Here is a 144,179-nt window from a genome sequence, read left to right as displayed (position 1 = left end):
ACCTGAATGTATTTTATACACTCAGCACTGATCTCCTGGTCCTCCATATCCTTTTTCTTGGTAAATACTGGAACAAATTACTCATGAAGTACCTCACTCACATTCTCTGCATCCAAGCAAATGTTCCTCCCTTTATTGTTGAGTGGTCCCACCCTCTCCCTAGTTATCCTCTTGCTCTTGATGTTTGTATAGAATGCCTTGGGATTCACTTTAACCCTACTTGCCAAGGACTTGTCATGGTCCCTCCTGGCTTTCCTAATTCCCTTCTTTAGGTCTTTTCTGGCTTCTTTATCTCCACCTGATGCTTTGATTGATCCTAACTTGCAAAGCTTTACATACCTTTCCTTTTCCTTCTTGACTAAATTCATCACCTCTCTGGGCATCCAGGATACTCTTCTCATATTTGTCCCTGCTTCTACCAGAAGCAGGCCTTTCCTGTACTCTGTGTTAGTGATCTTTAAACACCCTGCACATGTCTGATGTAGACTTGCCAGTAGGACATGTTGTGCAGACAAAAATAAATGGACTGCATAGAGAAAGGAAAAAGATAAAAGGTCAAATTGTAGTTTCAGAAAGAGCACTAATTTGCATGCTGTTGATGAAAAATTTGATAATGATGAGAGTGTTCACTGGCAAGAGAAAATCTGCAGATGCTGGAAATCCAAGCAACACACACAAAATGCTGGAGGAACTCAGCAGGTCAGGCAGCATCTACTGCATGGAAAAGAGTAAACAGTTAACATTTCAGGCCGAGACCCTTCATCAGGACTGGAAAAAACCATGAGAAGTTAGAGCAAGAAGTTTGGTGAATAGTGGTTGATTTATATTGAGAAATTAAAGACTAAGTGTGTCACGGAGAAAGCCTCTGTATATTTGTAAATTTTTGTACATACATGTTTTTTTTCATTTGTCCACTTGTAAATATTTTTCTTCACAATTTTCAGGCAGCCCTTTCATTTTTTTTCACATGGCACCAAATAAAACCCCTTGTACTAAAATGCTGTTGCGGCTTACCATCTGTTTTTCTTCAACTGGTGACCCTGGTCAGGCATGCTTACCCACACCCGATAGCGAGGTGTGAATGATAGTTCTTGCTTCAGCCTCTCATCGTTTTCCCATCGATGCTGAGTTCCTCCAGCATTTTGTGTGGGTTGCAGAGTACTCACGGGACTGGGTAAACTTGAGGTTTACTATGTGGAAATTAACATGAGACAAACAACATTGCTTACACCAGAAGTGAATGACAAATTATTTAAAAATGAAATTGGACACTGGCTCAGCTGTTTCAGTCATTTCACAAAATGAGCTTGAATGGAATTTCAAAGATACTGAACTGAAGCCTGATACCCAATTAAGAACTATCCTGGAGAAAAGTTAAGTCCTGTGGGAGTGACATTAACGGTGAGATATAACAACCAAGAAGCCACATTGAGCATGTACGTGGTTAAAAACAGGAGGGCCAGCGTTGTAGGGTGGTGATTGGCTGAGACAACTACAACTTGATTGGAGATCCATCCACCATTTGCATGCCACATGCCCTGTAATAGATTCAACTGGAAGTGAATTAAGAAAGGTACTGGATGATGCCACTGCAGAGTTCTAGGAAGGTACTGGAAAACTCAAACATAGCAAGGGTAAAATAGTGTTAAATGAAAATGCCACACTGAAGTTTTGTAAAGCCTGTCCAGTTCCTTTTGCCATTTGTTATAATGTAGTCAGTGAGCTAGATCACATGGAGGCTGACGGAATTCCTTCCCAGCTCAAATGGAGTTCATCAGCAATGCCAGTGGTCCCAGTGGCCAAGGAGAATGGGTCTGTCAGGGTCTGTGGTGATTTTAAAGTCACCATCAACCCAGTACTGAGAGTAGATCAATCCCTCTGCCCAGGATAGAGGATATCTTTGCAAACCTTTCTGGAGGGAAATACTTCAGCAAAGTGGACTTAGCTGAGGGCTGTCTACAGACAGAGGTGGAAGGAGAGTCCAAAGTGTTTCTCACCATAATCACTCACAAAGGGCTTTATTGCTACAATAGACTTATGTTTAAAATAGCATTCACATTTTCACTCTGTCAGAAAGCAACGGACCAGGTGGTGCAAGGCTGTCCAGGCACTCAGTGTTACCTGGACAACATCATTTTTACCGGTATGGATGACAAAGAACATCTCCAAAACCTCAAGGCGGTGTTAAAAAGATTAGAAGATCATGGGCTCAGAGCATGACACAAGTGTGAATTCTTCAAAGCAAACATCACTTACTGCGGTCACACGAGTGATGCATAAGGATTACACAAGTGTGCTGAGAAAATTCAAGCAGTGGTGGATGCCCCAAGGCCAAAGGATGTGTCACGGTTGTGGTACAGTACTTGTTAAGATTGGTCAGTGACTATAACCGGTTCCTGCCAAACCTGGCTACTGTGCCCCACCCCTTGAACTCACTACCACAGAGCGGGAAGAAATGGTAATGGGTGAAGCAGTGTGAGGTTGCTTTCCAAGAAACAAAGGAAGTAGTGACGTCAGACACTGTACTCACACACAGTATGAACCACATGGTCTAGTGAAGCTTGCCTATGACACCATGCCTTATGGTATAGGGGTAGTCATGTCACATGTTATGGGAGAAAATGCCAGCATCCTTTGCATCACGTTCTCTTATCGCTGCAGAGAAAAATTACACACAGATCGACAGAGAGGCCTTATGTCTGGTTTAAGGTGTAAGATGTTTCAACCAGTAGTTTTATGTGAGAGAGTTTACCCTCATTACTAACCATCAACCTAGTGGTGTCCATTTTCAATCCACAGAAGGGGGTTCCACTAACAGCAGCAGCCCGAATGCAGAGACCGGCTCTGTTTATCGGAGGACACAATTACAGGGTCGAATTCAAGAGGACAACTAATCATGGAAATGCCGATGGATTGTTCCTTTTACCCTTGGGAAAGGAAATAATTGAACCAATTACAAAATGGACACTCCTCTCACGTATTCTCCCTAATGAACTTGTAAGTCTCCTTATTGTGGCAGAGCTGATTGAAAAGGAAACTAGAAAAGACCCCTCACTGTCTCAGGTCTACATGGCACCCACAATGATTGGAATGTGCAGCAGGAACTCCAGTTCTCCATTTTACAGCGCTGGGATGAACTACGCCCTTGACAGAGTTTGCCTTGTGGAGATTGAGAGTTTCTCTACCATCCAAGCTGATAGCTGAAGTTTGGGAGGAGCTGCATGCCAGTCGTCTAGGCAGGGATAAAGTGAAAGTGTTGGCTCGAAGCTTTGTCTGGTGGCCAGGGATAGATCAGCAGACTGAGCAGCTTGCCGTGCACTGTTTGCAGAGGTCAACACGTCCAGGAGATGCCAGAAGCATCTTGGAGAAGAAAGGTGTCCAGAGCTGTCAGAAACACTTCCTGCAGTCCCAGAGTCAACTCTTGCAAACTCCACGGAGGAGGCCCCAGAAACTGAGATTGTTTCACAGCCACAAGTCTCACCTGCCGAGCAGAGTGACCGCCCTTGTCAGGAAAAACATTATCCCACAAAAGTAAGAAATCCTCCACAGCGATTACACTTTTAGGCTTGAATGGGACAATTTAATACTTACTACGGTGTGGATGTATATATAGTAGTTGCATTACTGTGTATTATACATACACAGTAAGTTGATTGGCATTCAATATTGAGTTGGAGTTTACAGCTAAGCAGGGAGGAATGCTGTGTATTTAATATTTCAGTAATATTGTAAATATATTGTTTGATTAAGCATTCTTTGTTGTTTACGTAATGAATTATGGATTTTATGTAAAAGTATGTGAATGGCATATGTCATTATGCCTCCATGTCATATTAGTGTGCCTCGCTAAAGTACAAACTAAATGTACATGAGTTATCCCTGATCGGTGTTTTTCATTCAATTAGTTTTATACTTTGCAGTTACAACATGTAACTCCATAGCTGTGTATCAGGCAGTTTTGAACAGAGCTCATGCACATGTTGTAATGGTCAGCAATAGATGAATTTGGGCTGTGTTGATTGGTCGTCTGCATAACTCCTCCTCTTAGAAGAATTACCAATCCCAAGATTTATTGCACTCCCTCTAACACAAGTTTATCTTTCTTTAGGTTAGAATATCAGACCATCTTTGTGTCCCTATTCTTTCTGAAGACCAGCACCTTTCAACCTCTCACATTGTTGAGATGTTCAGAGTGCTTACTGATTTGTCCAGGCAACAGGCACACCAACCACTGCTTTTAGCAGACTGCGGGAGGCAGCACACCATCATTGATCAGGCACATTTCCCCCATGAGTTTGGGTTGCTCGGCATAGTCAGGGCTCGTGTGATTAGTAGATAATCTTTGATGCCTAGCATTTGTTGAGTAAGTTCAGATGCAGACTGTCCCCTGAATGATGGCCTCAAGACTGGTGTCAGGAGAGCAGCCATATAATTGATGTACTGGGTTTTATCACTGCTGGACTAGACATGAAGGAGTGGGTCCCATCACGCTCATCCAAGGAACATGTAAAAAGATAACCTTTTCAAATCCTGCAAAGCTTACTCTGCCTGTTGCTTTCTGGGAAAAGAGAGAGAAACGTATTCAGCTCTCTTGAATAGAAGGGTTGCTTGACCTCCCTTAAGTAATGTGCTGTATACTTCATAGAGTTACTTCCAGCCACGAATGAGTGTACTTGTAGGATTTGATAGTAATAACCAAATGGGCACCAGATGAAGTGTGGCACTCTGCATTTCACTTGGTCAGAATTATAACATATTGTATGATATCCTTGGTGTACTATCCTTCTGGAAATGAAGATTTGGTACAAGCTGTTGAAATATATATAGCTGAATTTCTCTCTTTCATGCTGGAATTTCTCCAGCTCACAACACTCTTTCTGCTCCTCATGCTCTTTTCCACAGATTGTCCTGCATGTCCTCTATTCATTCTTCTTGATATGCTGAACTCCAAGAGAGAGGGCCAGTAAAGTGCCCATGCTTGGGAGTCAACAACAGAAGAAACAGGAACAATAATATCTGCATTAACTCCAGCACTTCCTGATAAACCATCACTTGCTGTTTTTAGCAGCACTAAGTACTGATTGACTCAAACCAACATTCAGTGGAAATCATACTACAGCAGACCCTCCTGTACTTGACGTTCCTTCTAAGCTATAAATGGTCTGAAAATCTGAGTTCCCATATGTATTTCACATATGGTTGAACATTGATTGTAGAAATGGTAATAAATTAACACTGCACATGATCTATCTATTTTGCATCAAATGCTGGCACTTTCCCAGCAAAGCCTGCCAATGTGACTTGTCCAACAAAAATGTACACATATGCATTGCGTGCTATATCAACAAATATATCAACACTAATGGAATCTGCCCAAACAGATTTGTGACAAAAGGTATTTTAAGAGAACTCTACATAACATCCACAATAAAAACACTGAAAGTGTGATCTGATATGATCAAGGTTTGCTTGGTGGAGTTAGTATTTTGACATACATAAGATGCTGGAAGAACTCAGCAGGCCAGGCAGCATCTATGGAAAAGTCTAAACAGTCAGTGTTTCAGGCCGAGACCCTTTGACAGAACTGGAGAAAAAAGATGAGAAGTTAGAGTAAGTTTGTGGAGGAGGGAGGAAGAAGTACAAGGTACTGTAGTAGGTGGTTGATGGAACCAGGAGGGGGGGAGGGGGGAAGTAATGAGCTGAGAAGTCGATTGGTGAAAGAGATAAAGGGCCGGAGAAGGGGAATCTGATGGGAGAGGATGGAAGGCCATGGACGAAAGGGAAGGGAGAGGAGCACCAGAGGGAGGTGATGGGCAGGGAAGGAGGTAAGGTGAGAGAGGGGAACAGAAATGGTGAAGGAGCGGTGACAGGGCCATCAATGCAAGTTGAACAAATCGAAGTTCATGCCACCAAGACAAAATAAAAGGAGTTGCTCTTCCAACTTGAGTGTGGCCTCATTGCGACAGTAGAGAAGACTGGTGACACCGGTCGGTGAGTGGTAGAGTTGGGAATATGATGCTGTGAGTTACTTACCAACATACAGTATAAATATATACTCTTTGGCAATGTATATAGCTCCTGGGTTAATATTGTAACAGATCCCTGGAACACACTCAATTAGTGCTCACTTTGTTCAAAGAATTTAAGGTTGTAGAAAATCATAAACGCAATAGATTCTGCAGACGCTGGAAACCCAAAGCAAAACATGCAAAATGCGGGAGGAACTCAGCAGGTCAGACAAGATCTATGGAAATAACTAATCAGCACTGTTTATTAATTTGCATTGATGCTGACTGACCTGTTGAGTTCCTCCAGCAGAATCAGAATCAGGTTTATTATCACTGGCATGTGACGTGAAATTTGTTAACTTAGCAGCAGCAGTTCAATGCAGTATATAATCTAGGAGAGAGAGAAAAAATAATAATAATTTAAAAAACACAGTAATAAACAAGTAAATCAATTACGTATATTGAATAATTTTTTAAAATGTGCAAAAACAGAAATACTGTATATTTTAAAAAGTGAGGTAGTGTCTAAAGCTTCGATGTTCATTTAGGAATCAGATGGCAGAGGGGAAGAAGCTGTTCTTGAATCGCTGAGTGTGTGCCTTCAGGCTTCTGTATCTCCTGCCTGATGGTAACAGTGAGAAAAGGGCATGCCCTGGGTGATGGAGGTCTTTAATAATGGACACTGCCTTTCTGAGACACCGCTCCATAAAGATGCCCTGGGTACTTTGTAGGCTAGTGCCCAAGATGGAGCTGACTAAATTTACAACCTTCTGCAGCTTCTTTCAGTCCTGTGCAGTAGCCCCTCCATACCAGACAGTGGTGCAGCCTGTCAGAATGCTCTCCACGGTACAACTATAGAAGTTTTTGAGTATATTTGTTGACATGCCAAATCTCTTCAAACTCCTAATAAAGTATAGCCACTGTCTTACCTTCTTTAGAACTACATTGATATGTTTGGACAAGGTTAGATTCTCAGAGATCTTGACACCCAGTAACTTGAAGCTGCTCACTCTCTCCACTTCTGATCCCTCTATGAGGATTGGTATGTGTTGCTTCGTCTTACCCTTCCTGAAGTCCACAATCAGCTTTTTTGTCTTACTGATGTTGAGTGCCAGGCTGTTGCTGTGGCACCATTCCACTAGTTGGCATATCTCACTCCTGTACACCCTCTTGTCACCACCTGAGATTCTACCAACAATGGATGTATCGTTAGCAAATTTATAGATGGTATTTGAGCTATGCCTAGCCACACAGTCATGTGTATATAGAAAGTAGAGCAGTGGGCTAATCACACACCACTGAGGTGCTCCAGTGTTGATTGTCAGTGAGGAGGATATGTTATCACCAATCCGCACAGACTGTGGTCTTCCGGTTAGGAAGTCGAGGATCCAAATGCAAAGGGAGGTACAGAGGCCCAGGTTCTGCAACTTCTCAATCCAGATTGTGGGAATGATGGTATTAAGTGCTGAGCTATAGTCAATGAACAGCATCCTGGCGTAGGTGTTTGTGTTGTCCAGGTGGTCTAAAGCCATGTGGAGAGCCATTGAGAGTGCGTCTGCTGATGACCTATTGTGGTGATAGGCAAATTGCAATGGGTCCAGGTCCTTGCTGAGGCAGAAGTTCAGTCTAGTCATGACCAACCTCTCAAAGCATTTCATCAGTGTCGATGTGAGTGCTACCGGGCGATAGTCATTAAGGCAGCCCACATTATTCTTTTAGGCACTGGTATGATTGTTGCCTTTTTGAAGCAAGTGGAAATTTCTGCCCATAGCAGTGAGAGGTCGAAAATGTCCTTGAATACTCCCACTAGTTGGTTGGCACAGGTTTTCAGAGCCTCTCCAGGTACTCCATCGGGACCTTCCGCCTTGCGATGGTTCACTCTCTTTAATGACAGTCTAACCTCGGCCTCTGAGACAGAGATCACAGGGTTATCAAGTGTACTGGGGATCTTCACAGCTGTAGTTGTGTTCTCCCTTTCAAAGCGTGCATAGAAGGCGTTGAGTTCATCTGGTAGTGAAGCATCACTGCCATTCATGCTATTGGGTTTTGCTTTGTAGGAAGTAATGTCCTACAGACCCTGCCAGAGATGCCATGCATCTGATATCACTTCCAGCCTTGTTCAAAGTTGTCTCTTCGCCCTTGAAATAGCGCTCCACAAATCATACCTGGTTTTCTGGTACAGGCCTAGGTTGCCAGACTTGAATGCCACAGATCCAGCCTTCAGCAGACAGCGTACCTCCTGGTTCATCCATGGTTTTTGGTTTGGGAATGCATGGTAAGTCTTTGTGGGAACACACTCATCCACACAGGTTTTAATGAAGTCGGTAACAACTGCAGCATACTCATCCAGATTCAAAGATGAATCCCTGAATACAGTCCAGTCCATCGATTCAAAGCAGTCCTGTAGGCACTCCTGTGCTTCCCTTGTCCAAATCTTCTTGGTCCTGACTGCTGGTGCTGCAGTCTTTAGTCTCTGCCTATACTCAGGGAGTAGAAGTACAGCCAGGTGATCAGAGTGAGGGCGTGGAATAGCATGGTAGGCATTCTTGATGATGGTATAGCAATGGTCCAGTGTGTTGTTTCCTCTGGTATAGCAAGTGATCTGTTGATGGTAATTACTTAGTAATTTTTTTCAGATTGGCCTAGTTAAAATCTCCCAAAACAATGGTGAAGGTGTTAGGGTGCGCTGTTTCGTGCATGTTGATCCCATTGCTCAGATCATCTAAAGCCTGCTTGACTTTGGCCTGAGGTGAATGTAAACTGCCACCAGAATGACCCCAGAGAACTCCCGTGGTAGGTAAAAATTACAGCACTTTACTGCTAGATATTCTAGGTCTGGTGAGCAGAATTGGGACAGCACTGATATATTTGTGCACCATGAAGAGTGCACAAAGTATGCGAAGGCATACTCCTTCGCCTCTGTATGTATTTTGTACGTATTGCCTAAGACTGCAGAAGTTCTATTGTAATTAACTTAAAACATAATTATTGTCAGATTTATTCCATGTTATAATTCAATGTTTGCTTATGCTCATGTGAGTATTTCTTTTCGATGTCTTAATGCATTTAAACCTAATTGAAAATTCTGATTCACCTAGACTTCGTTATGGCAACATCTACTTTTGGAAATAATCTGTTAACATATGTTTATATTGTGTTAAATAGCGAAAGTCTTAATGGCAACACAATTTCCTTCTGTGATTTAGTGTGAACAGTAAATAAATGCAGCTTCCTTGTTAAGTGTCAGATTGACATTGTTTTTAATTAGTATTCAACTTATCTCTCTTTAGTTAGCAATGTAATAAGAAAGCCTTGAAATACTCAGCATGTTATTCAACATATCTGAAGAGAGAAAAAGAGTTAAGATTTCACATGGATGACTTCTCATCAGAACTAGAGTTAGAAGTTAAGTAGGTTATAATTTGCAGGGAAAGAAGTGGCCACCATATTGAAACATCAGCTGGTTCTGCCTTCGTAGTGCTGCCCACTCTGCTAAATATTTCCAGTACTGTGCTTTTATTATAGTTTTCCAATATTAATTTCTCACTTCTTATTTTTTAAATTTCCTGTGTTCATGCTAAAGTAATTTCCTCCATCAACTCTTTGCAATCAGCAGCTGTACTGTTTCCCTATTATAGCCTTACCACGTGATACATTGTCTAGTCTTTTGTCTCTTCCACCTATCACCTCCCAGCTTTGTACATCTTTCCTACTCTCCCCCCTACTTACCTGCCCATCACCCCCTCACTGGGCTCCCAGTCCCTCCTCACTTATCACCTGCCAGCTCCATCATTCTATACTGACTGTATCCCCTCTTTCTTCCTGCCCCGATGAAGGGTCTGGATGAGAACTGCCACTTGTCCATTTCCCTCAATTAATGCTGCCTGACCCAGCTTTTTGTTTGTTGCATGTTTGGAATCAGAATGAGCTGTTGTCACTGACAGTCATCATGAAATGTGTTGTGGCAGTCGTACAGTGCAGACACGACAAATTACTACACGTTGCAATGAAGAATTAAACAATTAGAACAAAAGAGGACTAGTGGAGTTCGATTCATGAGTCATGGGCCATACAGAATCCGATGGCAGAAGAGAAGAAACTTTTCTAAAACACTGAGAGTAGGACTTCAGGCTCCTGTACTTCCTCCGTGATGTCAGTACTGAGAAGGGGGCACGTCTCAGATGGTAAGGGTCCTGCATGATGGAAGCCACCTTCACAATACACTGTATCTTGAAGATATTCTTGATGGTGGGGAGGCTTGTGCCAGTGCTGGAGCTGGCCGAGTCTACAGCTCTCTGAAACCCCCTCTGATCATGTACACTGGTGCTCCATTTGAGACAGTGATGCAACCAGTCAGAATGCTCTCCGTGATACACCTGAAGAAATTTGCTCGAATCCTTGGTAACATACCCAGTCTCCTCAAATGCCTGATGAAGTAGAGACACCGGCATGCCTTCTGGTTGAATATGCTGAGCCCAGGAGAGAGTCTCTGAGATATTGATCCCAGGAACCTGAAACTGCTCACACCTTCCACCATCAATGAGGACTGATGTATGTTCTTCCAAGTTCCCCTTCCTGAAGTCTACAATTAGTTCACTGGTCTTGCTGACATGAGTGGAAGGTGTTATTGCACTGCCACTTGGCTAGCTGGTCTGTTTTGCTCCAGTCTGCCTCTTCGTCACCATCTGAGATTGACTTTATTTGTCACATGTACATCAAAACATACAACGAAATGTGTCCTTTGTGTCAATGACCAATACACTGTAAAGATGTGCTAGAGGCAGTCCATAACTGTCACCATGCTTCCGGTGCCAGCATAGCATTCCACAACTTACAAGCCCCTACTAAACCATACGTCTTTGAGATGTGGAAGGAATTAGAGCATGTGGAGGAAACCCAAGCACAAACTCCGTACAGACAGTGGTGAGAACCGAACCAAGATCACTGGCATTACGCTAACCGCTACACACCATGCCGCGGTGTCATCAGTGAATTTATAGATAATTCTTTGATCAGTGCCCAGCCACACAGTTATGAATGGAGAGGAATAGAGCGATGGATACGCACGCATCCTAGAGGTATGCCTGTGCTGATTGTCAGCGGGGAGGGTATGAGTGTGTTGTTCAGATGAGGCCTGCTCCTGATGATACTGCTGCCTTGCAGGCCCAACTCTGACCACCCCTTTAAGGTCACATAATAAAATCACAGGTACCCTTTTCGAGTGCTTTGTCATCTAATTTGATTGTAGATATTAATCTATGGTTTTACAAATTTTTATAAGGTAACATTGTTTAGCCCTGATCATGAGAAGGAAAGAAATTCTCTTAAAAATGTTTCAATACTGTGTTATTTAAAAACAAAGTACTACAGATGCTGGCAAGAAAATGCTGGAAATCTGCAGCATCAGTGGAGAGGAATTGTTATGCTTTAATGCTGTTCACCATTCACACTAGTTGCTTCTTTGTCTACACTGACTTCTGCTTAAACAGAGCTTTAATTTTGCATTGCTCATCTTCATTTTCAGATTTCTTCATGGCCTCACCTGGTCTTACCTCAAGCCATAAATATCTTCACTCTAATTCTGATCTCTGGAATGTCCTTGAATTGTATCGCATCATCACTAGTAAGATGTCTTCATTACCAGTTATGGTCTCGATCTCCTCAGTAACTTACATGGTAAAAATGAGGTCCCCATGGATCTCCAATCCCTGTACACTTCCATTCCCCATCAAGAAGGCCTCAATGCTGTCCATTTCTTTCTTAACAAAAGAACCAACCAATGCCCCTCCACCACCATCTTCCTCTGTCAGACAGAACTGGTCCTCACCCTCAAAAGTTTTCCTTCGGCTCCTCCCGCTTTCTCTAGACTTGAGGGGTAGCCATGGGCCCCAGCTATGCCTACCTCTTCGTTGACTGCATAGGACAGTCCATATTTGAAGCCTTCTCTGGTAATACTCCCAAACTCTTCCTCTGCTACATTGATGATTGCATTGGTGCTTCTTCAAGCACCCGTGATGAGCTCGTAAATTTCATCAACTTTGCCTCTAACTTCCACCCTGCCCTTAAATTCACTCGGTCCATTTTTGACACCTCTTTCACCTTTCTTGATCTTTCCGTCTCCCTCTCTGGAGACAAGCTGACATCTTTTATAAACCTGCTGATTCCCACGGTTATTTTGATTATACCTTTTTGCACTCCGTCTCCTGTAGAAACGCTCTTCCCTTTTTTCGGTTCCTTCGTCTCCACCACATCTGTTCCCAGGATGTGGCTTTCCTTCCCAGGACATCAGAGATGTCTTCCTTCATCAAAGAACAGGTTTTCCCTTCCTTCACAATTAATGCTGCCCTGACCTTCATCTCCTCCATCTCCTGTATATCCGCCCCATCATTCCGCCACCTTCACAGTGACAGAGTTCCACTTGTTCTTACCTACCACCCCATGAGCCTCCACATCCACACATCATCCTCCACATCTCCAAAGGGATCCTACCACTAAACATATTGTTACCTTCCCCTCCACCCCCTCCACTTTCTGCAGGGATCACTCCCTCCCCGATTCCCTTGTCCACTTGTCCCTCCCCACTAACCTCCTTCCCGGTACTTATCCCTGCAAACAGCCCAAGTGCTACGCCTGCCCATACACCTCCTCCCTCACCTCCATTCAGGGCTCCAAACGGTCCTTCCAGGTGAGGCAACACTTCACCTGCAGATCTGCTGGGCTTGCCTATTGTGTCCAGTGCTCCCAATGTTGCCTCCTCTACATTGACAAGAACCGTTGTAAATGGGAGTATGCTTTGTCGAGCACCTCTGCTCCATCCACCAAAAGCAGAACCTCTTGGTGACCGAACATTTTAATTCCCATTCCCGTTCCCGTTCTGACATGTCGATCCATAGCCTCCTCTTATGGCAGAATGAGGCCACCCTCAGGGTGGAGGAACAACACTTTGTATTCTGGGAGCAGTCAAGCCGTCAACCTGATGGCATGAATATTGAATTTTCTTTCCGGTAAAAAAAATTGCTTTCTCTCCCCTCTTCTTCTTGAATTGCCACTCTGGCCTCTCACCTCTTCTCGCCCGCCTATCACTTTTCCCGGGATCCCCTCCTCCTTCCCTTTCTTCTACGGTCCACTCTCCACTTGTATCAGATTCCTTTTTCTCCAGCCTTTTACCTTTCCTTCCCCCCTCGCTTCACCTATCCCCTTCTAGCTAGCCTCCTTCCCCTTTCCCCACCTTTTTATTCTGGTGTCTCTCCCCTTTTCGGTCCTGAAGGAGGGTCTCAGCCCAGAATGTCAGCTGTTTATTCATATTCACGGATGGTGCCTGACCTGCTGAGTTTCTCCAGCATTATGTGTGCATTACTTTGCATTTCCAGCACCTGCAGTCTTTCTCAAGTCAAGTCAGGTTTATTGGCATTTAACTTCATACATGTATATAACATATATAACCATATAATAATGTAGAAAAAGGACAATGTTTCTCTGAACTGGGGTGTAAAGCACAGTAGCACGCATAACACATGATAAGGTGAGGATAAAATCTGCAGATGAACCACACTTAAATAGCAACCTGAAGTGCATTAACATTACATATCGTACTGGAACAGATTAACCAGTAACACTTCACAGCAGCGTGTTCAGAACCTTAATGGCCTGGGGGAAGAAACTTCCTCATCCTGACAGTTCTTGTCTTTATGTATCATCGTTTCCTGCCCGATGGTAGAAAATCAAAGAGGATGATGGATGGACAGGTGGAATCCTTAATAATACTAAGAGCCCTGTGTACGTAGCGCTCCTGATAAATGTCCCTGATGGATGGTAGGGAGCTCCCTATGATCCTCTCAGCTGTTCTCACAGTCCTTTGTAGGGACACCTGGTCTGATGTTTAACTGCTCCCATACCAGATGAAGATGCAGCATACTGGGGTGTTTTCAATGGTGCTCCTGTTGTTACGTTCCCCAGTAACCGGGTGACTTATCAGCAAAGATAGATAGGTCCGCTGAAGCCTGATGCTACTATTTTCAAACGTTTTTATTTATAAAGGGGCACAAACGTATGGTTAATACAAAACATTCAGATCATATACGTCGTCACAACTCAATCTAAAGCACAGGTATAGTAATAATCAATCAGAAATAAGCTCTATCGTTGTCTAGGGGTAATGTAGATATATATTGTTTACTGGATATCTAAAAGTCTTTTGCGGTCACTGCAGTTCCACCAGCTGCTGTCGTTGTGGTGTCGCGTTGGTGCACTTTTGTTAGAAAGAGAGGGAGAGAATTGAATGAAACAGTTACCCGACAGGTTTTCCAACCTGTAGGAGTTCGGTTTGTCAGAGCCTTGTTGGGGGAATGAACGCTCATCGGTGGCCTCCCCTGTAGCTAAGCTGTTCTTCCGTTGTGGGGTCGCCAATCCCAGGCAAGGAAAAAATGCACACGAACCCCACCACCGGCTGTTGCTATCAAAACGCTGTCACAGGATCTCTAGCGTGTCTTCTGGTGCGTCTGAAGGGGTCCTCCCCCACCCCCACCCCCCCCCAGACCCTCCTTTATACTTCCTCACGGGATCGCCGGTGCCAATCTCTCTCTCAACCAGCCCACTTTGCCCGAGGGCTTTACACGTGGTCTTCATGAGACAATAGTCAAAGAGTCGCTTTATTCTGCTTCCCGGGGGAACGTGGTCTTCAGCACGTCTCCCACTCTCTCTCCCATTTTCCTGTGTCTATTCAGCACGTCTCTCCCCCTCCTGGGTCATTTGACCCCCCCCCCTTGACTAGGGCTCTTGCGAATCTCACAAAGGAGGGGGCTGGGGTCATAACACCTCCCCTCTTAAAAGTTTTTCACCAGCGGTTAAAAACAAGTTGGTACAGAGTCTTATAGGATTTTTTTTTTCTAACACAATACACAAGCTCCTCTCTTCACAGAGTACTACCGTTATACATTCAAGTCAGTATCTAAACAGGTAACAATTACAGTGTCCCTTTCTTTAATATCTTAACATCGCGTACCGTACTAAAGTCTGGTAGCATCAAACTTCAGCTCAATAACCACCTATTTATTTATTTTCTTCAGCAACAAAACTAAGGAGGTGTGTTCTTAGCTTAGGTGCATCTACAAAAGTTTATACAAATATTAATCGTTTCGGTCGTGTTATTTCACCGGCAGGTCTTCAAAGGGGTTGTCTTTATTATTCACAGGCTTTGGTGCAAACCCGTACAACCGGCGTTGCTGTTTAAAAATGGCATTTCTATTACCCATCGCCTCTTTTCCGGAGAGTCCCCCCGTGGGGAACTTGAGTAATTTGGCGAGGTACTCTCCCGCCTTTCCTTTCCACGAGGGTTATTCTCTTAACTCCGTGTCCCCAACCTAGTCCATCATGGGAATTTCCACCCAATTCTTTAATGCTACACAGGTAGTTAACCCTTTTGTCAAGACCATGCAGGCTGATGTGTTTCAGTTCGAACCTTTTCCTCCGGCCGCATTTAAATTTTGGCTTCCTCACAGCACTTTCTTGAATAACAATAGCGTGTGAGGCACCCTTACATTCCAAATCAACCTGTAATCGATGCGCAGGCATCAATCTAGACTTTAACTTTTTTTCATTCGATTTGGGAACTACAGATTTACCGTTCTCCTCCACAACAACAGTTATCTCCCCATTCGTAAACTCCACATTAACTCTGAACACCCCCTTCAGCACAACCATCTGGGAACTCACACTTCCCAAGGTTAACCCCTTTTTTCCCCGAACCAAGTCTATCTGACCCAAAAGGACGGCCGTCTCGTCCAGCTGAGTCAAATACCTCAGACTTTTTCTGAGCTCCGTGACTAGGTTCAGGACCACGTGCATCCCCATCTTGGACACACTCAAACGGGGCATTGGCCTCTTCCAGGCTTTCAATACCCGTACCCTTTTCAAATTCTAAATTCCCCTGATCCTCCCAGTTACTCTCTGGGCAGCTCACTTCCGGAGTAAACTCAACCCCGCGGGCTGAAACAACCCCATCTGCCAACCCAGCAGACTTCTTCAAGGTAATGGCATCCTTTTCATCTAGGACTGCCCTCATTTCATTATCGGGAACACCTTTAGAATTTTCAACTTCTTCAAACAGTCCTGCCAAACCAGACAGATCATCCATGCCCAACCCTGGACCTTTTAACAGCTTTATCCGTTTCTCATCTTTATTTCCTACCTCTAGGACCTTTTTCTTCGCTAAGGGAAGATCTACCTTTTCTCCCTTACCCCCTTTTACGTTACTATTCCTCGTTTTACCACCCTCGAAACCCTCGTGGCACAGGGTCGGTAAAGACGTCTGGGCCAAATCAAAACTGGCCAATTTTAAACTGCTCCCGTTCTCAGCTGCCGCTCTCGACAGGCTGCGAGTGTCCGCGCATGTGGGATAGCTCGGGGACTATGGGCGGGGCCTCAACACGCACCGGTCGGCGGGTCATAGTCATGGCCGACCAAACTTTTCCTCCTGCTAAATCGTTCCCAAGGAGGACATCCACGTCAGTTCTCGGGAATTCTGATGGCACCCCCATTTCAACTGATCCATACACCAGCTCACAATCCAAAATGACCCTACGCAAAGACACCCTTTCTGTCCCTTTTCCTATTCCTCTCAGGGCTACCTCGCCCGTCGGAGGTCCGAATTGTAATACGTTATGGCTAATTAATGATAGCTCCGCCCCCGTGTCTCTCCAAATCCGTACGGGAATTGGCGGGTCCCCCTTCCTCACAGACACGGTTCCGTGTGACAGATAAATCTCCGACCCCTCGCGCTCTCTGCTCCCCTGGGACCCTCTTGCCGATTTTCTGATTACCACTGCACACCCGATAGGGATCGCTGCTTTCCCTCTCTCTGGCTCCTTTCTCGGAGCAAAGCACTTAGATGCAATATGACCCACCTTTCCACAATTAAAACAGGTCAAGCCAGGACCTCTCCTGCCGTCTTGCCTCTCCTCCTCAATTTTACCACTAGCTCCCAGCGGGATCTCCGCCTCAGCTGGCGGACTTTCTCTACAGTTCCCATGGTCTCTCTGGTAACCTTTTTGCAAGGAAAACTTTGTCTTGTGGGTTAGGGCATATTCATCTGTGAACCTAGCAATTTCTGAGATGGACTGATTCGTCCTCTCATTCAAATACATCCGGATCTCTTCCGGAACACAACCTTTAAATTCCTCAATCAAAAATAACTCCCTGAGATGCCCATAATTCTCGGCCACCTTTTCCACGGTGCACCAACGGTCCAAGAGCACACCCTTCTCATGGGCTAGCTCGGTATACGTTTGATTCCATCCTTTTCTTAAATTTCGGAACCTTTGTCTATACGCCTCAGGTACTAACTCGTAACCTCGGAGAATGGCCTCCTTTACTTGGTCATAATTCCCTTCCCCTTCTGGGGGCAACGCAGCATATGCCCGCTGTGCTTTCCCTCGTAACACACTTTGTAACAACGCCACCCACTGCTCTCTGGGCCACTTCTGATTCACTGCCACCTTTTCAAAAAGCAAGAAATAACTATCAACATCCGTCTCCTCGAACGGGGGGACCAACCTCAACGCCCGACTAACATCAAACCCCTCCTCTCTCTCTTGCCCTTGAGCTCTTCGCTCTTGCTTTCGCCTGTCCAGCTCCAATTCATGGCTCCTTTGTTTCTCTTTCTCTTCTGCTTCTGCTTCTAGCTGCTTTAGCTGGAGCTCATGACCCCGTTTCATCTCTAATTCCTTTAGTTTGAACACCTACTCCCTTTCCTCAGCCTTTTCCTTTGCAGCCCGTTCCTCAGCCTTTTCCTTTGCAGCTGCTTCTAGCTGCTTTACTTGAAGATCATGTTCCAACCTTACTTTCTCCAACTCTACCTGATCTGTCCCACTTGCTAATCTTTTTTCGGGGATATTTTCCAAATCCTCCGCTGCAAACACCTCCTTTTCAATGTAATACTGATTTATGACCCCTCGCATTTCCTGCTTTTTCATTGATGACCTCACCTCTGCGAGGCGTAACCCCTTTTCCAGATTTACCAGGTCTGATTTGGTAGCCGTCCCTTGCGCCTCTACAGTCAGATTTCTCATAAATTCACCCACATCCATCTTTGCTGGTTTCCTGTCTGGCTACCTGCGTAACCAGATTTAAGTTTGGACTTACAGCCCGATTCACTGACCCTCCCCTTTGGTTTCAAATCCCGGACGAGCCCCCACTTGTTACGTTCCCCAGTAACCGGGTGACTTATCAGCAAAGATAGATAGGTCCGCTGAAGCCTGATGCTACTATTTTCAAACGTTTTTATTTATAAAGGGGCACAAACGTATGGTTAATACAAAACATTCAGATCATATACGTCGTCACAACTCAATCTAAAGCACAGGTATAGAAATAATCAATCAGAAATAAGCTCTATCGTTGTCTAGGGGTAATGTAGATATATATTGTTTACTGGATATCTAAAAGTCTTTTGCGGTCACTGCAGTTCCACCAGCTGCCGTCGTTGTGGTGTCGCGTTGGTGCACTTTTGTTAGAAAGAGAGGGAGAGAATTGAATGAAACAGTTACCCGACAGGTTTTCCAACCTGTAGGAGTTCGGTTTGTCAGAGCCTCGTTGAGGGAATGAACGCTCATCGGTGGCCTCCCCTGTAGCTAAGCCGTTCTTCCGTTGTGGGGTCGCCAATCCCAGGCAAGGAAAAAACGCACACGAACCCACCACCGGCTGTTGCTATCAAAACGCTGTCACAGGATCTCTAGCGTGTCTTCTGGTGCGTCTGAAGGGGTCCTCCCCCCCCCCAGACCCTCCTTTATACTTCCTCACAGGATCGCCGGTGTCAATCTCTCTCTCAACCAGCCCACTTTGCCTGAGGGCTTTACACGTGGTCTTCATGAGACAATAGTCAAAGAGTCGCTTTATTCTGCTTCCCGGGGAACGTGGTCTTCAGCACGTCTCCCGCTCTCTCTCCCATTTTCCTGTGTCTATTCAGCACGTCTCTCCCCCTCTTGGGTCATTTGACCCCCCCCCCCCCCCTTGACTAGGGCTCTTGCGAATCTCACAAAGGAGGGGGCTGGGGTCATAACACTGTAAAACACAGTTGAGATGGGGGTTGGTGAAGAGCCTTATTTGCCTCTCAAACTTCTTAGGAAGTGGAGGCGCTGCTGAGTCTTGTTCCGGGAGCTAATGCTAAGGGACCAGACAGAGGTTATCGGTGATGTGAACTGCCTGGAACTTGTGCACATAACTCACTCTGTGGAGGAGTCAAGTATTCGCAGAGGGGGATGGTTCATTAGCACCTTCCTGAAGTCCACAGTGATTTCCTTTGTCTTCTCCACGTTAAGGCTTAGGTTGTTCTTCTCACACCGATCCACCTGCGGCTCCACGTTCTCTCTATACGCAGTCTTATCATTGTTCTTGAAGAGGCCAATCACTGTTGTGTCATCCACCAACTTGATAACACGGTTTGAGCTGATCCTGAGACACGGCGTTTATAATTAATTACCAGGTGTCCCCTCCCTAGACCTCCTCAACTGTTAACCCATATCTTATTTCTTTGAGATGTTTTAAACTCTACCACTTTGCATTTTTAATGCATGAGCCTCTGAAACTTGTTTGATGACAATACTATGAAAAGACTGGAATATCTTGCCAAGTTATATGAAATGAAATGTGTTGTTGATTTTACAGGCTCATTTTTCACTCAGTTCTTTTACACTATGTTCACTCCGAAGACCTTTGCCTTTACATTAAAATAATTCTTTCCTTCATCATTGCTGCCTAGACCTTTGGACCTATGACTGTAAGTTTTTGCAAATAAAAACAGCAGAGGCATCTTATGGTTAAAAGAAACCTAATAACTCTTTTATCATACTCCAAATGCTGAACACAAAGTGCAGTTACATAATTACATCATCACGTCAGACCAGCCTCTTAAAGTGAACCACAACTCAATGTTGGTGGTTGTGAATTCTGTACATTTCCACCGATTACATTACCCTACGTATGTCCCGACCCCCCAGAATTCACTAGAACTGGCATTATGAGCATGTCTGGACGAGCCGCCCGGCTCAGGTCCTGTGTCCCATGGGTGGAAGAACAGCAGGTGCCTCTGGCTCGTCCAAAGATGTGTTGACACACTTATGGTCATGTTGTGATGGCAGTGGAATATCCCAAATCTTGGGGGGTGATCTTGGGGGGTGATCTGCTGAAATACGTTCAGGTTTACTCCTCATATATGATAAAGGTCATATATGATAAAGGTCTTTTCTTCCTGTTCCAAAACGTGGAACGGGCCATCATAAAGGGCCTAAGGGGATGTTGTTGTGTGTCATGGCAGACTAAAACAAACGAGGTTGAATGTGGGTCAACAGGAACCCAAGAGTACTGTACACCATGATGGGAGGTAGGAATAGGTGCAGAGGAATTGAATTCACTGAGGAGGGTGGAACGTTGTTGAGAGGCCAATAAGGTAGTTGTGTTATCAGGAATGAAATCAATTGGTACTCGTACCGCCTACCATATACCAACTCAGCCATGGACTACTGCAGGTCCTCTTTCGGAGCATTCTGAGCCCCAGCAGGACCCACAGGAGACAACTATGCCAACACTCATCGGTCAGGGAAGCCCTCAGAATTGCCTATAAGGAACAATGGAAGCGCTCACATAGGCCATTGGACTGTAGGCGATATGCCGTGGTGTGATGTAGCCTAACGCTGAGGATCTGGGCCATCATGGTCAATAGGTCTGATGTGAATTGGGGACCGCAGTCAGTGGAAATACCAGATGGGGTTCTAAACCGAACAAATCCGGTGCTGATGAACGCCCAAGCCATGTCTGCGGCCATTGTTGATTCTAGAGGGACAACCTCTGACCACTTGGTGGTACGGTCCACCATGGTGAGGAGGTTCATGAAACCGCAGGAGGGGGGAAGAGGACAAACAAGCTACAAATTGACATGGTCAAATCGTCAGGGACCTCAAAAGCTGCCAATAGTGCCCAAACATGAGGGTTAATTTTTGCCTGTTGGCACTCCACACAGGCTGCAATTCAATCTCATACGTCCTTTCAAAGGCCGTGTCACACAAACTTTAGTGCAACCACTTTCAGTGAGGCCTTCCAGCCTGGATGTGAGAGGCAATGTACGGAGTTAAAAACACTCTGCCTCTATAGCTTGCAGACACTGTGGGGCGAGGGTGACCAGTTGATTCCTTGCACTGGAGAGAAACCCCAGCCTTCCTGAACTTAATGTCAGCGAACCACAGGCCCATGACTGTTGTTCGGTAAGCCTGGACCTCTGGGTCAGTATCTTGGTCGCCTGCCATGCCGGCGTAGTCAACCCCAATGTGTATGGCCTCAACGGCTGGCCATGAGAGGCAATCTGCCACGGCAATATTTTTCCAGTCTACTTCCTTTCCGGGAGACAGAGCGGCCAGCTGAAAGTGAGTGGCTGCTACATGCTCCCAACCAACTGTTCGTGCACAGCATAGTCTGAAGCATCAGTAGTAATGGCCATAAATAAGTTGGGGAGCAGGTGCACCAGTAGGGTCACATTGGAAAAAGCTTGTTTGGTATCATCAAATGCCCCAGTCATGTCCGCTGCCAGTCGAGCTCTTGATTAGGGCTATTAACTTTAAGTGCACTATAGAGGGGAAGCATAAGTTTAGGAGCTCGTAGAATGACGCAGTGATAGAAATTTGCCGTGCCTAAAAACTCCTGTAGTTTTTTAGTAGTTCAGGGTGATGGGAAACCCAAACCTGCAGCTACTTTTGATGGGAGGGGTTTTGCACCTTCTGCAAAGATGCGATGAACGAGAAAATCAATGGTTGACAACCCAAACTGGCACTTAGCAAGGTTAATAATCAACCTGTGTTGGCTTAAGCACTGAAAAAGTGTGCGGAGATGAGATACGTGTTCGGAGTTGGACACACTGGTGACGAGTATGTCATCCAAGTAAACAAAAGGAAAATCTAAGTCTTTTAATACAGAATCCATCAGCTGTTGGAAAGTCAGTGCTGCAGTTTTCAGTCCAAACTGTATGCACAAACTCAAAGAGCCAAATGGGATTATCACAGCTGTTTTGGGAATGTCCTCTGAGCACACTGGCCCTAACTAGATTAACTTTGGAAAAAATTAACATTAACGTTAAAGTCGCCAAAAAGTCTTAGGCATGTGGGTCTGGGTAATGACGGGGGTGGTGGCCTCATTAAGGCATCAATAATCACCACATGGGTGGCAACTGCCGTTGGACTTAGGGACCATATGGAGGGGTGAAGCCCAGGGGCTTTTCGACCAGCGTACAATGCCAAGTCTTTCCATGTTAGCAAACTCAACCTTCATGGTTGCCAGCTTTTCGGGTTCAGTCTATGCGCACAGGCATGGACTGGCAGGCCAGTTGTGGGAACGTGGTGTTCAACCCCATGTGTTGTGACTGTAGTGGAGTGTTTGGGCTTGGTGAGGTCTGGGAATTCGCCCAGCAGTTGAGTAAACTCAATGTGGTGATGATTGTGCTTGACAGTGATTGTGGGGAATTTACTGGGGAATCAGGGTAATGACGAGCAGGGTGAAGTCCTTGACATTCACAAGCCAGCAGTTCTTAAGATTGACTAATAATCCATGGGCACACGGGAAGTCTGCATCAAGCAGAGGTCCAGCCACTTTAGCGTGGACAAAGTCCCATGTGTAATGTCACCTACTGAAGCAGAGCGTCACCCATCGTGTCCCATCAGTCTGGATCCTGCTGCCCCTGGCAGCCTCCAGCAAGGTTTCATTGCTCTTTGCCGTCTCATCAATAGGTGATTCTGGCAGCAGCACACTCACTAGAGCGCCCATGTCACGCAAGAAGTGTGCCCTGAAAGGGTGTCTGTAATGAACAGTAGGTGACCCTGGCATCACAGACCTCTGATGTCCCAATGTGCTGGCACTGTGGTAGCTGCAAGCTGATGGGCACTTACTAATTTTTGTACCAAAGCGAGTGTGGTAAAAACACAGGCCCGTCGTTGTCTGTTTCGCAGCCACAGGTGTCCTTATGTTGGGGGCCTTGCTGACTGGGGTTATTGAGGCAGGGAAAGGAGGAGGAATGATGCACTGCTGCCTGGCTGAGCATAGACTATCAGACATTTTAGTAAGCTCCCTATAGTCCTTCAAGGGTGCACTAGCGAGGGCTATGCAGATTTGATCAGGCATTTGCTACATGAAGAGTTCTTTAAAAGTAAATCAAGGATGATTTCCCAGGAGAGACAGCTCTTGGTCCATTAGCTCTGACAGCTTAGCATCACCGAGGCCAGACGAGGAGAGCACTCAGACTCCGATAGTCCGAAAGTCTGTAAAAGGCGAGTTTTCAGTGATCGGTATTTATTGTGTTCAGGTGAGTGTTCAAGCAGACTCACCACTCTCACAGCCGTGGAATTGCTGAGCGATTTTGTTGATGTTGTAGACAGTGATTTCTCGCAGTGCCAATTGGGCCCCAGCTTGTACAAACCAAGCGATGGCATTTTGCTCTGAAAACTCTGGCAAGGTTCAAAGCGACTGCATTGGCTGACATGTTCAATAATTCTGGAATCATCCTAGAGCATCAGGTTTTCACTAAAAACATATGGCAGAGGCATTATTTCTAAGAAAAAACATAGTAATTCACTTATTGTACTCCAAACACTGAACACAAAACACGGTAAAAGTACTTTACATAATTATGTTGTCACGTCAAACCAGCCTCTTAAAGTGAACTCCAACTCGGTCAGTGGCTGTGAACTATGTACATTTCCACTGATTATATTACCCTACACAACCATTGACTTCAAGGACACACGAGACTGCAGGTGTAAAAATGATGCTCTGTGTGCCAGGCAGTATCTATGGAGGGAAATGGCCAGTCCTCGTTTGGCCAAGTTGACCCAAAAGGTGGCCTGTTCATTTCCCTGCACAGATGCTGCCTGACCCTCTATGTTCCTCAAGCGTATTGCAAGAACTTTGGGGACCACCTTCACCATGACTTAAGAGGCTCATAAAAGCAGTTCCAGCACCTACACAGCAGTAATTGAAGATAGACAAATATATAATGGCTAAACCAGTGTTTGGTCACATTCCATGAAAGGAAATTTAAAACGGGAATGCAAAAGATCTTAGTCACTATTTGAATGCATTGTTAAATTTTCCTGACCGTTCTTCAATTAGCATTACGTTTTGAAATTGTGTAAGTTTCTTCTTTACAATACGAGATTTAATCTGTTGTTCATTTCGAAGACTGGGGTAAAGTTTCAGGCGCCACTCTCCACACGGGCCAATGAGATAGAGCAGGGCGCCAACCGGCACATGTCAATCCCGGAGAAGGCCGTTTCCGTTTCCGGATCAGAGGTGACGGTTTGTCAGAGGCCGATGGGGAGGAGAAAGCGGTGGCCGTTGCCGTCCTCATTCATCGCAGCGCGGAGGCCGGGGCTCGGGCCTGTTGCGTGCGATCCGCGGGCTCCAGGGTAACACCCCGGCCCGGTCGCACTCAGCCGATCGTCGGGCTGTCGGTCGCGCTTCGGCCGCTTTGTGCAGGAACGGGGGAGGCGGCGGTGCGCGGCACAGGTAGAGGTGGTCGGGAGTGCGCGTGCGCGTGCGCGGTGAGGGGGGGGCGAGGGCACAATGAGGGGCGCGGGAACGGTCCTCCTGGGCACCCTCACCTATCCACTCCCTCAACCCCATCCCCACGCCACCACCCCTCTGTCTGTCCTCACCCCCGGACCCCCAGCCCGCTTCTCATCCCCGTCAGAGCCCCCTGCTGCACAATGAAGAGCCCAAAGGAATCTGTAATAGTGAAAAATTAGTCGTGGAACAATTGATGAGATTGATAAGTCATACATCCCCAGGACCTAATGACTTGCATCTGCAGGTTTTGAAAGAGAATTCCCTGGGTGTTAGTGGATGCATCAGTTATTTTCCATGGGTTCTTGAACAATTCTCAGAGATTGGAAGGCTGCAGCAAGTGTAGCCTACCACTTAAGGAAAGGAGCTGAAGGAAAAGAGCAAATGGTTGTTCAGATGGCTGGTCAAATGTCAGCAACAGTGGAAGCATTATATTTTGTACTTCCAAACCATGGGCTAATTGCAAGAAAAAGATAGGAACCCAGGATGAGAGTGTAACTTCATTTCTGCTCTCAGTGAGGCTTGATGATGTATGCCTTTTACATATAACCTGCAATGCATTATGTAGCTAACAAATGCTTAATCAAGCAATATATTTATAATACTCAAATATTATTGAAATGCTAAATACACAACACACAGATGGTATATACAGTATACTATATAATATACATCCACAATATATAGGCATCCACAGCCCAGTAAATTTTAAATTGTCTCATTCACACCTAAAGATTTAATCATTGTGGGATGACAAGGCTGTGGAAGTTACTCTGCTTGCTAGGAGAGACTTGTGGCTGTGAAGTAAACTCCTTGGTGTTTGAATGAGTTGATTCTGGGACTGCAAAAAGTGGTTCTGACTGTTCTGCTCAGCTTTCTTTTAAATGTATTGACATCCCAAACAATGTATGGCAATCTTCACTGGATGATGTGGATCATAACATGTGAGTACGGTGTCTGACATCACCATTTCCTTTGTCTTTTGGAAAGCCACCTCACACTGCTTTGCCCATTGCCATTTCTTCCTGCTCTGTAGTAATGAATTCAAGGGGTGAGGCACAGTAGGCAAGTTTGACAGGAGCCAGTTATAGAACTTGACAAATCCCAAAGAAGTACCGTAACTGTGACACGTCCTTTGGCCTTGGAGCATCCACCACTGCTTGAATTTTCTCAGCACACTTGTGTAATCCCTGTGTGTCAATGGTATGACTACAGTAAGTGATGCTTGGTTTAAAGAACTCACACTTGTGTCATGCTCTAAACCCATAATGTTATAATCTTCTTAACACTTTTAAGATTTTGGATATGTTCCTTGTCATCCTTTCCAGCAACAATAATGTCATCCAGCCTTGCAGCACCTGGTCCATAGCTTTCTGCCAGAGTGCAGGTGCAGATGCAACTCCAAAAGTAAACCTATAATAGCGATAAAACCCTTTGTGAGTGTTTATGGTGAGAAACAGATGGGATTCTTCTTCCATCTACATCTGTAGGTAGGCCTCAGCTAAGTCCACTTTACTGAAGTGCTGGGTTGATCACCACAGATCCTGACAGACTCTTTCTTCTTGGCTACTGGGACAATGGGATTGCCCATGGGCTTCACTCAACCTTGGAAAGAATTCCTTTAATTTCCATGCAATTTAGCTCACTGGCTGCTTTATCACAGATGGTTTGAGGAACCAGGTGGACATTGCAAAACTTGCATGTGGCATTTTCATTTAATACTATTTTACTCTTGGTATGTTTGAGTTTTCCAGTGCCATCCATGAGCATTGCCGTGACATCATCTGGTACCTTTCTTAATTCACTTTCAGTTGACTCTGTTGCAGGGGATGTGGCATGCTAGTGGTGGATGGATCTCCAATCAAGTGGTAGTTGACTCAGTCAATCACGACCCCACAATGCTGGCCCCCTCTTATTTTTACCACATACAAGCCCAGTGTGGCTTGTTGGTTGTTGTATTTCTCTGTTACAAATGTCAACTTCTCTCCAGTACAAGTTGGATATCAGTAGACTTCAGTTTAGTATCTTTGAAATGCTGTTCAAACTCATCTTGTGAAATCACTGAAAGTGTCCAATATGTACTGGTGTAATGACATATGCCATTTAATTACTTTTATATATAACCCACAAAGTATTATATAAATAACAAATATTGCTTAATCAAACACAATATTTACAATATTCTTCAAATATTACTAAAATGTTGAATACACAACAGAAAATTGAGGAATTTTATGGACGAAGTGTAGAGGTCATTTAAGAATGTTCAGAGCTAACATAAATTTGACAGATCAGTTGGAATTTTCTTGAGACTGTACCTAGCAAAATAGATAAAGGTGAGCCGCCATACAAACTGCAGTTTAGGCAGCAGCTATGTCAATGAATAAACAGTTAATGTTTTGTGCTGAGAGCCTTTTTCAGGACCAGTGAACCAGTTCTGTTGCATGTTTGGACTTTAGGAAGATTCTTGATAAGGTGCCTCACAGGATTACCAAACAAAATAAGAGTGCCCAAAATTAGGAAGAGTAAAATGCTGTGCATTTAGATGGTTGTTGAGGTCATGATAGTTACAGTGGCTTTAGAACAGTATTTATGTTCTGATTTATTTACTCTGGTCAACATATTTTGATTCATATGTTAAGGAAAAGTTTGCAGAGTCAATCTAAATTTGTCCAAGTGGATTTGTGCATGTTACTTTCTCAAGTTACTTTCTCTCAGTTTCTTAAAATCTTCTTTACAGATAATTTAAAAGTCATGGTTAAAGGCTGCATTTCACTACTAGTTTTCGCATAAAACCTGTTCAATGTCATGGAGTGGCTTTATTATTGATATTACAGTTTGCTAATCGGGATGTGGATATTTTTCCAGTTCAATTGCCTTCCATTCAGAGTAATGTTAGAGAACATGTTCATCATTAGGTTTCCTTTTTACTCCTGTCAAAACAGTGGCTTATTTCATTGAAGCAAAGTGTCTGTAGCATTTACACTGCTTTTGTTACTCTAGTTGTTGTTATTTTGTTATTCCAGTGTTACTTGGAATACCTTCTGCTGGAAATGTTTTTCCCATAAACCTTTACAGATGTAATTTGGGACAATAAATATGCAGATCTTCCTGATGTTAGAGCTAAATTCGTTTTTCAGCTTTTCAATAACTCTCTCCCCTTTTCTATAATACTGGGTTTGCCTCTACTTATTTCTGTGCCCTTGTCAGTAACCATTTTCCAAATTAAATTTTGAGATGGGGAAGTTCAGCATCGGTGAAGGCAACCACTTTTCAATTCTAAACAACTTTTCTAATTCAAAGTTGAGTCTTGAGGACTTGTAGCAGGCCTAGGTGGAAGATGTGATGCTGTGCCTTGAACATCACTGGAAAAATATAAAAGGCTAAAGACAGAAAGGTCAGAGTGGGAGTGAGATGGAGAATTAAAGTGACAGGAAATTGGAAGTTCAGGATTGTTCTTGTGGACTGAACAGGGATGTTCTGCATTGCATATATCCATTTCATATTTGTCCTTTTGCAAACATAGATGAGACTGTGGTGTGAGCACTAATTAGGAAGCAGTACATGGAATTGTTTGGGTCCTTGGATTTATGGAAGGGACATGCCAAGAGGACATCTATAAAGTCCGCTTAGTGCAATGAACAATGAAGTGGCTGTTGATGGAACAAAGACAGTGAAGCAGGAAATTGGGGAGGGACCATTCTCTGGAATACAGATGGGAGAGGGGAAGATGTATTTGAGGATATAAACTTGTTGAAAGTAGTGGAAGTTATACAGGGGGATCCATTGAATGTGGGGTTGGCAAGGGCAAGAACACTTTTTTATTTGGGTGGAAAGAGATGGGATGAGAGCAGAAATGAGAGTAATGGTATTGGTGTGGTTGAGAACCTCTCATCTGTGATGGAGAGGAAAGTGCACTTAAAGGAGAAGGGAGATATCTCAGAGGCACTGAAGATGTGGAGAGTATCTTCATCTAAACAGATGCAACAGAGTTAGGAACAATAGAAGATTGGAATAGAGTTCTTGCAGGAACCATCATAGGAGGTGTAGTCAAGATAACTGTGGGGATAGTGGGCTTCTAATGGATAATGGTTGTTGATCGTGCCCTGTATTGGAGACAGAAGGCAAGGAAGGAAGGAGACAGTAATTGACCATGTGAAGATGAGAGTAGCGTTGAATTGTCAGCCTAGATCAAGAAACTCTATAGAGTTTTGTTCAAGAGCAAGAAACAGCACCAGTGTGATCATCAATCTAATGGGAGGAGGCTTCTATAGGAACCAAACATGATGTTTGGTAATTTAACGTGGAATGAGCAGAACAAACATGAAATGATGTTCAAGGCACAGCATCGCATCTTCTACCTAGGCCCACTACAAGTCCTCAAGACTTAACTTTGAATTAGAAAAGTTGTTTAGCATTGAAGAGTGGTTGCCTTCACTGAAGTTGAGCTTCCCCATCTCAAAATTTAATTTGGAAAATAGTTACTGACAAGGTCACAAAAAATAAATAACAACAGAGGCAAAATAAAATGAAACATCAATCACCAAAAGTGAAGGAGAACTAGAGTTAACTTGTATATTAGGTGTTAGTGGATAATTATAATCGTCAGAAGCTGATAAATAATATCAATAACAAGCTGCAGTTGGTTTCTCCCCTTTGATTTTGTACATGGCACGTACTCTTGCATCTTGAAATAAACTAAGAATGGAGATTTTTATTCAGAAGGTGTTGCACAGACAAGCTGGGGCAGAAGCAGATTTGACCATATTATTGAGATGGAATGTGCAATAGTGAGAGGCAAGAGGCAGAGTTCTGGTGACCAGAAATAATTGCTTTTCTGCTCCAGTATTTGGACAGAGTAAATTTCTGTTTCTCATGCTGTGGATACCAAAGAAGCTTTGTGACAAATTGGAAATGTTGAAGCTATTTTTGTAAATCAGAGTATTGAGTATAAGAGTTGGAATGTTATGGTGAGGTTGTATAAGGCATTGGTGAGGCTGAATTTAGAGTATTGTGTGCAGTTTTGGTCACCTAATTACAGGAAGGATATTAATAAGGTTGAAAGAGTGCAGAGAAGGTTTACAAGAATGTTGCCGGGTCTTGAGAAACTGAGTTACAGGGAATGGTTGAATAGGTTAGGACTTTATTCCCTGGAGCGTAGGAGAATGAGGGGAGACTTGATAGAGGTATGTAAAATTATAATGGGTATAGAGTGAATGCAAGCAGGCTTTTTCCACTGAGACTAGGGGAGAAAAAAACCAGAGGACATGGGTTAAGGGTGAAGAGGGAAAAGTTTAAAGGGAACATTGGGGGGGGGGCTTCTTCACACAGAGAGCGGTGGGAGTGTGGAATGAGCTGCCAGATGAAGTGGTAAATGCGGGCTCACTTTTAACATTTAAGAAAAACTTGGACAGGTACATGGATGAGAGGTGTATGGGCCAGGTGCAGGTCAGTGGGACTAGGCAGAAAAATGGTTCGGCACAACCAAGAAGGGCCAAAAAGCCTGTTTCTGTGCTGTAATGTTCTATGCTTCTATTAAAGAAGACAGTATTGAGGTCGATCTACATCTAATGTTGCCAGATTGTGTTTAGAACTTGTGTTTTTGAGTGTTCTAGAAGGTGGCATGTAAATGAGAAATTGGAAGTGCCTGAGGGTGGTAATGCAAAGTTCAATCTTTAAATGATCCTAGAGATGACAAACACTGGGCTTTGCTTCCAATCAAGCATTTCAGATAATTTTTGAGTAATAATTGGATGGGAGTAATCAGGAGCCATCAAACACTTCCCATATGTTAATCCTTTCATTCCCTATCATCTGGAAACTTGGCCACCAAATCATCAATTCCGTCATCTGGCTCATTAACGTATAATGGTGGACCCACCAAACCTTGTAGACCACCACTAGTCACTGGGAGCCAACAGGAGAAGTTCCTCTTTATTCCCACTTTTTGCCTCGTTCCGGTTAGTAATCTTCTGTTCATTCTATTATCTTTCCTGAAATACTGTGGACTCTTGTTTAACATCAAGCCTCATGTTTGGCACCTTGTTATAGGCCTTCTGAAAATCCAAGTAAACAACCTGTACTGACTCTTTGTCTATCCTGCCTGTTATTCTTGCCATCGCTGCTCTGTTATCATCCCTGTTAGTGTTCCCTTCCAATCAGCGAAGCCAGCTCCTGTCTTGTGCCTCTGTAATTCCCTTAAGCAGTTGCAATATGAATATATTCAATTTTAGCTTCTCCCTCTCAAACTGCGGAGTAAATTCTATCACATTATGTTCACTGTCTCTTAAAGGTTCCTTTACTTTAAGCTCACTAATCAAATCTAGTTCATTATACAAAACCCAATCCAGAGTTAAATTTTCTCCTGTGGGCTTGACCACAAGCTGCTCTTTTTTTAAAAAAAAACAGCCCGTAGGCGTTTTACAAATTCTTTCTTTTGGGATCCAGCACCAACTTAATTTTCGATATCTACCTGCATATTGCAGTGGTCAGGGATACTAAAGCACAAGCGCAAAAGGGGCATATAGAGTGATCAGCGGGTAGCTTGAGGAGCCTTGGCCTTAACAGATACAAGATTCTGGCTGTTTAGACAAAATGGGGACAGTATGTGCAAACTGTACATAGTACCAGGTGTTAGCCCCAACTGTCCATGGTACCAGGACCCATTCAAGCTGGAAAGGAGGGAGAGGGAAATATAGTCATTGCAGAGATAACATAGTTAAGGAACATGCACCAGTAGAGTTGCTGCCTCATAGCATGGTGACCTGCTTTTCGATCCTCATGCTCAGGTGCTTTTTGCAATAATATGGGTTTTCTTTGGGGCCTGGTTTGCTCCCACTCAGTAGCAGGTTAATTAATGACAGTAAGTTAACTCTATTGTGTAGTACAGCCTGGGGAGGGGAACTGATGGGAATGTGGGCAGAATAAAATTAGGGTTATTGTTTTTAAAAAAGTGGCCTCTTCCCCTCTCCCATCTGTATTTCAGAGAATGGTCCCTCCACAATTCCCTGCTTCACTGTCTTAGTTCCATCAACAGCCACTTCATTGGTGCAGATTCATAAATGGTCCCCTTTCACCCACCGTAGTATCTCTTCTATGCAGTAAAGACAAGGGTCTGTAGATAGCATTGCATGGAGAGTTCCATGGTTGAGGATGTTGTTTGGGAACAAGATAAAAGGGGCAGGTCCAGTTACAATGGTCCAGGTAGGCACTTATAACATAGCTAGAACAAGAAAGGTGGTTTAGCGAAGGGATTAGGTGCAGTTTGGGGCAACATTTGAAAAATAAGACCACAATGTTGATAATCTTACTTATTCTCTGCACATTTGAAGATTGGAGAAGTAAATGCATAGTTCAAAGACTGTGAGATGAATGGATTCCGAATCATGGAGCATGGGTATAAATGTTGGAAAGGTGAGCTCTTCCTTTGGGATGGATTTCATTTTCAACATGCTTTTGGTTCACAGTACAAGAGCTGTGGATGGGCTTTAGACTAATTAGAATGGGAGGAAGGGTGCAAGTAACAAAGTTTAATGAATCAAAAAAAGAGAAAGGGAGGTGAGGCAATGAATGAAAATCAAAACCATTGGAAAGCAGAAAACTGTAAGGAAAAGTGCTCTAGAAACTGAAACCAAGCTATCTTTTAAAAAGTGAGGTTTACAACACTTTATCTGAGTGTACATAGTATTTGCAACAAGATGGATGAGTTGATGATGGAAATAGTAACAGATGAGTTTGTTCTAGTAGACCAAGCACAAACAGGAGAAAACCTACAGATGCTGGAGATCCAAGCAACAGACACAAGGCAGGCCTACCCTGCTGAGTTCCCCAGCATTTTGCGTGTGTTGCTTGTTCTAATACACATTGTTCCAGGTTGACTAGAACTGAGAACTCAAATTCAAAATCCAAAGTTATTTGTCAGTTTGAAAAGAAAAGAGAAGGGGTAGCAATATTGATTAACGCGATCTGTATGTGGTGTGGTGTGTAATGACGTAGTTCATGATGTGCTGTCTGTTTTGGTGGAAATAAAGAATAGCAAGGGAATAAAAAGACACAGTTGGGAGCGGCCTATTGGCCCCCAAAGTTTTACCTAACGAGGACAAAACATAATTGGAGAAAAATCAAATAGAGAAAAATATAAGAAGGGATTTCGGTAATTTTAATCTGTGTGTTGATGCAGTAATTAGACTGATAAAGGTCTTGTGGAAAAGGAATCTGCAGAATGCTTCAGTAATGGTTTCTTAAAGAGAAATGTGTTACAGCATCTACCCAGGAACAGATACCATATCATGATATACATCATTTCTCACCAGTGTGCATATCCCTCTCTTGATTTACATTGCTACCCCATCTCTTTTAATAGTGTTTATATTTAATTATGTGTAATGAGATAGAACGCCTATTAAAATTGAATCGGAATAAAACTCGGGAGACCAGTTTATTGTGCACCCTCCTGCAGGAGTTTGAGACCCAGTTGTCATAGGGAAGGTACGTAAGTAGTGCCACCATTCGACAAGTGGACCCCCTTTCTCAGGCTACAGCTGTATATTTATACATAATAAGCCCCATACATTACTGTTGTAATATGTTATTTGAATTGGTACACCCACCAAGTCTGTTGGTGCAAAACTTAGTTACAGATAAGAGAGTCTGCTAGATCAAGTCTTAATTACAGATGGATGTGCTGTCCAGTCATTATCAGTTATTCCCTTTGCTAGGTCCTGACTTAATTACAGATGGATGTTTATTTCTGTCCTTATCGGTGAGCACTCTTCCCCCTTCTCAAATGTGGGTACATGTACACTGTTATCAAACTCTCAGTGTCTCTCTGCAAGCCGGGGAGAACTGGTGTGGATCTGTCTTAGCTGACTGCTGAAGGCAGAGTTTACTTCAGTTCCAAAATTCCTATTCAATCCCAATTATTCTTTTAGCTGGAGGTTACATAGGTTCAAAATGATTTTTTTATATCCCCTCACGCCGAGAGATCTTGTAGTTGGGGAATTTTTGCGGAGTAATAATCAGAACATAGTATGTTTTAAGATACAATACCTTTGATCTGAATGTAGTATCCTGAACTAAATACAGACAATTACAATGGTTTGAAGGAAGTGTTGTCTAGAGTGGATTGGGAAAATAAGTAAAAAGAAAGGTCGTTAGTGAGTTGTGAAAGACACACAAGCACCTATTCTCAGTAAAGTTTATCCCAATTAGAAAGGTGAACAATCCATTATTAGCAAAGATCAAAAGTAACACCAAATTAAAAATATTGGCAAAAGCAAATGATGGACCTGAGGATGAGAACTTAATTTTTTTTTAGAAATCAGTAGTAGATGACTGTAAAGCTAATAATGAGTGGGAAAACTAATTATGAGTGTAAAGTGGAAATAATATCACAATGAACTGTAAGAGAGCTTTTGTAGTCTCAGTAAAAGGAAGTATGTAGGAGACTGGAGAGTGAGTCTGGGGAATTAATAATGGGAAACAAGAAGATGGCAGATAAGCTAATACCCCACCTGGTCTTTGTGGATGCTATAAACATTCCCAGGTTAGCAGATGGTCTGCTGTCACCATGTCGTATGATGTGGGCAATCATGGTCTTATCCATGACTGCAATATGCTAAACAAGTGCTATAGCTTGCCCTAGGGTGACCTGCAGGCTAGCAGGAGGAGGAGTGGCTTACACCTCCTCTGGTAGAGACGTATCTCCACCCTACCACCCATCTTCTTTCAAATAGAAAGGATGAACTTGCTTCAATTCCTATCTTGAGGAGGAAAGTATAGGAACATCTGTTGGGACCACGGGCAGACAAGCCATCTGGCTGTGCTGGCCTGCATCCATGGGGTTTAAATGAAGTAGTTGCAAAGATAATAGAGCCATTGTTTGAAGTTTTTCATAATTCAGAGCTCTGGGAGAGTAGCAGCAGATTTGAAAACACAATGCCCTTGTTCGAAATGGGGGTCTAAATAAAGGGAAAATGGTGGGCAGTTAGTCTTTAGTCAAAGAAGAAATAGCTAGTCACTTAGAAAATCTCTGAGATCAAACCAGTTTTCATGGTTTTATGAGAGAAAAGTCATGTTTGACAAATTAGAGTTCTTTGAGGACATAACAAGCAAAGTCGATAGGATGGAACCTGTAGTGTATTTGGATTTCTAGAAGGCATTCTGTACGGATCCATATAAAAGGCTGTGTACAATAGAAGTGTCATGATATTGAGGGAAGTGTACTAACATGGATTGAAGACTGATTACTGCATAAAAGAAATACTTTGTTTTCATTCTGGAAAAATACATCATGCAAAGTACCCTATGGATCAGTTATTGACCCTCAATTATATATATCTGTTATTGGTTTGGAAGAGGGTGTAGGGTGTTAGGACTCCAGTAAGGAAATCTCCTGTACCTAATAAAGTGGCCACTGTATATATACGTGGTTTTATGCTGCTATGGTCCATCCACTTTGAGGTTCAATGTGCATTCATAGATGCTCTTGTGCACACCACTGTTGTAACGAGTGATTATTTGAGTTACTGTTGCCTTCCTGTCAGCTAGAACCAATCTGGCCATTCTCCTCTGTCCTCTCTCATTATTAAGGCATTTTTGCCCACTGAATTGCTGGTTACTGGGTGTTTTTGTTTTGCTCCATTCTCTGTAAACCCTAGAGACTGCTATGTGTGAAAACCCCAGGAGATCAGCAGTTTCTGAGACACTCAAACCACTCTATCTGGTACCAACAAGCATTCCACAGTTAAAGTCACTTAGATCACACTTCAATTCCACAGACCACTCTCACTCTGACATGTCTGTCCATGGCCTCCTCTACCGTCAAGATGAGGCCACATGCAGGTCGATGGAGCAATACCTTATCTCCCGCCTAGGTAGCCTCCTACCTGCCGGCATGAACATCCAACTCACAGACCTCCGTTGATACCCCTGCCCCCCCTTACCCCCATCCCTATCTATTATTTTAGTCTGGTTCTCTTTCTCTTTTTTCCCCCCTCACTATAATTTCCCCCTAGCCCATTTCCCTCCAGCCTATCACTTCCCAGCTCTCTACTTCATCCCTCCCCCCACTTCTTATCCCCTCTCCACCATCCCATGTTACTTCACTCCTGATGAAGGGTTTCGGCCCGAAACGTCGTTATTACTTCCTCCCATAGATGCTGTCTGGCCTGCTGAGTTCTGCCAGCATTTTGTGTTTTTTTAGATCACATTTCTTCCCCATTGCCACTGAGCGTATACAGATTGAGTGAATGGGCAAAAACTTGGTAAATTGTTTAAAGTGTGATGTCATGTTCCTTGGTAGGAACAATTTAAGAAAAATAGACTTAAATAAGTAGGGGAAACTACAAATGAGTGAAGTGCAGAAATTCTTTGTGTTCTTGTGCATGAAACAAAGTTAGCATGTAGTTGTGTCAAGTAATTGAGAAGTCTAAAGGCACATTAGCCTCTATTGCTGGGGATCGGAATTTTAAAATAGAAAAGTATTGTTATATTTGTTTGGGTTTTGGTGAGACCCAGCTGGAGTACTACATACGGCTTTGGGTTTTATTTTAGTTAAAGATGGAGGCAGCCCAGTAGAGGGTCATTAGGCTGTTTTATGAGATGAGAAGGTTGCACTAAATGAGTGGCTGAGATTGAATCTGTTCTTTGTAGTTCAGAAAACAGTGAAGGATGAATTTATTGAAAGATATATGAATACGATCCTAAGAGTTTCTAATAAGGGTCAATAGTTACAAGACAAGGAGAGTTCATTTAAAACTGAGGCACAGCAGAATTTTTTTTCTCAAAAGTTGTGAATCTCTGGAATTCTCTGCGTAGGAAGGCTGTGGAAGCTAGATCAATAGACAATAGGTGCAGAAGTAGACCATTCGGCCCTTTGAGCCTGCACCGCCATTTTGAGATCATGGCTGATCATCTACTATCAATACCCGGTTCCTGCCTTGTCCCCATATCCCTTGATTCCCCTATCCATAAGATACCTATCTAGCTCCTTCTTGAAAGCATCCAGAGAATTGGCCTCCACTGCCTTCCAAGGCAGTGCATTCCAGACCCCCACAACTCTCTGGGAGAAGAAGTTTTTCCTTAACTCTGTCCTAAATGACCTACCCCTTATTCTCAAACCATGCCCTCTGGTACTGGACTCTCCCAGCATCTGGAACATATTTCCTGCCTCTATCTTGTCCAATCCCTTAATAATCTTATATGTTGCAATCAGATCCCCTCTCAATCTCCTTAATTCCAGCGTGTACAAGCCCAGTCTCTCTAACCTCTCTGCGTAAGACAGTCCTGACATCCCAGGTATTAACCTTGTGAATCTATGCTGCACTTCCTCTACAGCCAGGATGTCCTTCCTTAACCCTGGAGACCAAAACTGTACACAATACTCCAGGTGTGGTCTCACCAGGGCCCTGTACAAATGCAAGAGGATTTCCTTGCTCATGTACTCAATTCCCTTTGTAATAAAGGCCAACATTCCATTAGCCTTCTTCACTGCCTGCTGCACTTGCTCATTCACCTTCAGTGACTGATGAACAAGGACTCCGAGATCTCTCTGTATTTCTCCCTTACCTAACTTTACACCGTTCAGATAATAATCTGCCTTCCTGTTCTTACTCCCAAAGTGGATAACCTCACAGTTGTAAATAAACTTAATTATGAACAGGTAATCAGTAGTAGAGTTATTTGGACATTTCAAATTGAGTTACTGGCATGATGAATTCTACAATCTGAATTATGCTGAATAGCAAATTGCATGCTTCACACAAGTCATCATTAGGTAATGCTTCTGCAGTATTTAATTTTTTTGGTACATTTTAAACATTTGGTCAATTTCAGTTATTTATAAAAAAAAACACACAAGTATCGTTTAGCCAGCAGAGGTTGGCCCATTACTGCCTTATTTGTGTCATCAAAGTTTGTTCTCAAACCTCCACTGCCTTGCGCCTGTACCCACAATGGGAAAGGCTCTGGGAGTAAACCCAGAGGAAAAATCCAGAGCTGCAGTCCCTAAGGCAGTTCTGACTGGCAACTCGTACAATGCTGCTGGTGTCAAACTGTTCTGATCTCTACCGTTCCTTTGTGTTCATCAGAAGTGTGGACAGGTGTAACTTGCTACATGGACAACAGCTTGTTCTCCATATTGTAATGCCCTGGCTTGTGTATCTAGACAGCTAGGATGCAGCATCTATGGTCGACCCTGACCGACAGGGCCCTCAATGTTTGATACTTCTGACCAACTGATGATAACTGATATTTTGATCCATGTAAAACCAGATGTGCTGTGTAATTCGGAGGTTTTTAGAGGGATTAACAATTTGGAGTTGCTAATATGACCACTGTGAAGAGAAGGTTTAGCAACACCATTGCTGCTTGCTACATGCATTTGCTGTTGTGCTGTATTATAACTTTAAAATGCAAAATTTTAATTAAAAAGATATTTGGTTTGCATTTAGATTTGTAACATCCAGATAGAAATTAAGATCTTTCTAACATGTAGGTGTGAAGCTACCTGAAAATGAGCTACTTGTACAGAATTCTGTTAGGAGCATCGAAGTCCCCTTGCGTAATGTAATTTGGTGTTTTAGCACAGACCCACTGGGAAGATCTAGCTTTTTAAAGTTAGCATTCATAGATACAGTCTTACTTGTGCAGATTCTGAAATTCTTTTCTGTGAAAAGGAGAACTGGACTTAATGTATTTCTTTACCATTTCAACTAACGATTGATCAGATGTCAGAAATCTGTCAGTCTTTGTCTCTATCATACGTAACGGCTACTGTCAATAATGGAATAGTTTTTAAAGATTAGTGCATGAATGGAATTGTTATACTATAATTTGTGTTTTTATAAGGTATACTTTAGAAGACCATTCTTTAAATTGTTTCACATTGTTATTTGTGAATTGCAAGTAGGTAGATGATGCCTACTGTTTTAATTGCAGCTTAGAAAATGTAATTTCTTTGGAAATCAGGATTGTTGCAGTTGGAAGAACCTATCATACCCTCTTTTTTTTTTCCCCTTCTTTTAATAGGATTATGGATTTTCCAGGGCACTTTGAGCAAGTTTTTCAGCAGCTGAACTATCAGCGGCTACACGGACAACTCTGTGACTGTGTGATTGTTGTTGGGAGCCGACATTTCAAAGCTCATCGGTCTGTGCTTGCAGCATGTAGCACCCACTTTCGAGCTCTCTTTACTGTCCCTGAGACTGATCAATCAATGAACATGGTTCAGCTTGACAGTGAAGTGGTCACGGCAGAGGCTTTTGCAGCTCTTGTTGAAATGATGTACACATCCACGCTAATGCTGGGAGAGAGCAACGTGATGGATGTGCTTTTAGCAGCTTCCCACCTCCACCTGAATTCTGTGGTGAAGGCTTGCAAACATTACTTAACAACCAGGACTGTACCCATGTCCCCTACAAGTGAAAGGCTTCAAGAACAAAATGCTCGTATGCAGAGATCATTTCTGCTTCAGCAGCTGGGTTTGAGTTTAGTCAATTCTGCCCTCAGCTCCAGTCAAACAATGGACGAGCAAGTTGGTGTGAACTCGTCACTGCGCCACCACTTGGAGGATCAGTCGACTGCATTTCCTGTCAGGCGTCTGCAGAAAAGGAAAGCCGTTCCTGATGAAAGATCAAAGCAAAGGATAAGACCTTCCGTGGATGAATCTATCATCACTGAAGGGACATCAGACAATGGGCAAGCTGTGGTGCATACTTGTGAGGAACTGTTTACACCAGACTCCCTGAAATTGGGAGATGGTTCAAAAACTGATGCGAGTGTTGAAAATCAGGTGGAAAATGCTATGATTTTTGAGCAAGCCTTTAGTACGCCAGAAGATAACCAGGTATCCAGTCAGTCAGACAAAGGAGTCAACCATTCACAAGTATCCGTGGTTTCTCAAGCAACTCACATCGAAACTAGTTTCAACCAAGATTCTGCAAATGAGAAGTCAGATTTTCATTCTGAGACTACAGAGCTCCACATAAATGGAAGTGAGGAACAGGTCCGAATTGTTGTAAAAGCCGAGCCACTGAGCTCCCCTGATCCTCAAGATGAGACGAGTGATGCTGCCTCGCAGGCTGAAGGCAGTGAGTCAGTGGAGGTGGAGGGAGGAATGCCTAGTGCAGAAAAACTGGAGCTTAGTCCAGAGAGCAGTGACCGAAGTTTTTCTGACCCTCAGTCTAGTACAGACAGAGTAACCGACATACACATTCTGGAATCCGCAAACACAGACACAAAAGCCCCCTTTCATATTTCCACCTTTTTGAATAAAAACCGATCAAGCAGTTTCAGTGGAGGCCAAAATGCAGATGACAACCTCCCGAACACAACGAGCGACGGCAGAATGGAGAGTGAAGCTACTTACTTAATGAGTCCAACATCCAGTGTGTCTGCCGGCGTCAATTCAACAATGGTAGCAACGCGAATGGAGAATCCCTTTAATGACAGTGCTGATTCTCATTTCATGAGACCTATGCAGGACTTGCTGGGCCTGTCATGTGGGCAGTCTTCAGAGTACAAAACTGGGGGAGAACCATACAGATTGGAATTTCCCAGGCCTAGTTCTGGATTGCATTCACTTTCTAGGCAGTCAATCATTTCATCGCGAGGAGGAGCCACTAATTTTCCAGGTTATCGCCGCATTGCCCCAAAAATGCCCATAGTGACTTCGGTTGGAGATGGAGGTTCTGGATCACAAGACAATGGCTCTAATTCTCAGGTCCGAATATTAAACAGTACCTCTTCCACTTTTGAAAATAACCATTCTTTACAGACAGGCCCTCCGCAGCTGACACGTGCATCTGCAGACGTACTTTCAAAGTGTAAGAAAGCCATGTCAGAACACAATGTGTTGGTGGTGGAAGGTGCCCGTAAATATGCTTGTAAAATTTGCTGCAAGACATTTTTAACATTAACAGATTGCAAAAAACATATTCGTGTTCACACTGGAGAGAAACCCTATGCATGTTTAAAATGTGGCAAAAGATTCAGTCAATCGAGTCACTTATACAAGCATTCTAAGACCACCTGCTTGAGATGGCATGGCGGCAATTTGCCAAGTACTTTGCTCTGACATAGACATTCCCCGTGTTTGTATTTGCTGCTTTGAAGGTGCTGACCTCTTTATTTTAGAAAAAAGAGCTCTTGTAAGATGAAAATGATGAAAATAAACGTTTCACTTGCAATTAATAGCAAAATGTCAGTAAGGTGCCGAATTCAGGGCAAATCAAATTTTGTAGAATTTAGTAACTGTATAAAATATATACTGCAATTTTTTATGCTGTTCAGTTATTTTATTTCAGTAGTTGCTGACTAACCAAAATCTGCAAAGTGATTAGCACAGAATAGTCTGTTTGTGTATTTCCTGAATGTATAGCTCATGTTCTATCTGGACGATGTATAAATCAAGGAGCAAAGGAGACCTGTAGGGTGAATATATTGACCATCTGTATATTTATGTGGAGAGGAGAAAGGAAGGTTTGATTCTCACTGAATAAGCCTTTACTAATTATATCACAGGAGGACAAGTAATCAGCATTGACCATATGTTGCTTTTACAAATCCATAAAAGACATTCTGATCCAAAAGTGAAATACTCCAGATGCTGGAAAAATGAAAAATCACAAAATGCTGAAAATACTCAGCAGGCCAGGTAGTTTCTGTGGAAAGAGAAAGACATTTTGCAGCATTTGCCATCCATTTAACAATGGATGGCAATCTGGAAGAATGATTAGAGGTACCATTGTAAAGATTTAATATTGTGAAAGCTGTGTTAGGAATGAAGAGAATTGCCTGTGGAATTGCTTTGATTGAGTGAAATGAACCTAGTACCTAATGGGGCTCTGGTTGATTGCCCGAATTTGACAGTAAATTGTCATGGATATACAGCTAAAGCTCTTGGAACGTGGAGATGCACATTCTGTGCTGTTAATTCAGGGTATTCATTTAAAGCAGACATGATTTGATTAGATTATAGGGTGAATCATTAAATAAATGGAATGTACAAAAGGATTATTTTCTTTCTAGAACCGATTTGTTTTATACTAATGGCATACTTTCTCCTTGGATAACAAACACTTATTTGACTTTTACAGACATTATTTATTAGCCCTTGTCCTAGTGTTCCTTTAAATGTAGGACCTGGAGAGGATGAGTGGCGTGCCAGTGAGGGGAAAGCATCACTTGAACAATAAAGCCCTATCACAGAAAGGAACAGGCCAGAGAACAAAGCACTGGGTGCTAAATCCTAGTGCACTGGAGCATGAATTGGGGATTGGGCAGAATAGTTTGCTGGAGACTCAATTTACATTCTTGCTTAGTTGAAGATGTATATATGTAAATTGAGGTAATTGGCTACAATAAAAGTTGTTTCAATGGGACCTTGATCTCTTGGTACAGATTCTTAATTCCTGTGTGCATAGTTGTTCCTACTACTCTAAAGCTCCCTTGTTCTCTATATTTGAGATAATAGTCCTTTTCAAAATACAGCTAGCACTTAGTGTGGATCAATTTGTTATAAATGACATGAATTTGTTTGGAATATTAGAGGTAGGTAAAATATTTTCTGTTTCTGTCTTAGGAACTTGAAATAGAGAATTTCCATTCATTGTAACCCTTTTCAATGTTCACTTTATACATTCAGTGACCACTTTATTAAGTAGCTCTTGTACCTAATAAAGTGGCCACTGAGTGTATGCTTGTGGCATTCTGCTGCTCTAGCCCATTCACTTCAAGGTTTGATGTTTTGTGTGTTCAGAGATGCTTTTCTGCACACCACTGTTGTAACACGTGGTTATTGAGTTACTGTAGCTTTCCTGTCAGCTTGAGCCAGTGTAGCCATTATCCTCTGACCTCTTATCAACAAGGCATTTTCACCCACATAACTACTGCTCACTGGATGTTTTTTTGTTTTTCTTACCATTCTCTGTAAACTCTAGAGACTGTTGGGTGCAAAAATCCCAGAAAATCAGCAATTTCTGAGATACTCAAACCACCCTGTCTGGCACCATTAATTATTCCATGATGGAAGTCACTTTGATCACATTTCTTCCCCATTCTGATGTTTGGTCTGAACAACAACTGAACCTCTTGACCGTGTCTGCATGCTTTTATGTATTGAGTTGCTGCCATGATTGACTGATTAGATATTTGCATTAACAATCGGATGCGCCTAATAAAGTGGCCATTGAATGTAGAGTCCTGTCCTCGAAACCACAAAATCAGACTGTTCAAAAAGAGGGTTAAGTTGTAATGCTATAGTGTTCCATCAGGTGAAATTTATCATTCAAATAAGAGAGTGACTAATAATGTCACTTCTAATTCAAATTTCACAGTATACTTTTGATTTTGAAATGCTTTCTGGAGTATTATTTCAATGGTTCAACAGATGCCTGTAGTGTATTTGCAGGTTTCTGAAAACTGTTAGAGTTCAACTGAAGACTGTCAATAATTCGCACAAAATTCCCTGATACACTTTTTCATTTTACATGTTATTTTTCTTTACCTTAAATGCTGAAAGAGAAACAAAGTAAATTTGTGGGATTCTTGAGTTTTCGAAAGATTCATCTGCAATAATGTTGCTGGTTATTTAGAGATTGCAGCCTCCTGTTATGCTGTGAGTCCTGGACTAAGTGGGAGTTCGTTTTTTCAGTTGATTCAAAGATTTAGCCAAACACAGAATTGGTGTTTGAAGCATTGGGAAATGGTTGTTAATCATATTACAAGTAATGAAGAATTTTCTGCTGAAATAAATATGCCAGAAAACTCTTCCTGATTGAGATGTAAGGAATAATGGTGGAAAATTTTTTCAAAAAACCTTTGGAAAATCATGTTCACAGTAGTACAAACAACCTGATCGCTGTAAAAGGCCAGTATGAAATAATTCTGATGACATTAACTATATGTATAATATTATTTATGATCTGCTATGTAATATTTTAGATAATCATACTGTTTTTAAACAAACACACAGAATGGTTCAGAATAACTTGGCTGTAATCAAATTAGCCCTTGAGAGTGGAAGAATCATTCAAGCAAAAACTTGAGTTTAAATTTAATTCTCTGCTACATTGGAGAATAAAGTTATTCTAAATTGAATTTCTGTTATTTTCTCTCTTTAACAACTTGGAGCAGCATCAGTGCTTTACAGGGCTTTTCTAACCATTAAACTCTGTCATTTGAGAGGAACCAAGGAGTTCATTGACAACTGGTGTCAAATCCTAGCATTTTTCTCAATTTACCTTTCCACAGTGTTACATCTTGCCAACAAGGTTTGTTACTGGAATGTAGCTAATTTGCAGGATAAATAGGAAACTATTCAACCAATATTGCCTCCATTCCAGAACTAATCACTAGTCATCAACCTGCATACTTGGGAGTCCCAGCACCAAGTCATTGTCGATTTGTTCACTAAAGGAAAGAGAATGGGCCGAACAATTAACATTCTCAACAGAACAACACTGTATCCCATCACCTAAAAGGTCCACAGGAAAACACGGACCACTACTTGTATCTTAGCAATTAGAACGAAGACATCCATTGATTGAAATTCCCTGATGCCTTCACAGCATTTGGCCAATTATGTAAAAGAGTGAAGTATGGCAAAAAGTTCATGGTGTACCATCCAGCAGTGATTCATGTATCACCCTACATGAGCATTCAAAGCTCTGGAAAGGTACCATTAATACTGTCTCCTCAGAGTACTTCAAATTCAAGATAAGGTGACTAAAGTCAGCACGTCCTTGAACTCCTAAGTATGTTCTGTCAGGCACCAGATTCTTCAAATGGACACTCCAAGCTCTACCAAATTATGAGGCCAGCAGGATGGTCTGAGGGAACCATTCAAATATGGTATCAAAAGTCTTCATAGAAACACCAGCTTGTGACTGCCTGAAATGGAGAAACATTTAGGATTGTACTGGACACCTCAAGTCTATTCATTGAGAGATACATAAGCTCACTGTAAATGGTGGAAGGGGCACACACTCTCCTCAAACTATCCCTCCATCCACCACATCAAACACCTGCCCTACTTGTGGCAGAAATTGCATGTCCCAGATTGGGTTTTAAGGATAGAAATAGGATAAAACCAGAGAAATAGAATGGAAGGAAGTTATCCTTTTTCAAGGAACTTAAGACAATTTTGTGAATATTGAACTATGGCATATGACTAATTGGATGCAGTTCATTAGTAATGCCATACAACCTGTATGTTGCGTCTCTGCATGTCCAACCAGTTGACATTTTAACAAATGTATTATTATTTTAACATCCCAATCACCACTGTACCTGATGTTATTTTGAAAGTTGAAAATGATAAAACTTGCTTGTATGTAATACAATTCCATTGAACAACTAATTACTTTTTGTAAAAACTATCACTGTTTGCAAATTTTGCGTGGATAATGTACTTTCCTGAAAGCTAAAGAAAGTGCTTTTTAGTAATGTGGATTCATGCTACAGTGAGAACCCTTAATTTTGTGGAAAAGCAAGTCTGGGGATCTTCTGATGAAAAGTCACTGAACTAAACTTAACTGTTTCAAGCTGCATTTTCTGTCTTTATTTTCATTACTATACAATTCCCTGTTAAAAGGGAGCCATTTAACTCTTAAGCAGTGCCATGTACAAAACTACATAGGGGCCAAAAGCAACATACAGTTTACTTTTAGAATGTTCTAAAGTAGGGGGTTATTGCCCATTTCTACTCATCTGGAGAAATTGATAATCTCCCTCTTTAAAAATACTAGTACTGATTGATTTGTTAAGCCATTTCAGTGGTTTGTCACACACTGCAGTGGTAGGGGATTAAAGTCACACTCAGACCCATATTGGCTAAAGAACAGCTTCAGTGGTACTCTTTGGAAATTAAAAAATTCTTGTGGACTAAATTCTCAAAGAAATACAATTAGATTTGGTACAATATAACCAACATGCATTAGCCATACATGCAATAACTATATAAATATTCTGAAATAATGATACCAGATTTTCAATCTGAATTTTATTATTAACAGACTTGCACATTTACACTACAGATAGTTTCTCAGTAAACAGAATAGGAGTGCAAGTACAACTTTGAAAAATAAACAAAAAATGCATTAAGATGTCAATTTTATAAATGATTCCTAATTACTGACAGAAAATAAACCTTTTCATTGCTCCCAACAATAATGTCAGATCTGATGATGATCCCCAGGATATCTCCAAACCACTAAATTTATATTGACTTTGAATTTATTTACTTGATGTGGTCTGGGGACTGTAAAACTGAAGATTGGAGTGCAAATAAAATTGGAAATATTCCCCAGCAGCAAGTCCGTCTAAAGTTAAAGCTTGGCTTATGTCAGTGAAGTTGAATAATGAATGAATTGCATTTGTACATTCCTGGGTCTGGGCATAGCAAGTCCAATATTGGACCATGTATAACATGTTTTGAACTGACCGACGTGATTCATTATTGAAACTCCATTAACAACACTGCTTTCATGTCCTTTAACTTAGTTAATACTTCAATTCTTTGAGAATGAAAATTATGTTCTGTAATGTCAGCATTGCCTTCTAGAAGTGGAAGAGAGCATCAATGGCTTCACCTCAATGATTGAAAAGACTGTAAAGGTACATAACAGTTTGGAACAGTGGAATCCATGTACATAGCTTATAAAAATATGTACAAGATGTAATTAAACGGCTAATGGAGTGCTGGCCTTGATATTATACCCAGAACTCAGACAGCAGTATCTTGAGGATAGATATACTGGTGTTTGAGCTCAGATATCACTATCCACACTACACTTTTTCAAAGGATTACCGTAATTACAGGCTGACATTTTTGAATTTTGAAGATATACTAGAAGGTCATGTTTCAAAATTTAGAATGACTTCCAGAATACAAAGTATGGCAAAAAAAATAGAAGGCCCTTCCACAAACAGCAACTGACTCTGGGTCATTTATTTAAAATCATCTTATGTGAAACTAGAAAGTGCATGTATATGGAACTGGATCAGAGATCAATCACGATCTCCAGGTTCAAGGAACTAAATGGCCGCATTACACCAGACTGAGCTTCACTTTGCTTGATAGTTTCAAATGTAAGCAAAGCCTGACTTTCCACTTTTACTTGCCTATAATTTTAATTCAATTACAAGTTTTCAATTTTTAAAATTCAAATTTTAATAAACTAATTGTTCAAATATTCCAAACTAAATTCACACATACAATTTTGAAAGAATATGTTTCTTCTGTGTGCACATGAACAAATCTCTCCAGTTACAGTTTGAGTTCACTTGGCATCGGCTCTCCTTTTAGACCAGCCAGGATGTTGTTGGCTGCCAGTACAGACATGGTGTTTCTAGTTGTGTAAGTGGCACTTCCAATGTGAGGCAGTATAACTGAAAGGAAATCATCACAACGTGAGCTTTCAAGTTTACACCACGAGATTTATATTATACCAGGTCATTAAAAGGTTCTTTACAGTAATTACACTTTATTAGAATTACTGAAATATACAAAAAAAATGCTATTGAGACCAGCATATCCCTGACAGTGGGGGAAAAAATCTGTTAATCCCATTTTATTGCATATTGTGGTACTTAATGGGGAGAGAATTCAAAGTTCTGAGATGCAACAGGACTTGGGAGTCCTCGTACAGGATACCTTTAAGGTTAACCTCCAGGTTGAGTCAGTGGTGAAGAAGGTGAATGCAATGTTGGCATTCATTTCTAGAGGAATAGAGTACAGGAGCAGGGATGTGATGTTGAGGCTCTATAAGGCACTGGTAAGACCTCACTTGGAATACTGTGTGCAGTTTTGGGCTCCTTATTTAAGAAAGGATGTGCTGACATTGGAGAGGGTTCAGATAAGATTCACTAGAATGATTCCAGGAATGAGAGGGTTAACATATGAGGAACGTTTGACCGCTCTTGGACTGTACTCCTTGGAGTTTAGAAGAATAAGCGGGAACCTCAGAAACATTTCGAATGTTGAAAGGCATGGACAGAGTGGATGTGGCAAAGTTGTTTCCCATGGTGGGGGAGTCTAGTACGAGAGGACATGACTTGAGGATTGCAGGGCGCCCATCCAGAACAGAGATGTGAAAAAAAAATTTTAGCCAAAGGGTGGTGAATCTATGGAATTAGTTGCCATGGGTGGCAGTGGAGGCCAAGTCACTGGGTGTATTTAAGGCAGAGATTGATAGGTATCTGAGTAGTCAGGGCATCAAAGGTTATGGTGAGAAGGCGGGGGAATGGGACTAAAGGGGAGATCAGATCAGCTCATGATGAAATGGCGGAGCAGACTCGATGGGCCAAATGGCCGACTTCTGCTCCTTATGGTCTATGGTCTTTGGTCTTAATGTAGTCATCCAAGTACTACTTAAAGATGGTAACACACACAAAATGCTGGTAGAACACAGCAGGCTAGGCAGCATCTATAGGGAGAAGCGCTGTCGATGTTTCGGGCCGAGACCCTTCGTCAGGAGGGTGGTTGTTTGTTGTTTTGTTGTTTGAATTTCCAGCATGCAGATTTCCTCGTGTTTGCTACTTAAAGATGATAATGGTTTCTGCATCCATCAACCATTTAGGAGCTCTAGGCCTTTAACATCTGGATAAATGAAATCCCCCGAGATTGTGCTCTAAACAATCTTCCAATTACATTACATTATTGGCCTCTCTGTTGGATAAAATAAATCTGGTCTGCCTTTATTGGACTCTATATTAAACCTTCCTTCAGTCATCTTTGCTCCAAATACATGGAGCAATGTTCGTTTAGAATGGAGATGAGGAATTTATTTAGCCAGGGATTCTGTGGAGATCATTGCCTCAGCAGGCAGAGGTTGGTAGATTCTTGATTGGTCAAGGAGAAGGCAGGAGAATGGGGCTGAGGGGGAAAATGCAGAGCAGACTCAATGGGCCAAATGGCCTAATTCTGTCCTACGTCTTGTGGTCTTAATTACTCTGGTGTTGGTCAGTGGCAGGAATATCAGTGTAGAGTTGAAAAGCAAATGAGAGGGAATAGATTACAAAGAAAACAAATGGTAGAATGAGACTGAGATTGTACTGAGAGCTAGAATAGACTTGATGCTCTGAATGGCCTTACATATCTTCAGAAAATAAGAGAAATATTTGTGTCTTAATCATTAAGGGAAGTATATGTACATTTTTCTAGATGCCTTCCCCAGCTGCCTTCAGGCATGTACATATAAAACATCAACATTCCTCGTGTGTACCTTGTCACTTCTCAACAAGCTATTTACTGTGTTCTATTGCCTCATTAGCTCTGCACCTGTCTATTCCCTCACATTTTCCAGTCAAATTTATTTGTCATTTTTCTGTCCACTTGCTCAATCCATTGAGATTTTCCTGCAGTTTACATACAGCTTACCGTCTATCTTGCAGCATGTCTGTGTCACGTGCAAACATAATTACATCCCGAGAGCAAGGTGAACATGGAAGAAAAATATACTGGCAAAAATGGCCACAATTAAAAAAGTATGTTGTCCATATTAAGGTAACTTTCACTATGTTCATGTGGATGATTGCCCATGTAAGTTCAAATAACATTAATTAAAATTTACCGCAGTTTTTCAGTGACAACAGAGGATGATTGGTGGGCAATGGCTCTGGATCAGTGACATCCATTCCTGCTGCAGCAATCTGTCCAGTGGTCAAAGCCTTGTAAAGATCATCCTGGTTTACCATTGCTCCCCTGTAGGGCAGAGAAATCATCAGAAATAGAGGCTGTGTTTTAGGGAAAGCTTCCAGTTTGGCCAGATTTGTATGTTTTCTCTGTGGCTTTACAGTCAGAATAATAATTATTTCTCATACTGGTCAGTGTCAGGGTTTCCCCTTCTATTTTAACCAACATTTTGCCACTCACTGATGTGTAGTTGCATGTTAGATACATTCATTAACTTCAACCACTCATTTTGTTCTCTGTCAAGTACTGACTTTTAGTGGCACACAGTCTGTCACTACCTTTTGGATAGTGATTCTTAAGCTGTTGAGGGGGAGGTCATTAAAGAAAGTCTAGATTTGACTACACCTGTATGCTGTAGAAGGCATTTCTAGCAGCTGACAGTATAGTGAACAGAAACCTTTGATGAATGTTCCCTGTCTCCAGCAGTGTTCTAAGTAACAGCTTTGTCATTCTCTCCTGCACCAAGATTAGCTAATTCAGAATGTACAAGCCATAGGGGTGTTAACACTAAAGTAGAAACTCAAAGATCAATACTGCCATGGCATGTTCTGAGACTTAAAGGGACAAGACATTTATGGCAAGAGTTTGTAAATCAAAACTTGAACTCCAGTGGTTCAATTTATGTCACTTACTGCTGCAAACAAGTATCCAACAAATATAGAATCACTATAATATGACACATGAGGCCATTCAGCCCATTGTGCTGTGCTGGACTAAATGAAATGTGTTTATTTCACTTGTGCATTCATGGTTATTATCTGCTCTTAGTAGATTACAGCTACTTGAGTAATTATTAATGGAGAGAGGGTTTCCATCTCCTTGACCCTTCTAGCAATCAGTCTCAGCCTCTCACAGTCTCATGTCTATCCCAACTCTATTCTAATCTTGCCAGGAATTAATTTAAAGTTCCATCTATTTGTTACCACTCCCTTTGCTATGGGAAATAGACCATTCATGTTCAGCTGTCTCCTCTGTCCCAATGAAAACTATTTCTTCATAGCCAGTTCTTCCATGTAAACATAACTCCCAGCTCTGATAATATCCATATAAATGTTATCCATATGCTCTCAAAGTCCTTCCTATAAAGAACTCTAGCTTTGGCCAAAGCAATGTATTATACAAGATTATTAACGGCATTACATCACTTTTCAGGAGCGCACAGTCCACTGATAACTCCCTAGCTTAGGATTTCAATCACACTGCCAATTTTTGTATCATCAAACCTCTTAACAGTTTTCCCTACACTGAACTAAATTACAAATACCAATTGCTTAACCTTCATACTAGGGCAGCACCTATTTGCCTCAAATAGGTTTATAGGGATTACCAGATGAAACAGACTGAAGTCTTTCTGACATTTTGTTGGTCTCACGATAGAATAACAGTGGACACTGTGGACTAATGACAACAAACGATTTCTCAATTATCCTGTCCAGATGTGAGCTGAGATAAACCCGTAGCAGAGACCATAGTGAAAAACACAGGAGATGGACACTCAGTGAATGAATGTTTCTGCAGATCAACTTTGAACAGGAAATTGTCCTTAAAAAACTAAATACACAGTGCTGTAAAGATGCCTTTAAATTAGCTTCTGTGATAAAGACATGAGAGTATTATGCAGAGCTGGGCCATTTTGTCATTGACCTACCTGCTGGTGTTAACAAATACTGCTGTCTTCTTCATTTTGGAAAACAGGTCCATGTTACACATTCCCTTGGTTTCAGGACTGAAGGAACACGATATAACAATGAAGTCTGATTCTTCAGCCAATTCATTCAGAGGCACTGTGAAAGATGGGCCACAGATTCATTTGTGATATTCAGTATCCTTTACCAGGATTACATAAAATTGGACATTGTTTCCTGCAATTAACTTCTTGTTCAGTTTGTATTATGCAATACATCGACGGCACACCAATAATCTAACGGTGAAATGAAGAAAGGAAAGCTCCATCACTAAATTTAATGAGCTTTGGACTAGCCAACATTATCTAAAAGAGGAAATGCAGTAATAAGATGGCAAGAGGAACATACCACAAGAAGCCCTTCAAAGTAGCGTAAAAGAGAAAGTAAACACACTTTTAACAAGTATTGCTCAAATCTCTAAATTTGAAGCTACAGGAGGGTACGGTACACTTGATGGTCACGTTTTCCCCGCAACAGACATACATAAATCCACAAAATGGCTCTCCAATCGGGCTACTCTCTGCAAATTAGGTTGACTATGATTAGGAAAGCATGCAATGTTTAGCTATTTGGAATGAGTTTCCTTTGCCTAAGGCAAAGTATCCATTACCAGTGGCTCTCATTACTGTGTCTATAAAAAGTGCTCAGCTCCCCGCCCCCCATGCAAGTTTTCATGCTTAATTGTTTTACAACTTTGAATCACAGTGGATTTAATTTGGCTTTTTTTGACATGATCAACAGAAGAAGACTTTCGTGTCAAAGTGAAACCAGATCTCTACAAAGTGATCTAAATTAATTAAAAATATAAAACAGAAAATAATTGATTGCATAAGTATTCACCCCTTCAAGTCAGTATTTAGTAAAGCGCCTTTGGCAGCAATTACAGCCTTGAGTTTGTGCGGGAAGTTTTTTTCATCAGCTTTGCAAATCTGAACACTGCAATCTTTCCCCGTTCTTCTTTACAAAATTGCTCAAGCTCTGTCAGATTGCATGGGGATCGTGAGTGAACAGCACTTTTCAAGTATAGCCACAAATTCTCAGTTGGATTGAGATCTGGGCTCTGACTTGGCCACTCTAGGACATTAACTTTGTTGTTTTTAAGCCATTCCTGTGTAGCCTTGAATTTATGCTTGGAGTCATTTTCTTGCTGGAAAACAAATCTCCTGAGTCACAGTTCTCTTGCAGACTGCATCAGGTTTTCCTCCAGGATTTCCCTGTATTTTGCTGCATTCATTTTACCCTCTACCTTCACAAGCCTGCCAGGGCCTGCTGCAGTGAAGCATCCCCACAGCATGATGCAGCCACTACCATGCTTCACAGTAGGGATGATGTGTTTTTGAAGATGTGCGGTGTTTGGCTTACACCAAACATAGCGATTAGTCTGATGGCCAAAAAGCTCAATTTTGGTTTCATTAGACCATAGAAACCTTTTCCAGCTGACTTCAGAGTCTCCCACATGCCTTCTGGCAAACTCAAGCTGAGACTTCATGTGAGTTTTTTTCAACAGTGGCTTTCTCTTTGCAACTTTCCCATCAAGCTGAGACTGATGAAGCACCCAGGCAACAGTTGTTGTATCAGACACAAACTGCTGGAGGAACTCAGCTGGCCTGCTGTTCCTCCAACATTTTATGTGTGTAGCTCCGACTTCAAGCATCTGCAGATTTTCTCTCATTTGTAAAGGTGGTTGTATGCACTGTCTCTCCCATCTCAGCCACTAATGCTTGTAATTCCTCCAGAGTTATCATAGGTCTCTTTGTGGCCTCACTCACTAGTCCCCTTCTTGCATGGTCATTCAGTTTTTTGAGGACGGCCTGCTCTAGGCAGATATACAACTCTGCCATTGTCTTGATTGACTTAACAGTACTCTAGGGGATATTCAGTGACTTGGAAATTTTCTTATATCCATCTCCTGACTTATGCTTTTCAATAATCTTTTAGTGGAGATGCTTGGAGAATTCTTTTGTCACCACAGTGTAGTTTTTGCCAGGATACTGACTCACCAGCAGGTAGACCTTCCAGATCGAGGTGTATTTTTACTACACTCAATTGAAACACCTTGACTGCACACAGGTCTGCAAAAACAGATCTCCATTTAACTAATTATGTGACTTCTAAAACCAATTGGCTGCACCAATTGGTGTATTTTAAGGGGGGGGGGGTGTGAATACTTATGCATTCAATTATTTTGTGTTTTATATTTGTAAATAATTTAGATTGCGTACTTCGTAGAGATCTCTTTTCACTTTGACACAAAAGAGTCTTTTTCTATTAATAAGTGTCAAAAGAGCCAAATTAAATCTGCTGTGATTCAATGTTGTAATACAATAAGACATGAAAACTTCCAAGGGAGGGGGTGAATACTTCTTATAGGCGCTGTATAAACAATCAAGTCAGATTCCTGAGGACAGAAGGCTATTTGGCTTAAAGAACTTCACCCTTACTGGTAACTATGGTTACTGGAATTTTGAAACCTCTTGGGGAGTTTTGGCATGGGATAGGATCTCATTATCCAAGTAACTGATTTGTCTTAACAAATATTAGGATTGTAGTGAGGAGGAAGTGTTTCTACAAATGTATCTGTCCAACACTGGAAGAAATTGAGAATCTGTGTGAGATGTAATCCCTAAAACACAAGTGAGTGGCAAGATCTTGGATAAAGTAGAAAGGGAAATCCTGACAGATGCAAATATGAGTTGTAATTAGCTTAAAACTAGTGGAGACGTTACAATTCAAAGCCATGAGGCTGATTTGAACTTCCCAGACTGCTTCTTACCATATTCACCATGTATTTTGGCAGCAGCTTCTGGCCTTGGCTGTCGTCCGGTATATAGGAATCTCTTCACTCCAAATGGCATCAGTCTCTGAGCAATTGCAAGGCCTAAAACAAAACAGTGCTTGAAACAAAAGCTACAACACACCTTACCATCAGAGATGTAATTGTAATGCAGACAACCATAGTTACCAAGTTACATAGAGAAAGCTCAGAAAATTAAATAACACATTATAGTTTCAAGGATAAACATCAGGAATATTGCCTCTGTGTTTAAAACCGACCCTAGGATTTGAATTATACAACGAGGGGGTTGAGGGTTAGGATCTGTGCCAATGACCATTAACTGTGTCAGGCTACATTGTCTAATCAGGTCTTAAATTTAGTTAATCAGTGGGATTAGAAGAGAAGAACAGTTGACAAAAAGGACTCGTCTCCCTGGAGCACAGACTTGTTGTACATCACTCTGAGCTGTCAGTGCTTTGTGGAAAAAGTAGGCAGTTCACCTTATTGTCAGAATTTATCATGTGTTTTGCATACAACCTCTTCCTGAAAGCAGTCCACAGTTAGAACTGAAAGGTAAGTGTTGAAACCCAAAAGTGATGAGGACATACAGCATCTTGTGAACTTTCCTCTCCACGCAGATCGTAACTGGCCTTCTGAACATCTCTTAACAGTTTCTAGTACTGCTTGAGGTTTTCAGCATTTGCAAATATTTGGCTGGGGGAAGGAACGAGATGGGATGATTTATAAAGAAAGGTGTCATCAGGGTATTATATCCTTTAAACCCCATCAGCTGAACAGAGAGTTCATCACATAACAAAATGCTGGATGAACTCAGCAAGTCAGACAGCATCTGTAGAGGGGAATAAACAGTCAATGTTTTGGCTTCCCAGTATCTGCATCTGTAGAATCTTTAAGTCCTCATGCACCTCACTGCCCAAGAATTCACTCCACAGACAGGATAGTCAATTTCTATTTCTGAAGCAACTGCACTTCAGGGATACAATTTTCCTACCACTGTATAACCTAAAATCATAACAATGCACTAAAGTTCTACCAAATATATAAATTCACACACATCATTTAGTAAAGTCTTTGGTTATTTATGAGGGGTGATTGATAAGTTTGTGGCCTAAGGTAGAAGGAGTCAATTTTAGAAAACCTTAGCACATTTATTTTTCCTATATTTACACACAGTCCAGCAGTCGTGGAGCATACGGATCCCTTCTTTGTAGAAGTCGGCGTCTTGGACCTTCAGAAAGTGGTCCACAGCTGGGGTGATTGTTAAGTTCATGGCCTAAGGTAGAAGGAGATGAGTTATACAGCTCTCATTACATGTACATGCAGTTCAACTCTGAGTGATAATGCAGAAAGTTTGAAGTTAGTAACTTCTGTGGTATTTCTGTTTCAGATAATTGAAAATTGCAAGTAAGCACTGTCTGAGAAAACAGACATCGGCCTTCGTGCAGTCATCCGCTACCTCGGTCTCAAGGGCTTATCACCCAAGGAGGTCCACGGGGACATGGTGGCAACACTAGGGGAGGGTGAAAAATAAATGTGCTAGGTTTTCTAAAATTGTCTCCTTCTGCCTTAGGCCACAAACTCATCAATCACCCCTCGTAGTAACTAAAAGCTAAGCTAGAGAAAAAAAAGTGTCTGGACAAAGTTTCAAGCAGCGTAAGGATACTAAACACTAACCATAAAATGTTTTTACTCAACAACTGAATAATTCTGCATTTTTTTTTACAACATGCAAGATAGTTGAACCTATGACCTCAGAAAACATTTTCTGGGTGTACCTATTCTTCCTAGACCCACTATTCCCACGGTGCTTCCGGCCAATCCATGGCCACACATCCATTGGGGCTTCCACGCAGTCCATCCTCCACTGAAAGAGACAAACACACTCGTGAGCCCCTGAGAATAACCAATCCGACTTCCCAATAACACTGCACTTCCTCTGACCGCCACTTACTTTTTAACTTCTTCTGCTGCTTCCATCAATCGGCGAGACGTTGCCAGGAGTAACGCCACGGTGAGTTCAGCAGTGGAGTCAGTCAGAACATCAGGAGTGTAGCCCACACGGACTCCCCTTCGCACAGAGGAAAACGTTAGAACTGCTCAAGTAACCAGAGGGCATAAATGCACGGCAGCTAGGAAAAGCAAATAGAACACTATCTAATGATAAGGGGTGCATTACTGGATCGGGAAGTATTGTCAAAGCAGAGTTCAAATACTCTTTGTGAAGAATCTGATAAGCCACAAACAGTGACAAAGTGAAGAAAGTCACCGTGCAGCACTGTAGATGTGTTCAGATCTCCAGGTAACCTTACACTACTACATGAGACCTGACCACAAGTCTGTGCCAACTCCTCTGCTCTGATGGCAGGCTTTGAAACTCTGCACAAAAGAATAACCTTGGAATGACATTTTGAATTACAAAATTCTGGCGTGCTTGATGGTCGTGTGGATGCAGCGACTCATTACATTGTTCTGGTTGGTGTGTTACTGCTTTTCTATCATTTTTACTCTCACTTCCTGACCTGCTGTAGCCACCTCTAATCCATTACCTATGAAACTGGCGATTCAGGAACAACTAGCAAAAATAAAAAGACTATCTCACTCAGGAAAGGGGAAAGGATTTTGGAGCAATATGATGAAAAGTGCCAGACAAACAGTTTGTAACAGAGTATTGATCCAAGATTGACATTATAGAATACTATAGGGTAGTGCAAATCTTCATACTCCCATCTGGAACCATTATTTGACAGAACCACACAGCATTTCCTGTTCTGGGAGGTTTAAGGAGCCAAACATCAGGCTGTTTTACTCCTCACCTCATCTGTTACTCTAACCAAAAAATAAAGCCAACAGTGTCATAAATCTAAGCTGGATGAGAATTAGTTTCAGAAGGTGAATAAGATAGCTTGCAGCTGATTGCTTCCAAGACTGGAACTTCGCTTACAGATATTAGGAGCCACTTTAACCTGTGAATCTCTCAGGTTTCAGTCTGTGACACTACCATCAATACATACTGGTTGCTTCAATTACAAAATCAGTGGGCTGGATGTGACAGAAATATTGCGAATGCTGGAAATTTTCAGCAGGTCAGGGAGTTAACATTTCAAGTCAATGACCTTCTGCCAAAAATGGGAAAAATTATGAAAAAAGACAGGATTTGACATGCAGAGGAAGAATATAAAGGGAAAGAAAGAGAAGGCAGGAAAGATGAAGTTTAAAAAAAAGGGTAGTACAAGGTAAGTGAGCATGGCAATTTGACAATAGCAAAAAAGCATCCCACCTCCTGCCCGTCACTTCCACTGGAAGGATGTGACACACACACTGTCTGATTCTAAGGCTCGGTAACAGTATGACTTTGCTCATTTTCATCTGCAACAATAAAAAGCTGTTTTACCGGTTTTGAATTTCTCCCAGCGAGAGATGGTCAAATCCAACAGACAATGTGCTGATAACTTTCAAACTTGGCCCTGTAACACAGTGAGAACAGACCCCTCAGATGCACACCACAATCTTAGCCATTCACCAGCACCTCTCTGGCAGGCAGCAGACCGACCCTGCTGCTGGGAAGTCATGGGAGCTGCACAAGCATTATCATTCCTACCGTTTCTGGCATTTCCTTGGGAAAAAAAGAACTGCCCGCAAATTCTTCCTTAAGGGAAGAAAAACCGGAATAATTGTCATTTAATCATTGGGTTAAGCACATCCATTACTGTTCTGCTGAAGACGTAGATAGATTATTACAGGCATTTTTATGGACTATTAAACTCGGATAAAAGATGTTACTTGTTGTGTATTTAATATTTCAATATTTAAATAATATTGTAAATATATTGTTTGAGTATTCTTTTTGTTTAAATAATTCATTACGCCTTGTAAAAGTATTCAGCCTCTAACCAACTGTTCTCAAGAGTATTACAAACAGGAATTTTGATCAATTTAACTGGGAATATTTATTTGTGAATCACATGTTCCTTTTCTCCCCCACAGTAGAGCCCAAAAAACAGGGAAAATTGTAAAGCATGGAAAACTAAAAATTTGAGAACTGAAATGTTGGTAGTTCAAAAGCATTAATTCCCCTTTGCTCAGTACCTAGTTGAACCACCTCCCCCAGCTATTACAGCCAGTTGTCTTTTTGGACAAGTCTCTATTAGTTTTGTGTAACGAGATGGAGCCAGATTTACCCATTCCTCCCTGCAAATCTGTTTAACCTCTACCAGGTTAGTTAGGGAGCTGCAGTGGACAGCAATCTTGAGGTCTTGCCAGAGATGTTTGATTGAGTTAAGGTCAGGACTCTGACTGGGCCACTCAAGGACATTAATTTTCTTTATTTGAAGCTGCTCCATGGTTGATCTGACAGTGTGCTTTCGGTCATTAGAAACATAGAAAATATGCAGCACAATACAGGCCCTTTGGCCCACAAAGCTGTGCCAAACATGCCCCTACCTTAGGACTACCTAGGGTTACCCACAGCCCTCTATTTTTCTAAGCTCCATGTACCTATCCAGGAGTCTCTTAAAAGGTCCTATCGTATCCACCTCCATCACCGTCGCCGGCAGCCCATTCCACGCACTCCCCACTCTCTGCGTAAAAAACTTACCCCTGACATCTACTCTGTACCTACAAAGCACCTTAAAACTGTGCCCTCTTGTGCTAGCCATTTCAGTCCTGGAAAAAAGCTTCTGACTATCCACACGATCAATACCTCTCATCATCTTATACACCTCTATCAGGTCACCTCTCGTCCTTCTGTCGCTCCAAGGAGAAAAGGCCGCGTTCACTCAACCTTTTCTCATAAGGCATGCTCCCCAATCCAGGTAACATCCTTGTAAATCTCCTCTGCAACCTTTCTATGGTTTCCACATCCTTCCTGTAGTGAGGTGACCAGAATTGAGCACAGTACTCCAAGTGGAGCCTGACCAGGGTCCTATAGAGCTGCAACATTACCTCTTCGCTCTTAAAACTCAATCCCACAATTGATGAAGGCCAATGCACCGTATGCTTTCTTAACCACAGAGTTAACCTGCGCAGCAGCTTTGAGTGTCCTATGGACTCGGACCCCAACAACCCTCTGATCCTCCACATTACCAAGAGTCTTACCATTATATTCTGCCATCATATTTGACCTACCAAAATGAACCACCTCACACTTACCTGGGTTGAACGCCATCTGCCACTTCTCAGCCTACTTTTGCATCCTATCGATGTCCCGCTGTAATCTCTGACAGCCCTCCACACTATCCACAATACCCCAAACCTTTGTGTCATCAGCAAACTTACTAACCCATCACAACACTTCCTCATCCAGGTCATTTATAAAAATCACGAATAGTAGGGGTCCCAGAACAGATCCCTGAGGCACACCATGGGTCACCGACCTCCATGCAGAATATGACCCATCTACAACCACTCTTTGCCTTCTGTGAGCAAGCCAGTTCTGGGTCCACAAAGCAATGTCCCCTTGGATCCCATACCACCCTACTTTCTCTATAAGCCTTGCATGGGGTACCATGTCAAATGCCTTGTTGAAATCCATATACACTACATCTACTGCTCTACTTTCATCAATGTATTTAGTCACATCCTCAAAAAATTCAATCAGGCTCGTAAGGCACAACCTGCCTTTAACAAAGCCATGCTGACTATTTCTAATCATATTATGCCTCCCCAAATGTTAATAAATCCTGCCTCTCAGGATCTTCTCCATCAACTTACCAACTACTGAAGTAAGACTCACTAGTCTATAATTTCCTGGGCTATCTCTACTCCCTTTCTTGAATAAGGGAACAACATCTGCAACCTTCCAATCCTCCAGAACCTCTCCAGTCTCCATTGATGATGCAAAAATCACCGCCAGAGGCTCAGCAATCTCCTCCCTTGCCTCCCACAGTAGCCTGGAGAACATCTCAACTGGTCCCGGTGACTTATCCAACTTGATGTTTTCCAAAAGCTCCAGCACATTCTCTTTCTAAATATCTACATGCTCAAGCTTTTCAGTTCACTGTAAGTCATCCCTACAATCACCAAGATCCTTTTCTGTAGTGAATACTGAAGCAGAGTATTCATTAAGTACCTCCGGTTCCATACACACTTTTCCATTGTCACTCTTGATTGGTCCTATTCTCTCACGTCTTATCCTCTTGCTCTTCACATATTTGTAGAATGCCTTGGGGTTTTCCTTAATCCTGTCTACCAAGCCTTCTCATGGTCCCTTATGGCTCTCCTAATTTCTTTCTTAAGCTCGGTGCTGCTAGCCTTATAATCTTCTAGATTTCTATCATTACCTAGTTTTTTTGTACCTTTCATCAGCTCTTTTTTTTCTTGACCAGATTACAACAGCCTTTGTACACCTCAGTTCCTGTACCCTACCATCCTTTCCCTGTCTCATTGGAATGTACCCATGCAGAACTCCACACAAATATCCCCTGAACATTTGTCACGTTTCTTCCGTACATTTCCGAGAACATCTGTTCCCAATTTATGCTTCCAAGTTCCTGCCTGATAGCCTCATATTTCCCCTTACTCCAATTAAATGCTTTTCTAACTTGTCTGTTCCTATCCCTCTCCAATGTTATGGTAAAGGAGATAGCATTGTGATCACTGTCTCCAAAATGCTCTCTCACTGAGAGATGAACCTCCTCCCCAGTTTAAAGCTTTCTGGCAGAGGCTTGCAGGTTTTTTAAATCCAGAATCTCTCTGTATTTAGCAGCATTCATTGTACCATCAGTCCTGATCAGATTTCCAGTTTCTGCTGCTAAAAAGCATCCCCATAATATGATGCTACCTTCACCATACTCTACAGTAGGGACAGAGTTACTTGACCAATGTGCAGTATTAGATTTACGCCACATGTACTGCTTAGTGTTGAGGCCAAAAAGTTCCACTTTATTCTCTCCATCCACAAGACCTTCTTCCACATCTCTACTGTATCTTCTAAGTGACGCGTTGCAAAGTCTTTACAGAAAAGGATATGATTTCTTTTAGCCAGGGTTTCTTCCTTGCCACTTTTACATAAATACCCTTTTTGTGCAAGGTCTTAGAGACTGTGGAGCTATGAACGTTATCTCCAGTTGCAGCCAATGACTTCTGCAGCTCACTCACAGTGACCGTTGGTGTCACAGTAACCACTCTTACAAGTGCTTTTTTCTCTGGCAACTAAGTTTCCAGGGGTGGCCTGACCTAGGTAGTGTGGCTGTAGTTACATATTTTTTCCACTTTTCACAATAGACTGCACTGAGCTCCAAGATATGTGCTATGTCTTTAAGGTGATCTTGTACCGTTCCCCAGATTTATGCTGCTCTGTTATCATCTCCCTGACTATCTTGAATGTATTTTTGTCTTCATTTTGGTCTGTTGGACCTTACAGAGAGGGGATATTTATTCAGGTGATCCTTCAATTTTCTACATCAACAAATTGGATGACTTGGTATGGTAATATTTAGTATTTCACCTGAGGAAAGTTAGCATAGTAATTACAAAGGGGATGAACAATTTTGATTATCAATTTTTAGTAAATTGTTGACAATTTTTGGAATTTTTCTTTTGATTTGACATGATGCACAGTATTTAGTAGATTAGCTCAAAAGTCCTACTTCAATATATCTTAAGTTTAGAAAATGAGTAAAATATGAAAGTAGTTGTGGGGGCTGAATACTTTTTAAAGACACAAAGTATATGAATGGCAAATGTCATTACACCATGTGATGGGTGTGCGCCTCACTAAAATAGAAGGGAACTAAACTCACACACCTCCCGGCTCTGTGTTTTTCTTTCAATTAGTTTTATGTTTCAGAGTTACAACAGTAAGTACTGGGTGATAACAATAATAAATTTAAAGAAGCAGAAATGCCTGACTACATCAGAAAGATAAACGTGTTTGATTCCACAAGAGATGACAGGAACACGTGCGAGTTGAGCAGTATTTTAAAGCAAAAGGAGGTCTGAGTGCCACTGGTGCTTCGAACTGCTCCATCCAAACCAGCTGAAATGAGCTTTGCTGATATCATTGTTGATGGCAGAATGCTTTAGGTTTCATAAGTGGAACCAAAAGCAAGGGGAGTCCATTTCAACTGAACTGAAGAGCTTGTCAGAGCAGTGACGGGCTCAATGATGCACTGAGAGATAATTTAGTTTGTGGAATCTCACAAATAAAGCAGTCAAAAATGGCTCCTAACTGAAGCACAATTCACATTTAAAAGAGCCAGCTGAAATTGCTGTATCAATGGACACCACAGCCAGAGACAGAACTGAATTGCAGTCGGGAAAGAAAGTGAGTGTGAACAAAAATGCAGTGTTGAAGCAGAAACCGGCCTGGCCAGATAAATTGTTACTGTTTAGCAGGAGATCACTTACACCAGATCAATGCAGGTTTAAAGGTGAAACTTGCAGAAAATGCTACAACATAGCACACGTACAAAGAGCTTGTTAGGCAGACAAAAATAAATGGAGAGCACAAGAAAGAGAGAAACATAAAAAGTCAAGTTGCAGTTTCAAAAAGCGCACCAATCTGCACGCTGTTGATGAAAATCTGATCATGGTGAGAGTGACACAGCACTGGGCATCCTTGAGATTTACAATGAGAAAACTAACAATATGGCTTACATCAGAAGTGAACAGCAAATTAAATAAAATGGAATTGGACTCTGGCTCAGCTCCACAAAATGAGTTTGAACAGCATTTCAAAGATACTGAAGCAGATATCTAACTGAGAACTCATACTGGAAAAAAGGTAACTTCTGTGGGAATGAAATTCATAACTGTGAAATACAACAGCCAACAAGTCACAACAGGAGGGCAGCATTATGGCAGAGTGATTAGCTGAGACAACTACAACTTGACTGGAAATCCATCCACCATTTGCAGAACACATCCCCTGTAATAGATTAAATGGAAGCAAATACAGGAAGGTACCAGATGATGCCACAACAGTGTTCAAGGGAGACACTGGAAAACTTAAAACGTACCAAAAGTAATACAGCACATTGCCAAATGAAAATGCCACTCCCAAGTGTTACAAAACTGTCTGGTTACTGATACCATCCGTGATAAAGTAGCCAGTGAGCTAGATCTAAAGGGGAAAACTTTCCAAGATTAATTGAACCTCATGGACACCACCAATGGCCCCAGTAGCCAAGAAGAATGATTATCAGGATCTGTGGTGATTTTAAGGTCACCATCAACCCAGTACTCAAAGTGGATCAATACCCTCTGCCCAGGATAGAGGATATATTTGCAAACCTTTCTGGAGAAAAACACTTAAGCAAGTGGGCTTGGCTGAGACTCACCTACAGATGGAGATGGAAGAATCGAAGAGTTTCTCAGCATAAACACTCACAAAGGGCTTTATTGTTAGAATAGGCTTATGTTTGGAGTAGCCTCTGCACCTGCACTCGGGCAGAAAGCTACGGACCAGGTGCTGCAAGGCTGTCCAGACTCTGGGTGACATCATCATTACCGATAAGGATGGCAAGGAACATCCCTAAAATCGCGAGACGGTGTTAAAAAGTTTAGAAGATTATGGGCTCAGAGCATGATGCAACAAGTGTGGATTCTTTAAACCAAGCATCACTTACTGTGGTCACACCATTGATGCACAAGATTACACAAGTGTGCTGAAAAAATTCAAGCAGTGGTGGATCCCCAAGGCCAAAGGACATCTCACAGTTGCAGTACTTTTTAGGATTTGTCAATTACCATAACAGGTTCCTGCCAAACCTGGCTACTGTGCCCCACCTCTTGAACTCATTACCATAGATGGGGAACAAATGGTAATGGACAAAGCAGTGTGAGGTGGCTTTCCAATGGGCAAAGGAAATGGTGACGTCAGACACTGTACTCACACATTCTGATCAGTGAAGCTTGCCTGTGACGCCTCTCCTTATGGTACAGGTGTAGTCATGTCCCATGTTATGAGCCTTTGCATCACGTTTCCTTACTGCCATAGAGAAAATTCATGCACAGGTTGACAGAGAGGCCTTGAGTCTGGCCTGGGGTATAAAATGTTTCAACCAGTACTTGCACTGATCATCAACCACTACTGTCCATTTTCAATCCACAGAACCAGCACAAATGCAGACATGGACCCTGCTTCTTGGAAGACAAATGTACAAGAGAGAATTTGAGAGGAGAACTGACCATGGAAATGCTGATGGGCTGTTTAGTTATCATTGGAAAAGGAAATAACAAAAAAAAATTACAATTAACAAAAGAGGACACTCCCCTTGACGTATTTTCCCTAATGAAAATCAAATTCACTATTACAGCAGAGATGGTCCAAAGGGAAATCAGAAAAGACCCCACACTCTCAGGTCTACATGGCAACCCAAAATGGCCGGATTGTGCAACAGAAACTCCAGATCCCCCATTTGTACCAGCGCTGTGATGAATTTGCCCTTGACAGGGGTTAGAGGAGCCACATGCCAGTTATCCAGGTGAGGTTAAAATTAACGTGTTGAAGGAGCCACATGCCGGTTATCCAGGTGAGGTTAAAATTAACGTGTTGAAGGAGCCACATGCCGGTTATCCAGGTGAGGTTAAAATTAACGTGTTGAAGGAGCCACATGCCGGTTATCCAGGTGAGGTTAAAATTAACGTGTTGAAGGAGCCACATGCCGGTTATCCAGGTGAGGTTAAAATTAACGTGTTGAAGGAGCCACATGCCGGTTATCCAGGTGAGGTTAAAATTAACGTGTTGAAGGAGCCACATGCCGGTTATCCAGGTGAGGTTAAAATTAACATGTTGACTCAAAGCTTTGTCTGGTGTCCTGGGATAGATCAACAGATTGAGCAGCTCGCCTTGCACCGTATGGGATGCCAACGTGTCCAGAAGATGCCAAGAACAGAGCCTCTCCATCCCCAGGAATGCCCTGCATTGCCCTGGCAAAGGATTCATGTGGGTTTTGTCAGACCATTCATGGGCTCAAGTTCCTTGGTAGTACTGGATGCAGCTACAGAGTGGTTGGAAGTGTTCCCAGTAGCCTCCACTACAGCTTCACTCACTGAGAAGAGAAGCCTTTTCGCAGGGACTGGTGTTCTAGACACCAGTCAGTAACAATGGATCACAGTTTCAGTCATTTCTGAAAATGAATGGAATAAGACATATTACATCTGCACCATACCACCCAGCTACAAATGGCTTGGCAGAAAGTTTTGTCGTCCAGAGCCTAGAGAACGCACTGTGAGCAATGTCAACAGAACACATGACACTGACACTGAACCACAAGCTCACCAATCTCCTCCTTGCATTTTGCAACACAGCACATTCCACAACCAACTACTTAATAGCTATGCTGTTCCTGGGTTGTCCCTTGCACTCATGCTTGGATCTCCTCAAACCCAGTTCCAGAAGGACTATGCAGGACAAACACCTGAGACAAATTGAGGGCTCCTCAAACAAGGAGGTTCAATGTTTCACTCCTGGACAAACAGTCCTGGGGAGGGACTAACAGAAGTGTTCAAAAGTAGGCACTTGGAAAGATTAAGGAGAGAACTGGACCACTCTCCTCAGTAGAGGTCGCATCCGATGTCACCTGGAGACGACACACTGATCAGTTGAGGAGAGCAAAGTCAATTGTTAGAGAAGAGAGGTGTCCATCGGGAAAGACTTCATCACGCTGGAGTAAGGAATCCTCCACAGCGATTAAATCTTTAGGCCTGAATGGGACAATTTAAAATTTACTATATATTTGAATTGAGATGCTTTCTATATTAAGTTGGTTTTATAGCTAAGCTGGGAAGTGTTTTCAGAAATACTGTAAATATATTGTTTAAGCATTCTTTGTTGCTTACATAATTCATTTAGGATAATATGTAAAACTATGTAAATAGCATACGTCATTAAGTCACCATGTTCTATGTGCGCACCTCACTGAAAATAAAATGAAATTAACCATACACACCCCAACCTCCATGTTTTTCTTTCAATTAGTTTTATGTTTTGGAGTTACAAAGCATAACATTACTCTCCTGTGCAAACCCCAAGTTCCACTCTGCGACACAACTGCAGTGGTATACCTGCCGCCTGCAAAACCTCGCTGTCGATCTTGTCCGTCAACATACAGTAGAGGCCGTGAGCCCCTGCAACTCCCTTCAGCAGCTCGTTCTTGGGAATGGGCTCGTCCGAGTCCCACTGCTGAATGCTGCAGCTGAAACACAGCAGAGGGAGAAAGTCAAAAGGCCACATCCCTTTGTTAAGGGAACACTCAAAATGCTGCTCCCAAAAACGGCAAACTGAATCTCACATTAACTGGCAGGTAAGATCTTAGTCTGACACTATAATACTGGAGAGTGGAGAGTTCTGTTTACGCCCAGCATCAGAGGCCTATGATGTCACATAGCGTACATAAAGTAACTTCAGATCTCCTTGGGACACCTCAATTGCTGCTTAAAAGACCACAGGAGAGAAGGGATTGGTATATCAAGCTGAATCATACAGCCTACATCTGCCTTTTCTCTTGATGCAAGGCTGATCCCTCATTCCTGACAGGTTTCTGCCAACACTGGACAGGGATGGAGCTGCAGGACTAATTCAGCCTGATGAATTTTAACAGCTCAGCTTGTGAGGGGGTTTTAAACATCTTTGGTAAACCAAGTCTTAAATTAATAATATAAATGTTAACAAAAATGCTTAATGATCAATTTCATTAAAACACATTAAACAATTAACAAAAAGATAACAAATAAAGGAGTTAATTTTGTCAGCAGGGACAGCGGCTCTGTTCTGAGGAAGAGATCAATACACCTCTGCCAGCCACCCCTGACAGACAGCTGGAGGTAGAAAGTGTATATGGACCCTTTCCTGAGTACAGCGACATCTGGTCTTTATCCAGTCTTGCCCGCCGCACTGAGTCACCCACACACCGTGTCCGAGGTGCCCTGGGCTGACAGCCGATCGCCAGCCGGCAGTCTGACTCAGCACCTACCCCTGACTGGTGTGACAATGAAACACAACTCAACATGCCAGCTTTTGGTGGTGGTGTCCCAATATCTCATTGTGTTGTCTTTATTATTAGAAAAAAGTTTAAATTACCTAATTTAGCAAGCTCCTAAAGAGCTGTTTCCATGAGTCAAATATTTCACAAAAAAGTAAAACTACCCCAACGAGATTAAGGTAAATGATTATACAATTTATTTTGGATACAGAGGATTATTAGGACATGGAATGCCAAACCATAAAACAGAAATTTGATAAATGTTTGAAGAAGGTTTCAGAGGACTGGCACTGACTAGTCAGGCTAAATGGTCTACCAAAGTTCAACCAAATTACTTAAATAATTGGAACAGCTAAGCTTTAATGTAAACACTTTTGGGAATAAACTTGTACAAAGTTTGCAGTCTATTCATCAAACCAGTGATTTAAGAATGAAAAACATTTTGACTTTATTATAACCTTAACTAAGAGCAGAAAATGCTGCCTATACCTCACAAGTTGGGGAGCATCTGTGGAAAGGAGAACAGAATCAATGGCCGACCTTTCGTGGATGAGAAACAGCACTGCTTTCCTCCCACATTCCAAGGACACGTGGAATTGGTCAACTGATCACACTAAACTGCTCCCAGGAATGTAGGTGAACAGTAACATTTTGGGGGAGTTGATGGGACGGTAGACAAAATCTAAAGGGATTAATGTCCACCTCCAATGGGATCCCACCACCAACCACATTTTCCCTCTGACTCACTTTCTGCTTTCCGCAGTGGTCACTCCCTACGTGACTCCCTTGTCCATTCGTCCCTCCCCACTGATCTCCCTCCTGGCACTTATCCTTGAAAAGCAGAACAATGGCTACACCTCCTCCCTCCCTACCATTCAGGGCCCCAAACAATCCTTCCAGGTGAGACTACACTTCATCTGTGAGTCTGTTGGGGTCATATACTATACCTGGTGCTCCTGGTATGGCCTCCTGTATATCGGTGATACCCAATGTAGATTGGGAGACCACTTCGCCGAGCGTCTACGCTCCGTCCACCCGAACAAGCGGGATCTCCCAATGGCTATCCATTTCAATTCTACTTCCAATTCCCATTCTGACATGTCAATCCCTGGCCTTCTCCACTGTCATGATGAGGCCACACTCAGGTTGGAAGAACTGGCATGAACATTGATTTCTCAAACGTCTGGTAATGCCCCCCACCTCCTCCCTTCACCCCCCCTTTCCCTCTAACACCTTATCTCCTTATCACCTCTTGACTGTACTTTTTTCCACAGATGCTGCCTGGCTTGCTGAGTTCCTCCAGCATTTTGTGTGTGTTGCTCAGATTTCTAGCATCTGCAGATTCTGTCGTGTGGGATGGATGTAAGGTTACTGTAACTGTGATGTAAGTGTGAGGTGGTTCATTTTAGTAGGTCAAATATGATGACAGAATATAGTATTAATGGTAAGGCTCTTGGCAGTGTGGAGGATCAGAGGGATCTTGGGGTCCAAGTCCATAGGACGCTCAAAGCTGCTGCACAGGTTGACACTGTGGTTAAGAAGACATACGGTGTATTGGCCTTCATCAATCGTTGGATTGAGTTTAGGAGTTGAGAGGTAATGTTACAGCTAAATAGGACCCTGGTCAGACCCCACTTGGAGTACTGTGCTCAGTTCTGGTCACCTCACTACAGGAAGGATGTGGAAACCATAGAAAGGGTGCAGAGGAGATTTACAAGGATGTTGCTGGATTGGGGAGCATGCCTTATGAGAATAGGTTGAGTGAACTTGGCCTTTTCTCCTTGGAGCGACGGAGGATGAGAGGTGACCTGATAGAGGTGTATAAGATGATAAGAGGCGTTGATCATGTGGAGAGTCAGAGGTTTTTTCCCAGGGCTGAAATGGCTAGCACAAGAGGGCACAGTTTTAAGATGCTGGGGAGTAGGTACAGAGATGTTAGGGGTAAGTTTTTTTACACAGAGAGTTATGAGTGTGTGGAATGGGCTGCTGGCAACGGTGGTTGAGGTGGATATGATAGAGTCTTTTAAGAGACTCCTGGACAGGTATATGGAGCTCAGAAAAATAGAGGGCTACGAGTAACCCTGCATAATTTCTAGGGTAGGGACATGTTTGGCACAGCTTTGTGGGCCGAAGGGCCTGTATTGTGCTGTAGGTTTTCTATGTTTCTAACTAAGTATCTGATTGTGTGTGTGTGTGTGTGTGTGTGTGTGTGTGTGTGTGTGTGTGTGTGTGTGTGTGTGTGTGTGTGTGTGTGTGTGTGTGTGTGTGTGTGTGTGTGTGAGTGCTGTCTGTCTGAGAGAGTGAGTGAGAATCTCTCTCTCTCTGTGGCCCAGAGGCCGTGCTTCCATTGTGTACGACTCAATCTGTTCAGATGCTTCCTGACCTCCCATGAATATCCAGGATTTTTTTTAATTATAGATTTACAATATTCTTTTTTCATTTTCCAATTTACTGAAAGTCTTGAAGATCAAGAAAAAAGAAAAAGATTGATAAAAATGATAAACGTGCTTCAAGCTTTGCAGGGGGAAGTGCACTGGAGAGAGCAGATGACAGAATGTTTGCTCGTCACTGTGGTGAATCACAAGGAGAGTCTGAACTGAGAAAATCTCAGTTCACTCCGTTTTATTCCAAGATGCTATTCAAAATGTAAATTGGATTATGACTGGAAATTGATATCAGGAAATAAGAATGCTGTATATCTGAAAGAGAAACCAAAACATTGAGTGTAACCACAGAAATAATTTTCATTGAAAGGGAACTTTAAAATTCTTATCCAATGCAAACAAATACACCACCAGAACGCACCATCAACAATGTCAGGTGTCTCTTAATAGCTGTGTATTATTCCCAAGAGGAGTCAGACTGCAGTTCATTGTTCACATTAGAGCCCCACTCTCTGCGTACATACATCAGTGCAGGAAAAGGCCACTCAAGAAACCCATGTCTGCGGCAATCTGAACCAATCCCATCTGCCTGCACATGATGTGTATTCCTCAATACTCTGCCTGTCCAAGTGTCTGTCTAGATACTTCTTAAACACTGTTATTGTATCTGCCCCTCCCTGCCACGCTGAGTTTAAAAAGAACTTGCCTCTTCAAACATTGCCCCTCTCACCTTAACACTATGCCCCCTAGTATATGACACAGTCTACCCCAAGAAAGAAACTATCTACCCTATGTTTGCCTCTTCTACCTACTATTTTAGACTTTTCTATCAGTCTGGCCCTTGGCCTCTAACACTCCAGTAAAACAGATGAATTTGTTCACCCTTTCCTTACAGCACGCACTGTCTAATCCAGGCGATCCTCTCCAAACCCTGCCCTACCTCCTGCCTGTAAGGTGGCAACTACAACACTCCACACGTGGCTTAACTGCTGAACTTCTCGACTACCGAGGCCCTGACCGGTGCAGACAAATAGGCTGCACATGCTCCTTACCACTTCCAGGAGCGAAGGAATCACACCTCAACTTCATCCGACCTCGCAAACTGCTACACCTCCCACTCATTTGTTGTAATTCCCCTTCCGCCTTGTGGAGCATCAGACGGCAACCCTGCCGTTTCATTAACCTGACCTGTTTCTTACGAGACCAAGTTACGCTCAACCCAGCACGGATAGAGAGCATGCAAGGACCCAGCTGGATTCACCCACTCACCTCGAGATCTGGTGCTGATAACATTACATCACCAGCTGGCTATACACCTCCCATCAGCCTGGATTAAATTCAATCTGCCATTTCTCCGCCAAAATTTCTGACCAATCTATAGCCTGCTGTACTAGACCATAACATATCGGAGCATCTGGCCCATTACTACTGGTCTGCTATTTCATTATGGCTGACGCATTTCCCCCTCAGCCCAATGTCCTGTCTCTCCCCCCCCCCATCAGTACCCTGACTAATCAAAAGCCTCTGCCTTAAATATACCCAGTGATTTGGCCTCCACAGCTGCCTGTGGAACGAATTTCTCAGATTCGCCACTTTTTGGCTAAAGAAATTCCTCACCTCCATTCTAAATGGAGGTTCCTCTATTCTGAGGCCTCCCCACCACAGGAAACCATCTCTCCACATTCACTCTATCAAGGCCTTTCAACAAACAACAAAGTGCTGGTGGAACGCAGCAGGTCAGGCAGCATCTATCTGTCGATGTTTCCGGCCAAGACCCTTCGTCAGGGTCAGCGTCCTGACGAAGGGTCTCGGCCCGAAATGTCGACAGTGCTTCTCCCTATAGATGCTGCCTGGCCTGCTGTGTTCCACCAGCATTTTGTGTGTGTTGCTTGAATTTCCAACATCTGCAGATTTCCTCGTGTTTGCCTTTCAACAAACGATAGGTTTTCCTAAGCTCTCCCCGCACCCCACTCATTCTTCTGAATTTTAGTGAGTGCAGCCCAGGGCCATCAAACGCTTTTCATAAGACAAACCTTTCAACCCCGGAATCACTTTCATGAACCCTCTCCAATGTCAGCACGTCCTTTCTAAGATATGGGGCCCGAAACTGCTCACTATACTCCAAATGTGGTCTGACCGATACCTTATAATAACTCAGCATAACATCACTGCTTTTGTATTCTAGTCCTCTCGAAATGAATGCCAACGTAGCATTCCTCACCATCTACTCAACCTTTACGAATCTTACACAAAGACCAGATATCCCTTTTGAATTCTCTCCCCATTTAGAAAAGTGTACGTTTTACAAACTTGTTTAGACACTCTCCCGGCGCGGCAGACAACTTTCAGAATGTGCAACAGTGCAGAGTGCTAATGGACTATCTCCGTACTCTTACCGCAGAGAGACAGGGCCCACTCACTGAAACTGCATCAATCCCGCAAGGGGCCGGACAAGGTCCCGTCACGCCAGTACGGAGCTTTATTCTCGCACCGAGGCCGGACAAGGTCCCGTCAAGCCAGTACGGAGCTTTATTCTCGCACCGAGGCCGGACAAGGTCCCGTCACGCCAGTACGGAGCTTTATTCTCGCACCGAGGCCGGACAAGGTCCCGTCACGCCAGTACGGAGCTTTATTCTCGCACCGAGGCCGGACAAGGTCCCGTCACGCCAGTACGGAGCTTTATTCTCGCACCGAGGCCGGACAAGGTCCCGTCACGCCAGTACGGAGCTTTATTCTCGCACCGAGGCCGGACAAGGTCCCGTCACGCCAGTACGGAGCTTTATTCTCGCACCGAGGCCGGACAAGGTCCCGTCACGCCAGTACGGAGCTTTATTCTCGCACCGAGGCCGGACAAGGTCCCGTCACGCCAGTACGGAGCTTTATTCTCGCACCGAGGCCGGACAAGGTCCCGTCACGCCAGTACGGAGCTTTATTCTCGCACCGAGGTCACACCCTGCATGAACTCCACTTTAAATGTTATTTTCCCCCAGAACCCCGGCGGACCCTCACGCATGCCTCAGCCATCGCTAAGAACTCACATTCCGGACTCGGTCAGTATCTTCAATCCGTCCTGCGGGATTCGACGGGTCACGAACACCTTCATCTGCTTCGCCGCCGCCTTCATCTTCGCCAACGGCCTAACACTTTGGACAGTGGCCGCCCCCTGGCGGCGAACGCGGGCACTGCAACCGGCCCTGGCGGGGAGCCGCCTCACTGCAAAAGGCTCGGCTCAAGGCCGCCCCCTGGCGGCGAGTGGCAGTGTGACGAGACAGCGCCGTGCCCGCTGCTGCCATCTAGTGAGAGAGGAAAGCTCGGCAGGCAGCATCTGTAGCAAGAGAAAGAGCCATCGAAAGGTATCACAGCCCTGCCAACTCCCGCAATTTATTTTTCCTAATTTTCATTTACTGGTGAAAGAGGGAGTTGCATTATCAGAAATGGAAAGGAAAACCTGCAATGGAATAATGAAAGACACGTATGCCAGACTGACTCAGAGTTTGCTGAATTAATTAATTTTGATGCTCGTGGACTTCAGTTAATGCCTACAGAAATGGAAAAGGTTTATGGAGATCTGGTACAAATCCAAAGTCATTAGTTTCTATGTCATTACTTGCCCTATAAAGATTGCAGAGGAGAGCTCTTTGTCACAGACCATCCTGCAGGTACCTTCTGCTCCATCTATGAAAGAGACCACATTTCCCACGATTGACCTCATCGGCCAAAACCTGAATCCTGAGGCACCAGAGATTCTGCAGATACTTGAAACCCAGAGCAACACACGTAGAATACTGCAGGAACTCAGCAGCTCAGGAACTGCTGGAGATTCTTAGTGAGAAACAGAGTTAACATTTCAGTGTCAGCGTGGCATGCTGGGTATATCCAACCTGTTACTGTAATCTAATGACAGGACAGAGACCTTCAAGATAAACCAGGATGATATGAAGATAAAGCTCATGCAGAAATTAGTTTTGATTTGGAATTCACTCTACAGATGAAAAAGTGGCTTCAAAAGGCAATTGGACAGGCACATTTGGAGGGGAGAAGTTGAGGCAGAGGAGTTTCGATACCTGTACAACTAGTCCGGGTGCGAGGTCAGATCACTCTGGGTGCTGAGCTGATTTGGGGAAATCAAGAGCAGCTTCAGGTTGGGTGGCAAAATCTGGGCCCAGAGCAAGTCGCTGGGTGGTATGGTCTAGGCCTGGAACCTTTCGCTGTCACCCTGCCTTGGTCCTAGTGTGAGGTACGATATGCTGTTTGGACAATTTTAATGCTGGACCAGATGTATTGGAAAGATGCTGTCAGGATCAGAGGCAAAAGCTGATTTCACTTGTTCTCCAGCAATGTTCATTCCTCTCTCCATGGTGCTGAGGCTATGAAGACGGCCCTAGCTGCTCTGCTCTGTGACTGCTAATATGATGGACTGCTACTGAGGCTTCAGGTCTACTCTGGGGTTCAGATCTAAGGATTCATTTTGGTTCAGAATATTGTTGCTTGCTTCTATTCTACGTGTGATTTGTGATTTTTTTCCCCTTTCTCTGTGCTTTGAGTATTGGTCTTTATTTTATTTTTTTATGGGGTTCTTTTGGGTTTCCTGCTTTTCATTGCCTGTGAGCAAACAAATCTCAAGGTTGTACTGTTTATACATTCCTTGATAATAAATGTACTTTGAAACATGAGAGAATATAATTTACAGAGCTACTGGGAAAGTACAAAACTTCCCAGAAACGTTAAGGAGCCTAGACTCATGAGAAGAAGGAAGCATTAAAGGAAATTAATTACACATGAAATAAATGGCTTGCTATGAAGACTTCCACTTTATTGGATAAAAGATTGTTTTTTCAAAGTGGATGAACAGGCTTTGCTTTTCGGTAATTATACAGCCAGTGGAGTCAAAGAGTCAGGCAGTGGTTGGGCACGGAACAAGCAGCTTCAAGGTGCCTCTGCATCACAGGATCAGCTCTTTTAGCATCGGTTCATCTTTAAGACCAGCCAGAAGGTTATTAGCTGCCAACACAGCCATGGCAGTGCGAGTGGCGATGGTGGCACTTGCAACGTGTGGTAGAATAACTGAAACACAAAATAAACAAGCCTTAGACATTGTCCATGGTTAACTTGAAGCTGTTTAGAAATTATGCAGGAACCTGGGAATTTTGAACTATAACTACGATTTTGATATTGCAATAAAGCGTTAGAGGGCCGGAAACGTACCACAATTTTTCAGTGACAGCAGACGATGGTCAGTGGGCAACGGCTCAGGAACGGTGACGTCCAGTCCTGCTGCGGCAATCTGGCCAGTGGTCAGAGCCTCATAAAGGTCGTCCTGATTGACCACTGCTCCCCTGTGGAGGACAAGATGGCTTAAAATTCAATGGATCTGACATTACTCGCATGATCTGAATTGGACTATTAGCTGACTTTACAACTTGTAGCCTGAAGCTCATGCTGATGCAGAGATGGTGCCAGACTTATTTAAAGCTTTGTAATCACTGGTTTGAGCTCGCTCATACCAACATAGGGCCCAGCACTGATACCCTCACCAATACGCATTATTTTTCTTGTGTTTTGAAATAGTTAATTTTCTTTATGATTCCATTTATATTCACAGGACATGATATATTTCAATCACTCGATCCCTCTCTTCATTCACACCTTTCAGCGTCATTACCATTACATATTCCTGTTCCTCACTTTTCCTACCTCACAATTGTCCACGTTAAATTGCACTTCATGCTTGTCTCCTCATTCTGCCAACCAGCCTATTTTATGTTTTTCTCACTATTGGCCAGATTTGTGTTGATAGAAAATGTTCTGCCCTCATACTTACATAAATCGTCTTGCTTACATTAACTCTTGAGATACGCCACTTATAAATATCTGTCCTAGAATTGCCTGTTGGTCACATTTCTTCTTGCACAATTGATTGTAAAGGAAACCAGAGAGGCAGGTAGTTCACACGGAGTGTGGTGAACCTATGCAATGAGCTGTCAGAGGACAGCTCAACACAGAAATTTCATTTATATGGAATTTGATTCATTATCTTCTGTTTCCAATCAGCTTGTTCACAACTTGGCTTTAACCAATGACTGCCAGTTACCCTAACAGAACAAAAACACAAAGGCTTTTCCTTGACACGCATTCTACGAGTTTTCTCATAATTCAGAGTCAGAATCAGGTTTGTTGTCACCAGCATGTGTTATGTAACTTAGCAGCAGCAGTTCAATGCAAGATAAAATACAGAAGGATAAATAAATAAATTACTTATATTGAATTGATTAAAAATCGTGCAAAAACAGAAATAATATATATTTAAAAAGTGAGGTAGTGTCCAAGGGTTCAATGTCCATTTAGGAATCGGATGGCAGAGGGGAAGAGGCTGTTCCTGAATCACTGAGTGTGTGGCTTCAGGCTTCTGTACCTCCTACCTGATGGTAACAGTGAGAAAAGGGCATGCCCTGGGTGCTGGGGGTCCTTAATAATGGACTCTGCCTTTCTGAGACCCTGCTCCCTGAAGATGTCCTGGGTACTTTGTAGGTTAGTACGCAAGATGAAGCTGACTAAATTTATAACCCTCTGCAGCTTCTTTCGGTCCTGTGCAGTAGCCCCTCCATACCAGAGAGTGATGCAGCCTGTCAGATGCTCTCCACGGTACAACTATAGAACTTTTTGAGTGTATTTGTTGACATGCCAAATCTCTTCAAATTCATAATGAAGTATAGCCACTGTCTTGCCTTCTTTGTAACTGCATCGATATGTTGTGACCAGGATAGATCCTCAGAGATCTTGACACCCAAGAACTTGAAACTGCTCACTCGCTCCACTTCTGATCCCTCTATGAGGAGTGTTATGTGTTCCTTCATCTTACCCTTCCTGAAGTCTACAATCAGCTCTTTCGTCTTACTGACGTTGAATGCCAGATTGTTGCTGCGGCACCATTCCATTAGTTGGCATATCTCACTCCTGTATGCCCTCTTGTCTCCATCTGAGATTCTACCAACAATGGTTGTATTGTCAGCAAGTTTGTAGATGGTATTTGAGCTGTGCATAGCCACACAGTCATGTGTATATGGAGACTAGAGCAGTGGGCTAAGCACACACCCCTGAGGTGCACTGGTGTTGATTGTCAGCGAGGAGGATATGTTATTGTGACGATAGGCAAATTGCAGTGGGTCCAGGTTCTTGCTGAGGAAGGGGCTCAGTCTAGTCATGACCAACCTCTCAAAGCATTTCATTACTGTCGATGTGAGTGCTACCGGGCGATAGTCATTTAGGCAGCTCACATTGTTCTTCTTAGGCACTGGTATAATTGTTGCCTTTTTGAAGCAAGTGGGCACCTCCACCCGTAGCAGTGAGAGATTGAAAATGTCCTTGAATACTCCCACCAGTTGGTTGGCACAGGTTTTCAGAGCCTTACCAGGTACTCCATCGGGACCTTCCACCTTGCGAGGGTTCACTCTCTTTAAAGACAGCCTAACATCAGCCTCCGAGACAGAAATCACAGAGTTACCGGGTGCAGCAGGGGGTCTTCACAGCTACAGTTATATTCTCCCTTTCAAAGCGGGCACAGAAGTCATTGAGTTCTCATTTGAAATTGCCTCGTAATCCTTGAAATAGCTCTTCACAAATCATACCTGGTTTTAGACTAACTGGTCTACAGCAGGATTTGTCCAATGACAAAGTAAACGTAAATGCTTTTCAAATTTGCTCAATACTCAACACAATAAACGGTAAACAACCAACAATGCTTGCCCACAGTTTCTCATCTCAGCAAGAAATGCACAAAGAAGTTCAGAAAGTATATACTATATATGATGCAAATAGGTTTTTACAATACTGTCTACAATCCAAATAGATTAGATCGCACACTCAGTGAAACTGTCCAATACCCTTCAGTAGCAATTTAATTCACACCCAGATTCTTATGCAGCTAGTGGAAACTAATCCAACATCACCTGGCCCAGCCTTAGAGTAAAAATGGAATGAAATCCAAGATTGAAATCAGGTTATGCACAAAGAATGATTGTTGTGGGAAGTTAAGAGAGAGAATTCAAGATTATTTATCGATACAGAGTAGAGGAAACGTTACATTGCAAATGAAGACAGTCCATGCCTGTAATGCTTGTTACCGTGGATGGAAAAACAAGATTGTTTAATGTCATTTCCAGCACACAAGTGTAAGCGAGAACAAAATAATTGTTACTCCAGACCGGATGCAGCACAAAAAAAAATACAATAAGATAAAGAACACAATAATAAAAAAACACAATAAATATAAATGCACAAGATAGTTTATGTACATAAATTGATTGTATGTCCATAACGGCACAGGAGTGTCTGACTCTGACTGGAAAGGATAAAGTAGTGGTGGTTAGGGGTGTGGAGGGTGGAGATGTTGATCAGCCTCACTGCTTGGGGAAAGTATCTGTTTTCGAGTCTGGTGGCTGTGAGAAACCGCCGTGTCTCAGAGCCACCACTTTGATTTTGAGGAAACGATACAACTTCATCCTGAGGTCCCACATGTCGATGTGTGAAGTCACACACAGAGTCTACATGAAGCCAAAACCCCTTTTATATACGTTGAAAGAATAGACTTGGAGATGATATTTTATCAAGGTGCCTGTAAAGAGAGGCACATCTCAGTAACCTTTATCATCTATCAAAACACTTGAAAACAGCTTTGGAGAACTAAAATTCTCTGATAAGGAAGATATTTATTCATGGTAATGCTAGATGTTCATCCATAAGCATCACAATATACCTTTGGAAATACTGTACTTGGTCTTTCCTTTGAAAGCTGAGAATTTTTAGCCAGTCTACAGAATTCATTATGCTTTTAAAAATGCATCTGAAGTTTTGTAATAAGCCACTGCGCCGGTGTTACAGCTAGGAACACCTCAGTACACTCCTGCACTCACACCTCGTCAGCCCAGCTCACATACTCCATCCCTCTAAAGCTTTCCGAGGCAAGAACACGTCCAAGCGTCTTTTAAACATTATAATCTTACCACTTCCTCTGGCAGCTCATTCCATCCACCCACACACCACTGTTTGAAACACCAGCCTCTCGGGTGTCTTTTAAATCTTTCCCCTCTCACCTTGAAACCATATCAATTATTTTAAACCCTCCTACCCTGACCATCACCTTGCTGCTGTACTTCATTTTATAAACCTCTCCTGTTCTCAGGGAAAGTATAATCTCTCCTCAAAGCTCAAACCCTCCAGATGTGGCAATACCTTTCTGAATTTTTCTGCATCGTTCCAAGCATTTATAGCACAGTGAGCAGAATGCCAGAACACTAATCCCAGTCGGAATATGACATCCCTGCACTTGTACTCGATGTCCAATGAAGGCAAGGATACTTCTCACCTTCTTAACACATTATCTACCTGTGTTGCCCATTTCAGAATCAGAATCATTATTGTTTTATACGATGTGAAACTTGCTGTTCCACCGTGCTAAGACATAACATTATAAATAACAAAATAAATGAAGTTTGTGTAAGATTCAAAATTAAGATGTGCGTTTCTGAAAGAGGTCTGGGTTAAAGTCAAAGGAATTAGGTCTGGGTTAAAGTCAGAGGACAAAGGTGATTTAATTATGTCCGGGGACAAATGTGATTTAATTATGTCTGGGTTAAAGTCTGTAAACAAATGTGATTTAATTATGAATGCAGAAGCCCTGACAAGATTAACTGTTTGTGGAATCATTGAAGTCCTGAGATATGGACTATTGTTTTACAGAAACGTGTAAAAAAACAACTCCAAATATGGAATGGGAAAACACTGTGTACCTCCCGAGTCAGAGAGGGGGGTGGTAAGGAAGAAGGATAAAACCTGCTACCCTGTAAGGTTCAGGGTTCCCTTCTCTGAGGGGGCCCAGCTCTGCAGAACTGTTAATAAACTTTGTTTCCTTGAATTTGTCTTGAAGCCATTATTCGGGAGCGTGGCTTGTTTCTGACAGTTTGCAAATTAAGAAATAAGGAGGCAATGTTAAGGGAACTTTCAGTGAACTCTGTACCTGTACCCCCGTGTCACAGTCTACAACGCTGCCAAGGACCCTAACACTTACTGCCCTGGTTTAAATTCCCAAAATGCATTGCTGTCCACTTGTCTGAGTTAAATTCTAACGGTCACTCCTTTGCACACTAATCCGGATCCTGTAGTAACCTTAGGAAACTTTCTTTACTGTCCACTTCACCGCAGGTTTGGTGTTGTCTGCAAATACGCCACCAAATTCTGATTCCAATTGTTTACAGGGCAATCAACAGGGCCTGAGGCATTCCATTGGTCAAAGGCCTCCGAGCTGTCTAACAACTGTCCACTATTATCTTCTGCCTCCTTCTACCAACCCAACTCTGTATCCAGCTGCAAGCTCACCCTGGATCCCAGCTAATCTTGTTATGTTTTGTGACTCCAAAACATTAAACTAATTCAAAGAAACTCATGGGAGTCCGAAAATACAGGTGAAGTTCAAGTTTACTTTAAGTGAGGCGTGCACGCATCATATGGTAGCACAATGACAAATGCAATTAACATATTTATACATTTAACCGTTATTAATTATTTAAATGAAGAATGCTTAATCAAACTATATGTAAATACACACACACACTGACTCAAATATAACTGAAATATTAAAAACACAATGAATCTCACCTTTTGGACCTTATCAAAAGCCTTGCTAAAGTCCATCTCTTCTGAAAACGCCTCAGCAAACTTGGAAAAAATAAACTCCTGCCTTCACGTCTTACCTGCTTGTGTTGATGAATACTGCTGTCTTTTTCATCTTTGAAAACAACTTATTGTTGCAGATGCCTTTTGTGTCAGGTGTCAAAGCACAGTGCACAGTCACAAAGTCTGATTCCTCTGCTAGTTTATCCAAAGACACTGCAAAGAAAAGGCCAGCTTTTATTGGCTGAAAGTAATGAATCTACTGCTTTTAACACCTTAGGCTCTTCAGCTTGGCTTCCAGCTGTTAGAATTACTTAGTTTGTGAAGAATTGATTGAATAGCACCATGAATGGAGAGGAAGATATATACTGATTCTGTTGTTTTCCCTATACACACACATATAAATATCTATATTGTTTATACATATAGTTTGGAAATATAAAGCTGTCAGAATAACTTTGTCTACTAGTTCCAATTTAAGTTATTTATATCTCCCCGCCTCTGTGCAGCTTTATACTATAGAATCCATATTTATATCTCCCCGCCTCTGTGCAGCTTTCTACTATAGAATTCATATTTATATCTCCCCGCCTCTGTGCAGCTTTCTACTATAGAATTCATATTTATATCTCCCCGCCTCTGTGCAGCTTTCTACTATAGAATTCATATTTATATCTCCCCGCCTCTGTGCAGCTTTCTACTATAGAATCCATATTTATATCTCCCCGCCTCTGTGCAGCTTTCTACTATAGAATTCATATTTATATCTCCCCGCCTCTGTGCAGCTTTCTACTATAGAATTCATATTTATATCTCCCCGCCTCTGTGCAGCTTTCTACTATAGAATTCATATTTATATCTCCCCACCTCTGTGCAGCTTTATACTATAGAATTCATATTTATATCTCCCCGCCTCTGTGCAGCTTTCTACTATAGAATTCATATTTATATCTCCCCGCCTCTGTGCAGCTTTCTACTATAGAATTCATATTTATATCTCCCCGCCTCTGTGCAGCTTTCTACTATAGAATTCATATTTATATCTCCCCGCCTCTGTGCAGCTTTCTACTATAGAATTCATATTTATATCTCCCCGCCTCTGTGCAGCTTTATACTATAGAATCCATATTTTGTTCCTTTGTTATAATTTACCTTGAGCTGAACACCTTATTGATAATAGAATTTATAACCAGGTAGTGTACATCCCTTGCCTGGGTTGAGTAGCCTTCTAAACTTCACATCAACCAATCACACAGCCAGATTGGTAATGCTGTCTTATTAGAAATTAGTGGCTTAAATCTACAATGAAAGAACTAGCTTACCATACCACACCTTTGTAGAAAGTTGCTCTAGCATGTTTGATCGACAAAACAAAGAACAAATCCAATCAGATCAGTATCACCTACTCCTGATCAAAGAAGTGATATTCAGTAATCAGTACACTGTCTGATAGGGAACTTCTTTATTTATGGGATATTAGGCAGCCATTCCCGATCACAGTAAGTGCTTTATAGCGAAGGCCAGTGACCATCACCACTAATGCAGAAGCAAGACAAATCTTTACACAACAGAATAACCGTGTCTACTTCTGGCCACCAACTAGCAAGAAAACAGGAAGGCACTAAGAGTGGTCAAAATTGATGTATGTGGTGAGAAGACGTGACGGGGGGAATGGGTGTGGAGAGACCAAGGATTACCCTGGCCAGTGAGATCGTTTAGACCTGTGGAAGGGGTTAGATACACAGTAATATGTAACACAGTTGTTGTATTTATTTGCTAGTCTGGCCTTTGGACTTTGGAGCTTGACTTTTAAAAGAAGAATCCACTTCACTGTTGTTCCTTTCCAAATTACTGAGGCTAGTCAGAAATTAGCCATGACTGAGTGATGGCCTCAGACTAGAGGCCAGTTACTGCTCTGTTTCTTTTTCAAATCGGCACAGAGGATGGTGTTTTGCATTGGCAAGCACATCCATATGGTGCACAGATTTCTTTATTTTCAGTCAAAGGATCTTCTCACTGTGTTACTCACAATGCAGTAAGTCTACAAAAGGGTGAAAGTTCGGTAAAGGAGACAGAAGGATTATTGTGGATTTTTAAATTTTCAATTATTAACGGAAGTGCTGAATATTGGTTTGCGTTTGCTGCTGCCCAGTTCGAGGGTTCCTGATCTCGGCGATGTTCATCGGAGGAGCCTCCATCACGCGGACAATGCTTCAGCAAGGAATGGAGTAAGAGGAATGAAGGGTTATGGGGAAAGGAGGGTGAGTCCATGGTCATATCAGCCATGACGTGACTGGATGGCAGACAGGCTCGATGGGCCAGGTGGCCTACTCCTGCTCTGAGTACTTATGAACTCAATAGAACCTTGTCTAGGAATGAGATCAAGGTTAATTAAAACCCTGAAGTTGATGTTTGACTTAGAACAATTAAGAGATCTTGTGATGCCTAAAACTGCTGCAATTTGTAGGCAAAAATGACTTTCAATCTGTTAGAATTTTCGACAAGGCGAGTATTTGGTCCCATTCCACATTGCTTTTGATGAGAAAGTGTGGGTTGTTTCTGAACCTAAGGCAGATGTTGAGAGCCACCATTCTCGCTGGGATGCCAGGCAGGCATCTGAAGATGCTACTGGCAAATCACAGCGGTGTTCTGCAGAGAGCAAACAAAACTATCAACAATTCCAATAGAAACACTGTTCTGGGCCTGCGATATCTGCAGTCCACAGCCTGTGCATTTGAATCCTCTGTATAACGTGGTGAGTTTGTGAACTGGACTCTCAACAATATCCATGAAGCAATGCGGCCCAGGTCCGAGCGCGGATAATGAACTGATATTTGGACAACTCAAGCACCGAGCCAGATTAAAAAGATTAAGGTGTTGAGATTGAGGGTGGAGGAGAAACCGGTGTTCAGCTCACTACTCTGGGTGGATTTACTTGCCTCAGTGATGAACCGGCTCCGTGACAGTGTGTGGCCACAGTCACCGCCACTCACTCGGTGATGAACCGGCTCCGTGACACTGTGTGGCCACAGTCACCGACACTCACTCGGTGACGAACCGGCTCCGTGACAGTGTGTGCTCACAGTCACCGACACTCACTCGGTGACGAACCGGCTCCGTGACACAGTCACCGACACTCACTCGGTGATGAACCGGCTCCGTGACGGTGTGTGGCCACAGTCACCGACACTCACTCGGTGACGAACCGGCTCCGTGACGGTGTGTGGCCACAGTCACCGACACTCACTCGGTGACGAACCGGCTCCGTGACGGTGTGTGGCCACAGTCACCGACACTCACTCGGTGACGAACCGGCTCCGTGACGGTGTGTGGCCACAGTCACCGACACTCACTCGGTGACGAACCGGCTCCGTGACGGTGTGTGGCCACAGTCACCGACACTCACTCGGTGACGAACCGGCTCCGTGACGGTGTGTGGCCACAGTCACCGACACTCACTCGGTGACGAACCGGCTCCGTGACGGTGTGTGGCCACAGTCACCGACACTCACTCGGTGACGAACCGGCTCCGTGACGGTGTGTGGCCACAGTCACCGACACTCACTCGGTGACGAACCGGCTCCGTGACGGTGTGTGGCCACAGTCACCGACACTCACTCGGTGACGAACCGGCTCCGTGACGGTGTGTGGCCACAGTCACCGACACTCACTCGGTGACGAACCGGCTCCGTGACGGCGTGTGGCCACAGTCACCGACACTCACTCGGTGACGAACCGGCTCCGTGACAGTCACCGACACTCACTCGGTGACGAACCGGCTCCGTGACAGTGTGTGGCCACAGTCACCGACACTCACTCGGTGACGAACCGGCTCCGTGACAGTCACCGACACTCACTCGGTGACGAACCGGCTCCGTGACACAGTCACCGACACTCACTCGGTGACGAACTGGCTCCGTGACACAGTCACCGACACTCACTCGGTGATGAACCGGCTCCGTGACAGTGTGTGCTCACAGTCACCGACACTCACTCGGTGACGAACCGGCTCCGTGACGGTGTGTGCTCACAGTCACCGACACTCACTCGGTGACGAACCGGCTCCGTGACAGTGTGTGGCCACAGTCACCGACACTCACTCGGTGACGAACCGGCTCCGTGACAGTGTGTGGCCACAGTCACCGACACTCACTCGGTGATGAACCGGCTCCGTGACGGTGTGTGCTCACAGTCACCGACACTCACTCGGTGACGAACCGGCTCCGTGACGGTGTGTGGCCACAGTCACCGACACTCACTCGGTGACGAACCGGCTCCGTGACGGTGTGTGGCCACAGTCACCGACACTCACTCGGTGACGAACCGGCTCCGTGACAGTCACCGACACTCACTCGGTGACGAACCGGCTCCGTGACAGTCACCGACACTCACTCGGTGACGAACCGGCTCCGTGACGGTGTGTGGCCACAGTCACCGACACTCACTCGGTGACGAACCGGCTCCGTGACGGTGTGTGGCCACAGTCACCGACACTCACTCGGTGACGAACCGGCTCCGTGACGGTGTGTGGCCACAGTCACCGACACTCACTCGGTGACGAACCGGCTCCGTGACGGTGTGTGGCCACAGTCACCGACACTCACTCGGTGACGAACCGGCTCCGTGACGGTGTGTGGCCACAGTCACCGACACTCACTCGGTGACGAACCGGCTCCGTGACGGTGTGTGGCCACAGTCACCGACACTCACTCGGTGACGAACCGGCTCCGTGACGGTGTGTGGCCACAGTCACCGACACTCACTCGGTGACGAACCGGCTCCGTGACGGTGTGTGGCCACAGTCACCGACACTCACTCGGTGACGAACCGGCTCCGTGACGGTGTGTGGCCACAGTCACCGACACTCACTCGGTGACGAACCGGCTCCGTGACGGTGTGTGGCCACAGTCACCGACACTCACTCGGTGACGAACCGGCTCCGTGACACAGTCACCGACACTCACTCGGTGACGAACCGGCTCCGTGACAGTGTGTGGCCACAGTCACGGACACTCACTCGGTGACGAACCGGCTCCGTGACAGTGTGTGCTCACAGTCACCGACACTCACTCGGTGACGAACCGGCTCCGTGACAGTGTGTGGCCACAGTCACCGACACTCACTCGGTGACGAACCGGCTCCGTGACAGTGTGTGGCCACGGTCACCGACACTCACTCGCTGACGAACCGGCTCCGTGACACAGTCACCGACACTCACCTCGGTGACGAACCGGCTCCGTGACAGTGTGTGGCCACAGTCACCGACACTCACTCGGTGACGAACCGGCTCCGTGACAGTGTGTGGCCACAGTCACCGACACTCACTCGGTGACGAACCGGCTCCGTGACACAGTCACCGACACTCACTCGGTGACGAACCGGCTCCGTGACGGTGTGTGGTCACAGTCACCGACACTCACTCGGTGACGAACCGGCTCCGTGACGGTGTGTGGTCACAGTCACCGACACTCACTCGGTGACGAACCGGCTCCGTGACGGTGTGTGGCCACAGTCACCGACACTCACTCGGTGACGAACCGGCTCCGTGACGGTGTGTGGCCACAGTCACCGACACTCACTCGGTGACGAACCGGCTCCGTGACGGTGTGTGGCCACAGTCACCGACACTCACTCGGTGACGAACCGGCTCCGTGACGGTGTGTGGCCACAGTCACCGACACTCACTCGGTGACGAACCGGCTCCGTGACGGTGTGTGGCCACAGTCACCGACACTCACTCGGTGACGAACCGGCTCCGTGACGGTGTGTGGCCACAGTCACCGACACTCACTCGGTGACGAACCGGCTCCGTGACGGTGTGTGGCCACAGTCACCGACACTCACTCGGTGACGAACCGGCTCCGTGACGGTGTGTGGCCACAGTCACCGACACTCACTCGGTGACGAACCGGCTCCGTGACGGTGTGTGGCCACAGTCACCGACACTCACTCGGTGACGAACCGGCTCCGTGACGGTGTGTGGCCACAGTCACCGACACTCACTCGGTGACGAACCGGCTCCGTGACGGTGTGTGGCCACAGTCACCGACATTCACTCGGTGACGAACCGGCTCCGTGACGGTGTGTGGCCACAGTCACCGACACTCACTCGGTGACGAACCGGCTCCGTGACGGTGTGTGGCCACAGTCACCGACACTCACTCGGTGACGAACCGGCTCCGTGACGGTGTGTGGCCACAGTCACCGACACTCACTCGGTGACGAACCGGCTCCGTGACGGTGTGTGGCCACAGTCACCGACACTCACTCGGTGACGAACCGGCTCCGTGACGGTGTGTGGCCACAGTCACCGACACTCACTCGGTGACGAACCGGCTCCGTGACGGTGTGTGGCCACAGTCACCGACACTCACTCGGTGATGAACCGGCTCCGTGACGGTGTGTGGCCACAGTCACCGACACTCACTCGCTGACGAACCGGCTCCGTGACACAGTCACCGACACTCACTCGGTGACGAACCGGCTCCGTGACAGTGTGTGGCCACAGTCACCGACACTCACTCGGTGACGAACCGGCTCCGTGACAGTGTGTGGCCACAGTCACCGACACTCACTCGGTGACGAACCGGCTCCGTGACACAGTCACCGACACTCACTCGGTGACGAACCGGCTCCGTGACGGTGTATGCTCACAGTCACCGACACTCACTCGGTGACGAACCGGCTCCGTGACGGTGTGTGGTCACAGTCACCGACACTCACTCGGTGACGAACCGGCTCCGTGACGGTGTGTGGCCACAGTCACCGACACTCACTCGGTGACGAACCGGCTCCGTGACGGTGTGTGGCCACAGTCACCGACACTCACTCGGTGACGAACCGGCTCCGTGACGGTGTGTGGCCACAGTCACCGACACTCACTCGGTGACGAACCGGCTCCGTGACGGTGTGTGGCCACAGTCACCGACATTCACTCGGTGACGAACCGGCTCCGTGACGGTGTGTGGCCACAGTCACCGACACTCACTCGGTGACGAACCGGCTCCGTGACGGTGTGTGGCCACAGTCACCGACACTCACTCGGTGACGAACCGGCTCCGTGACGGTGTGTGGCCACAGTCACCGACACTCACTCGGTGACGAACCGGCAACGTGACGGTGTGTGGCCACAGTCACCGACACTCACTCGGTGACGAACCGGCTCCGTGACGGTGTGTGGCCACAGTCACCGACACTCACTCGGTGACGAACCGGCTCCGTGACGGTGTGTGGCCACAGTCACCGACACTCACTCGGTGACGAACCGGCTCCGTGACAGTCACCGACACTCACTCGGTGACGAACCGGCTCCGTGACACAGTCACCGACACTCACTCGGTGACGAACCGGCTCCGTGACGGTGTGTGGCCACAGTCACCGACACTCACTCGGTGACGAACCGGCTCCGTGACGGTGTGTGGCCACAGTCACCGACACTCACTCGGTGACGAACCGGCTCCGTGACGGCGTGTGGCCACAGTCACCGACACTCACCCGGTGACGAACCGGCTCCGTGACGGCGTGTGGCCACAGTCACCGACACTCACCCGGTGACGAACCGGCTCCGTGACGGCGTGTGGCCACAGTCACCGACACTCACCCGGTGACGAACCGGCTCCGTGACGGCGTGTGGCCACAGTCACCGACACTCACCCGGTGACGAACCGGCTCCGTGACGGCGTGTGGCCACAGTCACCGACACTCACCCGGTGACGAACCGGCTCCGTGACGGTGTGTGGCCACAGTCACCGACACTCACTCGGTGACGAACCGGCTCCGTGACGGTGTGTGGCCACAGTCACCGACACTCACTCGGTGACGAACCGGCTCCGTGACAGTGTGTGCTCACAGTCACCGACACTCACTCGGTGACGAACCGGCTCCGTGACAGTGTGTGGCCACAGTCACCGACACTCACTCGGTGACGAACCGGCTCCGTGACGGTGTGTGGCCACAGTCACCGACACTCACTCGGTGACGAACCGGCTCCGTGACAGTCACCGACACTCACTCGGTGACGAACCGGCTCCGTGACAGTGTGTGCTCACAGTCACCGACACTCACTTGGTGACGAACCGGCTCCGTGACAGTGTGTGGCCACAGTCACCGACACTCACTCGGTGACGAACCGGCTCCGTGACGGTGTGTGGCCACAGTCACCGACACTCACTCGGTGATGAACCGGCTCCGTGACCGTGTGTGCTCACAGTCACCGACACTCACTCGGTGACGAACCGGCTCCGTGACGGTGTGTGGCCACAGTCACCGACACTCACTCGGTGACGAACCGGCTCCGTGACGGTGTGTGGCCACAGTCACCGACACTCACTCGGTGACGAACCGGCTCCGTGACGGTGTGTGGCCACAGTCACCGACACTCACTCGGTGACGAACCGGCTCCGTGACAGTCACCGACACTCACTCGGTGACGAACCGGCTCCGTGACACAGTCACCGACACTCACTCGGTGACGAACCGGCTCCGTGACGGTGTGTGGCCACAGTCACCGACACTCACTCGGTGACGAACCGGCTCCGTGACGGTGTGTGGCCACAGTCACCGACACTCACTCGGTGACGAACCGGCTCCGTGACGGTGTGTGGCCACAGTCACCGACACTCACTCGGTGACGAACCGGCTCCGTGACGGCGTGTGGCCACAGTCACCGACACTCACCCGGTGACGAACCGGCTCCGTGACGGCGTGTGGCCACAGTCACCGACACTCACCCGGTGACGAACCGGCTCCGTGACGGCGTGTGGCCACAGTCACCGACACTCACCCGGTGACGAACCGGCTCCGTGACGGCGTGTGGCCACAGTCACCGACACTCACCCGGTGACGAACCGGCTCCGTGACGGCGTGTGGCCACAGTCACCGACACTCACCCGGTGACGAACCGGCTCCGTGACGGCGTGTGGCCACAGTCACCGACACTCACCCGGTGACGAACCGGCTCCGTGACGGCGTGTGGCCACAGTCACCGACACTCACCCGGTGACGAACCGGCTCCGTGACGGCGTGTGGCCACAGTCACCGACACTCACCCGGTGACGAACCGGCTCCGTGACGGCGTGTGGCCACAGTCACCGACACTCACCCGGTGACGAACCGGCTCCGTGACGGCGTGTGGCCACAGTCACCGACACTCACCCGGTGACGAACCGGCTCCGTGACGGCGTGTGGCCACAGTCACCGACACTCACCCGGTGACGAACCGGCTCCGTGACGGCGTGTGGCCACAGTCACCGACACTCACTCGGTGACGAACCGGCTCCGTGACGGCGTGTGGCCACAGTCACCGACACTCACCCGGTGACGAACCGGCTCCGTGACGGCGTGTGGCCACAGTCACCGACACTCACTCGGTGACGAACCGGCTCCGTGACGGCGTGTGGCCACAGTCACCGACACTCACTCGGTGACGAACCGGCTCCGTGACGGCGTGTGGCCACAGTCACCGACACTCACTCGGTGACGAACCGGCTCCGTGACGGTGTGTGGCCACAGTCACCGACACTCACTCGGTGACGAACCGGCTCCGTGACAGTGTGTGCTCACAGTCACCGACACTCACTCGGTGACGAATCGGCTCCGTGAAAGTGTGTGGCCACAGTCACCGACACTCACTCGGTGACGAACCGGCTCCGTGACAGTGTGTGGCCACAGTCACCGACACTCACTCGCTGACGAACCGGCTCCGTGACACAGTCACCGACACTCACTCGGTGACGAACCGGCTCCGTGACAGTGTGTGGCCACAGTCACCGACACTCACTCGGTGACGAACCGGCTCCGTGACAGTGTGTGGCCACAGTCACCGACACTCACTCGGTGACGAACCGGCTCCGTGACACAGTCACCGACACTCACTCGGTGACGAACCGGCTCCGTGACGGTGTGTGCTCACAGTCACCGACACTCACTCGGTGACGAACCGGCTCCGTGACGGTGTGTGGTCACAGTCACCGACACTCACATCGGTGACGAACCGGCTCCGTGACGGTGTGTGGCCACAGTCACCGACACTCACTCGGTGACGAACCGGCTCCGTGACGGTGTGTGGCCACAGTCACCGACACTCACTCGGTGACGAACCGGCTCCGTGACGGTGTGTGGCCACAGTCACCGACACTCACTCGGTGACGAACCGGCTCCGTGACGGTGTGTGGCCACAGTCACCGACACTCACTCGGTGACGAACCGGCTCCGTGACGGTGTGTGGCCACAGTCACCGACACTCACTCGGTGACGAACCGGCTCCGTGACGGTGTGTGCTCACAGTCACCGACACTCACTCGGTGACGAACCGGCTCCGTGACGGTGTGTGGCCACAGTCACCGACACTCACTCGGTGACGAACCGGCTCCGTGACGGTGTGTGGCCACAGTCACCGACACTCACTCGGTGACGAACCGGCTCCGTGACGGTGTGTGGCCACAGTCACCGACACTCACTCGGTGACGAACCGGCTCCGTGACGGTGTGTGGCCACAGTCACCGACACTCACTCGGTGACGAACCGGCTCCGTGACGGTGTGTGGCCACAGTCACCGACACTCACTCGGTGACGAACCGGCTCCGTGACGGTGTGTGGCCACAGTCACCGACACTCACTCGGTGACGAACCGGCTCCGTGACAGTCACCGACACTCACTCGGTGACGAACCGGCTCCGTGACAGTGTGTGGCCACAGTCACCGACACTCACTCGGTGACGAACCGGCTCTGTGACAGTGTGTGGCCACAGTCACCGACACTCACTCGGTGACGAACCGGCTCCGTGACGGTGTGTGGCCACAGTCACCGACACTCACTCGGTGACGAACCGGCTCCGTGACAGTCACCGACACTCACTCGGTGACGAACCGGCTCCGTGACAGTGTGTGCTCACAGTCACCGACACTCACTTGGTGACGAACCGGCTCCGTGACAGTGTGTGGCCACAGTCACCGACACTCACTCGGTGACGAACCGGCTCCGTGACGGTGTGTGGCCACAGTCACCGACACTCACTCGGTGATGAACCGGCTCCGTGACCGTGTGTGCTCACAGTCACCGACACTCACTCGGTGACGAACCGGCTCCGTGACGGTGTGTGGCCACAGTCACCGACACTCACTCGGTGACGAACCGGCTCCGTGACGGTGTGTGGCCACAGTCACCGACACTCACCTCGGTGACGAACCGGCTCCGTGACGGTGTGTGGCCACAGTCACCGACACTCACTCGGTGACGAACCGGCTCCGTGACAGTCACCGACACTCACTCGGTGACGAACCGGCTCCGTGACACAGTCACCGACACTCACTCGGTGACGAACCGGCTCCGTGACGGTGTGTGGCCACAGTCACCGACACTCACTCGGTGACGAACCGGCTCCGTGACGGTGTGTGGCCACAGTCACCGACACTCACTCGGTGACGAACCGGCTCCGTGACGGTGTGTGGCCACAGTCACCGACACTCACTCGGTGACGAACCGGCTCCGTGACGGTGTGTGGCCACAGTCACCGACACTCACTCGGTGACGAACCGGCTCCGTGACGGTGTGTGGCCACAGTCACCGACACTCACTCGGTGACGAACCGGCTCCGTGACGGTGTGTGGCCACATTCACCGACACTCACTCGGTGACGAACCGGCTCCGTGACGGTGTGTGGCCACAGTCACCGACACTCACTGGGTGACGAACCGGCTCCGTGACACAGTCACCGACACTCACTCGGTGACGAACCGGCTCCGTGACGGCGTGTGGCCACAGTCACCGACACTCACTCGGTGACGAACCGGCTCCGTGACGGCGTGTGGCCACAGTCACCGACACTCACTCGGTGACGAACCGGCTCCGTGACGGCGTGTGGCCACAGTCACCGACACTCACTCGGTGACGAACCGGCTCCGTGACGGCGTGTGGCCACAGTCACCGACACTCACTCGGTGACGAACCGGCTCCGTGACGGCGTGTGGCCACAGTCACCGACACTCACCCGGTGACGAACCGGCTCCGTGACGGCGTGTGGCCACAGTCACCGACACTCACCCGGTGACGAACCGGCTCCGTGACGGCGTGTGGCCACAGTCACCGACACTCACCCGGTGACGAACCGGCTCCGTGACGGCGTGTGGCCACAGTCACCGACACTCACCCGGTGACGAACCGGCTCCGTGACGGCGTGTGGCCACAGTCACCGACACTCACCCGGTGACGAACCGGCTCCGTGACGGCGTGTGGCCACAGTCACCGACACTCACCCGGTGACGAACCGGCTCCGTGACGGCGTGTGGCCACAGTCACCGACACTCACCCGGTGACGAACCGGCTCCGTGACGGCGTGTGGCCACAGTCACCGACACTCACCCGGTGACGAACCGGCTCCGTGACGGCGTGTGGCCACAGTCACCGACACTCACCCGGTGACGAACCGGCTCCGTGACGGCGTGTGGCCACAGTCACCGACACTCACCCGGTGACGAACCGGCTCCGTGACGGCGTGTGGCCACAGTCACCGACACTCACCCGGTGACGAACCGGCTCCGTGACGGCGTGTGGCCACAGTCACCGACACTCACCCGGTGACGAACCGGCTCCGTGACGGCGTGTGGCCACAGTCACCGACACTCACCCGGTGACGAACCGGCTCCGTGACGGCGTGTGGCCACAGTCACCGACACTCACCCGGTGACGAACCGGCTCCGTGACGGCGTGTGGCCACAGTCACCGACACTCACCCGGTGACGAACCGGCTCCGTGACGGCGTGTGGCCACAGTCACCGACACTCACCCGGTGACGAACCGGCTCCGTGACGGCGTGTGGCCACAGTCACCGACACTCACCCGGTGACGAACCGGCTCCGTGACGGCGTGTGGCCACAGTCACCGACACTCACCCGGTGACGAACCGGCTCCGTGACGGCGTGTGGCCACAGTCACCGACACTCACCCGGTGACGAACCGGCTCCGTGACGGCGTGTGGCCACAGTCACCGACACTCACTCGGTGACGAACCGGCTCCGTGACGGTGTGTGGCCACAGTCACCGACACTCACTCGGTGACGAACCGGCTCCGTGACAGTCACCGACACTCACTCGGTGACGAACCGGCTCCGTGACAGTGTGTGGCCACAGTCACCGACACTCACTCGGTGACGAACCGGCTCCGTGACAGTGTGTGGCCACAGTCACCGACACTCACTCGGTGACGAACCGGCTCCGTGACGGTGTGTGGCCACAGTCACCGACACTCACTCGGTGACGAACCGGCTCCGTGACAGTCACCGACACTCACTCGGTGACGAACCGGCTCCGTGACAGTGTGTGCTCACAGTCACCGACACTCACTTGGTGACGAACCGGCTCCGTGACAGTGTGTGGCCACAGTCACCGACACTCACTCGGTGACGAACCGGCTCCGTGACGGTGTGTGGCCACAGTCACCGACACTCACTCGGTGATGAACCGGCTCCGTGACGGTGTGTGGCCACAGTCACCGACACTCACTCGGTGATGAACCGGCTCCGTGACCGTGTGTGGCCACAGTCACCGACACTCACTCGGTGACGAACCGGCTCCGTGACGGTTGTGTGGCCACAGTCACCGACACTCACTCGGTGATGAACCGGCTCCGTGACGGTGTGTGGCCACAGTCACCGACACTCACTCGGTGACGAACCGGCTCCGTGACGGTGTGTGGCCACAGTCACCGACACTCACTCGGTGACGAACCGGCTCCGTGACGGTGTGTGGCCACAGTCACCGACACTCACTCGGTGACGAACCGGCTCCGTGACGGTGTGTGGCCACAGTCACCGACACTCACTCGGTGACGAACCGGCTCCGTGACAGTGTGTGCCACAGTCACCGACACTCACTCGGTGGACGAACCGGCTCCCGTGACAGTGTGTGGCCACAGTCACCGACACTCACTCGGTGACGAACCGCTCCGTGACAGTGTGTGGCCACAGTCACCGACACTCACTCGCTGACGAACCGGCTCCGTGACACAGTCACCGACACTCACTCGGTGACGAACCGGCTCCGTGACAGTGTGTGGCCACAGTCACCGACACTCACTCGGTGACGAACCGGCTCCGTGACAGTGTGTGGCCACAGTCACCGACACTCACTCGGTGACGAACCGGCTCCGTGACACAGTCACCGACACTCACTCGGTGACGAACCGGCTCCGTGACGGTGTGTGGTCACAGTCACCGACACTCACTCGGTGACGAACCGGCTCCGTGACGGTGTGTGGCCCACAGTCACCGACACTCACTCGGTGACGAACCGGCTCCGTGACGGTGTGTGGCCACAGTCACCGACACTCACTCGGTGACGAACCGGCTCCGTGACGGTGTGTGGCCACAGTCACCGACACTCACTCGGTGACGAACCGGCTCCGTGACGGTGTGTGGCCACAGTCACCGACACTCACTCGGTGACGAACCGGCTCCGTGACGGTGTGTGGCCACAGTCACCGACACTCACTCGGTGACGAACCGGCTCCGTGACGGTGTGTGGGGCCACAGTCACCGACACTCACTCGGTGACGAACCGGCTCCGTGACGGTGTGTGGCCACAGTCACCGACACTCACTCGGTGACGAACCGGCAACGTGACGGTGTGTGGCCACAGTCACCGACACTCACTCGGTGACGAACCGGCTCCGTGACGGTGTGTTGCCACAGTCACCGACACTCACTCGGTGACGAACCGGCTCCGTGACGGTGTGTGGCCACAGTCACCGACACTCACTCGGTGACGAACCGGCTCCGTGACGGGGTGTGGCCACAGTCACCGACACTCACTCGGTGACGAACCGGCTCCGTGACGGGTGTGTGGCCACAGTCACCGACACTCACTCGGTGACGAACCGGCTCCGTGACGGTGTGTGGGCCACAGTCACCGACACTCACTCGGTGACGAACCGGCTCCGTGACGGTGTGTGGCCACAGTCACCGACACTCACTCGGTGACGAACCGGCTCCGTGACGGTGTGTGGGCCACAGTCACCGACACTCACTCGGTGACGAACCGGCTCCGTGACGGTGTGTGGCCACAGTCACCGACACTCACTCGGTGACGAACCGGCTCCGTGACGGTGTGTGGCCACAGTCACCGACACTCACTCGGTGACGAACCGGCTCCGTGACGGTGTGTGGCCACAGTCACCGACACTCACTCGGTGACGAACCGGCTCCGTGACGGTGTGTGGCCACAGTCACCGACACTCACTCGGTGACGAACCGGCTCCGTGACGGTGTGTGTGGGCCACAGTCACCGACACTCACTCGGTGACGAACCGGCTCCGTGACGGTGTGTGGCCACAGTCACCGACACTCACTCGGTGACGAACCGGCTCCGTGACGGTGTGTGGCCACAGTCACCGACACTCACTCGGTGACGAACCGGCTCCGTGACAGTCACCGACACTCACTCGGTGACGAACCGGCTCCGTGACAGTGTGTGGCCACAGTCACCGACACTCACTCGGTGACGAACCGGCTCCGTGACAGTGTGTGGCCACAGTCACCGACACTCACTCGGTGACGAACCGGCTCCGTGACGGTGTGTGGCCACAGTCACCGACACTCACTCGGTGACGAACCGGCTCCGTGACGGTGTGTGGCCACAGTCACCGACACTCACTCGGTGACGAACCGGCTCCGTGACGGTGTGTGGCCACAGTCACCGACACTCACTCGGTGACGAACCGGCTCCGTGACGGTGTGTGGCCACAGTCACCGACACTCACTCGGTGACGAACCGGCTCCGTGACGGTGTGTGGCCACAGTCACCGACACTCACTCGGTGACGAACCGGCTCCGTGACGGTGTGTGGCCACAGTCACCGACACTCACTCGGTGACGAACCGGCTCCGTGACAGTGTGTGGCCACAGTCACCGACACTCACTCGGTGACGAACCGGCTCCGTGACGGTGTGTGGCCACAGTCACCGACACTCACTCGGTGACGAACCGGCTCCGTGACGGTGTGTGGCCACAGTCACCGACACTCACTCGGTGACGAACCGGCTCCGTGACGGTGTGTGGCCACAGTCACCGACACTCACTCGGTGACGAACCGGCTCCGTGACGGTGTGTGGCCACGTCACCGACACTCACTCGGTGACGAACCGGCTCCGTGACAGTGTGTGCTCACAGTCACCGACACTCACTCGGTGACGAATCGGCTCCGTGACAGTGTGTGGCCACAGTCATCGACACTCACTCGGTGACGAACCGGCTCCGTGACAGTGTGTGGCCACAGTCACCGACACTCACTCGGTGACGAACCGGCTCCGTGACAGTGTGTGGCCACAGTCACCGACACTCACTCGCTGACGAACCGGCTCCGTGACACAGTCACCGACACTCACTCGGTGACGAACCGGCTCCGTGACAGTGTGTGGCCACAGTCACCGACACTCACTCGGTGACGAACCGGCTCCGTGACAGTGTGTGGCCACAGTCACCGACACTCACTCGGTGACGAACCGGCTCCGTGACGGTGTGTGCTCACAGTCACCGACACTCACTCGGTGACGAACCGGCTCCGTGACGGTGTGTGGTCACAGTCACCGACACTCACTCGGTGACGAACCGGCTCCGTGACGGTGTGTGGCCACAGTCACCGACACTCACTCGGTGACGAACCGGCTCCGTGACGGTGTGTGGCCACAGTCACCGACACTCACTCGGTGACGAACCGGCTCCGTGACGGTGTGTGGCCACAGTCACCGACACTCACTCGGTGACGAACCGGCTCCGTGACAGTGTGTGGCCACAGTCACCGACACTCACTCGGTGACGAACCGGCTCCGTGACGGTGTGTGGCCACAGTCACCGACACTCACTCGGTGACGAACCGGCTCCGTGACGGTGTGTGGCCACAGTCACCGACACTCACTCGGTGACGAACCGGCTCCGTGACGGTGTGTGGCCACAGTCACCGACACTCACTCGGTGACGAACCGGCTCCGTGACAGTGTGTGCTCACAGTCACCGACACTCACTCGGTGACGAATCGGCTCCGTGACGGTGTGTGGCCACAGTCACCGACACTCACTCGGTGACGAACCGGCTCCGTGACAGTGTGTGGCCACAGTCACCGACACTCACTCGCTGACGAACCGGCTCCGTGACACAGTCACCGACACTCACTCGGTGACGAACCGGCTCCGTGACAGTGTGTGGCCACAGTCACCGACACTCACTCGGTGACGAACCGGCTCCGTGACAGTGTGTGGCCACAGTCACCGACACTCACTCGGTGACGAACCGGCTCCGTGACACAGTCACCGACACTCACTCGGTGATGAACCGGCTCCGTGACGGTGTGTGCTCACAGTCACCGACACTCACTCGGTGACGAACCGGCTCCGTGACGGTGTGTGCTCACAGTCACCGACACTCACTCGGTGACGAACCGGCTCCGTGACGGTGTGTGGCCACAGTCACCGACACTCACTCGGTGACGAACCGGCTCCGTGACGGTGTGTGGCCACAGTCACCGACACTCACTCGGTGACGAACCGGCTCCGTGACGGTGTGTGGCCACAGTCACCGACACTCACTCGGTGACGAACCGGCTCCGTGACGGTGTGTGGCCACAGTCACCGACACTCACTCGGTGACGAACCGGCTCCGTGACGGTGTGTGGCCACAGTCACCGACACTCACTCGGTGACGAACCGGCTCCGTGACGGTGTGTGCTCACAGTCACCGACACTCACTCGGTGACGAACCGGCTCCGTGACGGTGTGTGGCCACAGTCACCGACACTCACTCGGTGACGAACCGGCTCCGTGACGGTGTGTGGCCACAGTCACCGACACTCACTCGGTGACGAACCGGCTCCGTGACGGTGTGTGGCCACAGTCACCGACACTCACTCGGTGACGAACCGGCTCCGTGACGGTGTGTGGCCACAGTCACCGACACTCACTCGGTGACGAACCGGCTCCGTGACGGTGTGTGGCCACAGTCACCGACACTCACTCGGTGACGAACCGGCTCCGTGACAGTCACCGACACTCACTCGGTGACGAACCGGCTCCGTGACAGTGTGTGGCCACAGTCACCGACACTCACTCGGTGACGAACCGGCTCCGTGACAGTGTGTGGCCACAGTCACCGACACTCACTCGGTGACGAACCGGCTCCGTGACGGTGTGTGGCCACAGTCACCGACACTCACTCGGTGACGAACCGGCTCCGTGACAGTCACCGACACTCACTCGGTGACGAACCGGCTCCGTGACAGTGTGTGGTCACAGTCACCGACACTCACTCGGTGACGAACCGGCTCCGTGACGGTGTGTGGCCACAGTCACCGACACTCACTCGGTGATGAACCGGCTCCGTGACCGTGTGTGCTCACAGTCACCGACACTCACTCGGTGACGAACCGGCTCCGTGACGGTGTGTGGCCACAGTCACCGACACTCACTCGGTGACGAACCGGCTCCGTGACGGTGTGTGGCCACAGTCACCGACACTCACTCGGTGACGAACCGGCTCCGTGACGGTGTGTGGCCACAGTCACCGACACTCACTCGGTGACGAACCGGCTCCGTGACAGTCACCGACACTCACTCGGTGACGAACCGGCTCCGTGACACAGTCACCGACACTCACTCGGTGACGAACCGGCTCCGTGACGGTGTGTGGCCACAGTCACCGACACTCACTCGGTGACGAACCGGCTCCGTGACGGTGTGTGGCCACAGTCACCGACACTCACTCGGTGACGAACCGGCTCCGTGACGGTGTGTGGCCACAGTCACCGACACTCACTCGGTGACGAACCGGCTCCGTGACGGTGTGTGGCCACAGTCACCGACACTCACTCGGTGACGAACCGGCTCCGTGACGGTGTGTGGCCACAGTCACCGACACTCACTCGGTGACGAACCGGCTCCGTGACGGTGTGTGGCCACATTCACCGACACTCACTCGGTGACGAACCGGCTCCGTGACGGTGTGTGGCCACAGTCACCGACACTCACTGGGTGACGAACCGGCTCCGTGACACAGTCACCGACACTCACTCGGTGACGAACCGGCTCCGTGACGGCGTGTGGCCACAGTCACCGACACTCACTCGGTGACGAACCGGCTCCGTGACGGCGTGTGGCCACAGTCACCGACACTCACCCGGTGACGAACCGGCTCCGTGACGGCGTGTGGCCACAGTCACCGACACTCACCCGGTGACGAACCGGCTCCGTGACGGCGTGTGGCCACAGTCACCGACACTCACCCGGTGACGAACCGGCTCCGTGACGGCGTGTGGCCACAGTCACCGACACTCACCCGGTGACGAACCGGCTCCGTGACGGCGTGTGGCCACAGTCACCGACACTCACCCGGTGACGAACCGGCTCCGTGACGGCGTGTGGCCACAGTCACCGACACTCACCCGGTGACGAACCGGCTCCGTGACGGCGTGTGGCCACAGTCACCGACACTCACCCGGTGACGAACCGGCTCCGTGACGGCGTGTGGCCACAGTCACCGACACTCACCCGGTGACGAACCGGCTCCGTGACGGCGTGTGGCCACAGTCACCGACACTCACCCGGTGACGAACCGGCTCCGTGACGGCGTGTGGCCACAGTCACCGACACTCACCCGGTGACGAACCGGCTCCGTGACGGCGTGTGGCCACAGTCACCGACACTCACCCGGTGACGAACCGGCTCCGTGACGGCGTGTGGCCACAGTCACCGACACTCACCCGGTGACGAACCGGCTCCGTGACGGCGTGTGGCCACAGTCACCGACACTCACCCGGTGACGAACCGGCTCCGTGACGGCGTGTGGCCACAGTCACCGACACTCACCCGGTGACGAACCGGCTCCGTGACGGCGTGTGGCCACAGTCACCGACACTCACCCGGTGACGAACCGGCTCCGTGACGGCGTGTGGCCACAGTCACCGACACTCACCCGGTGACGAACCGGCTCCGTGACGGCGTGTGGCCACAGTCACCGACACTCACCCGGTGACGAACCGGCTCCGTGACGGCGTGTGGCCACAGTCACCGACACTCACCCGGTGACGAACCGGCTCCGTGACGGCGTGTGGCCACAGTCACCGACACTCACCCGGTGACGAACCGGCTCCGTGACGGCGTGTGGCCACAGTCACCGACACTCACCCGGTGACGAACCGGCTCCGTGACGGCGTGTGGCCACAGTCACCGACACTCACCCGGTGACGAACCGGCTCCGTGACGGCGTGTGGCCACAGTCACCGACACTCACCCGGTGACGAACCGGCTCCGTGACGGCGTGTGGCCACAGTCACCGACACTCACCCGGTGACGAACCGGCTCCGTGACGGCGTGTGGCCACAGTCACCGACACTCACCCGGTGACGAACCGGCTCCGTGACGGCGTGTGGCCACAGTCACCGACACTCACCCGGTGACGAACCGGCTCCGTGACGGCGTGTGGCCACAGTCACCGACACTCACCCGGTGACGAACCGGCTCCGTGACGGCGTGTGGCCACAGTCACCGACACTCACCCGGTGACGAACCGGCTCCGTGACGGCGTGTGGCCACAGTCACCGACACTCACCCGGTGACGAACCGGCTCCGTGACGGCGTGTGGCCACAGTCACCGACACTCACCCGGTGACGAACCGGCTCCGTGACGGCGTGTGGCCACAGTCACCGACACTCACCCGGTGACGAACCGGCTCCGTGACGGCGTGTGGCCACAGTCACCGACACTCACCCGGTGACGAACCGGCTCCGTGACGGCGTGTGGCCACAGTCACCGACACTCACCCGGTGACGAACCGGCTCCGTGACGGCGTGTGGCCACAGTCACCGACACTCACCCGGTGACGAACCGGCTCCGTGACGGCGTGTGGCCACAGTCACCGACACTCACCCGGTGACGAACCGGCTCCGTGACGGCGTGTGGCCACAGTCACCGACACTCACCCGGTGACGAACCGGCTCCGTGACGGCGTGTGGCCACAGTCACCGACACTCACCCGGTGACGAACCGGCTCCGTGACGGCGTGTGGCCACAGTCACCGACACTCACCCGGTGACGAACCGGCTCCGTGACGGCGTGTGGCCACAGTCACCGACACTCACCCGGTGACGAACCGGCTCCGTGACGGCGTGTGGCCACAGTCACCGACACTCACCCGGTGACGAACCGGCTCCGTGACGGCGTGTGGCCACAGTCACCGACACTCACCCGGTGACGAACCGGCTCCGTGACGGCGTGTGGCCACAGTCACCGACACTCACCCGGTGACGAACCGGCTCCGTGACGGCGTGTGGCCACAGTCACCGACACTCACCCGGTGACGAACCGGCTCCGTGACGGCGTGTGGCCACAGTCACCGACACTCACCCGGTGACGAACCGGCTCCGTGACGGCGTGTGGCCACAGTCACCGACACTCACCCGGTGACGAACCGGCTCCGTGACGGCGTGTGGCCACAGTCACCGACACTCACCCGGTGACGAACCGGCTCCGTGACGGCGTGTGGCCACAGTCACCGACACTCACCCGGTGACGAACCGGCTCCGTGACGGCGTGTGGCCACAGTCACCGACACTCACCCGGTGACGAACCGGCTCCGTGACGGCGTGTGGCCACAGTCACCGACACTCACCCGGTGACGAACCGGCTCCGTGACGGCGTGTGGCCACAGTCACCGACACTCACCCGGTGACGAACCGGCTCCGTGACGGCGTGTGGCCACAGTCACCGACACTCACCCGGTGACGAACCGGCTCCGTGACGGCGTGTGGCCACAGTCACCGACACTCACCCGGTGACGAACCGGCTCCGTGACGGCGTGTGGCCACAGTCACCGACACTCACCCGGTGACGAACCGGCTCCGTGACGGCGTGTGGCCACAGTCACCGACACTCACCCGGTGACGAACCGGCTCCGTGACGGCGTGTGGCCACAGTCACCGACACTCACCCGGTGACGAACCGGCTCCGTGACGGCGTGTGGCCACAGTCACCGACACTCACCCGGTGACGAACCGGCTCCGTGACGGCGTGTGGCCACAGTCACCGACACTCACCCGGTGACGAACCGGCTCCGTGACGGCGTGTGGCCACAGTCACCGACACTCACCCGGTGACGAACCGGCTCCGTGACGGCGTGTGGCCACAGTCACCGACACTCACCCGGTGACGAACCGGCTCCGTGACGGCGTGTGGCCACAGTCACCGACACTCACCCGGTGACGAACCGGCTCCGTGACGGCGTGTGGCCACAGTCACCGACACTCACCCGGTGACGAACCGGCTCCGTGACGGCGTGTGGCCACAGTCACCGACACTCACCCGGTGACGAACCGGCTCCGTGACGGCGTGTGGCCACAGTCACCGACACTCACCCGGTGACGAACCGGCTCCGTGACGGCGTGTGGCCACAGTCACCGACACTCACCCGGTGACGAACCGGCTCCGTGACGGCGTGTGGCCACAGTCACCGACACTCACCCGGTGACGAACCGGCTCCGTGACGGCGTGTGGCCACAGTCACCGACACTCACCCGGTGACGAACCGGCTCCGTGACGGCGTGTGGCCACAGTCACCGACACTCACCCGGTGACGAACCGGCTCCGTGACGGCGTGTGGCCACAGTCACCGACACTCACCCGGTGACGAACCGGCTCCGTGACGGCGTGTGGCCACAGTCACCGACACTCACCCGGTGACGAACCGGCTCCGTGACGGCGTGTGGCCACAGTCACCGACACTCACCCGGTGACGAACCGGCTCCGTGACGGCGTGTGGCCACAGTCACCGACACTCACCCGGTGACGAACCGGCTCCGTGACGGCGTGTGGCCACAGTCACCGACACTCACCCGGTGACGAACCGGCTCCGTGACGGCGTGTGGCCACAGTCACCGACACTCACCCGGTGACGAACCGGCTCCGTGACGGCGTGTGGCCACAGTCACCGACACTCACCCGGTGACGAACCGGCTCCGTGACGGCGTGTGGCCACAGTCACCGACACTCACCCGGTGACGAACCGGCTCCGTGACGGCGTGTGGCCACAGTCACCGACACTCACCCGGTGACGAACCGGCTCCGTGACGGCGTGTGGCCACAGTCACCGACACTCACCCGGTGACGAACCGGCTCCGTGACGGCGTGTGGCCACAGTCACCGACACTCACCCGGTGACGAACCGGCTCCGTGACGGCGTGTGGCCACAGTCACCGACACTCACCCGGTGACGAACCGGCTCCGTGACGGCGTGTGGCCACAGTCACCGACACTCACCCGGTGACGAACCGGCTCCGTGACGGCGTGTGGCCACAGTCACCGACACTCACCCGGTGACGAACCGGCTCCGTGACGGCGTGTGGCCACAGTCACCGACACTCACCCCGGTGACGAACCGGCTCCGTGACGGCGTGTGGCCACAGTCACCGACACTCACCCGGTGACGAACCGGCTCCGTGACGGCGTGTGGCCACAGTCACCGACACTCACCCCGGTGACGAACCGGCTCCGTGACGGCGTGTGGCCACAGTCACCGACACTCACCCGGTGACGAACCGGCTCCGTGACGGCGTGTGGCCACAGTCACCGACACTCACTCGGTGACGAACCGGCTCCGTGACGGCGTGTGGCCACAGTCACCGACACTCACTCGGTGACGAACCGGCTCCGTGACGGCGTGTGGCCACAGTCACCGACACTCACTCGGTGACGAACCGGCTCCGTGACAGTGTGTGGCCACAGTCACCGACACTCACTCGGTGACGAACCGGCTCCGTGACAGTGTGTGGTCACAGTCACCGACACTCACTCGGTGATGAACCGGCTCCGTGACACAGTCACCGACACTCACTCGGTGACGAACCGGCTCCGTGACGGTGTGTGGTCACAGTCACCGACACTCACTCGGTGAGGAACCGGCTCAGTGACAGTGTGTGGCCACAGTCACCGACACTCACTCGGTGACGAACCGGCTCCGTGACGGTGTGTGGTCACAGTCACCGACACTCACTCGGTGACGAACCGGCTCCGTGACGGTGTGTGGCCACAGTCACCGACACTCACTCGGTGACGAACCGGCTCCGTGACACAGTCACCGACACTCACTCGGTGACGAACCGGCTCCGTGACGGTGTGTGGCCACAGTCACCGACACTCACTCGGTGACGAACCGGCTCCGTGACGGCGTGTGGCCACAGTCACCGACACTCACTCGGTGACGAACCGGCTCCGTGACGGTGTGTGGCCACAGTCACCGACACTCACTCGGTGACGAACCGGCTCCGTGACACAGTCACCGACACTCACTCGGTGACGAACCGGCTCCGTGACAGTGTGTGGTCACAGTCACCGACACTCACTCGGTGACGAACCGGCTCCGTGACGGCGTGTGGCCACAGTCACCGACACTCACTCGGTGACGAACCGGCTCCGTGACGGTGTGTGGCCACAGTCACCGACACTCACTCGGTGACGAACCGGCTCCGTGACGGTGTGTGGCCACAGTCACCGACACTCACTCGGTGACGAACCGGCTCCGTGACGGTGTGTGGCCACAGTCACCGACACTCACTCGGTGACGAACCGGCTCCGTGACGGTGTGTGGCCACAGTCACCGACACTCACTCGGTGACGAACCGGCTCCGTGACGGTGTGTGGCCACAGTCACCGACACTCACTCGGTGACGAACCGGCTCCGTGACGGTGTGTGGCCACAGTCACCGACACTCACTCGGTGACGAACCGGCTCCGTGACGGTGTGTGGCCACAGTCACCGACACTCACTCGGTGACGAACCGGCTCCGTGACAGTGTGTGGCCACAGTCACCGACACTCACTCAGTGATGAACCGGCTCCGTGACAGTGTGTGGCCACAGTCACCGACACTCACTCGGTGACGAACCGGCTCCGTGACACAGTCACCGACACTCACTCGGTGACGAACCGGCTCCGTGACAGTGTGTGGCCACAGTCACTGGACTCTTGGACCGTCTGCAACACTGAACTGGACACACGGCTGTAGGCTTACTTCCCGGGACTCCGCGCTTCACGTTCTGTGTAAAGTTTGTTTGTACAATTTGTTCTTTCCTCTTCAAACATTGGATGTTTGACTGTCTTCGTGGTGTGGGGTTTTTCACAAATTCTGTTTTGTGGGTGGCTGTAGGAAGTTGAATCTCGAGGTTGTATATGGTGTAGGTACTTCGATAATAAATTTACTTTGAACTTTGACAATGGATGTCTATCATCCCACGTCCACGTCGCTGACTTCAACATGGAGCAGAGGTCAAGACGGCTATCTCCCCCACATCCTTGTCCCTAAACCCTACCCTGACCCCTAGCTCCCCTCTCTGTCCCAAAACCATCCCTAACGAACCTAAAAATCAACTACGTCTGAGCCATGACATTGACAGAGACTGCAGTTTGGTGCCGTGTGTGTGGAACGGGGTTTGTTTTGCTGTTGTTGTTTTGTTGCTGTTCAGTCGTTGTTTTTGTTGTTGGTGTTGTTCTGCAAACGAGCTGGGGATGTTATGTTGGTGCCAGAACATGTGGTGACATTTGCAGGCTGTCTACACACCCCACCCCAGCACATCCTTTGGCTATATTGGTTGCTGAACGCAAGTAATGCAGCTCACTGCATGTTCCAACGTACTTGTGATAAATATCTGAATCTGAACGGTGGGCTAAGCAGGTTGCAAGGACTTAATCCAAGATTGGAGTCACAGGGGCCAGGTCAAGGTCACTTTCTTCTGCAAAGTACGTTAGGAAATTTTACTACAAGGCAAATTCATCACTGTAGCCTGATTCACCCGCTCCACCAATATTCTCTCACTGTTATTACTATTATAATTACTGTTTTCTCACCATATTCGGCCTGTATCTCGGCTGCAACCACTGGCTTTGGCTCAAAATCCGTGTACAGAAACTTCTTCACACCAAATGGCTTCAGTCGCTGTGCCACAGCCAAACCTTTGGGTCAGACAAAACAAGCACAAATATTCACTCTTCTTTCCATTAAAACCCTTTCAAACATGAACGGATATTTTATACAAGAGATTCCACAGAGGCTGGAGATCCAGAGAATCAAACGCAGAATGCTGGACAAACTCAGCGGGTGAGGCAGCATCTACGGAGAGGAATAAACAGTCAAAGGGCCTTCATCAGGACTGGAGAGGAAGGGGGAGGAAGACAGAAGGGGTAAGAGTACAAGCTGGCAAGGGATAAGAGAGGTCAGGTGGAGGCCTTGGGCATACACATTGGAATGGAAATGGGACGTACAACTGATGAAGCCCATGTTTTGTGGTGGATGGAGTGAAGCTGCTCGATGAAGCAGACCCCAATCTACACTGTGTCTCATGGCTGCAGAGGCGGTCACAGTGGGAACACTGGATACAGCGGATGACTTTGACTGACTTGCCGGTGAAGTGTCACTTCTTCTAGAAGGACCATTTGGGGCAGTGAATGGTGGTGAGGAAGGAGGTGCAAGGGCTGGGGTAGCTCTAGTCCCAGTTGTACAAGTATATGCCAGTGGGGAGGGACAAATGGGCAATGGAGTCTCAAAGAGAGTGATACCTACGGAGATTGGAAAGTGGGGGTGGGGGAAGAGGAGGGGAAGTGGTAGGATCCCATGGAAAATGGTGGAAGTTATGAAGAATGACGTGCTGGATGTGAAGGCTCATGGAGAGGTAGGTAAGGACGAGGGGAACTAAAGATGACACCACAGTGTGATTTCTTTCTGTTCACCTGTGAAACAGTTTAAATACTTCACTTTCCTTTTCAAAGCGGCTGGGGTCCTGTCAGAGTCTGGGATCTACAGCTACACTCAGACTGTACTTCCTCACATGGTGGGTTCCCACACTCACAGCTCGCCAAGCGACCTAGCATTTTCAATACCTCCAGGAGTGGCCCGGGACTCATGCACCTTTGGGTGCAGCCCTGTGGACGACCCGATTCCTCGCTGGTATCGCTGACTGAAGGTTCGTGGGGGATAGGAACATCAAGACAGCAGTGTACACTGCTGCAGACTGTAATACCGAACCAGCGAGCTGTTGTCTCCCCTCTCGCTGTGGCTGGAGTGATCATTCTCTCTCCCTCATTAGTGAGAGGGAGAGCCTCCGGCACGTCGAAGTTTTGGGTGAACAGTGGTTTTTTGTTGGACTCTAGTTCAACGTCTCTTTGGGGCTCTGCTATTGCTTGCATGGTGGGTGGGGGGGTCGATGCTTTGCTGCTGCTTGTGTGTGGGAGGGGGAGGGGGCTTTGGGGTCTAACATTTTTCCGTAATTCATTCTTTGGGCGTTTGCTTCTGTTTCGATGAGAAGAGTAAGAATTTCAGGTTGTACACTGTACATACATCCTCTGATATTAAATGGAAATATTGAATTCTGTTCCTGTTAAAGCAGTAGGGTGATGGGGTAAGGGCAAAAGTCTGGGAAATGGAGGAGATGCAGGATCGATGGTAGAGGAGGGGAAACACCGTTCTTTAAAGAAGGAGAACACCTCAGATGTTCTGGAATGGAAAGCTTCATCCTGGGAACAGATATGGCACAGATGGAGGAACTGAGAGAAGAGAATAAGCTTTTTACTAGTGACAGGATGGGGAGAGATATAGTCAAGAGAGCTGTGAGGGTCAGTAGGTTTACAAAAGATACCAGTAGACACTCTGTCTTCAGAGAAGGAAACAGAGATTGAGAAAGGGCAGAGAGGTGTCTGAGATGGACCATGTAAATTCGAGGGCAGGATGGAAGTTGAAGGCAAAGTTAATGAAATTGACGAGTGCTGCATGGGTGCAGGAAGCAGCACCAATGCAGTCATCGATGCAGTGCAGAAAGAATCAGGGAGTGTTTCTAGTCTAGGTTTGGAGCATGGGCTGTTTCATGTAGCTGGCAAAAAGGCAGACATAACTGGGGCCCATCTGAGTGCCCTTAGGTTTGGAGAAAGTGAGAGGAACTGAAAGAAAAATTGTTGAGTGTGAGGATCAGTTCTGCCAGACAGGATGGTGGTGTGGAGAGGAACTGGTTAGGTCTGGTGTCTAGAAAAAAGTGTCGAGCTTTATGGCCCTCCTGCTGGGGGATAGAAGTGTATCGAGTCTGGACATCCACAGTGAAAATGAAGCAAACAGGGCTATGGAAACTCCTTTCTGATCTTTTATGCTTCCAGGACCAGTTAAGATGATGTGGTATTACAGAGCTGTAAAACTTTTCCACCTGTGTGTAAAAGGATAATTTTGTCCCCATTTTAAAGTTTATCATTTATTTCAGAGCTTCAAGATTGTAATTATATGTCTGTTTTTTTCTCCTATCCTTATGCAGGTCTTTAATGATCCTAACTGCTTCAGTTCAATCAAAAACTCAAGGTGACCCACCTTTCTTTAAGATGATCTCTGGGAGAACAGATTAAAGTTGGTTCCAATGCTCTTTCAGTTCACAATTACTTTAAGACCTTAACTAATGACTCACCTATTCTTCCCAGGCCCACAATCCCCACGGTGCTGTCAGACAGTCCATAGCCACAAAGCCACAGGGGTTTCCATGTGCCCCAGCCGCCACTGGAAGCAGAAAGGTTTCAGGTTGCAGCATCACCACAGCTTTAACTAAAACAACTTAAATCCACTGTTAAAACTGGCTATTTAAAAACAAAGATAAAAGACCAGTTCTATGTACAGTATAAACCTGCTGATTCTTAAAAAGTACTTGCAGAAGTTAATTCCAGGCATTGACTCAGCCAGGTGCCTTGTGGGCAGTTCACACTCACAACTTAGACCTCACTTGCACCATTTGATCAACATGTCAAAGAATCAGGCACCCAGGGCAGCGCAGTAGTGAGTTCTGCCGATTCATATTTCCGAGGCCCGTGTTTGTTCCTGACTTTGAATGCTGTCCCTGTGGAGTTTGCATGTTCTCCCTGTAATCCCCAGAGGAAACCCACACCCCAAAAACATTCTGAGAGGCTAATTGTCAATGGGAACTTTTAGCACTTTGAGAAGATAAATGACAAATGGATCAAAGATAAGTTTGTGAGAGAGAATAATTTGCTGGGCTACAGGAATATAAAGAGAGGAGGAATGGGAGTGGGTGGGCCAAATGGCCTCATTCAGTGTCACGATAATTAAGCAAAGACCTAGCTCATTTATAGGAGCTTCAAAGTCAGCTTCACAACTCGAGGGACGGACAGGCAGATGATAGAGCAGTGGGGTGCATTGAAGTGTAACACGAAGGCTAAATCCAAAAGGGTGATCAATACAGGGCTGAAGGTATTATATGTGAATGCGCACAGTATATAGAGTAAGGTAGGTGGTCCTGAGGCACAGTTAAGAGATTGGCAGGTATGATGATAGATAGATAGATACTTTATTCATCCCCATGGGGAAATTCAACTTTTTTCCAATGTCCCATACACTTGTTGTAGCAAAACTAATTACATACAATACTTAACTCAGTAAAAAATAATGTGATATGCATCTAAATCACCATCTCAAAAAGCATTAATAATAGCTTTAAAAAGTTCTTAAGTCCTGGCGGTAGAATTGTAAAGCCTAATGGCATTGGGGAGTATTGACCTCTTCATCCTGTCTGAGGAGCATTGCATCGATAGTAACCTGTCGCTGAAACTGCTTCTCTGTCTCTGGATGGTGCTATGTAGAGGATGTTCAGAGTTATCCATAATTGACCGTATCACTGAGTCATGGCTGAAAAAGGTCATAGTTTGGAGCTTAACATCCAAGGATACACTTGGTATCAAAAGGACAGGTAGGTAGGCAGAGGGGGTGGGGTGGCTCTCTTGGTAAAATTGAAATCAACCCCTTAGAAGGTGGTGACATTGGATCAGAAGATGTAAAATTCTCGTAGGTAGAGTTAAAAAACTACAAAAGTAAAATGACCCTGATGGGAGTTATATACATGACTGCATATGGTAGCCAAGATGCAGGATAAATATTACAATGAGAAAAGGCATGTAAAAAGGGCAAAGTTACGATAGCAGGTAGGTTGGGAAAATCAAGTTGGTGCTGGATCCCAAGAGAGGGAATTTGCAGAACACCTACAAGGTTTTTAGAGCAGGTTGTAGTTGATTCCACTTAGGGAAAAAGCTGTTCTGGATTGGGAATTGTGTAATGAATTGGATTTGATTGCTGAGCTTGAGGTAAAGGAACCTTTAGGAGACAGTGATCATAATATGATAGAATTCACATTGCAATTTTAAAGGGAGAAATTAACATCAGATGTATTAGTATTATAGAGGCATGAAAGAGGAGCTGGCCAAAGTTGATTGAAGGGGACACTATCAGGGATGACAGCAAGAGAGCAATGGCTGGAATTTCTGGGAACATTTCGGGATAGATACATACCAAAGATGAAGAGGTATTCTAAAGGGAGCATGATGCAACTGTGGCTGATAAGGGAATTCAAAAACAGCATAAAAGCAAAAGAGAGGGCATGTAATATAGCAAAGATTAGTGGAAAGTTAGCAGATTGGGAAGCTATTAAAACCTAACCGAAGGCAATTAAAAATCCATAAGGAGAGAAAAGATGAAAGCTAGCTGATAATATCAAAGAGGAGACTGAAAGTTTTTCAGATGTATAAAGAGTAGAAGAAAGTTGATATTGGACCTCTGGAAAATTATGCTGGAGAGGTAGTAATGGGGGACAAGAAAATAGCAGGCAAACTTAATAAGCATTTTGTGTCAGTCTTCACTGTGGAAGACACCAGCAGTATGTCAGAAATTTGAGAGTGTCAGGGGGCAGAAGTGAGTGTAGTTGCTATTACTAAGGGGAAGGTGATTGGGAAGCCTAAAGGTTTGAAGGCAGGTAGGTGACCTGGACCAGATGGACTGCACCCCAGGGTTCTGAAAGAGGTACTGAAAATTAGTAATTAAAATTAGTAATGATTTTTCAAGAAGCACAAGATTCTGGAATGGTTCTGGAGGACTGTAAAATTGCAAAATCACTCCATTGTTTAAGAAGGGAGGAAGGCAGAAGAAAGGAAATTATTGGGCAGTTAGCCTAATTTTAGTGGCTGGGAAATGTTTGATTCCACTATGAATGATGAGGTTTTGGGGCACTTGAGGCCAAAGTCAGCATGGTTTCCCGAAGTAGAAATCTTGTCTGTCAAATCTGTTGGAATTATTTGAGAAATAACAGACAGGATAGAGAAAGAAGATCAGTGCATGTTGTTTACTTGGATTTTCAGAAAGATTTGACAAGGTGCTGCACATGAGGCTGCTTAAAAAAGATAAGAGACCATGGTATTGCAGGAAAGGTACCAGCATGAATAAAATATTGGCTGACTTGTTAGAGCAAAGAGTGGGATTAAAGGTAGCCTTTTCTATTTGTCTTCTGGTGACTAGTGGCTTTCCACAGAGGTCAGTATTAGGCCCGTTTCTTTTCACATTATACTGTTTGTCAATGATATGATGACTCACTTGAGGGGCTCGTGGCTAAGTTTGTGGACGATACAAAGATTGGTGGAGGGGCAGATCGTGTTGAGAGAGCAGGGAGTCTGCAGAAGGACTTGGGCAAATTGGGAATGGGTAAAGAAATGGGAGATGGAATAAAGTGTAGGGAAATGTATGATCATGCACTTTGGTAGAAGGAATAAAGGCGTAGATTATTTTCTAAACAGGAAAAAATTCAAAATTCATAGGTGCAAAGGGACTTGGGAGTCCTCTTGCATGATTCCCTAAAGGCTAACTTGGTGGTAAGGAAGGCAAAGGGAATGTTAGAAACATAGAAAACCTACAGCACAATATAGGCCCTTCGGCCCACAAAACTGTGCCAAACATGTCTCTACCTTAGAACTACCCATAGCCCTCTATTTTTCTAAGCTCCATGTAGCCATCCAGGAGTCTCTTCAACAACCCTATCGTTTCTGCCTCCGTCACCGCCACCTGCAGCCCATTCCACACATCACCACTCTCTGAGTAAAAATCTTACCCCTGACATCTCCTCTGTACCTACTTTCAAGCACCTTAAAACTGTGCCCTCTCGTGCTAGCCGTTTCAGTCCTGGGGAAAAGCCTTTGACTATCCACACGATCAATGGCCTCCCATTATCTTGTACACCTTTATCAGGTCACCTCTCATCCTCTGTCGCTCCAAGGAGAAAAGGCCAAGATTACTCAACCTATTCTCATAAGGCATGTTTCCCAATCCAGGCAACATCCTTGTAAATCTCCTCTGCACCCTTTCTATGGTTTCCACATCCTTCCTGTAGTAAGGCAACCAGAACTGAGCACAGTACTCCAAGTGGGGTTTGACCAGGGTCCTATATAGCTGCAACATTACCTCTTGGCTCTTAAATTCAATCCTACGATTGATGAAGTCCAATACACTGTACGCCTTCTTAATCACCGAGTCAACCTGCGTAGCAGCTTTGAGTGTCATATGAATTCGGACCCCAAAATCCCTCTGATCCTCCACACTGCCAAGAGTCTTACCGTTAATACTATATTCTGCTATCATATTTGACCTACTAAAATGAACCACCTCACACTTATCTGGGTTGAACTCCATCTGCCACTTCTCAGCCCAGTTTTGCATCTTATCAATGTCCCATTGTAATCTCTGAATCTCTGACAGCCCTCCACACTATCCACAACAGCCCCAACATTTGTGCTGTCAGCAAATTTACTAACTCATCCCTCCACTTCCTCATCCAGGTCACTTATAAAAATCACAAAGAGTAGGGGTCCCAGAACAGATCCCTGAGGCACACCACTGGTCACTGACCCATCTACAACTACTCTTTGCCTTCTGTGGGCAAGCCAGTTCTGGATCCACAAAGCAATGCCCCCTTGGATCCCATGCCTCCTTACTTTCTCAGTAAGCCTTGCATGGGGTATCTTATCAAATGCCTTGCTGAAATCCATATACACTACATGTAATGCTCTTCCTTCATCAAGCATGTGCTACCGGGCCGTGAGGAAACAATATGATTTGTCGACATGAAACGATATGAGTCAGCTGCACCCTTCCTCATTCCCTGTCACGCCCACTGTTGAACTTCTTTGGAAGAGGTGGTAGGGGACATAAAAGGCCTAACAATGATGATAACACAGAGACAGCTGAGGCCGAGACTGCAAAAAAAAAACTCCTTCAGCAGAAAATATGAGTCTCACATAAAGTATGGCTTTAATGCAATCGGTGACTCGCACGCTCCAAGCCCCCTGTGTGTGATATGTGGAGACAAGTTGTCTAATGAGGCAATGAAACCCTCAAAACTGCTTTGGCACCTTGAGTCCAAGCACCCTGCACTTAAAGACAAACCCGCTGAGTTTTTTGAGTGGACAAAACGTGAGCAAGCAGGACAGAAGCAAGTGCTGAGAGCCACCACCTCCACAATTGCTGCTGCTCTGAGAGCATCGTACTTGGTGACTAGCCATATTGCTAAGGCTAAGAAGCCTCTCACTGTTGGTGAAGAATTGATTCTGCCTGCTGCCAAGGACATGTGCCGTGAACTGTTGGGAGAAGCTGCAGCTAACAAGATGGCACAGGTTTCTCTTTCAGCTACCACAGTTTCAAGGAGAATCGATGACATAACGGAGGACATTGAAGCACAGCTGTTGCATCGGCTTAACAAGTCACCATGGTATGCTATCCAGGTTGTTACGCCTGTGGCCCCCTCTTTTTGAGAATCGCAAGATCGCTATTAAGTCTGGTCAGGAGACCCAGGAAATGAGAGAAAGACATGCAGAATCCACAAACAGGTTTGGAATGTGTCCTGGCCTCCGAAAGGCGGAACCATTGATAATGGCTATTGTCTCTTGGAGACGGGATTGTGTATTGAGAACTGTACTTCATGGAAAGCCCTCAGGCAATGTGGGCTGGTTGGGGGGATGGCATCATTCCACCCTGATTGACATCTGAGACCCTGTGAGTCAGGATAAAAGAGGGTCTGGGGAACAGCCCCTTTACACACGCACCAGGAGAAACGCTAGCAGTTCTGTGACAGCGTTTAATAGCAATAGCCGGTGGAGGGCCCACGTGTGTCCTTTCCCGTTGCCCCGGATTGAGGCCCTACCACGGAAGGCGGCTTAGCTAAGGAAGAGATCACCACCGACACCATTTCGAAGGATCGACATCATAAAACGGAAAACCGGACAAGTTCTAAACCTCCGTCTCTCTCTCCAACCAAAAGCTGCAGCTTGAATGAACTAAAGTGACTTTTATATTTCCATCGGACAATACATTATCCCCTAGACAACGATAGAGCTATTTCTTATTGATTATTATTATACCCGTGCTTTTAGATTTAGTATTGATGATGTAGATTATCTGTATGTTTGCACTGATATTATTTTTTGTGTATTTCATCAATAAATACTGTTAAAAATAGTACCATCAGACTTCAACGGACCCCTCTATCTTTGCTGGTAAGTGACCCAGTTACGGGGTACGTAACAATTGGGGTTCTCGTCTCGGGATTTGACACCAAATTGGGAGGCCAGTGAATCGGGCTTGTAAGTCCAAACTTGGATCTGGTTACGCGGGTAGCCAGACGGGAAAACCAGCAAAGATGGACGTGGATGAATTTATAGAAAACCCGACTCTAGAGGCGCTAGAGGCGGCCAACAAATCAGACTTGATAAATCTAGCAAAAGGGCTTAACCTCGCAGAGGTGAGGTTGTCCATGAAAAAGCTGGAGGTGAGAAGGGCAATAACTCAGTATTATATTGGGAAGAATGTGTTTGCAGCTGAGGTATTGGAAAATATCCCTGAAAAGGTGCCAGCTAGTGGGACGGCTCAGTTAGAGTTGGAGAAATTAAGGTTGGAACATGAAATTAAGTTAAAGCAGCTGGAAGCAGCTGAGAAGGAGAAAGAGAGAGCTGAGAAAGAGAAAGAAAGGGCCGACAAACAAGGGGAGCATGCGCTCCAGCTAAAGGAGTTGGAGGTGAAAAGGGAGCAGGACAGGGCTGAGAAACAAAGGGAGCATGAAATTCAGTTAAAACAGCTGGAAGCAGCTGAGAAGGAGAAAGAAAGGGCTGAGAAAGAAAAGGAAAGAGCCGAGAAGGAGAGAGAGTATGAGGAGGCAGAGAAACAGAGGAAACATGACTTGGAGATGGAGAAGTTAAGGCAAGAGCAAAGAGATCAAGGGTCAGACAGAGAGGAGTGGTTTAATGTTAGTCGGGAGTTGAGGTTAGTACCTCCGTTCGAGGAGACGGATGTTGATAGTTATTTCTTGCTTTTTGAGAAGGTGGCAGTGAATCAGAAGTGGCCCAGAGATCAGTGGGTGGCGTTGTTACAAAGTGTGTTAAAAGAGAAGGCACAACGAGCATATGCAGCGTTGTCCATGGAGGAGGAAGAGGCGGAGAGTTATGACAAAGTAAAAGCGGCCATTCTCCGGAGTTACGAATTGGTACCTGAAGCATATAGACAAAAGTTCAGAAATTTAAAGAAAGGGTGGAATCAGACATATACCGAGTTTGCCTATGAGAAGGGTGTGCTCTTGGACCGTTGGTGTACCGCAGAAATAGTGGAAGAGGATTTTTGGCGTCTCAGGGAGTTAATTATGATTGAGGAATTTAAAGGTTGTGTTTCGGAGGATATTCGGATGTATTTGAATGAGAAGCCGAATAAGTCCATCTCCGAATTTGCTAGGTTCGCAGATGAATATGCCCTAACCCACAGGACAAAGTTTTCCTCGAATAAAAGTTCCCAGAGAGACCGTGGGAATGATAGAGAAAGCCCACCGGCTGAGGCAGAGGTCCCGCCGGGAGCTAGTGGTAAGATTGAGGGGGAAAGGCAAGACGGCCAGAGATTTCCAGGCTTGACCTGTTTTAATTGTGGAAAGGGGGGGGGGCATATTGCATCTAGGTGCTTTGCTCCGAGGAAGGAGACAGGAAAAGGGAAAGCAGCCGTCCCTATAGGATGTGCCGTGGTGATCAGTAAATCGACAAGAGAGCCCCGGGTAGACAAAGTACGAGAAGGGTCTGAGACTTGTATGTCAAACGGAACCGTGTCTGTGAGGGAGGGAGACACACCAGTTCCAGTATGGATCTGGAGAGACACGGGGGCTGAGCTATCATTGATTATCAGTAAGGTACTGGATTTTGGTCGCAAGACGGGAATGGTAGCTGTGAAAGGAATAGGAAAAGGGACGGAAATGGTGCCCCTGCATAGGATCATTATGGATTGTGAGCTGGTATCTGGACCAGTTGAAATGGGGGTGCGATCAGAATTCCCGAGAACTGACGCAGACGTCCTTCTGGGTAACGATTTAGCCGGTGGTAAGGTTTGGTCAGCAATGACGCTGACGAGCCGGCCTGTGAGTGTTGCGGCCCCGCCCCTAGATTCCAAGATCTATCCCGCATGCGCGGTCACTCGCAGCATGTCAAGAAAGGCAGCTGAGACAGAGAGCAGTTTAAATCTGGCCATTATCGATTTGGCCAAGACGTTTTTACCGAACCTGTACCAGGAGGGTGGGAAAACGGAGAATAAGAACGTGAAAGAGAGTAAGGGAGAGGAGGTAGTCCTGCCCTTAGCGAGGAGAAAAGTTCTAGAGGCACAAAATAAAGATGAGAAACAGAAAAAGCTGTTAAAAGGTCCAGAGTTGGACATGGATGATCTGTCTGGTTTGGCAGAACTGTTTGAAGAAGTTGAAAATTCTAAAGGTGTTCCCGATAATGAAATGAGGGTAGTCCTAGATGAAAAGGATGCCATTACCTTGAAGGAGTCTGCTGGGTTGGCAGATGAGGTTGTTTCAGCCCGCGGGATTGAGTTTACTCCGGAAGGGAGTTGCCCAGAGAGTAGCTGGGAGAATCAGGGGAATTTAGAATTTGGACCGGGTACGGGTATTGAAAGCCTGGAAGAGGCAACTGTCCCGTTTGAGTGTGTCCAAGATGTGGATGCACGTGGTACTGAACCTAGTAATGGAGCTCAGAAAAAGTCTGAGGTATTTGATTCAGTTGAAAAGGAATGCAGTCCTTGTGGGTCAGATGGACTGGGTTTAGTGAAGAAAGGGTTAACCTTGGTAATAGTGGGAAGTGAGAGTTCCCAGGTGTTTGTGCTCGACGGTGTGTTAAAAGTTAGTGGGGAGATGAATATTATTATTGAAGGAGAAGGGAAATATGTAGTTCCCAAATTGAATGAAGAAAATTTAAAGGCTGGACTGATATCAAAAGCAGCAATCAGGCTACAGAGACAATGGCTTGGTACCACAAAGCCTGCGAATCAATTACAGGTTGAGTTGGAAGGTAACGGGCCCCACACGCTATTGTTATTCCAGAGGGTGGTGTGAAAAGGCAGAATTTGAAATGCTGTTTGAACAAAGAGTTTGAACTGAAAATTAATAGCCTGAAGGGTCCTGAAGAGAAAACTAGCAACTTGCGTAAAATTAAAGAATTGGGTGGAAATTCAGAAGGTGGTCTAAGTTTGGAACACATTGCTGATAAAATAACTCCTATGGAAGGAGCGGGCGACAGCCTATTCCACCAGGGTGCACGAGCACCCCACGTGGAAATTAACCGGAAAAGAGGCGAGGGTTAATGGGGACGCCATTTTTAAATAGCAGAAGCCGGTTTTAAGGGATTTCGACAAAGCATGTGAATAATAAAAGACAACCCCCCATGGAAGCCTGCCTGTTAAGTTTGAAAGCAACCTAAAGAGTAGTATTTGCATGAACTTTTGTAGTATACCCCTAAGCTAAGATCACAACTCTTTTTTTGTTTGCTTGTTTGTTAAAGGAAAATAAGACCTACAAATAGGTGGTTATTAAATTGGAGTCTGATGCTACAAGACTTTAGAAAGGTACAAGATGTTAAGATATTAAAGGAAGTGACAATGTAATCGGTAACTATCTAGAGGCTGAATTGAATGTATAACTGTATTACTCTGTAGTGAAAAAAAAACTTTTGTATTGTGTTAGATTCTAAAATCCTGTGAGACTCTGTATTACTTCATTTTTACCGATGGTAAAAACGCGTTGAAGAAAGGGGGTGCTACGCCTGTGGCCCCCTCTTTTTGAGAATCACAAGATCGCTATTAAGTCTGGTCAGGAGACCCAGGAAATGAGAGAAAGACATGCAGAATCCACAAACAGGTTTGGAATGTGTCCTGGCCTCCGAAAGGCGGAACCATTGATAACGGCTATTGTCTCTTGGAGACGGGATTGTGTATTGAGTACTGTACTTCATGGAAAGCCCTCAGGCAACGTGGGCTGGTTGGGTGGGATGGCATCATTCCACCCTGATTGACATCTGAGACCCTGCGAGTCAGGATAAAAGAGGGTCTGGGGAACAGCCCCTTTACACACGCACCAGGAGAAACGCTAGCAGTTCCGAGACAGCGTTTAATAGCAATAGCCGGTGGAGGGCCCACGTGTGTCCTTTCCCGTTGCCCCGGGATTGAGGCCCTACCACGGAAGGCAGCTTAGCTAAGGAAGAGATCACCACCGACACCATTTCGAAGGATCGACATCATAAAACGGAAAACAGGGCAAGTTCTAAAAACCTCGTCTCTCTCTCCAACCAAAAGCTGCAGCTTGAATGAACTTGAGTGACTTTTATATTTCCATCTGACAATACATTATCCCCTAGACAACGATAGAGCTATTTCTTGTTGATTATTATTATACCCGCGCTTTTAGATTTAGTATTGACGATGTAGATTATCTGTATGTTTGCATTGATATTATTCTTTGTGTATTTCATCAATAAATACTGTTAAAAATAGTACCATCAGACTTCAAAGGACCTCTCTATCTTTGCTGGTAAGTGACCCAGTTACGGGGTACGTAACAAGGTCAACAAGTCTACCGATGTCGACAACAAGGCAATACTGCTGGTTTATGTGCGATATATATTTCAAGACGATGTGCACGAGGATATGTTGTGTGCACCGCCGTTGCCAACCAACACAACTGGGGCAGAACTATTCAAGTCTTTGAATGACTTCATATCAGGCAAACTGGACTGGTCATTCTGTGTTGGAATATACACAGACGGGGCTGCAGCTATAACTGGACGGCTGTCTGGTTTCACTACCCGAGTCAAAGAGGTTGCTCCTGAATGCCAGTCTACACACTGTGTCATACACAGGGAAATGCTGGCTAGCTGAAAAATATCACCTGATCTTAACAGCGCATTGAGTGGCGTTGTTGAAGTTATCAATCACATCAAAGCAAAAGCCCTTAACTCACGTCTGTTTGAGCAGCTTTGCGAGGAAATGGATGCAGAGCACGAACACCTCTTACACACTGAAGTCAGGTGGCTTTCAAGGGGGAGAGTCCTGGCCAGGGTTTTTGAGTTAAGAGAGCCGCTGCAGAGATTTCTTTCAGGAAAAAAGTCACCACTGGCAGCACACTTCAGTGACGAGGAGTGGATAACAAAACTCGCTTATCTGTGTGACATCTTCAACCTGCTCAGTGATCTCAATTTGTCACTTCAGGGGAGAATGACAACTGTCTTCAAGTTGGCAGATAAAGTGTCTGCTTTCAAAGCCAAACTGGAACTGTGGGGACAGCGAGTGGACAGGGGCATATTTGACATGTTCCCAACATTAGCTGGGATTTTAGGAGAGACTGAGGCTGCACCGTCCTTCTCACAGCTGGTGCGCGATCACCTGTCTTCACTGTCGACAGAATTCGAGCGTTACTTCCCAACCGCAGATGACCCAAGATGTGCAAAGGAATGGGTCCGTGACCCATTTGTGAATGTTTCCGGTGAATCACCCATGTCAGTGCAGGAAGAAGATCAACTCCTAGAGCTTGCAAATGACAGTGGGCTGAAAAGTAAGTTTGACATAACATCTCTGCCGGCATTCTGGATCAAAGTCAAGGCTGAATATCCTGAGATAGCCACGAAAGCACTGAAAACGTTGCTTCCATTTCCAACATCACATCTCTGTGAACTGGGGTTTTCTGCAAAGAATGCAACAAAAACTAAATTATGGAATAGATTGGACATGTGGAACCCCCTTCGAGTATCGCTGTCTCCCATCACCCCTCGATGGGACCGTCTTGTTGCAGGGAAACAAGCCCAGGGCTCCCACTGATTCAGTGATATTGGTGTGTTGCAATGATTTTATATGTTCATACAAGGAAAATATGTGCTGTGTGTTTAATATCCAAATTTTACTTAAAATGTTATGATGCTATTGACTTAAATGACTTATAATTGACCTATCACTATATTAATGCAAGGAAAATATGTGTTGTGTGCTTAATAATAAATTCATTAGATAAACCCTTTTAGAAACAAAATTGAGTGTATTAGCCACTTATAAGTGACTTATAGTTGACATCACCTATATTCTGGTCGCGATTAACACCACCACCTCCCCCCCCCCCCCCCGTCAGCCAGTCCACGGTGCAAAGAAGGTTGGTGCTCCCCAGTGTAGAAGACTGGCGAAGGATACAGCAGGAATAGATCAGTTGCAGATATGGGTAGAGAAATGGCAGATGGAGTTTAACCCAGCCAGATGTGTTGTACAACATTGGGAGATCAAGTGTAAAGGGACACTACACTGCTAACGGTGCGGATGTACTGTGGGATCTAGGGGTCCAAGTCCACAGCTCCCTGAAACTGGAAACACATGTTGATAGGGTGGTAAAGAAGGTATATGGCATGCTTGCCTTTATTAGTGTTGGAACTGAGTTCAGGAGTCAGGAAGTTACAACTGCAGCTTTATAAAAATTCTAGATAGGACACATCTGAAGCATTGAGTTCAATTCCAAGAAGGATGTGCAGGGTTCGGAGAGGGTGCCGAAGGTGGATTAAGTGGGATGCACTATATGAAGAGGTTGGACTAATGTGGGTTGTTTACTCTGGAGCAGCAGAGTTGGGCTGGGTGGGGTGAGGTAGAGTGGATATTGGTTCCCAAGCTGTGTTTTATTCCTCACTCACAGTTGCCCATAGAACAGACTTCCTAAACCATTCCAATCAAAGTAATCTGATGAGGGTTCTCCCATTAAGCCGCTGTTGGGCAGGGAGCTTCACGACTTCGACCAGGTGACAATGAAAAATTAGTCATATACACCCAAATTAGATTTTGCTTTCAAATCTGCATTCATCATTCAGAGGCAAAAACCCAGCCTGTACCCAGGTCCTTAATAAATGGAAGCTGCTCTGCTAAAGGCAATTCTTCAATACATTCAAGTCTTCATGTATTCCAAAAATTGCAAAGTATAATATTCAGAGCATTTATCTGTTTAAGAACTAAACAAAGACAACTCCCACGTTATGGCTATTCGAGTTACAGAATTCACAAATCACAAACCAAAAAATTTGAGGTACCGAATTAAACTTGCTCAGACAGAATTTATGTGAACAAACAAATAAATGAACAAACACTCTTTTTCAACTGTAATTGACACATGACCAGACATCGCGCCATGGATCACCACAATACAAATGTGTGTCATGGTCTGGATCGGTTCCCCTTTAAATTTAGTTAGGTTATGTTATGATCCGGACCATTGACTCCTTGTTCCCTTCTAATTCCGTTTCACGTGTCCCTTGAGCTTAGCCATTAGGGTAATCTACTCTTCGACCCGAACCGGCAGTTTATACGCCCCTGGTTTTAGCCGTTCGGGGCGAGAGTGTTAAGAAGCCTTCACATGTCGCCGTCGCTACAAGCCAGAGTGATCCAGCCCGCATCGGAGTACCAGCAATTCGCTTTCCGTCACCAGAGTGATCCAGCCCGCATCGGAGTGCCAGCAATTCGCCTTCCGTCACCAGAGTGATCCAGCCCGCATCGGAGTGCCAGCAATTCGCCTTCTGTCACCAGAGTGATCCAGCCCGCATCGGAGTACCAGCAATTCACCTTCCGTCACCAGAGTGATCCAGCCCACATCGGAGTGCCAGCAATTTGCCTTCCGTCACCAGAGTGGGTCCAGGCAAGGTCAATCTATCAGGGGTGAGTTGAAGGCGGAGTCCTAACTCGACGTTTATGCCCCTTGTCCGTGTCTACCCCTCAAAGAAATGTCTTGGCTCGGTGCCTGAGTTGAAAGCGGAGTCCTGGCTCGACGTTCATGCCCAGTGTCCATGTCTATCCCTCGAAGAGTCCCGGCTCGGTGCCTGAGTTGAAGGCAGAGTCCTGGCTCGACGTTCCTGTCCTGTGTTTGAGTGTCCACATTCTGGCTGCAGCGATTCCCAGTCTCCAAGTCCAAGGTCCGCGGCGATCCAAGTTCCCAGTCTCCAGGTCCAAGGTCCGCGGCGGGTCCCAGTCCATAGTCTCCTAGTCCAAGGTTCGTGTTCCTCTTTGTCCTCCTTAATTTCCCGGTTCTCTGTGTAGCGAGTAATAAACGCTATTTTATTGAACCTAAGAAAGACTTGTTTGTGTCCTGCGTGTGGGTCCTCTCCCAGCACCCTTGCCCCACCTTGTAACAATGTGGGGATCACCTCTACACTGAAAGACATGAAAAGTGAATCTGAATTTGATAGATGCAGTGCAACTGGACATGGCTGAATGTAATCATGTTTACCTTAGATAAAAATGGAAAATTTCAGGAGACATCAGTTCTTTTTAAAAAAAAAGCAAGCTTACTTTTTGACTTCAGCCACGGCTTCCATCAGTCGACGAGATGTAGCCAGGAGCAAGGCTATAGTGAGTTCAGCAGTGGCATTGGTCAGGACATCAGGGGTGTAGCCCACTCGAATTCCCCTTCAGACAAAGAGAATACAGAAGTTACTTTATAACTGTCCCAGTGGTCAAAACTAAATCGTGTATGTTAGATTCATCTCAGTGGTCAAAGCTAAACCGTGTATGTTAAAACTGTCTCAGTGGTCAAAATTAAACTGTGTACGTGTCACGTATCAAAATAAAAGTAAAGGAAAGAGTCATCTTCATGCCTGTAAAGTCAAAATGGTCATCAGAAACCAACAGTCAGCACTACACTACATCCTTTGTTTTATCGTCATTCCCCACCATGAGAAACATCTACCCTGCATCACATCTTTGGCTAGATTTTAACCTAATGAAAGCTGAGAAACAGACAGAAAAATTCAATTTTTCACCCACATTGAGGTCATAAAAACACCTGGACTTTGGAGCAAAAGAGAAAAAGGACGTATAAAGAGGGTGGGGAAGGGAGTGCTCCTTGAACGGGCCAGTGGAAAAGAACCCAGGCGCAGACCGTCCTGGTTCAGGCATAAATGAGGATGTTTTATGGGGAGGCTCAGAATGAATTGTGCTTTATATAAGATTTAGTTTGTACAAATTGACTTGAACGTGTGGTGTTGGTATAAATGCCATGTGGATCAACTCAACTGTAAATTATTACTGTCACTGTACAGTAAAAACTGTACCTTGCCTACCATCCATACAGATCAATTTATTACAACAGTGCATTGAGGCAAAACAGTAACAGAGTAATGTTACAGTACACAGAAAGGACAGAGAGTGTAGGCAGTGAGGTAGATTGTGACATCAATGGTCCATTAATAAGAGTGGGACAGAAACTGCCTGTGGTAGATGGTTTCAGGCTTTTGCAACTTCTCTCCAGCAGAAGGGGAATGAAGAGAGAATGTCTGGGATGGATGGGATCTTTTATTATGCTGGCTTCTTTACCGAGAAATGCAGAAGCAGTCCATGGAGGGCAGCTGGCTTCCATGATGTACTGAGCTGTGTCCATAACTCCCATGTGCAGAGTAGCTGCCATAACAAGCCAGGTGTATCTGAATAGGATGCCCCCTATTCTGCATCGATACAAATTGGTGAACTCAACATGGCTGGACAAGGACAGGTATCAGTGATGTTCACATCTAGGAACTTGAAACTCTCCACCATCTCAACCTCAGCACCACTGATGTGCTCCAATCCCCTTCTTGAAATCATTTGTGTCGTTGACATTGATGAGAAGGTTATTGTCATGACACCATGTCACTAGACACTCTGTCTGCTTGCTGTACATCAACTCATCGTTATTCGAGATACGGCTCAGTACGGTGGAGTCACCAGCAAACCTGTATATGGGGTTAGAGCAGAATCTGGCTGCATAATCGTGAGTGTAGAGGGAGTAGCGTAGGGGGCTGAGGACACAGCCTTGTGGGGCACCAATGTTGAAAGTAATTGTGGTGGAGGTGCTGCTGCCCATCCTTACTGATGGTGGTCTGTTGGTCAGGAGGCTGAGAGGTAATGTTACAGCTATTCAGGACCTTGGTCAGACCCCACTTGGAGTACTGTGTTCAGTTCTGGCCACCTCACTACAGGAAGGATGTGGATACTAGAGAAAGGGTGCAGAGGAGACTTACAAGGATGTTGCCTGGATTGGGGAGCATGCCTTATGAGAATAGGTTGAGCGAACTTGGCCTTTTCTCCTTGGAGCCATCGCGGATGAGAGGTGACCTGACAGAGGTGTATAAGATGATGAGAGGCATTGATCATGTGGATAACAAGAGGCTTTTTCCCAGGACGGAAATGGCTAACATGAGGGGGCGTAGTTTTTTAAGGCGCTTGAACGTAGGTACGGGGGGGGGGGGGTGGGGAGGATGTCAGAGGTATGTTTTTCACACAGAGAGCGGTGGGTGTGTTGCTCTGGAAGATGATTTTCTCCATCATAAGCCTATGTACCTCCTACCTGATGGTAGTCACCTAAAGAAAGCATGTCCCAGATAGATAGTCAGGGTCCTTAATGATGGATGTCCCCTTCTCGAGGCACTGCCTTCTAAAGATGTCCTCGATGGTGGGGAGGCACTGCCAGTGATAGTGGTGGAGGCGAATACAATAGGGTATTTTAAGAGACTCTTAGATAGGTACATGGAGCTTAGAAAAATAGAGGGCTATGCAGCAGGGAAATTCTAGGCAGTTTCTAGAGTAGATTACATGGTCGGCACAACATAGTGGCCAAAGGGCCTGTAATGTGCTGTAGATTTCTATTATCTATGTTCTAAGTCAAGGATCCAGTTGCAAAGGGAGATGTTGCTTTCCCAGGTCTAGGAGTCTGAAGCTGAGTTTGTTTGGAATTATAGTATTGATGGTGGAGCTATAGTCAATAAACAATAGTGTAACATCAGTGTTAGGTTCTAACACCTCTAGAGATGTACACTGCATACTGGGCACAAACCTTCCCTCCATCGAGGACATCTTTAGAAGGCAGTGCTTCGAGACGGGGACATCCATCAATAAGGACCCTGACTATCTATCTGGGACATGCTTTCTTTAGGTGACTACCATCAGGGAGGAGGTACGTAGGCTTATGATGGAGAAAATCATTTTAACGATCATCTTCCGGAGCGACGCATCAGGTAATTAGGGAGATACCAATTGGATAATTTATTGAAATCAGTATTTTTCATTGGTCAAGTCTGCTTAAAATTAATATGTATGTCTTTTATATTAAAATTGAAAGAAGGGTTGATCTTCATATCTGGAAATTCAAGATGGTCATCTTGATATTTTAGATCTCGTTATTTACTTTATCAATAAGGAAGCAGCCTGTGCACCTCTTCCAATTCCCAGCAACTTGCATCAGACACCTCCAGGTACATCTCATGTTACATGCAGAGTAAAGAACTTTGTGTTTTGTTCCACCAAATGCTCCCAGGACAGGTACAGCACAGATCAGATACAGAGCACTGTCTCAAAGCTTCCATGGAGAATCTAGTCAGATGCAGAGGAAGACTAACAAAATACTTGGAACTGAAGACTGTTTCTGTCACTTGTTGCACAAATCTAACATTCAGGTCAAAATCTGTAATATTGACATTAAAATGCTTTACCTTTTTTTGATTTCTTCTAAAGAGAGATGATCAAACCCCACAGACATGGTGCTGATAACTTTCAGGTTGGGTCCTTTATCAAGAACAATATTAAAATAAAGCATTAACTGAGCATATCCATACATTATTGACCTTAGCTTTAAACTGAAGTTTAATTATCATTGAACTATACATGAATACATATGGAGCAAAAGTCATACATAGCACAAGGCACATACAGCACATATGAGATATTAGTAAGCATGAGGTGCTCCATTGGTTGGGGTTGACCATGGATGTTGTATCCTAGCTGTTTACATGATACACAAGCCAGGGCTGTACGATGCGGAGAGCAAGCTGTGGTCCATCCAGCAGACTCCCCATCTCCACGCAGCTGGTGAATCCAAAGTAACAGCAGGAACCGATACAGTTTGGCACTAGTGGCAGCGCAGGAGTTGCCACTCAGTATTGAACTCAACTCAGGATTGCCTTAGGAACTCTAGCTCCAGATTTTTCCTCAGGGTTTACTCCCGAAGCCTTTCCCACAAGTGAGTATAGCTGTAAGGCAGTGGAGGTTTGAGATCAGAATTTTCCTTCTCCTAGATGAGTTGCCAACTGCAGCTGACGAGCCTCATCTGCCCAAAGCGACAGGTTTTCAGGCACCAGTAACCTGCCTTTACCCCTTCTCCTGTCAGTAGAAATGGTTCTGATGGGCTTCGTAGCTTAACCACACGAAAAGGCCAGGAGCTGAACTTGGTTGTGAGAGGCTATTTGAGAAGCACACCATTGGGAGAGTTTAAAAGGTAGTGCGAGCTTATCCCCACTAGCACCCTTGGCTATGACAACCTCAAGGAGCAGCAATGAACATATAGTCACACACAAAAAAATATATATAGCCCAAGTCACTGTGACATGTCCTGTAAACTGGTGGTGCATGGGTGCTGTCAGAAAGAACAAGCAGTTCTCAGCACTCTGCAGATGAACACACGCACACAATCCAGTTTGTCTTCCACTGAGCGAACACTGGAGAGCAGCACCGACAAGAGGGTCCAGCATAGACACTGCACCACACAGCCTGTGGCATGTCCCCTCCAGGACTGCAGCATGAGACTTAATCCTTGCCACAACTGCAGCCACATAACTCCCCCGCTGTCGGTCTCTCCAATAAACCAGTGAGCCAGACTTGCGGCATTTCACATTACCCATGTCCAATAGAGTCTTGCAATCAAATCGCTGATGGGGTGGACCTGCAGTACTTGAAGTTCTTAATGAACAGCATCAAGTTCAGCACTAAAGAGTTTTCAAGTTCTATCATGTAGAAGTTTACTTAAAAAAAAAGTGTTATTACATCTGAAGCTCTGAAAGGAGTGGGGAAAATAGTTGCCTCCTGCATCATTAGTCACTGAGAAGTTCTAAGGAAAGCAAGGTCACATCCAGTGACGTTTCATTTTGATGACAGCAGATTACTAAAACTACAGTGTGGTTACTATAATCAATAACTTTCCCCAATTGGTGAAGCCTTTATAACCAAAGAACTCAGACTACATGGTTCTGGGGCCCATTCCCAGTAGCTACTCTCTGTAGGAGTCCCCAGGAAGAATTGGGAACAAATTCAACTGTTGAGCTCCACCCAGTGAGAGGTACTGTAAGTTCTGCAAATGCTGTAGTCAAGATCTGGCTCAAAATACTGCACATATGGGAAAACTAAAACAAAATAGAACTTGCTGGGAATGCCTATCAGGTTAAGCACATCTGAGTTAACATTTTGAGTAATAATATCACCAATATCACCAAGACCAAGGAGATGGTGGTGGACTTTAGGAGATCTAGGCCTCATATGGAGCCAGTGATCATTAATGGAGAATGTGTGGAGCAGGTTAAGACCTACAAGTATCTGGGAGTACAGTTAGACGAGAAGCTAGACTGGACTGCCAACACAGATGCCTTGTGCAGGAAGGCACAGAGGCGACTGTACTTCCTTAGAAGGTTGGCGTCATTCAATGTCTGTAGTGAGATGCTGAAGATGTTCTATAGGTCAGTTGTGGAGAGCGCCTTCTACTTTGTGGTGGCGTGTTGGGGAGGAAGCATTAAGAAGAGGGACGCCTCACGTCTTAATAAGCTGGTAAGGAAGGCGGGCTCTGTCGTGGGCAAAGTACTGGAGAGTTTAACATCGGTAGCTGAGCGAAGGGCACTGAGTAGGCTACAGTCAATTATGGATAACTCTGAACATCCTCTACATAGCACCATCCAGAGACAGAGAAGCAGTTTCAGCGACAGGTTACTATCGATGCAATGCTCCTCAGACAGGATGAAGAGGTCAATACTCCCCAATGCCATTAGGCTTTACAATTCTACCGCCAGGACTTAAGAACTTTTTAAAAGCTATTATTAATGCTTTTTGAGATAGTGATTTAGATGCATATCATATTTTTTACTGAGTTAAGTATTGTATGTAATTAGTTTTGCTACAACAAGTGTATGGGACATTGGAAAAAAGTTGAATTTCCCCATGGGGATGAATAAAGTATCTATCTATCTATCTGTCTATCTAATCATTCATCAGAATCATCAATCTCTGTTTCAGTAACACTGCTGAATTGTCTGCTGGACAGAGACAAATACAACTGTGGGAATTATTGTTTCAGAGAGGGCATAGAGGAAATGAGTGACACTAACCGAATCCTGCTGGACAGCCAATACGAAATGACTACACATTTTACATTTTAAAATATTCTTCAATATTAAGAATAAGTCGCAAAAAGAATCGTAATTTCCCATACTTCCATGCAGAATTTAACTTAATTTACTCAATACAAGGCAATGTTCATAACTATAGTTCAAGTAACTTGATAGTTATACCCAGAACAAGCAACCTGTAGCAAGGTGAACTTAATAGACTGGTAATCTCTGTACTAGAACCAGGCTTATTGGGCTGGATGATTCTGAAAACCATCAGATTGGTGTAAAAGTTTAATTGGTGAACATCGAGTATATTGGCACTTCAAACTCATCTGATCCAATATCATGTGATTGGCTTAATTGGATTATGGTTTCATAATTGTGTTTTTGGATTTGTAATACAGAGAAAGCCAGTTCTACTTCCACCATGATAAGATCATAAAATCTTATAGATGATGTTATTCAAGCCATTATGTCCTTGTCATCTCTGAAAGAAGTACTGATTAACTTGATATGGCTACTCTTCCCCCATAGATGAAAGTTTTGAATTCAATAGCTTTTTTCCAAAGTATAAAAAGTGGTAAAAAAAAAACAATGACCATGAAACTAAGAGAATACTGTCAAGTTATAACTGATTCATTATTGTCCTCTGGGACAAACTTCAGGAATGGCCTGTACATTAACTCTTCCTGTATCAGCATGATTGATGCTTTGCTGCTATTTGAAGTAATCCATGATGTGCTGGGGCATCCCACAAGTATCATCTTGTTTCCAGCACCAACATAGCATGCCCACTAGTCACTAACCCTAACCTGTGTGCCTTTGGAACGTGGGATGGGACCACAGCACCCAGAGAAAGCAGGGAACATGTACAAGCTCCTTACAGATAGTGACTGGAATTAAACCCTGACTGCTGGTCGCCGGTGCCCTTTGTCGATTCAAACACAGTACCTAAAGATGAGTGAGGGTGGATATCATTGATGACACGCTCACGTTATCCACATCCTGAAACATACTAAAATCAGTCTAAGCTCACTTTTATGCATTGTGGGACCACTGGTTTATGGTGACAATTAAAAATATTCTAGAACAGCAAAAAATAAAAATTCTAGTTGATCTATTTTGTCACCTTGTGAAGTTTTACTGAAAAATTATAATTAACAAAAAAGGACTTGCTGATTTGTTGTAATAAATTAGTAAATTGTCATGTGTACCAAAGTACAGTGAAAATCTTTGTTTCAGGTGCCATCCAGACAGATAATTCCACTACAACAGTGCATTGAGGGAAAACAATAACAGAATGCACAATGGAATTTAGTCAGTGATAAAGTGCAGTGCAGACAGACAATAATGTGCAAAAGCCATTACACAGCTCAAGTTTTCTGATTTTAAACAAGCATGAAGCATTTTAATCATACCTGCGGCATCTAAAAGTTCCCTGTCTATCTTCTCAGTCAGTAAACAAAATAGTCCATCCACTCCAGCAACCTCTTTGAGTAACTCGGAACGAGGAACAGGGTCATCGGAATCCCACTGCTTAAGATCACAGCTGAAACAAAATTTTAAAAGGAAAATAGATTCGGACCAATTAGTTCTACCACTTTTTCCACAAGTGATGATCATGAGTTCAAGCCTTTCAACTCTACAAATCTTAACTTTCTACCTGAAAGGAAAGCACCACAGCTTCCCCAAGAAACTAACACAGGTTCTGCGCAACATTCAAGTTTTTCATCCCTGCTACTAGCAAGATACCCCTCCCCAGTGACCAAGCTCTTGCGATGTTTCCTGAAGGAATGCACCCAACATTGGAGAAATATGCTACATAAGGCCTAGACTTAGCATTAATGTCCTTACCTTTGTATGCTGTCTGACAGTTTATAAACCCAAGGTCCTGTACATTGTTTATGCAGTTTCTTGACTTAGATTGCAACGTTCAAAAATTAGTTACCTATTCCCTTATGTATTTGTACATGGACTGACTTAAAATACAGTTTGGTTTTTATGTTGTCAACTGTACTTTGAAAATGCATAATGTCATACTTAACTACATTTGGTATCATCTACCATGTGTCTGTATTTACTTATCCATGTTTGTTCATTTAGACCAAAGATATCTGACCTGGATATCTCTTTCCATAAATACTGCAAGACTTTCTGAATGTTTTCAACATTTTCTGAAAACACAAGAGCAAGAAATAGTATCAGTACTAGGTCAGCCATCCCTGAAGCCTTCCCCAACATTCACCCGATCATGGCAGATCTTTTACCTCCAAGGCAATTTACATACCCTATCCCTTTCTCCCTCGATTCATTTAACATCCAGAACCCTATATCTTGAATAACTGTACATTGACTTTTTAATTTTCTGACCAAAGTTGATAACCTCATATTTTTTGGCAAATGATGTTCTGTCTGTCATATTTTTCTCTACTCACTTAGCTTGTCTACATCCTTTGAAGCTTCTTCGTACCTTCATCACAGATCCCATTCCCATTTAGTTTCCTTGTCATCACCAAACTTAAAGATAACACATTTGGCCCCCTCAGTCAGAACTTTTAAAGGTATGAAAAAAGGAGAAAACAGCAAAGGAAAATGTGGATCCTTACAGACAAAATTCAGAGAAATTATGATGGTAAATAAGGAAATAACAGAGAAAATTAAACAAACAATTTTGTATTTGTCTTTGTGGAAGGCGGCTGAAAAAACCTGTCAGAATCACCAGAAGAGCATTGAGAATGAGAAAGTGAACAAAATCAGTTCCAGTTAAAATAAACTCGAGGTGTTCTTCAGTCTGAATGTTTACAAATCCCAAGGCCTGACGATCTACTTCTCAGCGTTTTGAAAGAGGAGAGAGGAGCATTAATGGATTCATTTGCTATTCGAAATTCTAGATTCTGGAATGATTCCTATGGAAGGTTACAAATGTGCCCAAGTTCAGACGGAACAACATCTCTTGTCATTATGTAAAAACAGAGGACGAGAGAAAGTTACTAATCTACTAATCTATCAGTAATTGGGAAACGATAAAATCCATAATGACAAAAGTAATAACAGAATAACTAGAAAAAAACTGGAATATCTAGAAAAACAAATACTAGAGATACATTTATTTTTATTTCAGATTTTCAGGATCTGTGATCTTCAGCTTTTCAATCTCAAAAAATAATAAGATTAAGCAAAGTTGACATGAATTTATAAAAGGAAACTCATTTAATGAATCTACTGGAGTTTTTTGAAATTATAACGACAGAATACACAAAGGAGAACCAGTGAATATGACATATTTTCAGAGGGGTTCCCACATCGAAGGTAGGTGAGCCAGCTTAAAACACACAAATGAGGTGATGTACAGGCAGTAATGAGAATCAGTTACAGACAGAAAGCAAAGAGTAGGGATACATGTGGCTGTCCAGGTTGGCAAACTCTATCAGTGAATTAACACAGAGTGCTTGGTCCTAGCTATTCAGAATCTATATTACCAATTTAGCTGTATAAGACAATGGTAATGCCTAATTTGGAGCATTGTGTACAGTTCTGATCACATGCCTACAGGAAAGATATCAATGAGATGGAATAAGTACAGAGACAATTTACAAGGATGTTTGCAGGATTTGAGGCCCTCAGTTATAGGGAAACATTGAATAGGTTAGGGTAGGGGTCCATGGACCCCTTGGCACAAAGAAGATTGGGAACTCCTGGGTTAAGGGGAACTCTGCAGGTCAGGCAGCATCTATGGAAAAGAGTAAATAGTCAATGTTTCGGGCTGAGACCTTTCATCAGGACTGGAAAGGAAGAGCAGGAGTAAGAGGGTGGCGGGGACGGGAGAATGAAGTACAATGTGGTAGGTGATAGGTGAAACCAGGGGGGCGGGGGAGGTGAAGTAAAGCACTGGGAAATTGATTAGTGAAAGAGAAGAAGAGCTGGACAAGGGGGAATGTGGTAGGACAGGACAGAAGACCATGGAAGTGGGAGGAGCACCAGAGGGAGGTGCTGATCAGGTAAGGAGATAAGATGAGAGAGGGAACAGGAATGGGGGAATGATGAAGAAGGGGACGGGAATCAAGTACCAGAAGTCTGAAAAATCAGAGAAACAAAGACAGAAAGCACTGTTGTTCATTGGATGGTCAGTGGCTTACCAGAAAGACAAGAAAAAAATCAATGGAACTTGTACTGTTTAAAGAACTCATGAAAACCTCTGCTTTTCATACCATTCCAGATTTATATAATTAATGTGTGATGATATTTACTTTAGCCCACATCAGTGTTGGACTTCCAGGGAGTTGCTTGGATCATTCCTTACCGAGAGCACCAGTACTGCTCCAATAAACATACTGGGAAATAGCTGGGATTATTTACTGATTAAGGTTACCCTCATTTCCTATGGGGGAGAAGACTATTTCAGTAGCCCATGCGACAAATATGTAAGAGCAGATAATATAATGCTGATAAGTGTGAGGTGCTACATTTTGGTAGGAATAATCCAAATGGGACATACATGGTAAACGGTAGGGCATTGAAGAATGCAGTAGAACAGAGTGATCTAGGAATAGTGGTGCATAGTTCCCTGAAGGTGGAATCTCATGTGGATAGGGTGGTGAAGAAAGCTTTTGGTATGCTGGCCTTTATAAATCTGAGCATTGAGTATAGGAGTTGAGATGTAATGTTAAAATTGTACAAGGCATTGGTGAGGCCGAATTGGGAGTATTGTGTACAGTTCTGGTCACCGAATAATAGGAAAGATGTCAACAAAATAGATAGAGTACAGAGAAGATTTACTAGAGTGTTACCTGGGTTTCAGCACCTAAGTTACAGAGAAAGGTTGAACAAGTTAGGTCTTTATTCTTTGGAGCATAGAAGGTTGAGGGGGGACTTGATAGAAGTATTTAAAATTATGAGGGGGATAGATAGAGTTGACGTTGTTAGGCTTTTTTCATTGAGAGTAGGGGAGATTCAAACAAGAGGACATGAGTTGAGAGTTAGGGGGCAAAAGTTTAAGGGTAACATGAGGGGGAGCTTCTTTACTCAGAGAGTGGTAGCTGTGTGGAATGAGCTTCCAGTAGAAGTGGTAGAGGCAGGTTCGGTATTGTCATTTAAAGTAAAATTGGATAGGTATATGGACAGGAAAGGAATGGAGGGTTATGGGCTGAGTGCAGGTCAGTGGGACTAGGTGAGAGTAAGCGTTCGGCACGGACTAGAAGGGCCAAGATGGCCTGTTTCCGTGCTGTAATTGTTATATGGCTATATGGTTATATACATCATAAGAACAGACAAAGCAGGCACAGTAAATCCATAGAACATTACAACACAGAAACAGGCCTTTTGGCCCTTCTTGGCTGTGCCGAACCATTTTTCTGTCTAGTTCCACTGACCTGAACCTGGCCTATATCCCTCCATACACCTCTCATCCATATACCTGTCCAAGTTTTTCTTAAATGTTAAAAGTGAGACCACATTTACCACTTCACCTGGCAACTCATTCCACACTCCCACCACTCTCTGTGTGAAGAAGCCCCCCCTAATGTTCCCTTTAAACTTTTCCCCCTTCACCCTTAACCCATGTCCTCTGGTTTTTTTCTCCCCTAGCCTCAGTGGAAAAAGCCTGCTTGCATTCATTCTATCTATACCCATCATAATTTTATACACCTCTATACAAGTCTCCCCTCATTCTTTTACACTCCAGGGAATAAAGTCCTAACCTATTCAACCTTTCTCTGTAACTCAGTTTCTCAAGTCCCGGCAACATCCTTGTAAACCTTCTCTGCACTCTTTCAATCTTATTAATATCCTTCCTGTAATTCGGTGACCAAAACTGCACACAATACTCCAAATTCAGCCTCACGAATGCCTTATACAACCTCACCATAACATTCCAACTCTTATACTCAGTACTTTGATTTATAAAAGCCAATGTGCCAAAAGCTTTCTTTACTACCCTATCTACCTGTGATGCCACTTTTAGGGAATTACGTATCTGTATTCCCAGATCCCTCTGTTCTACTGCACTCCTCAGTGCCTTACCATTTACCTTGTATGTTCTACCTTGGTTTGTCCTTCCAAAGTGCAATACCTCACACTTGTCTATATTAAACTCCATCTGCCATTTTTCAGCCCATTTTTCCAGCTGGTCCAGATCCCTCTGCAAACTTTGAAAACCTTCTGCACTGTCCACTACACCTCCAATCTTTGTATCATCAGCAAATTTGCTGATCCAATTTATCATATTATCATCCAGATCATTGATATAGATGACAAATAACAATGGACCCAGCATTGATCCCTGTGGCACACCACTAGTCACAGGCCTCCACTCAGAGAAGCAATCCTCCACTACCACCTCTGACTACTCACCATGTATACCAAGTGACTGAATCTTCCGAACGAACCTCCCATGCAGGACCTTGTCAAAGGTCTTACCGAAGTCCATGTAGACAACATCCACTGCCTTCCCTTCATCCACTTTCCTTGTAACCTCCTCGAAAAACTCTAATAGATTTGTTAAACATGACCTACCACACACAAAGCCCTGTAGACTCTCCCTAATAAGTCCCTGTCTATCCAAATACTTGTAGATGCTATTTCTTAGTACTCCTTCCAATAATTTAGCTACTACCGACGTCAAACTTACCGGCCTATAATTTCCTGGCTTACTTTTTGAGCCTTTTTTAAACAACGGAACAACATGAGCTATCCTCCAATCCTCCGTACCTGACCCATGGATATCGACATTTTAAATATTTCTGCCAGGGCCCCTGCAATTTCAACACTAGTCTCCTTCAAGGTCTGAGGGAATACCCTGTCAGGTCCTGGGGATTTATCTACTCTGATTTGCCTCAAGATAGCAAGCACCTCCTCCTCTTCAATGATGAGAAACTACTGTTTTCAATGAATAAAGACTGAATCCAAGTAAAGTTATTCCATATTTGTCTATTTGTTCATCTAAAACCAAGTCCCACACCACCTTGTTTTCATTGAAACTGTCAAGAGAAGCTCAATTGTACATACCACCAATGCCTCCAATGGGAGCTCATGGGTTAAAACTTTACTTCAAGATTGTGAGCATATAACGTAGGCAGGATTTTCAGGGCAGCACTGAGAGAATGATGTAAGGTGAATAAAGGATCTTTTCAACAGGACTCTCCGACATTGTGTCACATTTGGGAAAATCTCCTCGAGACTTTGAATAGTGAAGGCTATGAAATTATTTTCCATAATTTTCTGTAGTGGTGCAATTGAATCAGATAGCGAACTTAGATTTGTGATTACAATATCGGCTTATTACGGCGGTGGGGGGGGGGGAGTTCAGGTCTGTAAACAGCTGCTCATTGAAGGCTTGATAAGTGTTTGGAGATAACAACGAGGGAATGGTTTGTATTAAAATTCATTTGCACAGCATGAAGGATTTTGTGATGGCCTTCAGCTAAAGTGTTTTGGGATCTTGATTATCTTATCATTGCCTATTTTTTAATCTGTTGTTGGTGAATGTTTTGTAGTAATTATTTACATTTCATAAAGAACAAAGTCTAAACCCATCTCCAAACATACCTTTTGTATGTCCTCTCTGCTGTGTTGAAAATGCCACTCACATTGTTTCCTAATCTAATCTACTTATTCTCAGAACACAACTATTTGCTTCACTCTTTATCGCCAAGTGCTGTCTTCTCCATACAGTATTAAAACTAACTGCCCAATTTAATCACTTTCTTTCATATCTTTTCACTCTATCTCAGCCTACAACTTGCATTTCTCACTAATTAAAAAAAGAACAATGAAGAAATTGAGCAACAGCCAATCAAGTTACAAACTGAACTGAGCACAGTTCACCAACATACACTCCCCAATCCCACTCTTCCCTCCCCCAACTCCAAAGGGCTGCATGGCTCCCAGGGTTTCCTGATCCCTTATAATGTTAAGAGTAAAAGCAAATAATTACATCTGTTTTAAAACTGAAACTAAAGCAACGTGTTATCACTGCTAGGTGATCAGCTGAATACTTTGCAATTGTGAAATGCAACTAAATTCTTGCACTATTTTAATGTAAAAACTTATGCAGACACCAAGAACTCTTTACAACAGTTAATGTAGCAATGACCACTGCACCACAAACTAATTTATCTCTTGCACTTTTTTGGTGATGCATTATGGAGGATGCATTTAACTGAGGAAGTCAGGATTCCATTAGGTCTAGTGGATAAGGGTGGGAGGAGGGTGGAGATACGTCTTACCAAAGGAGGCATAAGTCGCTCCTTCGCTCCGCTAGCCAGCAGGTCACCCATGAGCAAAGTGTAACACCCCCCCCCCCCCGCCCCCAGGCAGGGTCAGGGTCACGTGAAGCCATGGGAGCAGCTGGTGCAGATCACAAGTCCTGACAGCAGGCAGCCACCCTCTGAAGAGGATTGATATTGGTTTGGGTCACCTATCTTTTAAGGGCACTACCCAGAAGGAGGCAATGGCAAACCATGTCATACGACATGGCAGATAATGATGATAAGTGGATAAAGATTAAGGAAAAAAATTATGAAGGGTCGAGTGCGTTCTTTTAAGTTTCTCCTATTCAACTAACAAAACTTGGGAGTAAGTTCATTTGAAAAAACCCTACACAGCTGCAAAATCAGAGTTTCTAACATTTTGGCAATCACCTCATACCCACTACTGCACAAATGGTCAAAATCTGATTTGTCCCTGAAGCCAACGTATGCCATATTGAAAGAGAATGAGTCACATCACACATTGGCTTTTAATGAACCAAAGTTCTGCTTTTTTTAAACACATGCTGGGAATTCTCATGGCACTTTGTTTCCCCAAGACTTTATCACTTGTAAGCAGGGTTTCTACTGATTGTAATGCATACCTTGAGGGAGGGACTGATTAAAATCTTTGAAACATATCTCACGTCTTATAATCACAACATGTAACTTGAGCTAGCAGAGATCTCCTTTCTGCAGGAAATGTAATGAGACTGAGCCATACACAGCTCTCTACTCATCCACAAACTATTATATAAATGACAGCTCCACATACAGTAATACTGTCTAGCAACAAAATTAAAGGCTAATTGATGTTTATTTTTAAGGAGCAATTTGACAATGTTATCTTTTACATGGAATTGATGACCTTTTCCTTCAAAGTCCCACCTAGCTCCACATTGTACATTCTCATATCAATCAGAAACACTCCAAAGCATTTCTAATCCGTTGAAACATTTTGAAGGTATAATTTGGATCTACCCGTAATACATTGTATAGTATTGTGAATTAACAGATCCATAGATCAGTGCCCATGTACTTCTGCCTCTTCAGTCTCACTCAGGGCTGCAATGTCAATGTTCTATCTTGCAATCTCTCTGGTAACTAAGGCTGTTCTTCACTCTGGTCTGTTTGCTGCGGGGTTGTCCAATAGCACGCGCTCGTTCCAAGTGCCAATGGTGAGCGGTGTCACCTTGCGTTTTGTTCTGTTTGTTCGACCGCCGATCCCCGCCAGGGTGTAGCGGGCAATGTTTAGGGCACCTTTTCTAACCCCTTCCTCATACTACGGAGGTGAGCAGTGCGTTCCTGAAGGGGGCTGCTGAGTTAGACCTGAACCGCCTGTGTGCGGGTCCGTGCCCACAGCTCCCAGTGCATCCACGTCGCTCGCCCATCGCCGCAGGACTTGAAAGGTTAGACGGTGATGATGATGGTGTCGAGACTAGCGCTTGATTTGGATTTAAGTATGGGGTGTCAGGGAGGGGTAGCACCTCCTTTTCAGGCGGTTTGTCCACCTTTGGTCCCCACCTGGCACTCAGCTCTCACCTGTGGCTCCCCGTAGCCGTTTTCATGCGACACCGGCCACACCCCGGGCAACGGCCTCGACAGGCCGGCTAAACCAGGAGAGGGTAGCCGACGGGTCTCAAACCCTCGGTGAGATAGGGAGTTGTCTATCCCAGCACATGAAGACAGTCTCCGGCGGACTGAGCGGATGAGACCAATGGAAGGTCCACCGGTCAAGAAGGCGGACTCTGCAAGCGTCGTGGAACGTGTAGATCACAAGACGTCCTGGTCATCCACCGCGCCTGGTCCCATCTCCACCGTCCCGACTCCTGTCTGCCACTGGATCCAGATGGGAATTGGGAAGAGAGAGTGAGGCTGACCCTGCGCAGCTCTCCCTCACTGAAATCCAAATCAAGCGCTAGTCTCCACACCTTCATCAAATCTATTTTCAGTACACATTAATGGAAAACAGCATTCAATATTTGCCTCTCAACAATACGTTTGGGAGCACTAATCAATTCTACATTATATTATTTTAAAATTATAGTTCAAATGAACTATTAGAGCTTACTTCCTCTTTTTGCCCATCATCTTTGAAAGTAGGTGAACTATTTAGACAGAATAAATCAAGCGCAGACTTACAAAGTAACCAAAACGACTTCTCTCATTCCTCAGTCATTCATAGACACAGCAAGATCATGACTGGGTAATTGAAACTCAACAATTACTACTTTTCTTTATACTATAGATTTGTGATTCTCCTTCATTGCTGGAGGTATTGTCTCTCCTCACAGGAGCCCAGCTGCGCTGACTAGTATTTGATATCCGCCCTACTGACCTTTCTTCCTACATGAACACGAAATATCAAAAGCAACTTCCAACAAAAACAGGAGACGCTCTGAGCACTGATAAAGAGATTGGAGACCCTTCATCGGATTTCCAACATCCCAAAGACTATCGCAATCCGTCTTCATCGCAAAATCAGAAGTGCTTCACTTCCGGCAAGGGTCCCTGGCTGGGCACCGTGAGAAGTTAGTTTTCTCCCACATACAAGAGTTCATCAGTTGCGGAATACCTTGGGTAACAGGTTGTTCTGCATGGCTCAGGTATTAACAGAGGTCAATTACCACAGATCCCTGCCAAGAAAGCAGGTATTTATGCCTGTTTGTATGTACATGTGTGTTTGGGGGAGACATGCTGGGGTAACGTCTCTTCACTCTGTCAGCGTTTTGCTCAGATTTGCACGTGATCAGATGACTAAGGTACTGGGAGAACCTCTAGCGCTAATCATCATCATTCTTTTCCACATCTTTGCCAACTAATCGCCTTTCTGTCTCCAACGTTTCTTAGTTTTCTTTGCTCAAGCGGCGTTCACTTTATGTAGTTCAGCACCGAGCACATTGAGTAAAAGACAAGCCCAGGGAAAGCGGACATTCCGGGGGAGAGTGGGAGATACAGTAAATGTCACGACGGAAAAATACACAGAAGTCTAACGAATTTTCTTCAACGGGTTGAAACTGCAGAATATCTTCAAGCCGGGAACAGTTTATTGAACGAGCGTGCTCCACGCACTGTCCGACTGATCACAAATACCCCCGGTACAAAGTTTGTTTAGAAATGTGAAATTCCTGCGATTCGGCAGGAAGACGCGGACACACGACTCTTTCCCCAGCTATTCCTTACTTACATGCCCGAGTCCCGGAGCGCCTGCAAGCCTTTCTGTGGGACCCGCCGGGTCAGGTAGACCCGCGCCAGCTGCTGTTTGCCCTGCATGCTCTGTCCCGGCTCGCTGCTGATAGCTCGGCTCAGCTCCGACAGCACACGGCAGCTTAAACCCCTCGTACTGCCCCTCAGCCACATCCTGACAACTTGTATCGCCAATGCAAACAAGGACTTTGAGACCGCTCCGCTTTCAATTAATTCAAACAAGGGGAGTCTCGGCAATTGGCCAAAATTTGATGGAGGTCATGTCGTCACTTAGTCGATTTGCAAAGGACTCTGCCTTCCCGGGGTCAAACATTAGCACAGTGTTTCCCAACATTTTTGTTTAGCACTCCCCCCCCCCCCCCCCAGCTCTCAAAAGCAAACGCATCTTTCTCGCACGTCTGTGTTCATCCGCTCCCCACCCAACCGGAGCAATGATAAAGATCTCCACACTTTCCATCCCAGCAGTTTCCACATCCAATGGCTCATTGTTCCAAATTTCCAACACCTCCTAATGAAGCATTTGGAACAGATCTTCCTTTCGGCACTCCAAAGGGAGCATTAGTAGACCCTTCAATGCAGACTGCCCTTTCCGTAGCACTTCTCACTGCAGTTGAACTAAATGATTCCTAACCAGGAAATTAATTTCATCTCCCCCAGCAGCACTGAAATGTTCATCAACAACCCCTCTCTCAATGTCAGCTGATTACTGACTACAGTTGGAGGAAACTGGCCACCCACGGATCAGAGGTGGAGAGGGTCAGCAGCTTCCAACTCTTTGGAGTTATCGGTTCAGAGGATCTGCCCTGGGTAAGGACAATTACAGAGGACGTGGCAGCACCACCACTTGCTTCAAAGTTTGTGAAGATTCAGCATGTCATCTAAAACTTTGATAGATGCTCAGTGGAGAGCATACTGACTGGTTGCATCACAGCCTGGTATGGAAACACCAGTGCCCTTGAAGGGAAAAGCCTGCAAAAAGTAGTGGATACGGCCCAGTCCATCACGTTGGACTAAAGCCCTCTCACCATCGAGCACATCTGCAGGAAAGCAACATCCTTCATCAAGGACGCCCACTGTCCAGGCCACGCTCTCTTCTCACTGTGCCATCAGGACGGGGGTACTGAAGCCTCAGGTTCCACACCACCAAAAAACTATCCCATCTAGTCCTTTTACAGTATGGGAGTCCCAGTCAATATGTGGAAAGTTAAAATCACCTACTGTAACAACCTTATGTTTCTTGCACCAGTATACAATTTATCTACAAATTTGTTCCTCTAAACCCCTTGGATGGTTGGGTGGTCTGTAATATAGCCCCATTAATGTGGTCATACCTTTCATATTCCTCAGTTCCACCCATAATGCCTCACTAGACAAGTTCTCCAGTCAGTCCTGACTAAGAGACCACAACCACTGTCTATTCACCCTCCCACTTAAGAATGCTGAAGATTTCATCTGGGATGTCCTGGACCCAAGCACCCAGGAGGCAATATACCATTTGTGAATCTTGTTCCCTCCACAGAACCTTCTTTCTATTCCCTTGACTAATGAATCCCCTATCACCACAGCTTGCCTCTTCTCCCCCTTCCCTTCCGAGTCACAGAGCCAGCCTCAGTGTCAGAAACCTGACCACTGTGACTTCCCCCTGCCAGGCCATCGGTATCCAAAGTGGTACCTGTTGTTGAGGGGGATGGCCACAGGGGTACTTTGCACTGGCTGTTCAGCCATTTCCCCTTCCTGACTGTCACCCAGTTTCCTGTGTCCTGTACCTTGGGTGACTATACTGTATGTCCTATCTATCACCACCACCCCCGCCTCCCAAATGATCCAGAATTCATCCAGTTCCAGCTCCAATTCCCTAACACAGATTGTTAGAAGCTGCAACTGGATACGCTCCTCACAGTTGGAGTGGTCAGGGACACTGGAGGTCTCCCAGCCTTCCCACATCCTTCAAGAGGAGCATTTAACTAACCTGCCTGGCATCCCTACTGTTCTAACTGAGCAAATTTAAAGAAAAACAATAAATAAGCTGTGGGGGAAAAATCTACCCACAGCTTTCAAGCCTCTTCTCGCTGAAGCCTGGAGTAGGGAAAGTCTCAGAATCCCCACTCCAGCACTGTCCATCCCAACGATGGCCATTCCGTCCACTTTAATTTGTTCTTGCATATCAATCCCGAAATCAACACACCAAACTGTCCCGAGTCGATACCTTATGTGATCAATTGGCAAATCTGAGTGAGCTACATCTTCTCACACTTTGTATCTCCCATGCAGTGTCTCTGTGTGTTTGATTGCTTGATCCTCTAAGTTCTTCTAGTGCTTTATCTTTTACTTACCCACCAACCTGGTTTCAATCACGGCGGGTGGGTTGAAATCCACCAGCTGAAGATACTGAATGGAATATTAAATGTGAAAGGGGTGTACTGATACATCATGACAGTTCCTTTTTTCTGCATGTGCCTGACTGGTGAATCTAAGTGATAGCAGAGAAATACAGCAGAAGATAAGTTTCATGATAGTTCTAGTTTTCCAGCTATCGAAACTTTGTGTATGATCTGTCCTCAGATTGAGCAATTCAAAAGTATTTGAAAAGCTGTAATTATGTGGGATAATGTACTTAGAATTACATCTACTTGTCGACTATCATCACTTTAGATCCAAACTTTCAAGTTCATTTCTGTTTTACGACATATTCAATACACTGAGAATATAAATTAAAAAACACAAATAGAAGTAAAAGAATGTTAAGTCAGTTTGATTAAGAAACAAGTCCTAGATTAAACCTTGCATTTAGCACGCCTTGCCTTGGTTATATAGTGACATCCTCTGGCCCTCTAATGTTCAAGGACTCATTAGAGGACCTGAACGAATATGCCAAGGTTGTCATGGACTTCATAAAGTCCATCATGGATGAGTGTGTCTTCCACAATCAGAAGCCCTGGATGAACCAAGAGATCTGCAATCGACTGAGGGTCAAAGCAGGGCCGTTCAGATCTGGCGACCAAGTAAAATACAGGTATGACCTCTGGAAAGCCATCTCACATGCAAAGTAGCAATTCCAGACCAACCTCGAATTAAAGAAGGATGCTTAACAGCTGTGGCAGGGCTTGAATGTTAACACCTCCTATCAGATAAAACCAAGCGATATCTGTGAAAACAAGGTTTCATTCCTAGATGAGCTCATTTTGCTTTGACTGACAGAACATGAAGGCACCTTCGAAAGCTTGCACAGCCCCCAACCACCCTATGATTTGAGTCTCTGAGGCATCCTTCAGAAGGGTGAACCCATGGAAGGCATCCAGATGGGGTACCTGGCCGAGTACTGATGACCGGTTCTAACCAACTGGCTGGAGTGTTCACCCATCTTTAATCTCTTGCTTTGGCAGTACTTTAAGCAGGCTTCAATTTTACCAAGAAGAACGTGGTAACTATTGTCCAGTAACTATTACATTCCTGGTGATGAAGTATCTTGAGAGGGTGATGACAAAACGTACCAACTCCTACCTGAGGAATGACTGGGACCCACTTCGATTTGCCAACAATCACAACAGGTCACCAGCAAATGCCATTTCATTGGCTCTTCACTCTACCCTGGAACTTCTGGAGAGTGAAGATGCATACATCAGGATGCTCTTCATTGACTACAACTCAGCATTCAACACTATTATCCCCTCAAAACTAATCAACAAGCTCCAAGACCCAGGCCTCAGTATCTCCTTGTGAAACTGGATACCTAATTTCCTCACTTGCAGACTGCAGTCATTCTGGGTTGGTAACAAATCTCCTCCACAAACACCACCAGAGCAAGTGCACCACAAGCCTGTGTGCTTTATCCCCTACTCAACTCACTTTATATTTATGACTGTGAGGCTAAGTACAGCTCCAATGCCATATCTCAGTTTGCCGACAACACCAATGTCGGTGGCTGAATCAAAGGTGGTGACAAATCAGCATATAGAAGGGAGACTGAAAATCTGGCTGAGTGGTGCCAGCAAAACCAAAGAGCTGATTGTTGACTTCAGGAGGGGGAAACCAGAGGTCCGCGAGCCGGTCCTCATCAGGGGATCAGAGGTGGAGAGGGTCAGCAGCTTTAAATTCCTCAGCATTATCATTTCAGAGGACCAGTCCTGGGCCCAGTACGTAACTGTCATTACAAAGAAAGCAACGCAGCCACTCTACTTTCTATAAAAATTTTGCGAAGATTCGGCATGTCATCTAAAACTGTGACAAACTTCTATAGATCCACAGGAGAGAGTATCCCGACTGGCTGCATCACGGTCTGGTATGGAGACACTCAATGCCCAAGAACAGAAAAGCCTAGAAAAGTAGTGGATACAGCCCACTTCATCACAGGTAAAGCCCTCCCTACCATTGAGTACATCTACATAAAACGCTGTCGCAGGAAAGCAGCATCCATCATCAGAGACCCCCACCACCCAGGACATGCTCTCTTCTCACTGTTACCATTAGGAAGAAGGTACAGGAGCCTCAGGATCCACACCACCACCAGGTTCAGGAACAGTTAATTCTCCTCAACCATCCGAATCTTGAAAACGAGGAGATAACTTAATTTACCTCAGAACTGAACTGATTTCATAAACGACCGACTCACTTTCAAGAAATCGAAAACTCATTTCTCAATATTTTTTGCTTATTTGTTTATTTATTTA

The 144,179-nt window shown here is 46.3% G+C and overlaps 3 protein-coding genes across 3 annotated transcripts; 1 reads left to right on the top strand and 2 right to left on the bottom strand.

Moving 5' to 3' along the window:
• The first annotated feature begins 24,300 nt into the window (after positions 1-24,300).
• Positions 24,301-45,145, top strand: zbtb5 (zinc finger and BTB domain containing 5). Its single transcript, XM_073024022.1, has 2 exons — positions 24,301-24,545; positions 38,631-45,145. Exon 2 carries the CDS (start codon positions 38,635-38,637, stop codon positions 40,675-40,677), a length of 2,043 nt encoding a protein of 680 aa, XP_072880123.1. The 5' UTR covers positions 24,301-24,545; positions 38,631-38,634; the 3' UTR covers positions 40,678-45,145.
• Positions 45,146-45,588: 443 nt separating this feature from the next.
• Positions 45,589-72,274, bottom strand: LOC140713659 (glyoxylate reductase/hydroxypyruvate reductase-like). The gene is made up of 9 exons (XM_073024031.1): positions 72,124-72,274; positions 65,785-65,915; positions 57,170-57,242; positions 55,730-55,846; positions 55,554-55,642; positions 53,755-53,859; positions 50,945-51,080; positions 49,175-49,305; positions 45,589-46,991 (listed from the first exon to the last, which is right to left on the bottom strand). The coding sequence occupies exons 1-9, from the start codon at positions 72,207-72,209 to the stop codon at positions 46,870-46,872; spliced, it is 990 nt and encodes a 329-aa protein (XP_072880132.1). The 5' UTR covers positions 72,210-72,274; the 3' UTR covers positions 45,589-46,869.
• A 1,603-nt stretch (positions 72,275-73,877) lies between these two features.
• LOC140713667 (glyoxylate reductase/hydroxypyruvate reductase-like) lies at positions 73,878-139,704 on the bottom strand. The gene is made up of 9 exons (XM_073024044.1): positions 139,493-139,704; positions 129,481-129,611; positions 125,405-125,477; positions 122,232-122,348; positions 108,214-108,302; positions 105,623-105,727; positions 79,831-79,966; positions 74,291-74,421; positions 73,878-74,149 (listed from the first exon to the last, which is right to left on the bottom strand). The coding sequence occupies exons 1-9, from the start codon at positions 139,663-139,665 to the stop codon at positions 74,028-74,030; spliced, it is 1,077 nt and encodes a 358-aa protein (XP_072880145.1). The 5' UTR covers positions 139,666-139,704; the 3' UTR covers positions 73,878-74,027.
• Positions 139,705-144,179: the final 4,475 nt, after the last annotated feature.

The sequence above is a fragment of the Hemitrygon akajei genome, chromosome 2, assembly GCF_048418815.1.
Source record: "Hemitrygon akajei chromosome 2, sHemAka1.3, whole genome shotgun sequence".
Lineage (NCBI taxonomy): Eukaryota > Metazoa > Chordata > Chondrichthyes > Myliobatiformes > Dasyatidae > Hemitrygon > Hemitrygon akajei.
This window is presented reverse-complemented; position numbering and strand designations above follow the sequence as displayed.

What these genes read in the sequence shown, in the direction of transcription:
- zbtb5 (XM_073024022.1), top strand. Translation starts at nt 38,635, where the DNA reads ATGGATTTTCCAGGGCACTTTGAGCAAGTTTTTCAGCAGCTGAACTAT.
- LOC140713659 (XM_073024031.1), bottom strand. Translation starts at nt 72,209, where the DNA reads ATGAAGGCGGCGGCGAAGCAGATGAAGGTGTTCGTGACCCGTCGAATC. An exon ending in CGAGGTTTTGCAGGCGGCAG is followed by an intron (nt 57,243 to 65,784) that starts GTATACCACTGC and finishes ACTGTGTTACAG; the next exon opens with GGCCAAGTTTGAAAGTTATC. An exon ending in CAAAATACATGGTGAATATG is followed by an intron (nt 51,081 to 53,754) that starts GTAAGAAGCAGT and finishes CATCTTTCACAG; the next exon opens with TGCCTCTGAATGAATTGGCT.
- LOC140713667 (XM_073024044.1), bottom strand. Translation starts at nt 139,665, where the DNA reads ATGTGGCTGAGGGGCAGTACGAGGGGTTTAAGCTGCCGTGTGCTGTCG. An exon ending in TTAGAAGAAATCAAAAAAAG is followed by an intron (nt 122,349 to 125,404) that starts GTAAAGCATTTT and finishes CTTTGTCTGAAG; the next exon opens with GGGAATTCGAGTGGGCTACA. An exon ending in GCTGTCACTGAAAAATTGTG is followed by an intron (nt 74,150 to 74,290) that starts GTACGTTTCCGG and finishes TTTGTGTTTCAG; the next exon opens with TTATTCTACCACACGTTGCA.